This window comes from Canis lupus, chromosome 28 (genome assembly GCF_011100685.1).
Source record: "Canis lupus familiaris isolate Mischka breed German Shepherd chromosome 28, alternate assembly UU_Cfam_GSD_1.0, whole genome shotgun sequence".
NCBI classification, from domain to species: domain Eukaryota; kingdom Metazoa; phylum Chordata; class Mammalia; order Carnivora; family Canidae; genus Canis; species Canis lupus.
The window spans coordinates 33,756,597-33,885,549 of record NC_049249.1 but is presented as its reverse complement, the minus strand read 5'-3'; the positions used below and the strand labels follow the sequence as shown (position 1 = coordinate 33,885,549).

The 128,953-nt window shown below is 52.9% G+C and overlaps 1 protein-coding gene and 1 long non-coding RNA gene across 10 annotated transcripts; one reads left to right on the top strand and one right to left on the bottom strand.

The window, feature by feature from the left end:
• Nucleotides 1-25,782: 25,782 nt before the first annotated feature.
• CHST15 (carbohydrate sulfotransferase 15) lies at nt 25,783-100,243 on the top strand. Of its 9 annotated transcripts, none has more exons than XM_038579026.1 (10): nt 25,783-25,968; nt 52,938-53,047; nt 60,357-60,460; nt 66,744-67,810; nt 68,498-68,837; nt 71,035-71,181; nt 74,219-74,375; nt 89,626-89,782; nt 95,904-96,051; nt 97,679-100,243. In XM_038579026.1, the coding sequence occupies exons 4-10, from the start codon at nt 67,265-67,267 to the stop codon at nt 97,867-97,869; spliced, it is 1,686 nt and encodes a 561-aa protein (XP_038434954.1). In that variant the 5' UTR covers nt 25,783-25,968; nt 52,938-53,047; nt 60,357-60,460; nt 66,744-67,264; the 3' UTR covers nt 97,870-100,243. The 9 variants fall into 9 exon arrangements, with proteins under 9 accessions (XP_038434954.1, XP_038434953.1, XP_038434958.1 ...); XM_038579023.1 differs by lacking the exons at nt 25,783-25,968; nt 52,938-53,047 and adding exons at nt 37,544-37,837; nt 40,380-40,506; XM_038579025.1 differs by lacking the exon at nt 52,938-53,047.
• Nucleotides 64,600-68,811, bottom strand: LOC119866612. The gene is made up of 2 exons (XR_005380729.1): nt 68,337-68,811; nt 64,600-68,178 (listed from the first exon to the last, which is right to left on the bottom strand). It is a non-coding gene; the product is annotated as an uncharacterized LOC119866612 (long non-coding RNA).
• Nucleotides 100,244-128,953: the final 28,710 nt, after the last annotated feature.

Below are 128,953 nucleotides of genomic sequence, written 5' to 3'. Positions count from 1 at the left end.
GGTCTGCGTGTGGTTGCTGACCTCGGGGCGGGGGGAGGGGGGCAAGGCCCTGGGAGCGGGAAAGGCAGAAGTGATTGAACGTGCAGTTTCGACTCCCTCCAAATCAGATAACGGTTTTCTCCAAATATTTTCATACAACTTGGTTGCGCTTAAACTCTCTCAACAAAGAGCCGTGTCCTTGGCAAAGACCCCAGCGGCGGCGTTGGAGGCTGAGAGCGCCACCCGGACCCGGACCTTGCAGACGCGGTTCGGAGCAGCAAGAGCGGTCATAGAGGTCATAGGCCCGATTAGGCACCAGGAGGCTGGATTCTCCGCCGGCTCCGCCCCCCCTCGCTGGGTGACCTGCTGCCACGACCTCACCGGTTTTCATTTTCGGCAGAATCTGCAAGATGAGGAGCCTCTCGAGACCCCAGCCCAGCCTGCACGAGAACCGCCTAGAAGGCTTTCTCCTAACGCGCCTGGCCAGTCACTCGGCCGATCGATCTACTGAATCAGCTCCCAGGGGGAGCCGGGCCCGGGCGTCAAGGAAGCTCCACGAGTGATTTTAGCCACAAGACGCAGGCGGGGACCAGCTGCTTAGACCATTCCAGCTCCTGCAACAAACATGCCCCCAAGTCTCACTGGGTCAACGTGATCGTCGTTTGTTCTCGGTCACGCGACCCTCCGAGCACATGCACCCGCAGCGACCCTCCAGGGGTGATTCGGCCCCGCGGACTCGAGCCTGTGCCTCTGCCGTCGTCACCGTCATCTTCGGGCTCAGGGGGGTGTCGTCTCCATCCCGGTGAGCACGGAGGATCTGTGGTGCGTGGATCCCTCCACGGCAGCCACGCGGCCCCACCTCCTGCAGGCCGCCTGGGCACAGGCACCTCCTGCAGGCAGCCAGGGACCCTGCTCTGGTGGGGGGCGGCAGGGTCTGTCCCAGGGGGCATGATTGCTGAGGTTCTCACCAGCAGCACAGCTCCCGCATGGTCGCCCCTTTTGCTGCCACCATCACTGGGCCGGACCTCCCTGCAGAACGGGTTCAGTCCTCCAGTTTGCCCTGCATCAGTGTCTCCCCCCAGACACCTGCTCCCTGCAGCAGGTGCTCCACCGTATTCATCACGCATGCTGCCCCCCAAAGCACCCAGCTCACTATTTTGCAAAGATTATGCACTCAAATGTTAGCTGAGTGGCTTATATATGTGATTTCTAACAAACCTGTAAGCCTTGGGGGGCAAAGGCAGGAGCCCTGGGATCTGCAGACCCAGATTCCATCCCAGTTCTCTCTTTTACTCAACTGTGGCCCCCGCCCAAGCCTTGGCGTCAGGAAAATTGGCCAATAACCGTACCGGCCTCATAAAGCCGTGGTGAGGATGAATGAGGGAGTGCTCACGAGATGCTGAGCACGGGTCTGGGCGAACAATTGTACCTCCTCTCATCTCTGCGTGGGTTCGTGCCACCCTGAACCACGCTCAGCGGAGGTCACATCCACAGGCAAGCGGGACCCGGACAGATTGGCTCTGCTTGCCTATGCAAATGGCCTAGAAGCTTGGCACCATGGAAAATAATACCTAGAATGTTCAATATGTTACACAGGCGGTCCTGCTGACTCTTGAAGTCCTGGCAGCATAATTTCGCTATATAATTCCTTATATTCACATAGTACTTTGTGGCACTCATCGGTTTTTGACACCTGGGGGTCTTCGCTCAGGGTTCAGCCACCTTTCTCTGTAAAGTGCCAGATAGGAAATGTTGTAGGCTTATATAGACCACATAATCTCTGGCCTAACTACTCACTTTGCCAGCTTGGTGTGAAAGCAGCCACAGACAATATGTAAACAAATGCAGATGGTCACGGTCCAGTGAAACCTTATTTCCAAGACAGGTGGCCGGCTGGACCTGGCCGGCCTGGAGCTCCCCAGCAGCTTCAAGTTTAGTCATCAATTTGGCATCATGTGACTCTTCTTGCTGTAGCCGATTGCACCGGATGACAGTCATCCAAGACCAGTGACCAATCCAATTATTTCCCCAGAGCGATGGAATGACAGGGTGAGCCCATGAGGGTCACTCAGCCTTGCTCAGCCTGTGTCCTGGTGCCACACAGTGTCTGGCAAACAAACGGTGGGCACTTTATAGAAATTTCTGAAATGAAGTGCTAGACCAAGTGACCAGGAGGCTGGTCAGTGTGTGGTGGGCATTGAAGCAGCAACATCACACATACTCGTAGCAGATCGAGAGAGAGAGAGAGAGAGAGAGAGAGAAGAGAGAAAGGGGGAATGGAGAGACCACGTGGTCCAGGGAAGAGGGAAAGAGAGCCAGAGACTGAGACAGAGAAAGACAGAGACTCTGAGTCCTCATGACTTGCCAGCCCCACCTGAATCCTGCTCACCCTTAAGTCAACTCCCCTTCTGAGCCCTCTGTGTGGGTTTCTGCTCTGAACAAGGCACTGGTGTGGCCAGGATTAGGATTCAGGCCTCCTGAGCCATCCCAGGACTTGTACTGATTAGTCAACAGTCCCTAACCCCCTTTTTCCATCATAAATCCTACTGAAAACCAGGATTCTCCAGGGGAGAAAGAGAGAGTGGGCTTTTCTAGAGAGGGTTACTGAGTCCTGGGCCCTCCGAGTCTTCTAGAGAGCTCCTAACCCCCTACATCTCCCCTGGATCCATCTTCCCATCCTTGGGGGCTGCACCCTCTGCCTGAACAACTCTTGGGTGTCAGAAAGCACCCCAGGCTGCAGTAGCCTTGGGTCCATCCGCATTTGTGAACCGAGTGCATTCCACGGGCAGTACACCAGCACATGCACCCCCCTCCCATTTCCTGTTTTTCTCACTTTTGAGCCTACTGGCTGCTGGGTCTCCTCTTCACACCGCTACCATCTTCAGTGGGAGCCTTCTGGACAATTCTGCAATAGTCAGGCAGTGTTCCCAGTTGCCCTCATTTCCTCCTATTGTTTGAAGGGAATGCATTTGATGCCGAGTGTGTGTACGTGTGTGTGTATGTGCGTAACTGAGGAAATGCCTGCAAGATGCTCTGTTTGTCAGGTTCACCAGTGAGAGGAAGGTAATTTTCAATTCTAATTCCTGGGGAAGAAGCATGGAGGGGAGGCAATCCCGTGTCTTCTCCTTCTGGCATTGGTAACACTGAGCACGTATTTGCCAAAGGCCCACCGTACTCAGCCCTTTACCGGGCACTGAGAAATGCTCAAGAGACGACAAAAGAAAATGAGACCTGGACCCACGTCTGGGGGCAGCTGACAACTTGCAGGTGTGAGGCAGAGGGAGAAAAAGCAGCCAACATTTGTGGAGCCCTTGCTGCAGGTGTGGGACCGCCCCAAGGAAGCCCCTTCCTCCACGCCACCCGGAAGGCGGGTTCCATTTTATAGATGAAGCCATCGAAGCTCTGTTAGAACATGACATAGCTGTTAAGCGGGGAAGCTCACATTTGAGTCCAGGTCTACCATGGCTATGTCACCAGACCAGACTGGCTTCAGAAATAAATAAAACCGGCAAAAGAAGCCATCCCTGCCCACCAGATGTGAGTTGGGAGTGAGCCAGCTGCTGGACCTGCAGGTGCGTGGAAGGATTCAGGGAGTAGCCAAGAGTGAGGACAGGGCTCCCAGGCAGAGCGGTGTCTGGGTGGGGACGCCCATCCCCACCAAGTGGCTTCCAGAAAGAGGTCCCTGCACAGGGGATGGGGACGCTGAGCAGACCCAGCCTTGAACTGGTGGCCATTTCTGTGGCTTTAAGGTGGCCTTGACCCAACACACCCTGCTGCCTCTCCCCAACCCTCCCCACCCCTAGCCTCACCCTCCTGATGCTGGGTCTTCCCATGTCTGGAATGACCTCGTAGGCATATCTGTTATCTTAGGAGCAGAGAACTACATCTTTTACAAATAACTCTTTCTCAGATTTGTGGAGCCCTGAATAATATACCCCAATGGGAAAGGGACGTGGCTTTACACCATCCTTGAGGGTGTCTGCATGGCTGACAGATGCACCCGCTGTTGGGAAGTTAAAAGGTCTCAGGTGGCTGGAATCCCAGCTTGGGCCACAGCTCAGACATGGGGAGGAGTCAGGAGGAAGGCCGTCTCCACGGGCCCCGCAGCTGGTCCCACCAGCCCTGCAGCAAAGCCTGCCTGGCCCAGGAGTTTGGGGACCTGGGGTCCAGCTCAGGCTCTGAGATGGGCTGCTATGTGGGCAGGACAAATCCTACTTCCCTGTAGGTCAGGGGGCCATGGGCGAGACAGTGGCTGCCCGTTAGAATCACGGCAGCTCCAGGCCCTGAGACTCCAACTTAATTTGCTGCAAGTGGGGACCCGGTGGCCGGCGCTTCTAAAAATCTCCCCCAGCACTTTCCCAGGCCCTGCCTGGGACTAGAGGGCGCTCAGACTGGCCTCCGGGTCTCACGTAGGGGCACGAGGTCTTTGCCTCTGGGAGGAGAAACCAACCTGTTTGAAAATAAGAATTGTTTTCACTTCTGAACATCTGTCTCTTTATTTCGATGATCAGCGCAGAGAATGCGTAGGTACCTGACGGAGCTGGTGGTGGCTCTTGCTTCCGTATAATCAGGGCGTCTGACACGGAAGGAGGGCAGAGAGGCTTGCCCCGTCCCACGTGGTAGCCACCAGTCACGTGGGCTGATTTAAGTTCAAACTGATAAACATTATCTAAAATCAAAAATTCCATTCCTCGAGTGTTCAACACCCCCATGTGACCGGTGACCGCTGCGTTGGACGGCGTGGGTAGAGGAAGTGTCCATCATCGCAGAAAGTTCTACTTGGACGGTGCTGATCGGGAGACAAGACTTTGGTCCAACCTCATCATTTTATAGATGAGGAACCTGAGGCCCACTGAGGCTCGGTGGCTTTCTCATGGTCGCAGAGCTGAGGGAGGCGGGGCCCCCTGGGGTCCTGCATTCTGGGCCGGCTCCTACCCTTGAAGACAACTGGAGAAAGCAGTTAGGCTTTTGGGACTGGAGTTTCGCAGATCCACATAATTTCTTTCCGCCTCGCTTCCTAACGTGCAGCGCTCAGTGTCTGGTCACCTCTGCCAACTCCTGGCACACACTGGGGGCTCAAGTGTTTGTTGGCTGAATAAATGAAGATCAGAGCAGGCACAGAAGGGGCTGCAGGAGAAATCCTTTAAAAGGCAGGTGGAGGGGGAGCAGAGGAAAGGGAGCCCAATTAGAACAGTCACTTAAACTATTCCAGTTCTACCCCAGGGCCCTGAAAGTGGTGTGCTGATGGCACTATGGGTGTGAGCGGCGTCTCCGCTGGAAGATGAGAGGAGGGCACAGCTTCTTGGTGCTGCGCTCTGGTCTGCAAGTCGGCTCTAAAGATCTCATGGTGGCAGGAAGGCACCCCCGCCCCGGGGACACGGTGGCGATGTCATAAGATGTGTCGACTCCCCTTACGTCCCTAGAGGTCGGTGGGCAGGCAGTCACGGGGGCTCTCTGAGAAGCAAGCCCTCTCTGTCCTTAGGACAACAGTCCCAAATGCTGGCATGTGACAGAGGGTCAGAGCGCCCACTTCCCCAGGGGAGGCACTTGTGGCTTTGCAGCAACTTGTGGCTTAGCTCCTTGGGGTGGAACTAGGATTTGAACCCGGATTTCTCGCTCCAAATCACATGGGGTTCCCCTTCGACATACGAAGTTGTTCTTTGGGAAGCCTTCGTCCTCTCTGAGACTCTTTTCCTAGCTGGCAACTGGGTTTGTTGGGACAGATGAGTGGTTTGTCAACATGGATCATTGCCTCAGAGCTGGGGGCAGGGGGGTCCCCAGGTGTGGAAGCGGGATTGGAATGTGGGAAAGACTCTGGCACTGGAGTCACACTCTCTGGCCACAAATCTAGCTCTGAAGCCCCTTCTATGCTGGTAGGGGGCAGATTGCTTAACCTCCCCAAGCCATTGTATCATATCTGTGGAATGGGAATCTTTAAAGGATTATCCTCTGCTCCCTCCCTCCCTCACTCCCTCCCTCCCTCCCTCTCTCTCCCTCCCTTTCTGATTGCTAAAATTGAGAAATGGCATCCATGCACGGGATTTAGACCAGTGCCTGGCATATGCAAATAGGGGCATAATCCCGAAGCGCTGCTCGTCAGAATCTCCAGGGACATGAGTGGATTTGAAAAAAATGGCCCAAGATTTCTTCTAGAGGGACTACCGATGCGTGGAGGGTGGGTGGCCCATAAGTCCTCTGCGTTGCTGATTGGACTTTATGAAATCTTAGCTGGATGGTTAATTTTCTGTGGCAATTCCAGTGGGCCACAGGGTGCCCAGATACCTGGTTAGACATGATTTCCGGGGGTGTCCATGAGGTGTTTCTAGAAGAGATTAGCATTTGAATCTAGACCAAAGCAGAGCAGATTACCCGCCCCAAGGTTGGCAGGCATTGGCCCATCCGTTGAGGGGCCGAATAGAACAAAAATGTGCAGAAAGGTTGAATTTTATTTCTCTGTCTGCCTACTGAGCTGGGAAATTAATCTCCTGCCCTTGGACTAGGACGTACAGCCTTGGCGTCCCTGGTTCTCAGGCCTTTGGACTTGGACTGGAATTTACACCCCTGGATCTCCGGGGTCCCCAGCTTGCGGACGGCAGATCGTGGGGCTTCTCGGCCTCCGTGATGAGCCAGTTCCTCGTAATCGCAATCTCGCTCTTCCTCTACATCTATACCTACACCTGTACCTGTACCCGTTGTTCCCTCCCCAACCTTTTACTTCGCCTGTCCCTGATCTGTTTTTCCTTCTCACACTTGTCACCAGCGTTCCTCTCTGCTTGTCGCCTGCAGACCTCTAGAATTAATCTCTCTGAGGGTAGGGATTCGGTCTTCTTTATTTATCCAGCTGTCACTTGAGGTCCTAGGTCCGTGCTGGTGGAGAGCAGGGGCTAAATAAATATTTTTTAAATGAGTGAACGGATGATTTCAGAGATGACAAAATGCTTCCACCTCCATCAGTGAGTTGTTTTCCCCAACCCCCGGCCCCCAGGGCTGCTCTCCGTCAGCTTCCTTCTGCAGAAGAGAGAGACAGAAACATAGGAGGTTGATTAGCTCCCCCATGGTCCCTGGGTCAGGACGATGGCTCTGCTAGTTCAGTGCTCTATCCTTCTCCCCACGCTGGGTCCTGGTGGGAGGGCTTGCTGTGCACCCACCTCGCAACTGGGCCAGAGCCAGGGAGAAGGAAGCCAGGACTCAGGGAGCAGCAGACCACTGCTCTAACCCCAAAGCCCGGGGCGCTAGCAGTCCCCTCCCCCGGCCCAACGGGGCTGACCTTCCGTTGTCTCTCGAATCTCCCTAGTTCAGCTCAGCATCGATTGTGCGATGCTTTGGTTAAGATATTACATTTGGGGGGTGTAATTATTTCAAAGGCAATTAGGTATTCAATATTTCTTATTGTGCCTGCCGGTAGGAATTAATAGAAAACCTTTCAATCAGGAACAACTGCAAAACAATTTCTGACCCCAAAGATAATCAATATTACCCAGCAGAGCATTCTTCTTTCTTCGGGAGGCTGTTCATTTCTACTTTTAAAGCCAGAGGGGAATGTTCTATTTCCATCTTCATCAGAAGCCCCTGCCCGCATCCTTTACATACAGTCTTTAAAAAGAGGCAGAAATCTATACGGCTTTTCCTTACTGCCCATCTCCAGGGTGCTGGGCAGAGTGTTCTGCCCAGTGGGACAGTGGGTGATGGTCACGTTATTAAGAGTACTAGGTCCCAACTGCCTCTGACCAGATTTTCTGGGGTCCGTGGTGGGAATATGAGACCCTTAACCAAGCCACTAGGTGACATACCCTGCAGGTCCCCCAGGGCCCGTGAACCTGGCACCCTCTCAGGAGCACCTGTGGAGTAGTTGTTGGGGTCTTTCCTTCCCTCTGCCAAGCAGGCCCAGTTCCAGGGCTGGTCCCTGCCTCAGTTTCCCTGCTGTCACAAGGACTGGTGTTTGGCCTGCTTGGCAAGGTCCCTGACATCCTATTCAGCTCTTGTTGGGCTCCTCCCCAGGGTGGGAGCTGTAAGTACAGGCACTAGGAGCAAAGGCTTATTGTTGGTTCCTGCTCCCTCTCTCCTTTCCCCTCACCATTTTTCTGTGTTCACGCCATGTTCTGCTCCTAAGTCTGCAGGAATTACAGAGGGGACTCAAGTAATGGCAATCAATAGAACAGGAAGATTTTTCATATGCTAATAGGAACAGCTGATCTCAGACCTCCATTTACACGCAACAGGGTTAGGAAGACTCTAGGGAAATGAGGTCAGGGGGCAAATGCAGAAAATGTTCTAGAACAAAGACATTCTTTGCATTGATTCTTGGATATGAGGATCCCATTTTCCCTGGAACCAATGTAATCTCTACACTTCCAGCCTCTACCACCAGAGACAGTGTGAATGTCTCATACCTTGGGTTCATTTGCAATGCTGGCTGCGTAGGCTGCTGTCTTGGGGACACTGTGGGAGTTTTGAAAGTAGATGGAAACACCACCACACAGGTACCTCTCAGGAAGGAGAAGAGGGACCTAGGATCCTTAAAGGTTTGAAGTCAAGGGCAAAAGGGAAGGGTGTCTCTAAGACCAGCTGAACATGAGGGTGGATTCAGGAGGGCTGCAGCTTAGCTGAGCCAACACAGAAAGCCTTGGAGAAACAACCCATCTGAGATGAACCCAAAGGTGTATTAGTGAATCTGCGGAAGAGAATATGATGCTAGGAAGGTACGAGTGACAGTGAGCGAATGCTCATTTCTAATTACAGACCCGAGGGCCATCTTCCAGCCCTGCGCTGCCACCCCGTGTTAATGGTCTGCTTCCAATTCCTCCAAAGAGCCATGCTCCTCTCCTCTGCCTGACATGGTCTCACAGCCCCCCTACCGTGTCACAGTTGGGGAAACTGAGGTACAGAGGCCTGAGGTGACTCCTTCATGGTTATCCAGTCAGAAGATGGAAGAGCCACAGTCTCAACTCAGGTACCTGTGATTCCACGTGCTTCACCCAGAAGAGGCACCCATGAGATTTTGAGATGACGCCCCACAAATGTCCCTTGAGGGCCCAGAACATCCCGTGGTCCATTTACCCAACATTTAATAAGCATTCAGAGGACGGTAGGTGTTTGCCTCAGGCTGCGTGGCTCATCTGAGCAGCAATATGACATCAAACGTCCTCATTTTGTGATCTGTTCTATTCTCTGAAGTTCCCACACTGGTCCTTCCTGGGCTTCAGGTTTCTGAGTTCTCCACTGTTGTTTATTGGTAAAGGGAATAAGGAAGGAATGGCTGTGATTACATGGTCCTGTTTCCAATTAAGCAAGATCTCCAATGTTGACAAGTTAGGTGCGGTGCTATCTCCAGGGCCGAGAGAGGATGGGCACTGTGCCTCTGGTGATGCCCTATTTCATTATATGTCTGATGTCCTTCTAGACCATGGCATGTCCTCAGTGGCTGGATGGACAGACTGCTCCATGTGTGGTTTCCCACACCTGGTGAAGGTTCTTGGAAAGGGTGAGGGGTGGCCTGGACTAGAGGGTCCTCAGCTCCTCCCAGACTCCAGTCCTACCTGCTCCTGATTCCCGAAGACCCCCTCAGAAGAGCCTTTGGAGCAACCTCATGCTTTTTGACCGAACAGTGCCTCTCTGTCTCGCCATCCATCCATCTATCACCCATCTACCCATCCATCCACCCATCCAACTATCCATCCATCCATCTATCCATCCATCCATCCATCCATCCACCAGCACATTTTCTATCTGTTCCCCACTGCCCCCAGCTCTGGGAAGACACAGACAAGTCACTGTACCAAGGAAGAAGAGGGACCCACCTCTCTGTCTCTTTTGATAGCCTTTGGTTGTGGATTTTCCAATCCCTAGATGGGAGCCATGAGCCAATCATGAAAAGTGAATCAAACCCAACTGGCTGTCTCAGGGGATCTCAAATCAGGCCAGGCTGGTGGAAAAAGACAAATACTACCTTCAGCTGATTCCTGGAGGCTGTGAGACTGGTCAGCTGAGCAGTCATCACAGCACAGTGGATGGCACTGTCTTTCTTCTCCCCAGAGCCTTGCATCACACCATCACAGCCAGCCATTAAAGGACACAATCCAAACTGTCTGCTCACCTGGCACCTCTCCTCCATGCCCCTCCTGGAGCTGGCCTCCCCAAGTCTTCCAAACAGTCTTCCCACTTGTTACTTTGGGTTTGCTTTTCTTTTTTGCCCGGGAAGGAAGATAATCAGCATAATGACTCCCTTGTGCTGAATATAATGCCAGAAAGAGGTTACCAGAGCGGATTGCAAGCTCCCCTTTTGCTCTCAGTCCTGGCATCCGTGACCAGCAGCCTCAGGACTGGCCCAGTTTGCCTCCTCTGCCCCCCCCCCCCCAGAACAGAGGCAGCATGGAGTGGGGAAGGCCATGTGGGCTCCGATGGCAGAGAGTCTGCAGCTTGGCATCTTACTAGTTTGCCAAACAGGGGTAATTGCCCAACATCTCTGGCCCTGGATGTTCTCATCTAGGAAGAGGATAACCCGTATCTCAGAATCAAATAAGGTAAGACACTTGAAATGTGCTTTGCACACAGAGGAGGGCAGGAAACTCTTCTAGGACTGGGGGGACCAAAGCCTTGGAATTCTAGTGTCAAGGTAGAAGCATCCGATGAGGACTGTGATCATCCCATCCTCTTTAGTTTTCTTTAAAAAGAAAAAAAAAAAAAGGATCATCACAGAAATCTGCAAAATGAATTGAGAGGAATGTCTATAGCCCCCTGCCCTGGAGGGAAAGGGCCTGCTGAGGATCTTTCTAGGCATAACCTTCCACTTGTCCCTAGCACCCCTTGGGTAGTCGCGCCTTTCCCCCTGAGCCGCTACTGCATAAAAGGAAGGTCAGAAAGCAAGAGCCAGTTGTGTATTGATTCAACAAACTTCACTGAGCATCTACTGTGTGCTAGAACCTGTGCTAAGTGCTGGGGATATGAAAGTGGCTAAAGGAGGGGTCCAGCAGGGGTGGGTACCTGGGCTTGCACAGATGGCCCCTCAGCAGCCGGGCCCCCAAACAAACCTCATAACCTTTCTGAACTTCGGTCTCCTGGTCTGCAAAATGGGAACAATAAATGCTATGGACTAAGAGGATGATTATTGAGATAAGATGAGATGTGGAATGTGCGTAGAGCATTTAGACAGTAGTGAAGAAATGATAGATGCTGCTGATGGTGATGGTGACCATAGGGCAGATGAAGACAAAGTTCTTCCCCTTGGGGAAGCCCTAGGACACTCCAGAAGCCCAGAGTGGGGCCCTGAGATTCCCTGGGGGGCCTGGATAGCAGGCTTCTAGAGGAGGCAGCTCTTGGTTGTGTGAAGGGAAGGGAGCCCACCAGGCAGGCTGTCGATTCGGATGGACTGGGCCTCTGCTGTCATCACCACAACCCTCAAACCTTGGGGGTTTGACGTGTGTGATTTTTTTCTTGTTCACACACAAGCCTTGTATGTCCAGAGACTTAAGATCCAGCTGTCCTCCTTGTAATGGCTCAGTGACTGAGGCTGCCATCACCTGGGGTCCACTACCTCGCCAGCAAGCACACGGAGCTCCCACCGCTCCTCTAGGCTTCAGCCAGAAATGTCATCCTCCTGCCAGCACATTGGCCAGAACTCATCACATGGCCAATCTAACTGCAAGGGGTGCTGGGAAATCCAGGGGAGCACATGGATCCTCAGTCAGCAATAAATGTGTGCCGCCCAGACGGGGATGGGGAGGGCCTCCCAGACTGGAGGAGCAATATATTCAAAGGCCCAGGGCCCAGAGGGAGGAGGGTATCTGGGAAACTATGAGCAGCTCGGGGTTCCTGCAGCACTGAGAGCAAGAAAGGAAGGAGGGGTTGGGAGCCGAGTGGTGGTAAGGATGTGACAGTGGGTCAAGCTAGAGAGTGCTAGCTGCAGTGGATGGGGGGTGGGGGGTAGGCGGGAGGCAAGAGGCCCCATTGGAGGCCAGAGCTGGAATCTGCAGGAGGCCAGTAGAGGCCTGAGTTGGGGCCAGGGCAACAGGGCAAAAGAGGAGGGGATGTGTCCTTGAGCTATCAACAAGTGGGATCAAGAGACCAGCTAAAACTTAGGGGAGGGAGAGGGCAGGAGTTCAGGGCAATTCCAACCTCTGCACTTGGGTGATTGCCTTTCCCTGAGATGGCCATCAGGGAGGCGGCTTTGGGGGGAAATGGGGAAGGGGGCTCAGTGGTGCATCCAGTGGGATGCAATATTCTAGGGCTTTCAAGAGAGACCACAGCCGTCCCTGGCAGAGCCATGCTAGGCCCTGCTCGGAGGAGGAGGAGGCAGCCGCCAGCCAGTCCTACAAGAACTAGAGGGAGGCTGACAGATTAAAAAGCACCATCTGTTATCTCAGCCCCTGGAGTTCTGATCAATTTTCAGTCTGCGAGTTTCCAATGGGCAGGGGGAGCGGGGCAGAGGTAGGACAAAAAATTGAGGTGCTAATTGCCACCAGCAGAAGTACACCCTTAAGGCAGGGGACAAGCCACCCGCCTGGGGTGGGGGCCCACCCTTCAATATCCTGCTTTGTAATTGTGGAGGTAATTGAGATGTGATTGACCCCCTGGGCTCTGGGATTGGGATTCCAATCTATGCTGAAGGGCTCCCTCCTGAAAGTGGCTCTCTCAGCGAGCCCCTCTGCAGACAGGAGCTGTTCCCATAAGCATCATAAAAAGCTTCGTGCATTATTAAGTAGCAGAGGTACTATCCGAGTGCCCCAAGTCCTTTTCTGTTTTTCCAGCCTGCGTTCCGGCATTTCTTTCTTTTTTAATAATAAATTTACTTTTTATTGGTGTTCAATTTGCCAACATACAGAATAACACCCAGTGCTCATCCCGTCAAGTGCCCCCCTCAGTGCCTGCCACCCAGTCACCCCCACCCCCCGCCCACCTCCCCTTCCACCACCCCTAGTTCGTTTCCCAGAGTTAGGAGTCTTCCATGTTCTGTCTCCCTTTCTGATATTTCCCACTTATTTTTTCTCCTTTCCCCTTTATTCCCTTTCACAATTATTTATATTCCCCAAATGAATGAGACCATATAATGTTTGTCCTTCTCCGATTGACTTATTTCACTTGTTCCGGCATTTCAAAGGCTCCTTTCAAGTCCGCATAGACCCACAGGTCGACCTCCAGGGAGGAGTCCCCCCACCCCCAACAGGGAGACTATGAGGATGAATCAGAGGTGGGCCTTTTACAAGGCCATCAATACTTGCATTTGATTCTGGCCATTTTGCAGGCGGGTAAATGGAGGTGCAGAGGCGTTAAGTCCTCTGCTTGGCTCACTAGGAGAGTGAAGCTGGGGACAGAAGTGCCACTCTGGCTTATGTAAGTCATGGCTGCAGGTCCTCTGCAGAGGGAAGACCCAAGCCCTGCTACAAAAGCTGAGGGGTCCTCCCGAATGACTTGGCCCAGAGGTGGCAGGCGTGGGAAATACAGCCACACTTGCCTGAGCCTCTCTGTCCTGTAGAAAGGCCCGGCTGCCTTTTATTAAACAGAGGACTATTCAACAATAAATATTTCTCACACAGGGCCGGAGAAGTTACCACGGTTGGCTCCTGCCCAGCCTGCCTGAGTCAGCAGGAAATTAGCCAAGGTGCAGAAAACCTTGTGTTCTGTGGTCTCGGTGTGTTATTTTTTAAATACCGGGCTGGAAAGCAACAACGACTGAAAAACACACGTGAATGCCACCATCTCTGTGGGTTCCTAATCCCGGGGAAAAGCGGGTCAGGATCCTGGGGTGCCGGGAACGTCCTGGGGGTGGAAGGCTGGGTGCATGAACGTTACAAGGGATTTGGAAAGGCGTCCAAGACAGAGCTTCCCAACCTCAGTTTCTTACCTATGAAATGGGTCGAAGAACATCTACTCTCAGGGCTGGAGGGAGGTTGAGATTTTCTGCGAAGTAAAGAGGGTTTTTGGCGGGGAGAGCATTAGCCTGGGGTTTAATCCTTCCAGTTACACTTTTTAGTGGAGTCTGAGCAAGAACTGCCCCCTTTCAGAGCTACTGCTTCATTTATAAAAATGGTGCATTAGTATTTCCCATCTGGATCTTTATTTTATTTTTTTTAAAGACTTTATTTACCTGAGAGAGAGAAAAGAGTGTGTGCAGGAGTGGGGTGGGGGTGGCGGGAGGAGGGGCAGATGGAGAAGGAGAAGCAGACTCCTCACTGAGCAGGGCGCCCCATGTGGGGCTCGATCCCAGGGCCCTGGATCATGATCTGAGCCAAGACAGAGATGTTTAATCGACTGAGCCACCCGGGCACCCCTCTTGTATAGATATTTAAAAGCTGGAGTTGGGGGCTCAAAGACTGGACAAATATGAAAGTTTGTAAATTGTGAAGCCCCAGGCATGCCCAATGTGGGATTTGTTGGTGCTGCTGTGACCGCAGCACTTCGCCCGGAGCAGGTCCTGACGGCGTGTCCAGCTGCAGGTGAGACCTTGTTTATTTATGTTGGGCTTTTAGCCGAGACTAGGGACAGCTCCTTGGTTGGGGCTTAACAGAAAAGGGTTGGTTCTGTCCATCCCTTCCATAATTGATATTTCAAATAAGAATCATACAGTCGTTTCTATGAATATTTGATTCCTTGAATCTTCAAATATCAGCTCAGCTCTCGGGCTGAAGTGAAAGAAGAAATCATTGTTTTTACAATGACCCGAGCCAGGAAGGCAGCTCTAGGTCCTGGTCACAGCCTGAAAACTAATGACTCAGTTTGGTCGCTGAGATGTGTGATGTATGTGTCAGTGTCAGTGGCTTCTGGCGAGAGAGAGAAATGTCACTCAGCTCCTTGGAGGCAGACGTTTGAAGGCACCGGCTCCTCGAGAGCCCCGAGCCCCTGAGAGGCAGGAAGGAAGCCCCGTGTGAAGGCTGCACCCACGGCTCCTGGAAGCCCGGCCCCCCGAGGATGGGAGAGGGTGACTCTAGGCTTCATGTCCAGTGCAGCTTCCCCGAGTGGGTGCCTGTGGGAGGCAGGCAAGGACCAGGACTCAGGTGGCATACATCCCCATCCTCTTGGTGTAAGGACGATGGGTCTTCCTGGCTCTGGGAAGGGGGACGCCAGGCCCAGAGGCCTCTCTGCCCAGGAAAGGTCCTTCTTACTTCTTGGCTTCTTGGGTCCTGGGCTCCTCCCTCCCAGAATTCTCCCTCCCGAGGGGCCAACCAGAGGCCAGATACATCACATTTACCGTGATACAGCCTGGCGTGGGCCAGGCAATAAAAGGAGTAAACAAGAGATGACGAATGGCTCAGAGGACTTAATCGTAACATCGTCATCTGAAAATGGCTCACAGTCCTTGTTGGCATGTGCTACTGGTGAATAAATATGTGAATCAGGAGTGAGGTGACTGGTGGCTCTCTCAGGCTATTGAAAGAGACTCCTGACTGAGTGCTCCACCCTTTTGGTGCTAACCTGCTAGGGTAGGACACCTGGCCCATTTCTGGGATGAGGGGGGACCTCGAACAGAGCACTGAATCAAGGGGCAATGGGCCCTACCCTGTCTCCTGCTGTGCCACTGGTAAAGCTGTGTGCCTCTGGCCAACTACATGAGCCTTAGTTTGCTAACGTGTAAAATGGGGCAATATCCTCTTACCCTCACCCCGGCCATCACAGCTTAGCTGGTGTCTGGAAGTCACTGGTTTAAAGCTACAGAGGTTGTGATCCATGGACATCTTTCCTGTCTCCTGCAATCTGACTGGGTTGGCTCCTAATGTGTTGAACATTCCCCCCCCCTAGATTTAGTTGCCAATTCAATATTGTTTTGCAAATTGGGCTATTTCACAATAATACTCAGATTTCTGGCTCCCATGCTTCATCTAGCAGGAACCGGGAGCCAGCTGCTTCCTGGGATGGTGTGTGAGCTCCGTGGTGCCTCAGACCCCACCATTCCCTATCGGATACCTTGGTCTGCTTTGGCAGTGTCTCAGTCTAAGGTGATGGGCCAGGCCCCAGCACAGTGCCTGGATGCATGTCTTCCTCTGTCTCTTTGTAGTACTGAGGCTGGGAGAGCACCTGGTACTCCTGGGGAGGGACTGGTTCTCCTTTTGCTCCTTTTCCCTGTGGCCTCCATCCTGCCAGGCAATTGGCCCATCTTCTCACTCTGTCCATATCCTTGAGAGGCTGGGACAGGCTGGAGACCAGGCCTCTGAGAGATGCCAGGAGGTCAGGAGGCCTAACCCCACCACTGACCAGAAGGGCCCACAGCTCAATTCTGGATCGATGGCCCAGCTGTGAAGCCAGCCTCCTGTCTCAGCCTCTTCAGTGCTCAGGATGCCTAAGATTTAGAAGGTGACAAAGCAGGGCACCATTAAGCAGCCAACTCTGGATTTCGGCTCAGGTTGTGATCTTGGGGTCGTGGGATCGAGCCCTGCATTGGGCTCTGTGCTTGGCATGGAGTTTGCTTATCCCTCCCTTTGTTCCTCCCCGTGTTTGCACACACATGTGCTCTTTCTCTAAAAGAAAGAAGAAGGAAGGAAGGAAGGAAGGAAGGAAGGAAGGAAGGAAGGAAGGAAGGAAGGAAGGAAGAAAGGAAGGAAGGAAGGAAGGAAAAAAGAAAGAGAGAAAGAAAGAAAGAAAGAAAGAAAGAAAGAAAGAAAGAGGAAGGAAGGAAGGAAGGAAGGAAGGAAGGAAGGAAGGAAGGAAGGAAGGAAGGAAGGAAGGAAAAAATCTTAAAAAAAAAAAAAAAAAGAAGTATCTGACAAAGCCACCTGCAGTCTCTTCTATATCTGGGAGGGGAGGTGGTGCGCCAGGAGGCAAAACGCCTTAGTTGGTCATTCAGTGAAGGTGGAGGCCTAGGCTTTTTCCCAGGGCGGCCTTGCAGCTGAGGGTGGAGGTGTGAGCAGTGCTTGGGGTCTTGAGTCCTAAGGGGTGGCAGGAGGACAATTTAGAGAAGGAGGTCAGGTGCCCAAGCAAGGGGAGAGGCATCAAAGGTAGGCTTAGAACCCAAGCTTTCTTGCCTAAAGCAGCTCTCCCAGCTGGTCCCTCTTCACCCCCTGGCCCCTCCCTGACGCCCCCAGACAGCACACCACTGTTCCAGGCGGGGCCACTGCAGGGTCGGAAGGTGACTCAGAGCTCCTCTGACCACAGAGGCTATTAGGGATGCATGGATCCGGTGTTAAATACAACTTACTGAGTTGCTTACTGCTTTGTGCTTACTGAGAAAGATTTAAAGAAAGTTGATAAGTCTTCTCAAAAATGTATGCCAGTGAGGGGCACCTGGGTGGCTCAGCTGGTTAAATATCTGCCTTGGGCTCAGATCCTGATCTCTGGGTCATGGGATCGAGCCCTTTGAGGGGCTCTCGGCTCAGCAGGGAGTCTGTTTCTCCCTCTCTCTGCCCCTCCTCCCCCCATGCGTGCTCTCTCTCCCTTTCTCTTCCTCTCAAATAAATAAAATCTCAAAAAAAAAAAAAAAAAAAAAAACAAAACCTTACACCAATGAGAAAGTCCACTGAGCCCTTCCCTTAAATTCTGATACTTGCTAATCTCCTTGTTAACAAGGAGAAAATACCCATCAGTACCTGGCTGGGGTTTAATCACCTTGTTTTCTTTTAATTATATTTACTTTTTGATCATCTCTTATAGCAAATGAGAGTGGCCTTTCCATCCCTTCAAAATTCATTTGAAAAGCTCTTTTTATTGTGGACGTTTCCAAGCTCAGACCCAAAACGGAGATGGGTGCCTGACAGCCCACCTCCAGCGTCAACCATCATCGTCGGCCCGTGGCCAATGTCGTTCCTCTATTCCCCTGACTCGGCGCACACTTCATTATGGAAGCAACTCCCCACTTTGTCAGTGTGTTTCAGGATGTAAATCGCTTCCCCGTGAGTGTGTGGAAAGAACGCAGTAAAGTAAATCATCGCACAGGGAGATCCAGAAGGAGCAAAAGCTGAGAGTTGCCGGAATGCCTGGGAGTTGGGACCCTTGCCTGGGCCAGCTTCTTATGCGTGAGACACCTGTCCCCCATGGGCCCGGGGTCCGGGGCCCCAGGACAGGCACCTGGTTCTTTCTGTCTCTATCCTTTCCGATGGCGGGGGGGCTTCCAGAGGGCAAGGGTGCCATCTCAGAAGCTCAGCGGGGAGCATCCCCCACACACTCAGGAAATGTTTGCTGAAGGAATGGTCTGCAGGAGAGACCAGCCTATTGGACTTCCTTTTTTTTTTTTTTTAAGATTTTATTTATTCATTCACAAGACACACACACACACACACAGAGGCAGAGATATAGGAAGAGGGAGAAGCAGGCTCCCTGTGGGGAGCCCGATGTGGGACTTGATCCCAGGACCCCAGGATCATGACCTGAGCCAAAAGCAGACGTTCAACCACTGAACCACCCAGGTGCCCCCCTATTGGACTTCCTAACACAGATGGGTGGTCGGGTGAACTTTAACTGACCCCCATCACCTTTGTCCCTAGTGTCCTGCTTGTGAATGTGCTGGTTACATAGCAAAAAGGACCTTGCAGGTAGTTGAAGTCAACCTTCAGAGAGGGAGGTCACCGTGCATTACTAACATCCCAAATTCTCCTTGGTGGACTCAGCGTAACCACAGGAGCCCCAAAAGCAAGCAGAAGAGAAAGGCAGGGGAGAGCACATGAAAAGATGCAGGGGGGCCCCTAGGAGGAGAGAGAGCACCCCAGTTGATAACCACCGAGGAAATGGGCACCTCAGTGACTGCAAGGAAACGAATATTGCCAACAACCTGAATGAGCTTGGAGGTGGTTCCTTCCCCAGGACCCGTGCATGAGAGCCCAGCCTCGCTGGCACCGTGACTTCATTCTCCTGAGACCTGGAGCAGAGAGCCCGCCAGACTTCTGACCTACAGAGCTCCAAGGTGACAGATGGATGTTGTCTTCAGCCGCTAAGTTTGGGGTAATTTGTTTCACAGCAGTGGAAGGCTGATAACGGATAGGGAACACTTTCTGCCGCTTCTCATTGATGGCATAATCAAGATCCGAATGACCCCCTTTGGCGAGAGCATAGTCTCAAGAGATAATCCAGTTCCCCACTTCATGTCAGGAGCAGGGAAGTGAGGTCCAGAGAAGGGAAGCCTCCCCCCACCCCCCAGGGTCTCAGAGCAAACCAGGGGGTCATCCAATTGCAGAACCTGAGCCTGGGGACTGGAAGCCCATTCACTAAGTACCCGAGTGCACCCAGCAAGGTTCAGCCGGGTTGGAGGGGAGGCCCCCTGAACCAGGTGCTCACTTCCTCCTAGCACCCCACACTGCACCATAGCCACAGCCACACTCACTGGGCTTTGTTCAGGGTCTTTGTTTTTTTGCTTAGACAACAGAAATTTGTTTTCTGGGATTCCCCGGGTGGTTCAGTGGTTGAGCGTCTGCCTCTGGCTCAGGGTGTGCTCCTGGAGTCCTGGGGATCGAGTCCCACATTGGGCTCCCTGCAAGGAGCCTGCTTCTCCCTCTGCCTGTGGCTCTGCCTCTCTCTCTGTGTGTCTCATGAATAAATAAATGAAATCTTAAAAAAAAAAAAAAAGAAATTTGTTTTCCCCCAGTTCTGGAGGCTGGGAAGTCAAAGATCAAGGTACCTCCCAGGTGGATCCCAGCCTGATGCTTCTCGTGGCTTGCAGGTGGCTGCCTTCCCACTGTGTGCTTCCATGACATCTTTGTGCATGCTTGGGAGACACATCTCTCTCTCCCTTTTCTCATAGGGCCACCAACCCTATAGGATTAAAGCAACAACAGAAGTAAATCTGATTGGTCACCACTGGAGGATGCTGGACAACCAAACCCTGCTTTTGAAAACAGTAAATGAAAGAATTTTTTACCTTTAAAATTAAGCATTTACCTTGCCTTCTCTTTACCAACTGTACCACAAGGTAAAACAGCAGTGGACAAGGGAAACTTCACTTTTTTTTTTTTTTTTTTTTTTTTTTTTTTGGAAACTTCACTTTTATACAAGTATTCCATCTGATAAATGAAGAAAGAATAGTGGATTTTGAATATTAGAATTTTGGATTTAGAAACATTGTTAGCTATTAACATCACAAGAAGAAAGACAACCAGAGGTCATGTGCTCCACACACCACCATCCACCAAGCCTTCTTGCCAAAAATATCTGAGTCTGACCAACCAAGCCTGTATGACATCTTCTCTCTCTCTTTTTTAGAGACTCATTTTTTTAAAATTTTAGACAGAATGTGAGGGGTTGGGGGTGTGGAGGGGCAGAGGGAGAGGGAGAGAGAAAATCCCCAGCTGACTCCCCACAGAGCGTGGAGCCTGATGAGGGGGAGCCTTGATCTCATGACTCTGAAATCATGACCTGAACCAAAATCACAAGTCGGATCCACAACCGACTGAGCCACCCAGGTGCCTCAGGAATCCAAATTTTTAAAACCTCCCAGGCTTCTAAGGTGAGCCAGGCTTTGGGAAGAGGACAGTGGGTAACTGGAGGCCAAAGTGCTAAAGAAGACACTGGGACTTTGGCACCAGGCACCTGGGCAGGTGTGTGGTGGGGACCTGCACAGAAAGGGCTGTTGCAGAGCCTGAAGTGGGTCTGGATTGGACTCAGCAGCGAAGCCGGGCAGGGAGGGAGTGCAAATCGTGAACAGCCGCTCAGAGCCTCTGCGTGTGGGCGTCATTCCCATTACCCTCCCCGGCACTGCTTTGTAACATTTGACTGCATTAAATGCTCAGCCAGGAGAATGAAATGTATTTAGAAGGCTCAGGTATTTCACATCTAGGGCAGGCAATGCTGCTCTAAATTTACCAAGTCAACAGCTCATTTTTGCTGTTGGGTAGATTGTAGATCTTAGGACAGAAGCAAGTGAAAATGCTACCGGCTATAAACTTTCACCTTATTGGCAAAATGTCTATTATGCAGCTAGAAACACCTAGTTAATCGGCGCTGCCCTTCCACAATTGGTAGCAGCAGAGTCTCTGGCGGTGACAGCAATGACATTATGTCTCTTTCATCACCCGCACGTTCTTTGTATCGCCAATTACTGGCCCTTCATTCACTCCTGGCCTCAGACGCTGCAGGATAAAGAGGCTCTTCCCATGGTGCTGTCGTGGCTCAGATCAGCTGAGGTCCTCAACTGATTTGCCTTCAGGTTTTTGCCCCGGGTTTTGGGCTCTCCGATCTTCATTGGTGGGGAAGACATCTGATTCTAGGAAATTGTGAGAATCGTAGGAAGCTAAGTCTGATGGGCAAGGCACCAATCAAGCCAGGAGATTCCAGCTGGGTCATTGACCAGGCATTTAGCGGGTGTATCTGCAAGGCCAGGCTCTGAGCTGGGGCCGGGAATGCTGACACTCACAGGACCTTGCTCTGCCCTCCCTTCCAGGACTTCCAGCCGCTCAGTTCGGACTTCTCAGGTGATGCTTTCAGGCTGCAGCAGCACCTAAGGCGTAAGGGAGCTGCCCCTGGGGGAGGAGGCCGAGCTCAGGGTGCACACACAGGTTCCGATGACTGTCTCAAACTGGCCCCGTTCCTTTCTTCGTGGGAGTTTCGATGCAGAGCTGAAGTCTGCAGCTTTAAGGAACCACAATTTGTTATTACCCTAAATCCGGTAGAGGTTTTGGATCGGGTGTAGGAAATTTTCACAAGAACCTAAATTTCACGTCGATTTGTGATGGATTAGCATACCAAAATTGGCGTAAAGTGCACTTAATGGATGCATTACTGCAGAAGGGATCTGTCTAACCAGAGCATTTCTAAATTTATGAAATTGAAATGCACTTCAGGTTACCGAGCAGTCTAAATTTGTCAAAGTCACAGGGCTGGAGGCAGGTCGTTGCTGGTGGTGGAGATCCGAAGCCAGGTCCGCTGAACTGCATTCGAGAGCCTGTGCGCTGGTCCCCATGGACCCCTCACACCCAGGTGCAGGCCCTCCACACATAGGCGACTCCCCGCAGCCCTCCACCCCCATGCAGTCCCTTTGGAAACCACCTCAGCTGTGGGAACAAGGTGAAAGTGAACTGAAACTCCATCCCAGTGTCTGCTAATGTGCTAATTGAATATGAAGGTGTTAGCTGATAGCTAGGGCCTTTAGGTATCTAACATTGGGTTTTCTTTTGTGGGCTTTTACATTTTATTAGGGGGTGCCTGGAAGACCCCAAATGCTCAAGCCTCAATACTTTAATGGTGGAATGACCAATGACAAGGTTGCTGTTGGTTGAGCCTGGCCTTGTTTCCTTTCTTCCCCAGTGGTCTGCGGTCCCCACTTTCAAATAATGGCTCCAGTTCCCAGAATCATGATTCACATCCCTTAATATCCCCAAAAAAGGGACTTTCTACAGCAATTCCTCTTGAATTTGTAGCTCCGTAAAATGCCAGACTGTAGCTTTCAAGTCTTTCTCCCTCCAGTTGGAGACACAAAGTCCAGAGAGGGAGACAGCTGGTGGCTGGAGCAGAACCTGGGTCTTCTGAGCCTCAGTATTTCCCCAGTACTTAGCACATAGCTGGCATGGAGAGTGGCCCAAGCTGCTTTCACCCCTTTACTTGGTTCTCACTACACTATCCCATCAGGCGTGCCTGCCATTAAATTGAATTCATTGGCATCAGCTCACACGAATCTACAGATTTGGGCCCTTCCCCTATGTGGTTTGGTTTCAAAGCCTCTGTTCTTGCCTGAGAAATGAGGATCAGTCATACTGGCTCATTTTTGGCTTACAAGGCTGTGGTGAGGGTCAAGTGATGTAGCATGCAAAAGTGCTTAGCAGAGCGCTTCTCACATGGTGGGGCTCCAGAGGTCCTCATGTTTAGGAGGGGATGGAGACACAGACATCTTAGTGGCTCCAACATTTACTCCAGTGTGTGGCATGGAGCAGGTGTTTGGGGAATGGCTGCTGAATGAATGAGGGAGTGAATGAATGTCACTCGGTCACCATGGTAGGTCCCTGGCTTTTCAGTCTCTGATGTCCTCGTAGTGTCTTGTATAGTCTTTATTTGAGCAATACTGGTTCACTTGTTCACAAGTGTGCAAGGGCCTATTCACAACCTTGGTCAAAAAATTTATTATGTGGGGGATCCCTGGGTGGCTCAGTGGTTTCGCGCCTGCCTTTGGCCCAGGGCGCAATCCTGGAGTCCCGGGATCGAGTCCCGCGTCGGGCTCCCGGCATGGAGCCTGCTTCTCCCTCTGCCTGTGTCTCTGCCTCTCTCTCTCTCTCTCTCTATGTCTATCATAAATAAATAAAAATAAATCTTAAAAAAATTTATTATATGACTGTTATGGATGGAATTACTTTCAATAATGTTGATTGCTAATCACAACAAATATTTCTGAGCTCTTACTATGTCCCAAGAATTGTGCTTAGTATTTTTCAAACATTTTGTCATGAATCTTCACACGAGCCCGCCAAGGGAATGCATCAGTCAGCTACTGTCGTGATAATGCCGCGTAACAACCTCTGGCATTCAGTGGCTTACAGCAAGCATTTCCCCCCTTGCTCATGGGTCTGTAGGTTGGCTGAGGCAGTTCTGTGGCCAGCTATAGGTAGGGTGACTTGGTTCCGGGCTACCAGCTGAGTTCAGGTCTGCTCCATGTGTGTTCCTTCTGTGATGGAAGAGGCAGCAGCTTCTTGTGACATCTTCTCATTATAAGCCACCAGAGTACAAGACAGCAAGCCTAGCCCTGCAACACATCTCAATCTTCTTATTCAGTAACATTCCCTAAGATCTCATTGTCTAAAGCAAGTCATATGGCCAAGTCCAAAATCAAGGAATGGGGAAATACATTCCATGCTCTTTGAGGCCCCAACTAGGGTGTAGCAGTGTAATACCCCATGGGATCAGTTTAATTCGATTGACCACCAGTAGATGCTATTATTTATCCCAACTGAGGCACAGAAAGTCACATATACCCAACTAGTAGGTGTCAGAGATATGGCTTGAAACTGGGCAATTTAACTCCAGAATTATGGAAGGGCGTGCACATGGGGGAGGGGATATTTGTTTTCTTAAATTGTCTTCATTTTTCCACCCATTATTAATTGACAGTGTCACACTGGCACCAACCTCCCTCACAGTTACGCATCTCACTGTCAATCCATCCGCTCACGGACACACATCTGGCATTTGGGGGTTCTCTCGACTCTCCAGAGTAACAGACAAAGTGCAATTCTTGCATAATTTCATGAAATGAATGCGGAGGGCAAAAAATTGCCCTCCAGTTAATCTCAGGCACGTGCATAAATACTTTTGGAAAGTCCCTAGTGGAATTCGTATCAAAGTGGTACCGAGATTTTACTTAAAAACAATTTGCTCCGTGTCAACCGTGATTTCTGACACCTGAATTTGAAAGTGATCCGGGTGGGCCCAGCGCCATCTCCATAACGGGGTCATGTGTTTACTTGGAGGGAGGAGAGGAAAGATGGAGGTATGTGTGGCCACGGAATAATGTTCCACACAGCCTTACAGGAGGGGATTTCCTCTTGCGTGTTTCCATAGAACCTTCCCTGTGTTTGTTTAAACCCATTGCACACTCTGGTCTGACAGCTGCCTGGCCCAGGGCCTCCCAGTACAACTGTACAACTAGCCCTCTTTAACAGCGCCCTGCACTGTGTCCCTCGATGCAATTACTTGAGTATATAAACTTCACTGAAAGGCAGGCTTTTCTTGGGAGCTAATAAATAAGCCCTAAAGCCACAACGTGTATAAGACCTTGAAAAATGGCATCATCATCTATTGGGAATTGTGAACCGTGCAAAAAGCAGCTCATTGTATTTTCAGAAAAAGGTTTTTGTTTAAAAAAATAATAATGAACAAAAGTCACCAAGTGGAGTCTACATGGAGAAAGCAATGCCGTCTGCCATTCTGAGGCTGGTCTCTTGCATCAATCTTTCTTCGCAGATTTTATGTAAGGGGCATTTATTTGCAGGAAAACAAGACACAGTTTTGAAGAACTCCCCTCTCATCCAGCTCCCCATCTGCAGTTATAATCCTCTGATTGTGACCTCCGCGTTAGTTGGGGGGAGGGGGGGTGGATGCTGAGCATCACTTTTAGGACCCCAGGGCAGGCTAGGGTGTTTGGGGGGGGTGGTGGATAGGGGAAGTGAGATGAAGCCTCCTGAAATAGAGATCAGATTTTCAGAAGCAGAGGAGAGGCGGGCTGGGAAGGCAGGCCCAGGAAGCCCCCTTCAGCCGAGGGCCAGCACTCTGCAGCAGCACTTGGGAAACACTTTCAGCTTCACTTCTGGCTCCTCTGAGCACGAGGATGCTGGACCGTGGCCACGGGGACATGGGCAGGCAAAAGGCTGTGTGACTGAAGACAAAGATTTTTTTTTTTTCTTCCCAGTCCCTTGGACCGGTTTCCTGAGATGCTGGGCTCGGTGCCCCAAGCGCCCCTGGAGTTGAGTCTTCCCGAATCCAGGGTCTTTTTTATTTTTTTAAGCGATGGCATCTTGGGTCAAGAGTCGGGGAGTGGATCCCTGGGGCCGCTTCCTCGGCCTCGGCCAGCCCAGGTGGTTTTCTGGAGCGGGCGCGTCCGGGCCACTGCGGCAGGGCTCCGGGGCCCGCCGAGCCTGCCCCTCCCGGCAGAAGCAAGCCGGCTGGGCCAAGGAGCCCGGCAGGGCCTTGGCCTTCGCGGGCTGCAAAAATACAACAGAGGGCGCAGAACCCACCAGCGCCGTGGCCTTGCATACCGATGCACGGGCTGGCTGCAGACCGCCAAGTTCCTTAAAAATGTCTCTGGCAGCCCCGAGGGGTTTCGGTTTGCTTTCTATTTAGAATCACCGCATCACCCCCGCCGTGTTTACTTGGAGGGGGCGGGGGGCGGGGGGCGGGGACCCAACCCACCGCGCGGCGCACACGCCTTGATCTCACATTCCAGACTCGAGCCGCTGGGTGTCAGCGCGACATGGGGCGGGGGGAGGGTTCTCTTCGGAGGTTTCATTCGCCATCCGCACGTCACTCCCAAACTTTTCCTCCCTGCGCTCGGGGAGTCAGGTTGACGCGCCCCGGATGCGGGGCTCGAGGCGCGGGGCTGGGCGCGCTCCCGCGGGGCCCGAGCCGCACAGGCTCCGGGGCTGCGCTCGGGCTTCGCAGGTACAAGTTGGCGCGGGGCGCGGGGCCGGGGCCGGGGCCGGGGCGGGCCGGGGCGGGGCGGGGCGGGGCGGGGGGGTCCGGCTCGGGGCTGCGGCGCCCCTCGGCGATCCGGCCGGGCGGCGCGGGCGGCGGCGGGGCTGGGCGTGGGGAGTCCGGGCCGGCGGAGCTGCGCGCAGCCTCCCTCCCCGGCGCTCCCGGCGCGGCGGCGGCGGCCCAGGCAGACAATGAACTTGCGAGCGCGCCGAGCCCAGGCAGGTTGGAGCCCCGCGTCGCTCGGCCCGGCCTCCCCGAGGCCCCCGCGCCCCGCCGCGTCCCGGCCGCCTCCGGGCGCCCCGCGCGCCGGGGACCCCGCGGGGAGGGCTGCGGGGCGGCGGCGCCGGGGCTCGCGTGCCCCCTGCCTGGCTCGGGAGCGTGCCGCCGGGGCTCGGGGGCCGCGGACCGGGAGCAGGGGTGGCGGCGCCGCGCACAGCCGGAGGCCGGACGCTCGGACACCCCGGGGTCTCCGCGGCGCGCGCGCTGGGGGCGGTGGAGGGGGCGGGGATCTCCCCAGCCGGAGGCTCCGCTCCCCCTCCCCGCGCACTTCGGGGAAGTTTCCAGGCGCAGCCCCGGGCAGGTAAGCGGGGCGTCCGCCTCTGTGTCCCCGGCTCCGGCGGGAGCCGCCTCCCGAGCTCCCGCTCCAGTCCCGCGGCCGCTTCGGGCGGAGGAGGCCGCCGCTGGGACCCGGCTCCGGGGGGGGGACCCCGCGGGGGCGGCCGTGGGGGGAGACGGGGGCGCGGCCGGGCCCCGAGCGGCCTGAACTTTTGCTCCCGCCCCCTCCCCCGTCCTCGGGCCCTCCGCCCCGCGCCCCCCCCCCCCCCCCCGCGGCGGCCGTGGCTCGGGAGGCGCCGGGGCCCGGGGGTTGCCGGCGCTGCTCGGCGGGGGCGGCCCCGGGCGGCGGGGCGCGGGCGGCGGGGCGCGGGCAGCGGAGCGCGGCGGGTCGGAGCGGCCCCGGCGCGGGGGCGACGCGGGCGACCGTGCCGGGGCGCGGGGGCGTCGGGGTGAGTGTGCGGGAGGGGACGCCGCGTGGCGCACTGGCCCCCGCGGGCCCCGGGGTGGCGGGAGGGAGGCGCCCGGGGGGACGAACGTCGCCTTTGGGGAATGAATGAAGAGCCGTGACAGCGCCTGGAGACTCCTCGGGGCGAATGGCGGGGCCGGCGCGTGCGCGCGTGTCCAGGATTCGGAGCCGCCCGGGTCCTGGGCGGGGCGCCCCGTCGCGGCCCCGGGGCCCGCGTAGCCCCGCGCCCCGCGCCCCGCGCCCCGGCCCGGCCCCCTCGCGGCTGGAGAGCCCGGCGGCACCCAAGGCTGGGCTCGGTTGCCGGCTGCTGGCGGCTGGATGTCTGCGCCGCGCGTGGGGAGGTTGGAGAAGCAGGCGGCAAGGCTGAGACTAGCTCCTGTGGAGGGGGGACCCCCCCCCGTTCCCCCATTCCCCGCGTGCACTGGGTGGGTCAGTGGCACGGAGTTTGGGGCATGAAGTTGTGCTCTCGGGAAGCCCCAGGACGCCCCGTGAAGGGACTTGGCGCGCCGATCAGCGACACTGAGCAGCGAGCTCCGGTTCCAGGCTCTTCGCTGGGTCCCCAGCCCCTTTATCAGCTGCGGTTGCTCTGAGCGCAGCCACCCGGCGACGGAGCAGAAAGCCACCTTGAGGGCATCTGCACCCCCTGCGGCACCCCCACCCCCACCCCGCAGGAAACTGAGGTCTGGAGATTTGCCCCAAGTTCCTCTCCAGCACCTTACCACTCGGCTCCTCACCCTGGCTTTCCTGCCCACGACCCCCCGCCCCCCGCTTTTGCAAAATCAGGAATCCTCCCTTACAGAAGATGGCACTTATTAATTTTACAAACTGCATGTTGAATCAGGATGGTTTAATTGGTACCTAAATACCTAGGAGTCATATAGGATTTTGCTTAAAATAGCGAGTGAATAAAAATACCTTTTAATTAGGTAGTTTTTAATCAGGTAAGTTTTTGTCTACAATACTCCCGGAAGACTGGCAGGAAAATGGTCTTCCTGCCTACTCCTGGATGGGGAGCGTGAGCCAGCCAGGTGAGGCCGCTTGCTGTGGTCTCCCTCTCCGTGTATATTTGAGCCAGAAGTGGAGCTGCAGGTCTGGCCTTCCCTTCAAGGTCTGGCTTCCCAGGAGAACCGTCTCTAGGGCCCTGGGAAGGAAATTCGACATTGTCTTTTCTCTTCGGATCATTGCATGACTGTAGTGAGCTGGCTCGTGGTGGAAGCAAGCAGCCAGCATTAATTTATCCAGGACATGGGAGGAGGGAGTGGTGGGAGAGTGGGGGCACGTTTGCCCCCACTGTGCCTTGCTTTTCTCTGATGACTAGAGCTTGTGATGCCTGAACCACTGTCTTGGCCGGGGATCCCAGCACTGTCACAGTGGCTTCTGTGAGGGCTGCTCTTTCTGCACCTTTCTCTCTTCTGTCTCTGCTGGCCCTGGCCAGGAGAGGCATTTGGTTTTCCACCTGCCAGAAAGAGAGAGGATTAATCTCTGCATCTGGAAGAGGCAGTGTTTGCAGGAGAGGTTAGGAGGTGGATTGTGCTTATTTGGTGTTTGGAGGAGAGCGTAAAAGAATCTCCCAAGTTAGCCAGCTGGGCCACAGGAACCCCAGGCCCTTTGAATCTGCACTGTGAGAAGCTTTAGACTCGTACCAGGTCGTGATTAGACTGTGGTTGTCCCAAGGCCACCTAGCGCCCAGCTGGAAATTGCTCTTGAAAGTGTAGGAGGAGTGTGAGGGGAGGGAGATTCTGGAGCTACCTGAGTAGGTGAGCCCCATAGGGGGCAGCTTTGACTCAGGCTTGGCCAGTTGGGGAAGAATGGACTTGCAGGTCTTGTTAATCTTCAAGAGAATTTTCAAGCGTGGATATTCAAGCGTGTGCTCAAGTTCTAGAATTGGACAAAAAGGTTGGGGCGGGTCCAGTGCCAGGGGGTTTGAAGCTTGACATCTGGCCCTGTGTATGTGTAATGGGAGGAGTGTCCCACCGTGGGAGATGTGACACATGATAGAAATGGGCTCAGAGCCCCAAGGGCTCAGAGACTAAGAGTTGACGGGTCTCCACGTGGCTGTGGCCCAAGCCGGGCTTCTTCATGTGTTTATGTATCATGTACTCAGTGAGTGGCTACTTGATGAGCTCCCGTCAAGTGACGTGCCAAAACTTTTCATATAATTTCATTTACCAAATAGATCCCATGGTGGAACATCTGGGGATGGTACGGTTATAGGACAGGCCCAGCCCCGGCCCCTGCAGGATGGAGAGTACCAGAAGTACCTGTGCCAGATGGACAAATAAACCTCGAGTCAGGAGGGAGAGTATGGCAAGAACGGTGCTGGAAGGGGTGGGTTGTTCGGTGCTGGAGATGGTGGGTTGTTGGGGAGGAGTCTCCTTTTACAGATGTGGAAATCTGGGCTCAGAGCAGTTGGGTGACTTGCCCAAGAGCCGGAAAGTAGAGAGTCAGTCTAGGTCTCTGATGCCTAGCTCCTGGGCCTGCTTTTTCTCCCCCACTATGCTGTGCGGGGGCCTCTTGGACGCTCCCAGGTGAATCCACACCCTCTGTGGTTGGCAGCTCTCACTTTTCCTGTCTGCTTCTTTGGAATCCATCCCCTTACCGGGGCCTCAGTAGGTCCAGGATTGCAGAGATGCCATTTGGAACCATGTGTCAGAGAGAGAGAGAGAGGACTTTCCTTAAATTCTAAAAGCAGAAGCTATGTTTGTTTAAACGTAGTGGCTGACACGGGAGGGTCATTTCTGGGAGCAGTCAAGCGGCGGTCACCCTTTAGCGGCGTGTCATTTAGAAGTGATCCTTCCCAGTGATCGTGGAGAATACTGCAGCCTGTCTTCCCCCCACCCTGCCACCCCAGTCTGTATGTTGGGAGGCTCGAGAGCGATATTCACTTCCTTCCATGGGTGATTTCGTTTCTGTCGTGTGAATCGGGAGATTGTGTTCTCACTTAGCCCACCAGGTATCGGGAGGCTGAATGTTTGGACATGCACAATGTATTTCTTTATTGTTCTCAAGTGCTGAGATCTGATTTCCTTACTGAGGCGCCCCTTCTTTACAGTAAAGCCCTGGGAGACGATGACCCGTGTTTTCACAGCACAAAACAAAGCATAAAGGTGGCAGGTACCTAGTTAGTCTATCCCATCTAGAGAGCTGAGAAGAAGAGTGAAGGTTTTGTGTTGATTTGGGCCAATACAGATTAAAAAAAATTTTTTTTAACCTATGGGGGTTGAGGAGGTAGACAGTCATGACAGCTGTCATTTGATGGGTCCCTACTAGTTCCCAGCTGGCCCTGAGCCAGGCAGGTCAGATCGCTGTCCCCCCCTCTTTTGTTTCAATTAGAGGGTGGGGAGGTTGTTTGAGATCACCCAGACCAAGTTTTCAGCCTTCCAGCTGTACAGGAGGAGGGATGAAGAAATGACAGCAGAAGAGGGTAGAGAATAACAATCGTGGCCTCCCCAGAAGGGGAAGGCGAGCGTGAATCAGCAAGTGGTTAAGTTAGGGGGAGGTGGCCACGGAAAGGGGGTTCTCGGACTCTGCTGGTTTCAAAAGGGATGTGAGGCCTCGAGTGGCGTCTCTTTCATCCCTGGCAGCGATGTGCAGCATTTAGGTGGCCCCAGGTGTGGGCCTTGGGCCAGGTGCGCAGGGGCCTAGGGGCAGCACTGGGCATCAGGGCAGCACCCAATTAGTGGGCGAGGCAGAGCTTGCACAAGGCAGTTACATAAGGCTGCTGAGAGCGTGGCAGGGCATGGTTAGCAGCTCTGGGGTTGGAGAGGCCTGGGGTGACTTCATGCCCTGGCCTGACAGCTGCTGTCCTATACATGCATTGACACCTGCCAGGTGCTTGGAGGAGTGCCTGGCATACAGTAGGCACTCATAAACGTCAGCCTTTGTGGTATTTCTTGAGCTCTAGAGCTCGTAACCAGGGGCAGAGGATGTCTCTGAACTCCCTGAAATTGCACGTACAACTTTTGATGCAGATGGTAGATGCGTGTACTTTGGGGTTAGGAGGCATGATTTCTAGCAAATTCTACCCCAGAGGGCTTCTCTGACACCTCATAAGGCCAGGAGCCCCAGGACACCCAGATCCTATTCGGGTTTTCTTTGGCTGGTTGCTTCCCCCTCTCGGGGCTATTTCTTCTTGTGTGCGAGGGGCTGGATGAACAGCCTCTTTCTGACCCTTTCAGCTCACACTGTGGGCAGGCTGTGGATCCGTGGGGTTGTGTTCCCACTGGTCAGAATTAAGCAGGGGGCAGATGGGGCAGGTCTCCCCGGAAACGTGCTGGGTGGCTTGCTTTTGAATGTGACGTCTTGAGCCCCACTGTAAGCTTAAAAGGGTCCTGAGCAGGCTTGGGGGGGGGAAGGCCCTCTGGCTGGGGCGGGCTCTCTCTCCCTGACACCTATGCCACGTCTCTAGAGCTCGTCCTGGTCCAGGACTTTTGGGTCTCAGAAGAAAGTGAGGTTGGCAGATCCTCAGAAGCAGAGGGTGTCATTATAATGGAAACTTGGACACTCTCCAGAATTGTGTTTGTGATGAAAATATTGAAGCAGGCAGCCTAGTCACCCAGGTGCCTGGGAAATACCCCAACATGGGCAAATAATTAGATACAGACCGGCCGCAATTATTTTTTCCTGCAGTGTGCCGGGACCTGGTGGTTTCACGTTTTCTCTTGAAAGGGAATATGCTCCTACTACTGATCCGTTTGCTCCCTGTGGCAAACATGTCAGTGGTGGGCTCGGTGCGGAAGGCAAGACCACGGGGGCTGGTGAAAGCGTCCCTCCCGGGCCAGCCCTGGGTCAAGGGACGGTTCTGTCCTGCTCTACTGTGGCCTCGTAGGGACCCGCCCCAAGGGCCTGGGCCTGGCGCACCTTTGCTGTGAGCTTGGAAGCTGCGTCCCAGACTCTGGGAAGGTGGGATGTCGTGTCATCCCCTTGCTGAAAGGGGCTGGGTAGCTCTGTCTGCCCCTCGTGACACCCGTTTCCTTACGCTGATGCAAGTGAAGCTCAGCCTGCACCTTCATGTGTGCGGTGAACCAAGTGTTCGGTGCCTCCACGCAGACCTTCTTTTACCCCAGGTGGTGACTCCCTTGGAGGCCCCGGGAGCGCAGCGTGGGTGGTGGGTGAGCCTGGGCAAGTCCCTCCTCTGTTTCTTTCTTCTGTTACCCATGACCCTGGGCAAGTGGCTTGACCTTCCCTGATGAGCCTCAGTTTGCTCATCGGTAAGGAGGGGGTTAATAATTTCTACTTTGTATTGTGTTTTGAGTATTAGAGGTCACAGAACTTAGGGCTCAAGGGGTCTCCCCACGTCGAACTCCTCTTCCTGGCCGTCCGTCCCTGCTTGAAGCTGACGTCAGAGAAATGTGCCTGAACTGGTGGGCAGGCGGGCCTCGTGGCCCTGAACAGAGGGCATTGGGCAGGGGCGCCGACTATTGCCCCCGTGCTCCCCGCCCCCAGGTCATAGGCAGAGTGGGAAAGCTGCAGCTCCCCCCGGGGCAGCCCCCTCCTCCAGGGGCAGCTGGCAGGGCCAGATGCGTTCTACGGGTGGGAGAAGGCAAGACCGGGCTCCTCATGCCCGGCTCCTCCCCCCAGGCTGCTGGGACAGTGTAGACACCCCCAGGTGCAGACATGCAGGCGGAGCGCCCTCTGTGCAGGAGGAAACATTGGGCATGGGCTAGAAGAGTCCCTTGCGGACAGCGAGTAGTAATGCCGAGCCCTGGGCCTGGTCCTTGGTGGGGGTTGACAGATGGGGCCCATGAGGACGGGGGCATCGAGGTGAGGCGGCAAGACCTGTCAGTGACATGTTGTCACCTGCAGCACGTGGGAGTGATCACCGCGGTGAGATGATGATTCACTGGGCACCCCCAGGATGCATTCTAACTGCGAGGGGGGTTTCCCCAGGGGAGGTGCAGGCTCACCCAGAGCCCGGCCAGGAGAACCTCGTCCACCTCCTCTTGGCTCCCCACCAGGCCCCACAGCCCCCATCGCCTTCAGGAAACCTTTGCCAGGAAGTCACACCACGTCTGGCGCCTCTTCCCTGTGGCCCTCCATCCCTTATCCAAGCGCTGCTCTGCTCCTCTGAGCTGCATTCTACTCTGTCCAGCTCCACCTTGAGCCCAGTGCACTAGTCTCCTGCGTGCCACCTGCCCGCCCCAGCCCGGTGAGCCTCTCAAGGGTGGGGACGGTGTCTGGGAGGCCCGCTCATGGCTAGGCCCCTACGGAGTCTAGAGGGACTGGCGATGATTGAACTAATGCATCCACTGCAAATGATTCTTTCAAAAGCCCATTTTTCCTGGACTCTTCCTGGATTTTACATGGGCCCCTGGGTGTGACCCAGAGGATATCAAAGAGTCCCCAATTTGGTAGCACAGTATGGGAGTTAGCTTGCCACTAAATGTCTGAGAGTCAAGAGCCTAATGTAATAACCATGGATTTCCTGGCATTAGGTTTTTGGGCCATTAATTAGTTTTTTTGTGTGTCTTGAGTGTCTTGGGGAGAACTGTTATGGACATTTGGTTGGCTTTTCAGAAATATAAACAGGAGCCATCCACTCAGGGAAGAAATGTGGGGGCTGTTAGCATTTCTTATAGCTGGCGTAAATAGCTTGTCTTTAAGTTCCACGCGCCTTTGTTTGGAATGTAAATATTTGCATTAAAAATATAAAGTATATCCTGGCGTGTATTTATTGGGACCATAATTTCCAAACCTAAAATCAGACTATTGGTCTGCAGAGGATTATTTCCTCTGATTTGTGAACCTGTTTATATAGAGAGCCTTCCAGACGTACACACACAGAACCATATTTGCTTGTGCACGTGAGGGATTCCAGGGTTATTGGAGACCAGGGCTGCCCTGGGGAATCTGGGCCGCTTGTGCTTCCCAGCATGCATTTCTGATCACGCTGTCTGTTCAGTTGCAGCCACTCTGAGGATGGCCAAGTTTTGGCCCAGGTCCCATGGGATCGGCTGGCTGCTCTGTCCTCAGTTTCCTGGACATCCAGGCAGGGGGTTGGCTGCAGCTGGCTCATCTCTGGGTCATGTAACCAGACGCTTGATTTTAGCATTGCTGTTGCTTTAGGATGATGTGGAGAAGAAGGAGGGCTTGGTGGCCATCCTGTGGTCTGGTGAAGAGAGCAGGAAGTTCTCATTTCTGGTTCATGGCTGAACTCCAAAGGCCTCTGTTGGATGTCATCCTCCATTAGATTCTTGGGGACAGTTTGGCTTTTTATTCAAGTGTGAAGAACAGCCTGCTTTGTCAGATACTTGCTGGAGATGGAATATTACCATTTCACCTGTCTCTGCCCTCTTCTACTGAGTGAGGGGTTGGGGGCTGCAGTTGGGCCAGGCCAGGATGATGTTTCCTGATGTTTTGTGAATATGTGTATGTGTGTGTGTGTGTGTGTGTGTGTGTGTGTGTTGGAGGGTGGAGGGAGTTGTTCTCAAAACCCTCTGTGGCAGCCCTGGTTAGAAACCCTGCCTCCCAAAGTCTCAACAAATGGAGAAGTAGAGGTCCGCTGCCCTGTTGGGAGACAACCAACCTGGGTGATAGGCCAGCTCCAAATCTAGGCTTGACCCACACCTGGCAAGCTCTCCATCATCACAGGGTGGAGGGCAGAGGGGAAGGGGGCATGGCCCCTGGTTGCCTAGTACCAGGGCCCATTTGTCCCTGCTTCCCAGCCATCCAGGCTCTTTACCTTGGGTGGGGCCGACTCCTCTTCATATGCTGCACCTGTTACCTTAGCACCGGACTTAGTTGAGGTAGCAAGAGTCCTCCATCTTGCCTTCCCCATCTCCATCTTGCAAAGGGCATAGCGTCCTCATTATAGGAGTTCAGGCCTCCCTGTGCTTGGGAGCTCTTCCTTCTTGGGCTCCCCAGATGCTGAGCCCGACATGGGAGAGGAAGTGAGGGACAGAGGTAGTCTGAGGGGAGAGGCTTGCAGAACCAGGGCTCAAACCCCCACGCTGCCCTGGGCTATCCAGTGTTAGGCATGGAAGTTCCTCTGGTTGGTTCTTACTTTGACCCATCAGTGAACATTCCTTATTCCTTATCCTAGTCCTTTTTGTCCGGCCTTAGAAATAGTGAGCCCTTTGGAAGGACTACTTCCTGTGTGCCTGGGTGTTCTTGATCTGCGGGAAACTCACAGTTGCCTTTTCTGTGGGCCTCTTTAACCTGACCCACAGTGATGTAAGCCTCCCCCCCCATATTCTCTGTCACGGTTCTTAATAAAGATCGCATGATCCTGGAAGGCCTGGGTGTGGAGCCCCACAGTGGGCCAGTAACCCAAGAGCGCTGTTCCAAAAGTCAGAGGAAATAGTTGCTTTTAGGACATGCTGAACTTGCCTTAGCATGTTATCAGTCTTATTGGAATAAATAAGAGGATGAAGGGACGCTCCGATTAATGAGAGTGGGAGCAGCCTGACCTTTGTGACGTCCTAGCTGAAAAGCTATTTATACCCACTATTGCCGCAACTGTGAGAAACTAGACATGAGAGAAGAGTGGGCACTAAATGTGGCCTCCTCAGGAGCACCTCCCGGGCCAAAAAAAAAAACCAAACCCAAAAAAACAAAAACAAAAACAAAAAACCCCAAAAACCCACCTGCCCACAGGTTGATGGTTGCAAATCCAAGGATCCTTTACATTGGAAAAACTTGACTCAGAGAATAAAAATGATGTATTAAAAGCTAGGTGAAATGATGTATTAAAAGCTTGGTTGCCGTTTGGGTGGTAGAAAGGAAATTTGCTTTCAGCTGTTAAAACTGAAACAAATTGGTAGACAAAAATGCAGGCCTGCCCACGTTTGAGTCAGCAGTGTTTTTGGTTTATGGAAGAAGCAGATTTACCCACTGAAAATTAGCTCTGTACCTTTTGGACCAGCCGTGAAGCTGCAAAACTGTTGAGGGAGGGGTGTGTGTATGCGCGTGCATGTGCCTGCGTGTGTGTGTGTGTGTGTGTGTGTATTTATCTTACAAAGTTCTCATCTGGTTTATTTTTAACAATTATGCAACAGACTTTTTTTTTTTTTTTGGTCCATTCAACCTATTCTTTTTTTAAAAAACAGCTCTATTGAGATGTAGTTCGCATACCACACGTTTAAATTAAATCCACCCATTTAAAGTATAGAAATCAGTAGTTTTGAGTATATTTACAGATACATGTGCAACCAGCATCACGTTCAATTTTAGAACATTTCATCATCTCAGAAAGAAGGCCTGTACCCGTTAGCTGTCAGCCCCCCGCCCCCCAGCCCTGAGCAGTGAGGATTCTACTTTTCCAGCTCTGTCGGTTTCTCTGTTCTGGACTTTTGTAGGACGGGAATCGTGGAACACGTGTCTTTTGTGACTGGCTTCTTGCACTTGCCATCATAGTTTCAGTTCACCATGTTGTAGCATGTTCAGTACTGAAGTCCTTTTGATGGCAGATCATATTCCGTTGTATGGTTAGACCATTTTTTAAAAAAGATTTTATTTATTTACTCATGAGAGACACAGAGAGAGGCAGAGACATAGACAAAGGGAGAAGCAGGCTCCATGCAGGGAGCCCGATGTGGGACTCGATCCCGGGATGCCAGGATCACGCCCTGAGCCAAAGGCAGATGCTCAATCACTGAGCCACCTGGGTGCTCCAAGACTATGTTTTTTATAAACGTTTGCATTTTCTCCATCTTTAATGTCTTATGAATAAGGTTGCTGTAAACATTCATGTACAAGTTTTTGTGTGGACACATGTCCATTTCTAAGGTTATAGTTTACATTTTTACTTGCTCTTTTTTTGAAAGATTTTATTTATTTGATAGAGGAAGAGAGGGAGAGAGCAGGGGAAGGGACAGAGGGAGAGGGGGAAGCAGGCTCCCCCCCACAGAGCAGGGAGCTGGACGCGGGGTTCGATCCCAGGACCCTGAGATCACGACTGAGCAGAAGGCAACTGCTCAACCGACTGAGCCACCCAGGCGCCCCTTTACTTGCTCTTAATAAGAGTCATTTGCTTTTTTTACTTTTTTCCCTGGCCCTAGGGAAGGCGTAATCTTCAGATGGGTTTCTGTGCCCCTTCTGGATTGTCTGACTTTTAGAGCTTGGAAGGGCCTTTGGGGAATCATAGTGTAGCCACACGTTGTAGCTGGGGAAACCGAGGCCCTCAGAGACCACACAGAGGCAGGACTGGATCCTGGTTTTCAGTCTGTCCACTTGCCCTGATCCTTCTTCCTGAACCCTTAGTTAAACTCCAGCTCATCCTCTTGCCTGGTGTGGGGTGGACCATGGGTGACCACCTTGCCAAGCCCGCTGTTGTCCCCCCCTCTGACCCGACAGAGGCCCGGGAATGGCTCATCCGCCCCCAGCTGCCAAACCAGAACTGGAACGTGCGGCGCCAGTGCCTTCTCATTCTTTTTCCCTGCGGCAATAGGAGGCCAACGCTTATCCGGGGAATAATTAAATTAGGAACCAATTCAGAGAATGAAATTTTATCTGATCTGGCTGAGCCTATAAACAAGGGGCTGTGGCTGTGACTTCAGGGTACATTATGAAGTTGTTCTTAAAACATTACACTGGGCCAGAGCATTGACAGACCCGCGCAGGCCAGCGGGGGCCCCTCCGGGGGCGCGGGCGGCTGGTGTGGCTAGGGGTTCACCCTGGAGTGTCGAGCTGTGTTACCAGACTAGGTTTTCTCGCACTCAGTTCCAGGTCCCGTTGAAGTTCTGATGCAGTAGATAGAAGTGTTTTAGGGCCTGAATGTTCTGGATGCTTCAGAAAGTCCATCTTCAAGATCCTCAGGGATACCTTTCACGTCGTCGTCAGGGACATCGTCCTGCACCTCTACACTGTGGTGAGAAGGTAACTTTGCAGGAAACCCACTGGCTCTAAGGTTGGGTGCTGAATTCAGAAACCCCCATGGAGCTTTTCAAAGGAAATACATGTGCTCCAGTCATTCATCAGGCCTGGGGGAGTGGGCCCTGGGCATCTGTGTGTGTGCGTGGGGACGCGTGTGCGGGCATTGTGTTAAGCTCTTTAGCTGAGAACCATTGGTGGGACTTAGCAGTGTTTATAATTATTCTAAGGAGAATTTCGAGTTCTTCCATGGCAAACGGGGGAGTAGATCGTCTCCACAGTGATCCTAAGGAACGAGCCTTTTTGTCTCTGTTGGGACTTGGATGGTTAGTTACTCTCTTTGGGTTTCTTGACCAGACTCCTTGGATGTGACCATCATATCTTTTCCATCACTCTGCTGCCTCTGTGGGGTTGTAGGTCTGTTTTCCTTCCCTGTGAGCTGCCCTGCCACCATCTCCACAGCGGCCCAGCCAGAGACCCAGGGGTCTCCCGTGGCGCTTAGCTGGTACTGCAGGGGTTGCTTCCTTAACATGTACCACTAAAGACACGTTACTTACCCTCTAAGACAGGAAGTGTGTCCTACTCAAGGCTACATTTCCAGGGCCTAGCCTATAGGAAAGAATGATTAGATGGATGGATGGACAGATGGATAGACACACGGGTGAAGGGAAGAAAGGCAAGAGTACACTGGGTAATTGAAAATCTTAGCCCCCAGTGTGGGGACAGCAAAGGTCTTACAGGTGCCCTGGTTCATTTTCCTGTCCTGCCCACAGCCCCTTTATACCTGGGGAAGCCACGACCTGTGGAGGTGAAGGGACCTACCCCTGATCCTTCAGCCTCATTAACATGAAGAATCATTTGGGAGCCTGACCCTTCAACCAGCTCTTTTGATTCAGTCTTTCTACCTTCCCTTAAGAGTCACTCTCCTGATTGAGGAATTACTCTGTGCCTGACACTGGGAATGAGTGAGCACCTGACACTGGGAATGAGTGAGCACCTGAGCTAGGAATGCAGCAGCACCTAGACAGACTGGTCCCTGTGGTCATGGAACATATATTCTCATGGGGACAAACAGTGGACAGTTTCACAAATATCAGAGAACAGAATGTTCTCTGGTGATCAGGGAAGGCCTTTCCAAGAAGGGGACATCTAGGCTGATCCTTGAATAAGAAGGCATTGCCACCTGAAGCTCTGAAAGAGAGTCCCAGGCAGTGGGAACAGCAAGTGCCAAGACCCCAAGAGGGGACCAGTTGACGGGAGAGCTGGTCAGAGGACCTGGTTTCTAGCACACTGGGGGGTGACATCCATTCTTTTGTCTTCCTCCAAATTATCATCTACAGCCCGGCCTTCTCACTCGCTGTACATCTCTGGGTAAAGAACACTTGTATGATGCTGGCTGGCTCACAGCTGCTGCAGTTGCAGAAATAGGGCTAGCAGGAAACCAGGAGAAACCCCATCCTCCTTGTCCTCTCACTTAGGGTTTGGCTTGTGAGCAGAGGTTATTTTTATGTAAACATGTGCTTGAAGGCGAAGCCCTAGGGTGGGCAGCTGAAACTGTGTTCATCAACACAAGACTGAAATAGTGCCAGGAGGTTCCCAAGGTGAGTGCACGGCTGATGACCTGAATTTGTGACAGCTCCTTGAGGGCCCTGCCATTCATTGTCCCTTTCTTGGAATCATCTCCCTTCCCAACCCAGGTCCTGCCAACCCATGAGCTCCATGGGATCAGCCAATTTGGTCTTCCGGCCTCTAGATCTTCCACTTCCTCTCTTGCAGGATACTCTGGGCCTTGTGCACACCTAGACTGCTCCATGCAACATGTAGTCAGTTCATGCCAGGACAGGTTAATGACAGCTTTTTTGGTGGGGAATCAGGTCCAAGGGCCCACTGGTCAACCTGACATATCATAGGGCCTCAACAGATTGTTTCTATCAATTCTTTTTATTTTTTAACATTTTATTTTTTAAAATTTATTCATGAGAGACACAGAAAAAGAGAGAGAGAGAGATAGAGACACAGGCAGAGGGAGAAGCAGACTTCATTCAGGGAGCCCGACGTGGGACTTGATCCCGGGTCTCCAGGATCATGCCCTGGACCGAAGGCAGGTGCTAAACTGCTGAGCCACCCGGGCTGCCCTCTATCGATTATTTTCAGACTTTAAATCTCTCTCTGGTCCTTCTTAAGGGTGTAAAGTAACATTGCAAAGTTTTCCTATAGATGTTTATCATTAGCTGTAGTAGATGTATAGCTCCATTTTTTATTGTTTGTGGTGGGTTTTTAAACTCTGGACAAAACATAAATTTCCCTGAGTTTAGTAAATGGAAAAATAACAGAAAGAGGTTTCTCCCTCCGCCCCCCCCCGCCCCAATAGCCTGAATTAGAATCATTCCAGATGTTCACCCAGCGTCCTTTTCCAAATCCACGTGGGGCTATCCCGCCTGGAAACTGTGACTGTATTGACGTGTTGAAAACTTGCCGAGAATACCCTTAATCTTTTGGCATTCCTAGATGCTGCCTCATAATTTTATGGTAGCTTTTTATTTTGAAGGAATCTCGGACTCACATGAAGTTGCAAAAAATAGTACCAAGTTCCTGCGTGCTCTTCAATCAGCTTCCTGCAACAATAACCTCTTGTGTGACCATCGAACACTATCAAAACCAGGAGATTGACATTGGTAAAATACCGTCACTACGCCAAAGACCCTATTCTGTTGCCACTTAATTTTATTAAATCTAGGGATCTGCAGCACTTTAGAATTTCATAAACTTCAATGTTGTCGTTTATCTTTTAGATTGTCTTTGGATCTCTTCCAGTTGGCCATCAGTTAAAATTGGTTTCTATTGGTCAGCTGATACCAGAAGATCCGTGATGTGTGCGTGTTACATCCTCTCTGCGCCTACACAGTGCTCCCGGGGCGCATCACCCTTGGTGCCTGCACATAGGCAGCCTGCATCCTCTGATTTGAGGGATTCTCAGATCTAAGGGGCCCTAAGGAACAATGTGTGATAGAGCCCAGAACAGGGAATCGGGAAGCTTGAGTCCAGGCTTTGAGTGGTTGTGCTGGTCTTTATCTACATTGTGTTTACTCTCGGCACCTCTTGATATAGACACGCTTCACACCCCCACTTACAGATGGGAAAACTGAGGCCAGAGAGGCTCACTGTGCCCATGTTCTGGCAGCTGGCGAAAGGTGGAGTGGGACTTGAATCCGGGTGGTCTGACTTCAGAGGTTGCATGCTTTCACCTTGTAGGGCTGCCTTCCTTGTTCAGGCGCTGACCCTTCTGGTCTCAGTTCTCACTGACGGCTGTGTGTCTTGGGGCTGCTTGCTTGACCTCTCTGAACCTCTTTCCTCAACTGCAACATAATGGGGCTTGGTGGAGAATCTGTCTTGTCCTTTCAATCAATCCTTCCTTCCTTCCTTCCTTCCTTCCTTCCTTCCTTCCTTCCTTCCTTCCTTCCTTCCTTCCTTCCTTCCTTCCATGTTCCTTTAGTTTCTGAGTACAGTTGGTTTTACTGGTGAAAAAACAGTAGCTACTTTTAAGGTTGGGAAGATCTCTGCTGCCTGATTTAGTTTGATGGAAGCCTCAATTCCAATTGAATTATGCTCTGGTGTATTTTAATTAAACCATCTACAAGCCGATTTCTTAAAAATGCAAACTCCCCATGCAGCATGCTGTGTCTGAACCCCCTGTGCTCAGCTGTGGGTCAGAGTGATGCTCATAATAACCAGAAGGCATGTGTGAGGCTGCTCGCTGTCAGCCTCATGGGCAGCATTAATTGTGAGATGCCACCAAAACGAGATACAAGGGCATTATCAGCAGATACTTAATTGATTTTGCATTCTCCATAAAGGAAGGTTAAAATTAAGCTTGTTTGTAAATGGCGTTTAAACCTCGCAGTCTGGGTGATGGTTGTAGAAACTGACGGAGCAGGGCCCTTGTCCAAGGGCTTCATTTTCTTTGCAGGTGGTGGAATGAGCCCATCGCTCAACTAAGGTAAAGATTTCCCCATTTAAAGGGGCCAGAAGAGTGTAAGCTTCCACCGTAAGTTTCACAGAAGGGGCCTCCACTTGAGTGCGCGGTGCTGGGCTCTGGGATGAGTGTGTAATCGCATTAGTGTGATAAATTAAAGGGCCCATATTGTTTAAATTGTCAGGCAAAGCTGCATTAGAGGAGATGCTGCTATAGATCAGAGTGATGATAAATGGCCTCATGGAAACGCCTTGTGGTAACCTCGCTGCTGGTTTATAGAATGCAGGATGCTGATTCCCAAGTGCCCTGGGAAAGGTCCCTACTCAGACCCGTGATGAGGTGTAATGCCGTTTCTAGGTACTTGCTCTTTCAAGGGTACGTGTACCAGGAATAAGAGAAGCTCTTTGGGAATGATTTCTCTTTCCTTTTAATCCTAATTACATAACTCTTAAGATATCTCTGCAAGCGGCTGTATAATTTACAGGGCCCCATGCAACATGCAAATGGGAGCCCCTTCCTGAAAGATTACAGAGAATTTCACTTGCGTGAAGGGTCAAGCATGGGAAGCCGGAGGGCAGGGCTGCAGATGCATCACCCCCGTGGACTCTGTGGGGCCTGGCAGGGGTGCCCGACTCCTGGGCACACTCCGGCGAGATTTGCTGAACTGAGTTGGTTTGTGGAGCGATTGTCCTGGTCTGCTGGTGGGATTTCCTGTGTTTTTCTTGGGTGCCAAGTGTTAGGAATCTGGAAAAATCTACCACTGTGCTCTTCAGAATGGACAAGCCCAGGGCACAAATCCTCCAAGGAAACTCGTGGTCAGAGAGCTCAGCTTACAGAAGAGAAACCCTGAATGTGAAACCCTTCTAGATTGTGTGTGTGTGTGTGTGTGTGTGTGCGCGCGTGTGTGAGTCTAAAGCTAAAATCCTGGTGATTTTTCACTGCACGGTATAAAAGGCTGACAAACAGTGATTATCTGGTGCCACTTAATGGATCCTGTGTCTCAGTCCCTAGAGGGGCGGCAGCCCATCCCCTCCCGGCTTTTCATCTCTGGCATTCACCGTGTGGGCCCTGCCCTCCCAGCTGAGTGGAAGGCCCCCCCGAGAGAGTCCAGGCTTTTGGGGCCACTGTAGGTTACTCTGGTCACTTCCCGGGGTATGAAGGAGGGGGTGGCGCAGTGCACCTCAGCTAGGAGACTCCGGTCCTGGAGCATCCTCCTCTGGAGCGAGTGGCCGCAGGCCTTGGAAGGCCCAGCTCTCCTTTGTGTGAAGCCTTTGTTCTCGCCCAGCACCGCCAGCCAGGACTTGCATGCGCTCAGTGGGTGCCTTTTTCTCTTAGGAGCCAGTGGAGAAGCAGAAAGCAGCATCCGGGGCCGGCTGCCAAAGAGAAGGGAGGCTCCAGCAAAGGAGAGCCTGGCCTTTGCAGGTTTTGAATCGGAACTGGGGCCCTAGGATGAGAATGAAAGTTTTTTTTTTTTTTTAATGGGGAAGGAGTGTAGGGGTCGGGGCTCGGCTCAGAACACTCGTGGACAGCTGCCCAGGTCGGCTCTTCGGAGCTTCGTCTCGGGGGAGTTACTGTGTGTTGGGTTTTCCTCCTTTTGTCCTTGGTTTGGACAGAGGTCATTGGAGACGTGAGCTCGGAGCAGCAGGAGCTGTGCTGTCCTTCGTTGTTACAGGGTGATGGGTCTGAATGGGCCTGTGAGCTCCAGGAGAGAAGAAGGAAGGGTCTTCTCTGCCTCCTGGCTGGGGAGAGGTAGCAAGGCGGGAATCCCGCCCTCGGGCCCGACACCCTGTGTTGCACCTGCTGGTCTGGGTTCAGCTCCTCCCTTTCAAGGGAGCACTTGGCCAGTGCATAACTTTTTCAGTAAATAACGGGCTTAGCATCTTCGTTTGCAAGCAGAAGCTGGTTTTCTTTCATTTCCCTGGTAAGACATCCATGGTCATTGTTTTTTATTTTGAAAAGAAAAATAATAGGAGAAAAGCCCACTATATTTTTATTACCTGGTGTGGGAGTCTGAGATAACTTAAATAATACTTCTGGTTTAAAGCTACTGGGGAAGAAAATATCAATGCACAAGTGAAAAATGAGAGAGAGAGAAACAGACAGACAGACAGAGAGAGAGAGACATGAAAAGATGAATGTGCTAGAATAATCTCTCTTCTCTGCAAACCCCAGAACCTCCACAGGGTCAGGGACCTTGTTTGGTCTACCTACTGTGCCCCGTGCCACACTTAGCACAGCCACACTTAGTAGGACCTGTTAATGGACCAATGAACCAGACACTAGGTTCCCATTGGGCCTGTGAGCCAGCATTCCTGGACAGTGGCCCTAAATAGAAGGAAATGATAAAGATAGAAGAAAATCCTATTGTCTTGTTGGAGACCTCATGGTTAGTACCTCACGTAACTCAGTTAATCTCCCCTTTGGCCCCGAGAGGTAGAGGATGTGATATTTGTTTCGCAGACAGGCAGATCAAGCACAGAGGAGGTCAGTCACTTGCCTGGGGTCAGCCAGCTGGGAGTGGCTGGGCTGAGATTTGGTCCTAGGACTTGCTCCACAGCTGTGATGTAGGAGATGTGAGGGTGGGAGAGAAATAATGTTTATGGACAGCCAGGTGTTGGGGATGCCTTGGTGTTCCCAGTCCGTGAGCTCTAACCCACAGAAGGACACAGGCAAGGAAGTAAACGCTGGCTGCTGGGGAATCGGTGGGTAGGACGTGTCGGGGCCCTGCAGACTTGGAGCTTAGAGTCTAGTGGACGGACTAGACATAAGCACTTAGTCAAATGATCGTTTAATTGCAGTGGTGATGAGTGTGTCGCAGGGGAGACCTTAGGGGTGGGAGTGGTGCACAAGCATGCTGGCTGATGCATCGAGCCTTCTAGCCCGGGGTACAGGGGCTGTCGGGGACTCTCAGGTCATGATGGACAAGGCTGGCGGAGGGTGGGCAGAAGGAAGCTCTGGGCCCGGGGGGAGGGAGGGAAAGGCCCCAGCAGGCCTCTGGAGGGGCAGTCTGCAGCTGCTGGCTAAGCGACAGGAGGGTCCTGGTCACAAACCCCAGTGAGGTGCTGGGACCTGTGGTTCTGTCTGTGATGTTCAGAGAGTGTGGAGTCTTTGTTCCTGGAGACTGGGTTCCTGGAGAGAGCCACCACTCCAGGCGCGGCCGCCCCGACCCCCAGCATTGCGTCCCTGCGGTCAGGGTGGCCCACACTGCCTAGCACCTCCTGCCTTCTGCCTTCAGGGGACCTGGGCTTCCTCCAAGGACAGGGTTCCTGGGACCTCCATCCTCTTTCTCCATTGGGAGATTGAGAAATTCTCTGGAAGCAGCTTGCAGAGAGGAACCGTCTAAGGCCCAGGTGAGGACTCCGTGTCTCCCTCCCTGGGGGTGCGGGTCCTCTTGGCCGCACAGTGGGAGACCAGGGACCCAGCGGCGAGTTCCCTTTCCTGGCGGTGGGGCAGGGAGCCTTGGGCCTGCTGTTGATGCAGCCTCTGCCCCAGAAAGTCTCCTACGAGAGGAGGCTGAAAGAACACGTGAGCCAGCCCGCCCCGCACACCTCACCCCTGACGCGTGCCTGGCTGGGCCGCCGAGCTGAGCAGGCCCCGGTGCGGCCTCCTGGCCACGTCCACCCCGGAGGAGCCCTTAGGACCTGGCAGCTGGAGGTCATTAGCCGTCTGACTGCGAGCTGGGTCAGAAAATAAGCCAAAGAGGTTATGAGCTCTGTTAGTCACTCTGAGATGCACAAGCAGAGGCGGCTTTCGTTTGGCGCCTCTGGAAGGAAACAGGTGTCCATCCGATGGGAGGACATTTGCCTTCATCGAGGCGACAGGGCTGGATGGCGCTGGGGCGTCCGCGCCGTGTCAAACTGCCTGCGTGCCCTTTGCCTCTCTCTTGCTTTCTTATGGGGCAGAAACTTAGCGCCACGCACTCTAACTTTCTTTCTGGATGAACGCAAGCAATTCCACTGATTACTCTGGTGCTGATACGTGCTGAAAGGATTCTATTGTGGATAGGTCTGGGTGACTAAGAGAGGTGAGAATGAACTTGATCTGGAACGTTTAAGCTTGGTTGTGGGGCCCATGCTCTCTCTCTGTGGGGCCTGCTGCTCTGAGGCTTCTCCTTCCGTGCTGGGAGTTGTGCCAGGTAACGGGAGGAGGTGACGGCTGCCTGCTGTCTCCTGTTGTTTTGCTCACCTAGAAGTGGGGTTTGGGGCTGATCACACATCCGGCCCTACACCTGGCCTCAAGGGTACCTCATCCAGAGGAGGGGAACGCCATCGGTGCGCCGCCCCAGTGCCCTGCCCTTCCTGCCCTTCCTACGTCTCTCCTGGGGCTGCCTTTGGAAATGAGCTTTGCTCGGATGCCCCACTCCAGGGAGATAGAAAGCTAAGCTGCAGAAACGTATCCCAGAAAGTGAAGCCGATTTCGTTTCTGCGTGGCCTCGGCCCCTGTGTTTCTGGAGGGGAGTGGGAGCCCCCTGGACGAGTCCCGTGCAGGTGTGGCGGTCTGTGGTGCTCAGAAGAGCTCACCCGAGTGCCAGCAGATACTGTGGTGCAGCAGCTCTCACTCACCCCCACACTTAGCCCATCTGTGGGGTTCTGGATGCCTCCACCACCGGGCCTGCGAGCCCACCGCACAGGCCTTGTTTGGTTCACTGCTGTGCCCTTGGCCTGACACCACAGTGGGGTTTTGTGGACTTTGTTGAATGGGTTAATTTGGGGCATGCTGAATGCCCTCAATAGCCAAACTGTGGAAGGAGCCAAGATGTCCTTCGACAGATAAACGGATAAAGGTCAATATATGTGGCACCTGTGGTCAATATATACAATGGAATATTACCCAGCCATCAGAAAAGATGAATATCTACAATTTACGTCAACGTGGATGGAACTGGAGGGTATGATGCTGAGTGAGAAAAGTCAGTTGGAGAAAGACAATCATCACATGGTTTCACTCATACGGGGAATATAAGAAATAGTGCAAGGGACCATAAGAGAAGGGGGTAAACTGAGTGGGGAAAAATTAGAGAGGGAGACAAACCGTGAACGACTCCTAACTCTGGGAAACAATCAAAGGTTGTGGAAGGGGAGGTGGGTGGGGGATGGGTTGACTGGGTGACGGGCATTAAGGAGGGCACCTGATGGGATGAGTATTGGGTATTATATGTTGGCAAATTGAATTTAAGTAAAATATATTAAAAAATAAATTTAAAAAATTGGGGACATGCTGTCTGAAGACAGATTATGGCCCTTGGGGGTGAGGGACTGGCCTCCTTGAAGTTAAACCCCAGTGGGTGGGCTTGGGGGCTCTGGTTTGTGAGTGGGTAGGAGACTCAGACCAACATTGCACCTTATTCTAAAACTCTAAGTGCAGGGGATTCTATTTCCTTCCAAAAACTGTTCCTTGGACGCCACCAAAACATTACACATTGAAAGAGAAAACTTCCCACCTGTGCAGTGTTCTCTTTGTCCCCTTGACCTTCCTCGGCCGTTTGCTCCTGACAGCGCCCTGGGCCACATCAGTATTCTCTTGTCGTCCCAGGAAACAGGTGGGACCATGTGTCCAAATTTGGAAGAGTCCCATGTATGTGGGGAAGCAGAGTGAGGGAAATCCGTGCCTCTCTGAGGGAAGGGTCGGGGTCTGGTTCAGCAGGGACAGGCCGGCTGGCCTCTGTCTCAGGTGTCCCCCAGTGGGAGCTCACGGATGACTTGGAGCCTGGCTCATCGGTCCTCTGCTTGGCCGTTTAAAGTTAGTGACTCGAATTTCTACACCTGAAATTATAAACTTTCCAGTAAATACCCCGCCCTCTTCAGCTATTACCAGGCCATAGGCCCTGCCCACTGCGTGTTTGAGTTTCTCCTTCTGTACTGGTTGACCTTGACAGTGACATCACAGCATGAGGGGTCAGGCACCAGGTGACTTGCCAGGGGACCTTGGGTCCCCCTGGCAGCAGCTTCCTGAGGCCCAGACCCTGTAACTCATGCCATGTTACATGGTTCACACAGTCTCCGCCCTTTGTCATCCATTCCAGGGACGAGCTTGAACCTTACTAGACTCCTGCGTCACCTGGTTGTACATATGGTCTGTGTGGCATTGATTTGTATGGTTGCCGAGCTGGTGGGATTTGTCTGTGACCCCAGTTCTTCCTGCATTTGGGAGTTTTAAGGGATGTGGGCAGTCACATGAGATTTCGGCTTGTGGGGAGTTTGTGGGGTGAAACTCAGCCTGGGAGCCCCCGAGGGAGAGGCCTCTGGGGCACGATGCTGAGCTGGATGTCTGTGCAGGGACGGGCTGCCTCCCCACCTCTGAGAGGCGGAGTCCCCACCCTGACTGGCCGTGTCCCACTTAAGCCTGACTGCAGCTTAGCCCAGAGAGGGGCTTGCTCGAACCTGTTTGGATACTTTCTTCCTAGCTTGGATTATCTCCCTGCTAATGCTTTCTTTGTGGGCTTGAGGCCCAAAATCAAACCTACCATTCTAGGATAAAAATGATCCTGTTTTAATCACTTGTATTTGTTTTTTTTTTTTTTTAGTCAAAATGGAACACTTTGCAGTTATTCCCAAGGTCTTATTTTTATTTTATTTAATTAATTTATTTTTTAAAGATTGTATTTATTTATTTGTGAGACACAAACGCACACAGAGAGAGAGACAGAGACAGAGAGAGAGACAGAGACACAGGCAGAGGGAGAAGCAGACCTCATGCAGGGAGCCTGATGTGGGACTCAATCCCGGGTCCCCAGGATCAGGCCCTGAGCTGAAAGCGGCACTAAACAGTGGAGCCACCCGGGCTGCCCATTATTTTTAAAAGAACTGTTTCCTTGGTCTTTCTGGCTCTCTCTCTCTCTCTCTCTCTCTGTGTTTGTGTGCGTGCGCTTGTGTGTGTTTAAGGCTATCAAAGCATTGATAGGAAAGCAGGATTTTTTTTTTTTTTATAAGAGCACAGCAGTTCTTTTTAAACTGACTTAGAAGACATGAAAATGTATGTGTTTTGATCTTCTTTCTCTGGATTAGAATACGAAGGATCAGTTGTTGCAACAGACAGTAAGCAAAGTAATTCATTTCTGATGCATTCTGGCAAGCCAGCCTTCTAGAAGAGGCCAGAATGAAACACGGAGCCGAGGGAGACAGACCAGACCAGAGAACTACCTGACGTGTCAGCAAAACACAGACCCAAAGAGCAGAAATAATAACAGGAATGGGAGTAATAGTAATGGTGAGGGTAAGCGTGATTGGGATGGCTGCTGTCTATTCAAGCACTTAGGGGGTGCCAGGCTCCTTCCCCATCACTGTCCGTGGATTATCCATCCTCCTTTCAGTTTGCTTAGACTAGACATCCTCATCATCATCCCCAGTTCTCAGATGGGGAACTCATGTGGGCTTGGGGTCAGGCCTTGGAGCCAGAATAAGAGCCCCAGCTGGTGGGATGACCCCCATGTTCGTAGCCACCACCCCACTCCTGAGCGGTTGGCATGTGGAACCCCTCCCCCATGGAGACCCCTCTCTCCCCGCTCCCCGGCTCTGCCTGTGACCTCGCAAGCAGGTGAGACCTGGAGACAGTGACTCCCGGAGTGAGCCGGATGCTCATTTTTTGTTTCCATTGTTTCAATAACTCAGGCAAACGTTGGGGGAGCTTTGACACGAAGTATCTGGATAGCTGCTTCTATTTTAGGTGTTTAGACGCAACTTTTCATGCAATTTGAAAATCCATCTCTACTTGGGGAATTTGGATATTTACCTATCTCTAACTTTGTTTCCTAAAATTCCTGGCTCCTTAGGCTTCCAGTTAAGAGCTTAATTGCCCCCAACATAACATCCTCCAACTCCCCTGCTCATCAGACTTGAAAGCCAGTTCAGGTTTTGGGCAGATTGACGTCTCCTTGTGAAATGAGAGCTTGAAACTGGGTGATCTCCCAGGTGTGTGGTTCTGTTCTGGAGGCTTCCGTACCCAACGGGATGGCAGGGGTTAGGAGGGCAGGACAGACGCCGGCTCTCTTCTGCCTCTCTCCTCAAGGCCTAACCGTGGTGACGAAGCAGGTGGGTCTGAACGAGATGCCACAGTTTCATTGATGTGAATGGAAATTACTGGCCAGAAAATATCCATGAAAGATAGGTATGTAAGAGCTTCATGCTACCTTTGAACAACGTTCTTATTTTCTTCTTTGAAATCCCCCGAGAGGATTTTAAGGAGGATGGAAGCATGCTGCTCGCAGGAGTCTTGGCACATTACCGCATCCTCCGGTATGAGTGCAGAATGTGGCGTCTGGAGGCTGCTGTCGCATCGCCCAGGCTGGGGGCCTGCATGCCCGGCGATGCTCTGAGGCCAGCCGGTTACTCTGGGATTTGCAAACAGCTCCTCTGCTCCATCTGCAAAACCCGTTTGTGGCGGGGGGGCTGGTCAGACCCAAGGGGGGGCGGGGGCGGATGGGGCCAGAGCAGGAGGCCGAAGCCGAGGTGTGTGCCGACGCAGGTTCTGTGGCCAGAAGGCCCCGCAGGGTCCCCAGGGAGGTGGCCAGCCGTCCAGGCAGGGGTGCTGCCCTGACCAAGCCGAAACGGCTCCATCTCTTTTCCAGATTGTGTTCAGTGAATGCTTTTGGCCACTTCTAGCATCTTGGGGATTTGTTCCCAATCGTTCACTTTTGCTTCAGGTTTTACGACTGCAGAAAGGGTGTGAAAACCTCAGAAACACTGAGTCGGCCAAGGACGGTCCAGCCGGGTCGTAACTGTCATCAGAAAGTGAAAGTCATCCCGGTGGAGGAACATTTAGAAAAAGGATGAGCCCCCATCGCCATGTGACAGCGTCGAGGCGTTTCTTCCCGCCGGCGTGGGAGGGGAGCGTGGGGAGGGCCTGGGAACAGACGCAGAAGCTGGGCCAGACGTGTCCTGGCGGCGGTGGTGCAGGAGCGCCCAGGGTTCGAGCCCTGGTTTGTGTGAACTGGGGGGGCCGGGAAGCGACTGGGCCACGCTGGCCACCCTGCCCGCCCCAGCCCTGAGCCCTGTGGCGGACTCCCCCCACCCGTGGACCCCAGGAAATCCCTCAAATTAATTAAATCGAGGCACGCATTGGATTTTAGGGGGAATTGGTGTTTTCTCCCTCCTGAAGTAGAGAAGTGGGGACAGGAGCAGGTGGGCCGCAGAAGGAGAAGAGAGAGAAAGCGAGGAGGGCAGGGAGAGGCAATTTGGGTTTTTGGTGCACTCTCCGAACTTGGCGTCTTTGAAATGTTTCCAGAGCCTTTACAGGAAGGAAACGAAAACGATCCGAAAGGCGGAGGGGTTTTTCATTTCCCTTTTGTTTGGGACTCAGTCCTGGGGTTTGTGGCATCGAGTGCCGAGAAGTGGGGGCGTCCCAGTGCGTTCGGAAACATGCTTGAGACGGGGCAGGGGGTGTCATCAGAGCTGAAGATGGGTAAACACAGAACGGAAGAAGCAAACCTCTGGCCGCAGATAAGAATCCTATAATTTATGAAGACATAGCATTTTGTGTCTTCTTAAGTACGAAAGCTAATTTAGAAGAGGGGTGACATTGGCGGGAATGAGGTGCTGTCACAGGCCCCTGCACACCTGGGGCGGTGGGGGGGCCCTCGCAGGGGTCGGGACCCTGGGGCCAGCACACGGCCCCAGGCTGGAAGCTGGTGCAGGCCCTGGAGACACCAGGAGGTGGGTTTTCGGTGACGGAAGGATTAATCCTAGAGACGCAGGATTTCAGCATGGCAGGATTTTAAGTTCTCTTTTAAATACCATCCCTTCCCCCCCCCCCCCCCGCATTTATTGGGAATTCTCTGTTTGCAACGTGCTGTATTTTTATATGTGTTGTTGCCTGCCTCCCGCCTGCCTCTCTGATTTTCTCCCTTTACGAAGAGGTGGTTAAGTGTGAGTAGAAGAGACACTCTTGCTGCCGTGGAGCTCACAGGACAGTGGTCAGGGCGGGGGCCAGTCCAGGAAACACACACAGAGATGGGAAGGGTTGGACAGATGAGTGTGGGGTCCGACTTGGTCTGGGGCTTGGGGTTGGGGGGCCTTGGCTGACATCAGAAGGGTGACAGGAGTTCATGGGCCAAGCAGGCCGGTGGTGTTGGAGAAGATGGCAGATGGCCAGGGAATGGGGGGGTGGGCAGTGGGATGGATGGTAGTGGGGCAGAGGGGGCACCCAGGGCCTCTGTTTCTCCTTTAACCTTCCTGGAGTACGGTGGGAGAGTAGATAATGTCCTCTGCCCGGCGGCTCAGAGGTGAGGTGGTCTGCCCAAAGTCAGACGGTGGGTGCAGTGCTTCGGGATCTGCTGGGGACTCTGGGCCGCAGGTGCCCCCAAGCTTCTGTGTTCCTGCTCCGCTCACCACACACTCCTGTCTAGGTCCAGTGCTCGGTTTTTGCTCCCACAGCCTCTGCCGGGCCTTTGGAAGGATGGGGAGGCAGCACGTACGCACTCGGGTTATGTCGAGAGAAATTCTTACTGCCTGTGAGCCGACTTTGGGTCTCAACAACTGTACACTGTAGCCAAATATTTATTTTGCAGAAACAGAGACCAGAGCGGTTCTTGATAGGAAGTCAGCCGCAAGGACTTTTTTAAAAATTAAAAAAAAAAAATTTTTTTTTAAGAGTTGAGACTTTTTTTTTTTTTGAGCTCTGTGCACATAAGTCCTGACCTTCATAATGATGCCTGAAGGCTTTCCAGATCTTTATGAAAAAGATTCCACTTTTCTGTGGTTAATTTGAAGAGGTTGCTTTGTTTACGCAGAACGGAGGATCTTGCAGCTAAGCTGTCTGATTTCATGTGCTGTGTAGCTGCTCCTAGTCCTCCACTCTGCTATCCCTACCTGTGCTGAGAAAGAGGCTTTGTCTCCTGGGCTTGCACCCCCCGCCCCCCCCTTCATCCTCGAGACGGGCAGAGATGTGGCTTGAGAGAAACGGAGGTATTCTTGGAGAACGTAACCTTTCCTATAAAACTTATCAAATGTTCACCTCTCCGGCTTCAAGTATGGAAACTCAGGCTTTTTGGAAAGTATGGGCCACTAAACACTTCGAGTGTCTCCACTTAATGGAGAAGAGGACTCCTTTGCCGTCGCCTGGGCATATCCACGGTCAATGTCTGGGGGGATAACTCGTCTCGTCTATAAATAACCCTTGCTTGACCTGTTTCTTTTACAGAGTTGTGACTGTGGATGCCAGAGTTGAGTGAGGTTATCAGACACTGAGCCTGTTTTCTAAAATGTGTAAAGGAGGCTTCGAAACCACCACCGTGTAACTTCATTCCTCTGGTGGGTCTCTCCTTCCATCCACGAAGCAGCGCTTGGCTCCGGGTGTCCTGGTGGCATTGGCGTCTTCGTCCCCACGTCCTCACCACCGAGGGCTTCCTCCACTGGCCTATTTCCGTTTCTCCAGACCTGGCCCATTTGAAGCCTCTGCAGCTTTCCTCCTTCCTGCCTCGCAGCCAGACTTGGCTGGGTCTTCATACAGCGGGTGGGCAGCCCTCCTGCAGAGCTGAGACCCTCGCAGCAGTGGTGGGAGGGGGAGAAGGAGGAGACATGAGGATGGAGGTCCACTTGCCAATTATTGGTGCTTGGCGCCAGCGGCCGGCATCCAAGCACCTCGAGTGGATCATCCCACTTGATGCCTGTGGCTCTGTGGCAGGTGTAGCCTGGTCTCCATTTTGCAGATGAGCAGACGGGCACACAGCGACCAGATGGGCATGTGTGTGTGTTCACATACTTCTCACTTTGGTTTTCTTTTTTCTCTGCCACCACATTCCTCCTTCCACGAGAGCAACATGCCCGTTCTGTGCCCGTGTACCCATCTGATGCTTGATCCCAGGTCATCAGCGTCAGAGCCTCATTTGGCATCAGTGAACAGCACAAGGTGTCCTCCAGGGGCCTCTTGTGCTCAGGGCCCCTTGGTGCCCTCTTGGGCAGTGGGTGCACGTGGTTATCAATGAGCACGCCCTCCAGGGTTTCCGTAGCAGTGGCAGGGAAGGCAGGGCGCACTCCCAGGCACAGCATTCCTAGTGAAACGGGAATGGGATTTTTTTTAAATGACAGTTAAAGGTTATAGTACGTCCGGTGGGAAGATGCTATCAATGCAAAAGCAACTTGAGAACTAAGGGGATGAATTGAGGCTTCCATCTCATGTTTGTACTTTGCACAAAGCCCTTTAGTGCTGCCAAACCCTGTCTTGAGGGGTGCTGTGGCCTTGGTGCCACCCCCTCAGCCCCAGCCACCTGAGCCAGGGACTGGGACAAGAGTGCACTCATTTCTCACAGAAGGGGAAACTGAGGCTCAGAGATGAGCACTCCTGTCCTGGGGGCCTTGACCCTGTCCACTGCCCACTTGTCATGCTGTTTTATTCAATATCTATTACTGCTACTTCCCCTTTACTGTCTTTGTGGTGATGAAAGGGATACTTGCCCTGTGTAAGTGGACTCGGAAGTCAGATGGAGAAGTGTAAGTGGAGAGCATATCCCTCCGGCTGCCCACCTCCACGGCTGGCGTGTGCGCCTGTGGGCCCCCCCTCCCCACAGGGATGGGCAGTTTGGGCTTCAGTTCGTGTTTAAATCCAGCTCTGCGTCTTACGAGCTGTGTGATTTAGGACAAGAGGCTCCACTGCTCAGTGTCCATTTTCTTACCTGCAGAAGGGGGCAATTGCAGAATGAGACAGTACCTTTAGCTTGGCCTCATCTTCGAGGTGGACAGGAGGCAGCCCGGTGCCTGGCACAGAACAGGTGCTGGGTTCCTGTGGGTTCTCCACCCGCTGCCCTACAGCAAACTCACCTCCAGCACCCACTGGGGCAAGCTGCAATTCTGATGGGCACATTTTGTGTCATTTAGTGACAGATCTGAGCTTAACTTCACTTAAGAACAATGTTGGTAATGTTTGAAATGTTTGAATATTTGAACATGGAAGCTTCAAATTGTCTTGTAGCTCCCTGCAGCCCTTGGCGCACCTCCCACGCCCCTGGAGCACTGGCATACCTACCCACATACCTGGGGGCTGGAGCACCTCCTCATGCCACTGGGGGGCCGGCATGGCCCCCGATATTCCTGGAGGCTGGTGCATCTCCCCATGCCCCTGGGGAGGTTGGCATAGCCCCCAATATTCCTGGGGGCTGGTACATCTCCCTACACCCCTAGGGGGGTTGGCATAGCCCCTGAGATTCCTGGGGGCTGGTGCACCTGCCGACACCCCTAGGGGGGTTGGCATAGCCCCTGATGTTCCTGGCAGCTGGTGCACCTGCCCACACCCCTGGGGGGCTGGCATAGCCCCCAATATTCCTGGGGGCTGGTGCATCTCCCCATGCCCCGGGGGGGGGGCCGACATAGCCTCCGATATTCTTGGGGGCTGGTGCACCTGCCCACTCCCCTGGGGGGGGTTGGCATAGGTCCCGATATTCCTGGGGGCTGGTGCACCTGCCCACGCCCCTGGGGTCTCTACACCCAAGCTGGGTTGGTGCTGGAGTGGTCCTTGCCTCTTGCCACACCTAGTAAAGGCCAGGCCTGTGGGCAGATAGTGAATGTCCATTGCCTGCAGACAGCAACCTGGAGAAATCTCACTTCACCTTGTTCTAAAACCCTCCTGCGAACGTTGAGATTCAGTCATATTGTTCACTCTTGCCATCAAAAAGAAATAAATTCTGAAGAAGTGTTTTTAGGAGGTTCTTCTTATTCAAGGGTTAACCAGATTCTTATTTTGCTTATCTTTGGAAATAAAACAATGTTTAAAACTATTCAGATCAGCAAAGCCATCTGGTGGGGAGTACGCAGCTGCTCCCCATTCAATTGTGCTGCCCTTAATTTATTCATTGAAGGGTGCCGCTGTACATCTGCAAGATCATTATTCGCACTTGGTTCTGAGCATGTGAGCTATGTCTATGCAAGACCTCTCTTCTTCTGAACTGAAGGACATCTGGGTTGGGCTTCCTCTGCTCTTCCACGGCCTTCCACTCTTCCTGAATTCCTGTCCAAGCAGGTGGGAGGGTTCTGGGGACTCCGCCTGGGGAGAGCCACCCTGCTCCTTATGGCCCTGAGATGTCATCTCTGTGCCTTATCCTGGGAGCTGCTGCTGCTTTGTATTCATTTTCCTGTTTGTGTTAGGGGAACATTGTTGAAAGGCAACTAGAATCTGCCTCTCTTCTTCGCAGTCTCGCTGCACAAGAGCTATAATAACCCCATCGACCCACATCGTGTCCCTTTTTCCTGTCAGTTAAGGTTTGTCGTGACAGGTGTTGGAAACCCTGAAAGCGTGCGAAAAGAATCGTAACAGAATACATCATGTACCTGGGTTCCTGAGATCACTGGACTGTTGTGATGTGTCTGCTTCCGGAAGAAGACGTTGAGGGGTCTGAGTGGTGCCGGGGTTTGCATCCAGTCACGCAGCTGGTTAAGGGGCACGGCAGGTGCTCCGCCCAGGCCTACTGATTCCCAGGATCCCCAGCTCTCTCTCATAGAGAGACTCTATGACTCTCTGAGTCATATGGAGGAGGAGGGGTAGGACATCAAATTCTCTGAGCCACAATTTTCCCATCTGAAGTGGAAATGCTAATTGTGCTGTCCTCTTTAGATTGTCATGATGCGTAAACAAGATAATCCCCAAAGTCCCAGCCTGGTGTCTGGGCATAAGGAAGCCCTAATAAATTTTAGCTCTTGTCACTTTTATCGTTGTCATAAGTGGCCAAAGCCCTGTTATGGATTATCTGCTGGAAGTTTACCTCTTTACTCATTAATTAATTAAAAAAAAAAAAAAAGATGTAGTGAGTACCACCTGGTGCTAGGCACAGTAGATATTGAAGCTTGTGTGGGAGATCTAGTGCCTGCACTGATTTGAATTCAGGGCTGAGTGTCACCAACCCTGCCATTGTAGAGCTTACAGGGAGAGTCACGGAACTGCAGCAGCACCTCTTGCTGCCCCGGGAGCCTCAACTTCTGAGTGGGTTTCTCCCAGAGCCGCTGTCTTCCATGGTGGTGTGCTACGGGACAGAGCTCATGGCTTTGCAGCCAAACAGGCCTGCAGTTGCATTTTGGTTCTCTGGGTATGTGTTCACCCCAGGTGTGCCTCAGTCTCCCACATGTAACACGGGGGTCCCAGTGCTGACCCCAGAAAGTTGCCATCCAGAGGGGAACTCACATTGGGGCACCTGGGTGGTTCAGCTGGTTGAGGTCTGACTCGTGATTTTGGTTCAGGTCATGATCTCAGGGTTTTGAGATCGAGTTCCGTATTGGGTTCTGCTCTCAGCACAGAATCTGCCTGAAATTTTCTCCTGCCTCTGCTCCTCCCCACACCCCCCTTCAAAAAAACAAAAAAAAGGGACCTCACATGGTACTCTTGTCCTCTGGGGTCCCTGAAAACCACATTTTGAGGTATACATCCCAGTCTGCACAAAGGGTGATATTGAATTTTGAATGCCTTAAAACAGACTGAACGTTGCTTCCTTGAAATGCTTTCCCTTTATGTGACGGCTGTTGCTTCCTTGCCAAGAGCCATTAGGTGGGCAGGCTTCGCAGCAGATTGTGAAAGCTCGTCTCTGGTAGGTTCTACCTTAATAGAAAACCACCATCAGTAGATCTGTAAGCTTGAGTGGAAAATCTAGTACCTCAATCTAGGATGGATTTGCATTACCCTGGGAGTAATAAAATGAGTGAAAAGAAAGAGTTTTCCCCCCGATTGGTTTCAGAAAAAGACCTTTAGTGTCTTGTGCACATAGACGTCATCGTGTGCCAGCTGTGGCAGGAGCATCCTAAAGCCTCCTGTGTACCCTTCCCTCCTGCTGGGGACACCTCATCGTGCTGCACCTGGCGCAGAGACGGTGTCTGGCTGTGTTCCCTGCATGTATTGGGCAGTTGCACAGGTTGCTGGGGCACATTAACCCTCTTGGAGAGCCACCAGCTCAGAGGGGGCTCGGAGTGTCCCCGCCGCCTTCAACCACCAGAGATCCCTGGTGGGATCAGGGTCCCTGTTGTGAGGACGCCTCTCAGCTCTGCGAGCCGGTGCTGGCTCTTCCGGGGTCTGCAGAGTCAGGGCCTGGTGGGCTTTGGGGGCTATGTGTAATTCTGTGTAATTCTGACGGTGGACATTTTTTCTGGAGCCTCTGGAGACTTTGTTCTGGAGTTAAGATGGAATATTCCAGAAGGCCTGGGCTTTCATATTTGTAGCTTTGGCAAATGCAGTGGGTGCTTGATAAACATGTGCTTTAAAGGTGTTGTGAGCTAAGGAGAAGACACTTTTATGTCTTTGGGGCTAATTGTGCAGCTTTTTTTTTTTTTTTTGCCTAGCGTGAAGGTGGTATGCACCAGCCTTTCAGCACTTGCTGCAAGACCGCTGGCTTCTTAGCAGCCTTAGAAGACATAGCAAGTGAAGACAGTGGGTTGGTATCAGGGAAACATTCACTTCAAATCAGACTCCCGTGAGTGTTCGGGCTGAAGGAGGTAGTGCCAGCTCCAGGTTTTACCTACCAGGAAACAGGCCCAGAGGTGCCGTGACTTGCCCTGGGTGACCAGCCAGGTTCCCACTGGGAAGTATCAGCTCAGGGGCCATGTGCAGTAGTTTGCTGCCTCGTTGGGAAGGTGCTGCTTTTGAGGCTACAAAGTTTAAAAGCACAGTCTGAGAAGCCACCACCTCAGTCGTATAGGTTCCAGGGTTTTCTCTTTGATGCATAAGAAGGCGCAGGGGGCTTCTTCTGCCTCCCCCACATGGGGTCCTATCCATTCCTCCCTGCTCTCTTAGCTCCAGCCTTCTGTTAACGGACCAGCCCCCATCTCTGTCCCCTGCCCCACACTTGGCACCAGGCCAGCCTCTGTCAACTTTTGTCACTGTCCCTTTGCAGCTGGAGCAGATGCACCTGCATGATGAGTCTGTATTGAGACAGTTTAAGACTCAGTGCCCCGGGCTGACAAAGTGATTGGAGGAGGTACCTGCCTTTCGCCCCACGTCTGCCTCCCACATATCCAGGACCCCCTATCCTGTATCTCTGTGCAAATCTGTTCTTTTTTTTTTTTTTTTTTAATTTTTATTTATTTATGATAGTCACAGAGAGAGAGAGAGAGAGAGAGAGAGAGAGGCAGAGACACAGGCAGAGGGAGAAGCAGGCTCCATGCACCGGGAGCCCGATGTGGGATTCGATCCCGGGTCTCCAGGATCGCGCCCTGGGCCAAAGGCAGGCGCTAAACCGCTGCGCCACCCAGGGATCCCGCAAATCTGTTCTTTAGAAGAGAATTTCCAAAGGGAGGCAAGGGGCTGGAAGGAACTTCCAGACTGTTCTGAGAGCCAGGCCAGGGTGATGGGGTGGGGGTGAGGATGGGCTCCTCAGGTTGGGTTGAGGAGGTGTGGGGCCTGGGCAGGTGGATAGGGATCAGGGTGTTGGATCTCTGTAATGAGATGCTCACCCTTGGGGTTGTACAGGACCATATTGGGCCTCAGTTTTCTCGTCTGTGAAATGTGGGCCTAGTAGAATGGGTACCCGCAGGTTTGATTCCCTGGAGCCTGTCCCGTTGTTGACCTGCACCCTGACTCCTCACCATCATTTTTGAGGTGTTCCAGGTTTGTCATAGCATGAAGGACTTTATGGTAGAAGTCCCCAGGAATCCTCCATGAGTTCCTTTCTGCTCTTAAACCTCCCATTTGTAAAGAGGCGGCTTGCTTAGCCCAGACCTTTAGACCTCTGCGGATGGGCACATTTCTGGAGCACTGACGCTCCATGTTAAGCACTGAAGCAGATTATGGATGGATGATTATTCTGAAGGTGCTGGGCTTTTCCCAAGTTGCACCCACTGCTGTCTCAGGCTTTCCAGGGCTCCCCACCCTGGTTATCGGGGCACCAAGTGATCACAGTCAGCAATGCTCACTGGCATCTTATTTCTGCTGTAAAACTTGGCTCTTCTTTCTTCTGTGTGCCTGCCTCTCACCGCCACCTGTCTCTTCTCATTCATTACTTCAAATCAGCTGCAGACAGGAAAATTGGACACCTGTGCCTAGAAGTATGTATACATTGAAAGCAAGTAGGCCTGGAGTGAGGTCCTGAGGGCTTCTATAAGAATGCAAAGGACACCTGTCATATATTGAGGCTCGCTAGGTGCCAGATGCCGGAGGAAGCATTTTATGTATATTATCTTATTTCTTCCTCACATCCATTTTAGGTGACACAGATGGTTTTATTCCCATTTTACAGATGAGAAATAAAATCACAGAATGGTCAGGTTAGTTGTCTGAGATCATAAAGCTGGGAGAGAGTGCAGTTGGATCGAAATGCAGGTCTGCCTGACTCCAAAGCCTGTAACACTTGGTTTGGATTGCTCAGAAGACATTTTTTGCTACATCCCAACTTTGTGCAGAGTTGCAGTTGCAGAGCATTGGGCCTCTTACACTAGATACAAAGGAGGAGCTGCATCCTGTGAAGATCTGATCACAGAGGAAATACCTTTTTCTTATGGATGTATTTTATAGGATGAAAGAATAGTTTGGAATATATTTTCTATACCGTAAGGCATGGGAAGTAGTCCTTATTAACAGCTGTGTTGATGATGAACTTACTATACAGTCAAATATGCTTTAAAAATAATTTTTTACGAACTGCCTGTGTTTCAGATGACACACGCTTTGGGCCCATCAGGAAGACCCTGCAGTTTGCACAGTGTGAAAACCCCTGTTTTAGACAAAGCACGGATGAGGTGTCTCCGTTATCAGGAAAGGTAAAATCTGGCAAGGACGTCCTAAGGACTAGGCTATAGGACGGGCTTGCTCAAGGAAGCACAGAACGCATAGTGGCTCCAGAGCGAGGCAGGGAGGAAGGGGTCTTTAACAGGAAGTGGGGAGAATGGGGTCAGTTGTCCAGATAACAAAGCATAACAGCTGCGGTTGTCATAAACACGCATTTTGCCAGAAAGTAACCTAGTGCGTGACATTTGGGCAGTTATGTCTTGTTCGAGAGCAGCTGCCATCTGGGTTTCTAGCACTGTTTTGGCATATCTGCTTGTGGCATTAGCCAAGGGGTTCTATTAGGCAAAAGCATTGATTCAGTTGATTTACTGGGTCTTTGGATGAATTGCTTTGGCCTGAATCACTCATGATTCACTTTACTCCTGTAAACCCATTTTTTGGAACTTGTAAAATTATACCAGTTTAACTTAGTAACACCTAGTGTTTATAACCTGCAGAAGAGTGTATCCATAAGCTTTTATCACATACCCAACCACCCCAAGCACTGCCAGGCCACCATGTTCTTTCCATGGTGACAGCAAAGGTGCAGAGGGCAAGTGAGTATGTGGGACGGGTCTTAAGGCCTAGGCTTGGGACTGGCACGTGGTCACTTCTCCCTCATTCTGTTGGCCAAAGCAAGTCTCCCACTCAAGCCAAAGGGAGAAGCTGCAAAGTCATTCATGTGACCAAAAGTGGAATATGGGGTAAGATAATAAACTGGAACCAATAGTGAGATCTCTACCGAAAATAGTAATTAACTGCTTGCTTACCAAACACCTCTTGTGGGCCGGGACTATATCCATATTTAAAAGAGCTAACATTTGTTTGGCACTTCCTATGGGCGGCTCTTTGAAGGACTTTATGTGAATTGACCACTTCGTGCTCACAGCATGGGTCCTGTGAGCATTCCCCATTTACATCCAGGGAAAACAGGAGAGGACTATAATGACTTGGCCAATGTCAAAGCCAGGTTCTGGCTTTGGCACCCAAGCTCCAATGCTATATGTGATTTATTACCATCAAGGATTTCTTTTGAGAACACAGAGGCCCAGATCACTTGAGTGACTTGCCTGAAGTCACCAGGTGGACATCGCGTTGGTATCCTGGCCCGCAGGACTGCTGACTGGCTTCCTTCTACTGTGCTGTGGCCAGTGAGGGATAATCAGGGGTCTTGGCTTTGTTCTGTTGACTGACTGCATTGTGATTAAAAGCGTAAAACTCCAGGTACGAGGTTGAAGCTGATAATCTGTTGTTTGTACGGGACTCTCCAGGCTTGCTGCTTCTCAGTCTCAGAGACAATCTTATGATGTCTTTGAGCTAAATATGAAAAATGTTCCTTCTTGTAGTTGTTGATGAATATTCCTTGAAGAAATGTATTTCCATATACATAGCCCAAAGAGAAATGTCAGCAGTGAGACATGCTAATCAGAAGAAAGCCTTGTGTTTTAGTAAAGGTTACTTAAGACCCATCAAATTTTTTTCCCTTAAAACATGCAAGTAAAATAATGTAATTAGCTATTTTTTCCCTCTCTCCTCCCAGAGGGTAGATGTAAATGGTCTACCTAAATGAAGCTATTTATTTAAATCTGTCCAGATTTCTTTTGAAGTTTTGTACATCTTTCTTTTGCTCTATCAGCTCATAGCTACAATAATTTAATAAGTTTCTCCTAGGGTGAAATTGGATGCCCTTTATCGATCTTACACCGAGGGGGCATTCAATTACTTACTCTAAAGTGGTATTTCTGGGTCTCTCAATTACAATTTTGTTATAAATGGCTTGCTAATGATGCTTGGGGTGCATAGGTTAATAGGGGGCATCCTAGCCAGGGCTGGGTAATTGAACGCTTTCTATTTTGGGACCAGTCATCTGATCTCGCAGGGGGGTATGGGTTCCCACACTCACTGTCTGCCTCCATTGGGTGCAGCACTGAGCCCAGGCTGGGAAGGGATCTCACTGAAATGTATACCTGAGTACTTTGGTTTAGTAGCTGCATGGGAACGCCAAGGGTCCTCGCTTATCTGAGGACTGGCACCAAAATGTGGACATTCCAGACAGGTAAAGTGCAAGGGACATGCATCACTTTATATTTTAAAGAAGAACCACCTAAGTGTTAGGTTTCTGTGTGACTGTTCTCAGGGTGATTTGTGGCGGATGGAAAAGGCCAATTCACGAGTATAACGGCAGTCCCTTTTCCCTTCAATACAGTCACAGTAATTCGATTTTTCTTCATCGGTTATGTTAGTTAATAGTAATACGTATTGTAAAGATCCTTTCGAGAGAATACATGGCATGCATCCTTTTTTTGCACTTGAACAAATCTCAGCCCTGACTCTTGCCTCCCGGGCCCTACAGGATCTGGCTCCTGCTTCCTCTCTCATCTGGTTCCTACCCCTTACCTGCCCCAAAGCCCAGGGTTCTACCTTCCTGGTGGTCCCCCTCGGCTTTGATCCCCAGCTTCTCCCCTTCACGGGGTCTTTGTTTTTCCCGATCCCCACATGGATGGCTTCCTTCTTGTCATTCAGGTGGCCCCTCCCAACTAGTCTTCCCTGGACATCCTGCTGCTGGACCCCTTTTCTTCTGGACTGCAAGTCTCACCTGGGGGTGGAGTTCAGTGCACAGAACAGCCCCTGATGCAAAGAGTTATCTGGCCCTAGTGCTGCCTTGGAGAATGCCTGTTGTCATGGTTTCATTGTATTCTTTGTATTTTCTTCATAGCCTTTATCGTTGTCTGGGATGATCTTACACCTTTGTCACGTTTATTGTCTGTTGCCCTGTAGCCCCTCACTCCTGGTGGGATGTAAGCTCCAGGTGGGGAAAAGCCTCCCTGTCCTGGGCACTTCTGTACCACTCCCATCCGGTCAGACAAGGTTTGGGCTGGGAGCCTCAAAGCTCCAGGCTCTGCACTTACAGGGACCCAGCCACGAGTGGGATATAGTCATAGGACTTTTTTTTTCATTGACATCAAGGGGTATCTTATATACTAAAAACCAGTTGTATGTTTTGGTAAAACTTGTAAATGTAAGATAGTTTATGTTTTTTCTCAAAGAGGGTCCCCCTGATGTTTCCTCATGCCAGCAAACTCCAACTCTCCAGACACCAGCTGGGTGTCCAACAATTCAGTTCAGTTCATAGTAACTACCTGGAGCTCACACAGACCCCATAAGTTAAGGGCTCGGGCCCCCAAGACTGCCCCCACTTCAGACGCCAGTTGCAAGTACTGGGTCCCTAGGCTATGCAACTTCTGTCTAACCTGGCTACAAATACTCTCCTTAGGTCTGATAATTCAGCTAGAACAAGGCAGAAAATTCAGGAAAATGCCTTCTTTACTATTACCAGTTTGTTGTAAAGGATACTTACTGCTCAGGAATAGCCAGATGGAAAACGTGTGCGTGGGGCAAGATATGGGGGGATGGGTGTGGAACTTCCATGCCTTCCTCTCTGGGCGAGCCACCTCCCAGCACCTCCACATGTTCACCAACTAGAAGGCTCTCGGAATCCTGTCATTTCGGGGTTTTTATGGCGGTTCCGTGACATAGGCGTGATGAATAAATCATTGGCCCTTGGTGATGAACTCACTTGCCTCCCTGGAGGTTGGGTATGTGGGGCTGTAAGTCCCAACCTCTGACTGTCTAACCAAGGTTTGTGCTTTCTGGCCACCAGCCCCAAGCTGAAGCTCTCAGGGGTGCTGCCCAGAGTCACAGCATAAATTCCACTGTGGTCGAATGGGGGCTTGTTATGAATAACAAAAAAGATGTTCCTCTCACCCTTTCACTTAGGAGATTTCAAGGGTTTTAGGAGCTATTTGCCAGGAACTGGGGACAGAGACCACATGTTTATTTTTTATTCTGTTACTCCCCATCTTCTATTGGTTTAGGGCCCTCAGGTCCACTGCATCTGCAGCACTGGCTGGTCCACACTTGCTCTTTAGAAAAGATCTGCGGAGCACAAGGACAAACGAACGTGTCGTCACCCCAGTTCTCTGCTCCCCAATTTATGTTCAAGAAGCAAGACTGGAAGAGGCCTAGCTGGAGTGTGCAGCCACCCCAAGGGTACAAATGCTTGGGCTCACCGAATCCCAGAGCCTCCCGTTAAGACTGTCAGCTTCCCCAACTATCCAGATCTGTTCACTTCCTTGGCTTGTAAAACAAACCTTGTTTTTGTTTAGGAATATTTTGTCCAGATTTTTTTTTTTTGTACATTGTTGTCTTAGGGCTTCAAAGACTGTTTTGAAAAAAAATCTAATTAGACTTTCTGCACAGAAGGGTGCGAACACGTTCCCCACTGAGATCCTGGTTGGAGCCTCCTTTTAGCCCTGCTTGGCCTTGTCTTCAAAATGTAAAAAAAATGTTTTCTTGGCTTAGTGATAGGATTTCCAAGTAGGGGATCTTGCCCTTTTGTTTCTTTGGTTTGGAAGAATTGTTTGTACCAAGTGATGGGTCAAGGGTGGTGGAGCGAGTGGGAGGCAGATTCGAGCCTTGAGGCTCCTGTCACGTCCCTCCAACCTCTCTCAGAGATGAGGGGCAGAGCCCCGGATGTTGGCCTGGCTCCAGAGTGGTTTGCTCCCTGCACACCCCCGCTCTTCTGCCCTTCCCGGAACCGTCCTGACCCCAATCTCAGCCTTTACTAACGAGCATTTCTCAAGCTTGTTCCTTGCGACATTCGTGAGAATTCCATGGCCAATTATGTTTTGGAAGGTTTGCGTATTATATTCCTCTCCTGCGGAGCCACAGGGCTCACTGGCATATTAAAGGTTCCCCAAAAAGTCCTGTTGTAAAGAAGTTTGTTTGATTTTTGGCCTTCTTACCTTTCCACCAAGTAATTTAGGCACAGAACACATATCAACAACGTGCAGAACACTGAGTGGAAGACATTTTAGGAAGCACTGCTTGGCTATTTCTTGGTCAACGTATTTTGATAAAGCATGGGTTTTCTGTCCAAGGGAAGGGAAGGGAAGGTTTCTGCTGGTGAGTCCTCATTGTTCAGCCTTCTAGCTAATACGAGGAGGCCTTAATGCAGGCTTAGTTAATCCCACTTTCTCTGGGGACAAGCAGGACTGTTTGAGGGCTGTGCATGTGGGCCAAGCTGGAGGGGTGAGTCTACTGCTCTTGGGTAACCCTCAAGCGCAGTAGGAAAAATAACATGATAGGATCTCCCCTCTTTGATTCCACTTTGAATGTTCTTGGCATTCACTGACAATTAAAAATCATAATAGTAATGGTCATTGATGATGCTATTATAAAAATTGCCTACCTTTTAGGGGCCGCTAATAACTACATGTAGGCATTATGCAAACTCTCCACATGTCTTAACTAATTTAGTACTTCCTATATGCTTATAAAGGAGGTACTCTTACCCTAATTTTACTAGGGAGGGAGGCAAAGCTCAGAGAAGTTATATGGCCCACTCGAAGTCACACAGCTAATTAGTGTTGGTTTACCATTATTGGAAACTAAGTCTTTTTTTTTTTTTTTTTTGCTTTTTTTACAACACCTACAAAGAAGTGTCATGTGGGCAACAATACATTTTATAACCACAGAATTCTGTTAATGGATTTTTAAGAATCATGTTTTCCCCAGGATGATGAAAGTGAAAAATGATTTCAGGGTCTGAGTGTTATGTTACTCAGGGGAATACTGCACGTTGGGTTTAATTGCTTAATAACTTAAAGTCAAATGGTTTTTTATATGATACACTCTGCTGAAGGAGAGAATCATTGCAGTGTTTCTAAATTTTCATTAACTTTTGCCTCCTAAACTGATAATAAAGGTTAGTTCTCGGTAAGAGACTATTGGTGCTATTGGGAGAGAAAAAAACATATTTTCTCTGCATGCTCCTACCCTACCAGGTGCTTTTTTGGATATTTTGTTGATTTAAAAGCACAGGTACTTCAGTTAATCTCTCAACTTTTATAGTCACTGACTGGGCATGCATCTGAGAAGGACTGTGACGTTCTGAGATTTGGGGATTCAGTACTTAGCTGTGGCATGGCTGGGACGTTAAAGGATATATGGGCGGTACAAAATCTGAGGTGTTTGATATGAGGTTGGCGGTGCTGGTGCTGCAGCCACATTTGGTGGCAGAGATTGAGCCCCAGAGCCAAGCACCAAGGACCTCAAATCTCTCCTTTTATCCTATGTGATTTTCTATGACTTGCTTGTGACCGAGCAGATTAACGAAAACTACCGGGAGTAGAAAAGAGAACTTGTCTCCTTGGAAGGTGATCCCAGGGATATTGCTATCATCATGTAATGTAATAAAACTTCTTTGTTGTTTAGGTAATCCGACATCTTAAAGATTTTGCTCCCCCTGAAGAGGAAACATTATAAAGGAACACGGGATGTAGAAGAAGAAATCTTCACAGGCCTCTCCAAGGATGGCATGCCGACCCATCCCTCACTGAGACCATGATCTCTTCTAATCTCTTGGATGTTTCCATGTTCTCCAGCGAGAATTCTTCTACTTTGTTTTGTGCCATGGGAAAAACCTGAAACAGGCAGCGTTGCTCCCAAACTTGGGGATTTTTCTAAGATTGTAGTGGCTCTTACAGAACATGACAATTGGAGATCACTTCTTTTTGTTGTCTTTCAAACTTGAACCAAAGAAGGCCCTTCCTCGTTCTCTAGTGCGTTGGTGCCTACTCATTTTTACATTATATTTGTTTCCGTTGCTGGTGCCTTAAAACCATCTCGTATAATCAAAAGACCTCCTTTAACGTTTTCCAGCACACCTTGCATATATCTGGGCTCCTCAGGGGCTCGCCCATGGCTCTGTGCGCCAGCAGTCCAAGGGCATTACCATGAGGCACTGCATTAATTGCTGCATACAGTTGTTGCCCAACAACGAGCGCAAACAGCAGGTGGGCTGCGGAGGAGGCCCTCTTCACAGTCACCCGGAGTGCCCCGCGTGCAAGGGCGAGAACAAAATTGTGCTTCGTGTGGACGGTAAGCAGATGAACTTGCTTGCTGTTCTCGAGGTGAGGGCTGAGGGGAACGAGAGCTGGGGCAGGTTTCTGCGCTTCAAGAAGGGGAAGCGATGCAGCCTCGTTTTTGGATTGATGATAATGACCTTGGTGATGGCGTCTTACATCCTTTCTGGGGCCCACCAAGAGCTTCTCATCTCCTCGCCTTTCCATTACGGAGCCTTCCCCAGCAATCCCAGCTTGATGGACGGTGAAAACCCGAGTGACGGGAAAGAGCACCATCACCAACCCTCTGTAAATAATATTTCGTATGTCAAAGACTACCCAAGCATTAAATTAATTATCAACAGCATCACAGCCAGGATAGAGTTCACCACCAGGCAGCTCCCAGACATAGAAGATCTCAAGAAGCAAGAATTGCACGTGAGTAGCCTTGTGCTAATCTCCATTTGCTGATTTTTTTTTTTTTTAAACAGATGCTTCCTTTTCCATCACCACCTTTGGGAACACAGTAAAGAAACGTGACCCAAAAATGTCTCAGGTGTAACAAGGGGGACTTGACAGCCTCATGGATCAGAGGGCACTGTGCCAGGGCTCTCCGTTGACGGTGTTCGCCCCCAGGAGGGAAGTCCGGGTAGCAGGGGCGCAGGGCCACCCCTTCCCGTAATGCCATCGTAGGACTTGAAAGGTGGCTGGGGTGGTTGCCGTTGTTTTTGTAGATCACCGTCGTCCTGCTCCTATTGTGTCCTCATTAGTATTTTTGCCTCGAATGGGGTCATTTAAATACACACCTAGTAAAAAAAAAAAAAAAAAAAAAAGATTCCAACTGTGAAATTTAATTAAGATTGCCGAGCCCAGCGCCGCAGAACGGATTTTGAGCCTGATTTTATCTTCATTCTCTCCCAAGTTTTAGTTTAATGTTGGGCCAAGGGAAAACGTGGCCACTTACCCAGGTCTGCTTTATTTTCGGGTTTAGCTATTGTCCAAGGAGACTTCTCGCGAGAACACCCGTAGCGAGCATCGGGCGTGACCGCATCGTGCTTAGAACGTGTTTTTCGCTAATTCGCCGCCTCCGGGTGTCTCTCTCCCCCTCTCTCTCTCCCGCTGCAGATGTTTTCAGTAATCCCCAATAAATTTCTTCCAAATAGCAAGAGCCCGTGTTGGTACGAGGAGTTCACGGGCAGGAACACCACCGACCCGTACCTGACCAACTCCTACGTGCTCTACTCCAAGCGCTTCCGCTCCACCTTCGACGCCCTGCGCAAGGCCTTCTGGGGCCACCTGTCGCACGCCAGCGGGAAGCACTTCCGCCTCCGCTGCCTGCCGCGCTTCTACATCATCGGGCAGCCCAAGTGCGGCACCACCGACCTCTACGACCGCCTCCGGCTGCACCCGGAAGTCAAGTTCTCCGCCATCAAGGAGCCCCACTGGTGGACCCGGAAGCGCTTTGGTGAGCGCATGCGCACAAGCCCCCCCCCGCCGCGAGGGGCGGGGCCTGCCGTGAGGGCGGGGCCTGCGTGCGCATGCGCCTCTCCCTGTCCCCGCCTCCTGCCTCTTGCGCAACTTGGCCCACGTGGGTCCCATCTGTCCCGCCCGGGGTCGGTGGGGTCTGTGGAGCGGGCGCCAGGTGCAGTGCTGAGCGCCGCCAGGGAGGCAGGGCAGCAGGAGGGGAGGACCCTCACCTGAGACGCAGAGAGCGCACGGTTCGCTAGTCCAGGGTCCCCTCCACAAACATCCGCGGGGCTGGACTCCGCTCCCGCGCGCCCCAAGGACACTTATTGAGTGCCAGCTGTATGCAGGGCAAGGGGAAGGTGCAGAATGGCAGCCGTTCTTAAGAGCTTTGGGACACCTGCCATCGGTGAGTGCCAGGTGCCAGGTGGGTGTTTCTCCGGGGGCACCCATCCCCAGCTCTGCAGCGCCACTGCCCCTGGAGCCCCCCACCCCTCCCTGGGGGGACACTGTAGGAAGGAAGGCTGCCTCTCCGGGTGAGGTTTGAGCTGCTGCCTGGCTCCTCCAGGGCGGCCAACACTCCTCCAGCTGCTTCGGGGCTCATTTCCCTGAGCTGCTCTGGAGGAAAAGCACATGGATGGGATTCTGGGGGACCTCGCCTCCAGCACCCCTTCCCCGCAGGGGTGACTGTGGACCCGGCCCCCCGCCCAGCCTGAGCCACTCTGCAGCCCTCGGGTCACTGTTTCCTCTTCTTAACCTTTTCCCTTCTGCCAGGAGACGTTGGGTCACTTTGACAAATGTCAGAGGTGGGAGGGATTCCAGGGCGTGTTTCAACGTCCAGGACCAGGTTGCTTAGAAGGGAATCTTAACGTGTTTTTCCTTTGTAGGGCCCAAGTGGAGCCCAAGTCCTGTTTGTTTCCTGACAAATTGACTTAATCCTTTTGATGTTCTTCCTGGAGCTAGCGGACAGAAGTGTAAATGTGTCTTTTGTGGTTTGGCGGAGGCAGCTGTGGGAGCCCCGGCTTCAGGGTTTCACGTGGGCAGGCCCTCTCCTTGCAGCACTCACCATTCGCCCGAATGAGAACCAGCCTCCTGCTGGCAGGGATGAGGGAAGTGCAGGGGCGTGCTTCTGGGACCCGGGACTCAGAGTCTCCTGGAACCTCTTGCTCTTGTGCACATGGACGTTTTCTCTCCCCTTTCCATTGACCTTGGCAGCTGTGGTTTTGGGCAGTGTGTTGTTAATGTTGTTGCACGTGAAAATCACCCATTTAAAAACAAATATTTATTTATTCATGGGAGACGCACAGAGGCGGGGGGAGGGGGGCGCAGAGACACAGGCAGAGGGAGAAGTAGGCTCCATGCCAGGAGAATCCCAGGACTTGGACTCCAGGATTACGCCCTGAGCCAAAGGCACGCATCAAACCACTGAGCCACCCAGGGATCCCCAAAATTCACCCATTTTTAAGGCAAGGGGGTAAGTTTAGGCTGCATTGGCCAGTGCCAAAATAACTAGTGACTTCAGCTGTTTGTCCCTGGGTTCTGGGACAATTCCCCTTGTTTGTACAGACAAGTTGCCTGATCAAAGAGGCTAGAGATAGAAGCTAGATAAAAACCACCTTCTCTGGGGCACCTGGGTGGTTCAGTGGGTTAAGCATCTGCCTTCGGCTCAGGTCATGATCCCAGGGTCCTGGGATTAAGCCCCATGTTGGGCTCCCTGCTCAGCACGGAGCCTGCTTCTGTCTCTGTCCCTGTCCTACTGGTTCTTTCTCTCTCTCTCTCTCTCTCTCTCTCTCTCTCTCAAAATCTTCAAAAAAGCCCACAAAACCCAACTCCCTTTTCTGTTTAATAAAGTGTGTGCATTCTGAATGCTGTTGTTGCTCAGCCACTTTGGGGCCCCACCTGGTACGTATGTCAGCCAGCCCCAAAGGCTGGCCCTCTAAGCAGATGCATTTAGAATTCTTGAATAGGTGTGCCATGCTTGAGGCTGCCGCTTGCAAATGATGGTTTTCCACCCCTTGAGGTGAGCATCGGTGAAACATTCTCCCTGGGAGCCTCCTCCTGCAGTTTACTTGGATGGAGCCTAGGCTGCCGCAGCTGGGCCCCTGGCCTTCACATCTCTCCCTGGTCACTCCCCAGGAGGCCGCCACCCAGCATTGGCAGCTTCGTGCTCAGTAACTCCTGCCTCTTGGTTCTCATAGGAATTGTGCGCCTGAGAGATGGGCTTCGGGACCGCTACCCCGTGGAAGATTACCTGGACCTCTTTGACCTGGCTGCACACCAGATTCATCAAGGATTGCAGGCCAGCTCTGCAAAGGAGCAGAGCAGGATGACCAGAATCATCATCGGTACGGCTTCTGTGTGGCTCCCTTCAAGGCCACCCCTGCCCTGGGGTGGCCCCCCGCTCCTGCCGGGCCCCTTCTGCTCTGGGGCTGGCCCAGCTTTTGTTCTGCCTGCCACCTCTGTGGAGGGTGCACTTCCTGACCTGGCCATCACTCCTACTCCTGTGTAAAATGTTCATATCACTGACACAATTTGTCTAAAGCAGAAATATTTAGCAGACTTTTTCGTTCTGTGGGGGCTCCAGTATACCTGAAATGGCTTTTTATAAAAGTTGACATTTCTTTGTTTTTATTTAAATTAAGTACACATGCTTGGTTTCTTTTCATGACATACTGATCTAAGTTTGGATGGGGGATCATAAACGTAATTAGCCAATTAGTCATTGATTGAATATTGTGGCTATTGGAATACCTGGCCCCAGGATGCAGTGAAGACAGAAGCAATCTCTCCAGAAACAAGATGCCGCCTTAACTCATAGTTGGTGATGAATTGCTGTTGAAAAAGCCTAGCCCTCATCAACTTAATGTCCTCAGACATTCAAAGTGAAGTGGTTTGATTAATATTTTTTTTAATTCACAAAGTTTTATAAAGAGCCCTATTTGCTTTTTGTATTAGATTCAGCTTAGGAGAAGACATTTACCCACTTATACTTTCTGAAACAGAGAAATCTGGCCACGTAGTTTACTTAAATTGGTTACCTGAGACAGGAATCTGTTTTTGTATTTTCCTAAATTTGTTATATTTTGATTCTCCAAATTGAATGAATCTGTTAGTGACTGAGAGGAATTGTAATCAGCCATGTGAAAGCTGTCTCTTTGCTTTTGACTCTCCTGTCCAAGGAGAGAGGCTTACATGCCTAAGCCCTGATTTGTTTATTGTTTTATTTTTTAAATCAAGTTCTGAGAGCCTGATGAGATCATATACCACCCCCACCCTGGTGTGAGTTGACTACTAGCTATTTTCTGGCTGCCTTGGGTCCACACACCTCAGATCACAAGTCTAATTAATATTTGACTGTGACTCCCACACTGTATGCCTCTAGGAGAGTCTCATGTTCTTATGAAAGAGCTAAAAATATACATCCTAGGGCTAGGAAATAGAGACTAAGATAATGAATGAAAAAGGAAAGCCTTAGTTTGGTTTTCTAATTTTACTTATTTCCAGATTTAAAAAGGAAGATTAAAGAAAAAATTCTCTGCCCTGATATTTACCTAAAGCAGAGTTTGGGGAGTTTTCTGGTAGTGGAGAGGCGTGGGGAAAGCTGGCAGTGAGCCCGCCCATGCCACCAGCCACGTGCCACATGATGAGTCAGTCTCCACGTTCCTGAGCTCAGCCTGCACATCCGTACAATGGACTTGTTGGAGCAGCCTTCATTCTGGCTCCTCCAGGCCCTGGAATGTGATTCAGCTCTGCTTCAGCTTCCTCTGGTTAGGTCTTTGGTAGAGTGTAAGGGTCGGTCTTCATCTTGGCTCAGGGATCAGAGAGAGCCTTTCTTCAGTGGTCTGGGCTAATGGCTGGAGTCATGAAGGATTCAAGTGACCGGGTTCTCAGGGGTGGGACAGGCTCTAGACACAATGAAAGGCCACTGCCTCTACTCTCACGGCACCCGCTCTGCCCTGTCCAAGTGCTCACCTGAGGATCTGATTGTTTATTTATAGAGTTGTCAGCCTTCCCTTGGGTCATAAGGTCAGAGAGGAGAGGGTGTTGTCTGTCTTATTTCCCTTCTCTATCCTGATGAAACAGCGCCAGGCACCTAGTAGACACCAGATGAATGCTTTTGGGATAGATGGATATGAAATGAATGGAGGATGAATGAATGGGTGGATGGATGTATAGATGGACCGTGGATGGACCAATATTTCTGTGGTTAGAGAAGTAGTTTATGAGATTTGACAGAGTTATGCTAACTTGGTTTTAGATACTTCTTCTGTTCTAATATTCTTGTTTCAGTGTGAGTAGAATTTTCAAAGGACTTCTGATTGACTTGTGTTTCCTGAATTCTGTGGTATTCTCTTAAAAAAAAGAAAAAGAAAAGACTAGAACAGAAGTGCTCACCTGGATGTGATTGCACATCCAACAGAATAGATAGGACCCTGCCAACTCCCTGCATTACTGTGATGCACTCATCACTGATCAAAGACCCTAGGCTTTTGGCTCAGATTTTCCCTGAATAAGTGGTTTTGAGATGTATCAAATACCCATGTAAAATGTCGGGAAATTGAATTTGTATGTAATTGATCGATTTGCCTTTCTTTCTAAATCTCTGAAGACTCTCCTAAAAAAAAAAAAATATAAAAAAGTCAGGGAATTGGTTCAAGTATCTGAGTGAGAGATGTTGAAATGTGTATATCTTGGCCTCATCGCTGTCCTAGAATGTGTACTTAACATTTTATCCCTTATTCATGCAGACCATGATAAAACAAGGGCAGGACCAACTTCCTGTCCATCTAGTCAGCATGGAATGAATGCCAGCTGTGTGCAGGGTGATGGGGTGGGTGGGCACACAGGACAGGGCACCCAAGACTGAGGTCCCGTGAGCCTTCCCGCAAATTCTTTGTCTCATTTGGTCTCAGAGCCAGCCGTTGGTTGTGATTTCAGGGAAAATCCGATGCAGATTGCATCTGATTTCCTAATGAGGGTCAGCTTACCCAAACTACTCCTTCATCCTTGGTGCTCTTTGAAGGAAACCATCTAGTACATTCTCAGTGGGCCCTTAAAACGCCACAGAGCTGTGCACCATGAGCAAAGTCAAGTGTCGTGAAATTGAGACCCAGATGCTGCTAGAAGGTTTTTTTTTTTTAAAAAACACATCCTAGAGAGGAGCTGGGAGGAAGCAGATGCTCAGTGTTGCCTGGATCACCTTGCTTTCCAGAGACCGCTGGGTGGATGCAGGGGAGGTCACTGTGGCAGAGGCTGCTTGTTGGCCTCATCTTCCTGGAGGCCTGCATGCTGGTGGTGGAGCCAGGTCTGGCCCCCAGCACAGGCTGCCCTGGGGAGGCCTGGAACTCAGCCCTGCTCATCCACAGCGTTCTCTGTTTCTAGGGGAGGCCAGCGCCTCCACCATGTGGGACAACAATGCGTGGACGTTCTTCTACGACAACAGCACAGACGGAGAGCCGCCCTTTCTCACCCAGGACTTCATCCACGCCTTCCAGCCGGACGCAAAATTGATTGTCATGCTCAGGGACCCCGTAGAGAGGTGAGCACTCTGGAGTTCTCGTATCTGGGGCGAAAAGGCAGTTTTGAAGCAACAGCCTGACTTCTCGTCATAAATAAGATCTGCTCTCTCTCTCTTTTTTTTTTTTAAATAAACAAGCTTAACTTGCAATGTTACTGCTATTTCTTATGTAAATGTTATTGTTGGTGCAATCTTCACTGGGTCTAAACAAATTGTGGATTGTTTTCTTAGACATCCTGCCCATGGTCTGGCTGTGGGCCCTCACCCTCTGGCCTGTTTGACCTGGGGACATGCGACCCCCACCTTGGGTACTGTCAGGGCATGTGAAACCCCCTTGGACTCAGGGGACGTCAGGGTTTGGCGAGGGGTTTGGTTCCTATGATTCCTTGTGTGATGCCTTTATCTCCATCAGTTCTCAGCGTTTAGTCTCAAAGAAACTGTGTTCAGTCTCCAGAAATGACGGGCAGAGCTGCTTTGTTGTAAAAAAGCTGGGGTTGCCCAGTACAGCCAAGACACAGCCAGTGTGGGACTGGGCGATGCGGGGGTGGCTGGGCCAATGCTGGTGATGCTTGAGTCACGACAAAGCCAGTGTGCGTGGCAGAAACTGAAGGCTTCAGGACCTGACGATCACTTTGCAGTGATCCACGTGGTACTGCCACATCAGAGATAAGGGGCCCTCAGGCTGGACCCTTGGGCGGGAGTCCCCCTACCCAAGATGACCACTCCAAATCTGTGAGAATACCCCTCCTGTTTTGAAACCACATTTGTCTTTTGGGAGCATCCATGCTGGATCTGTTTATTCACGTAGAACCATCTAGACCCAAGTGTCACTCTCCCTAAATGGGAGGGCCAGCCAGGTGTTGAAGCCAACCCAGCCCTCTGTGTCCCTTTCCACTGGGTGACCTGCCTCTTGTTACGGGTTGAATTATGCCCTTCACAAGGATGTGTTGTAGTTCTACCCCCACCCCATACATGTGAATGTGATCTTGTTTGAAAACGGGTCTTTGCAGATGGACTTAAGATGAAGTCATATTGGGTTAAGGTGGCCCCTGATTGGGTGGTTGGTGTCCTTATGAAAGAGGAAGTTTGGACCGGGGACACACAGACGGGGAGAGCACCAGGTGGTGATGGAGGCAGAGATCGGAGTGATGTGTCTGCACGCCAAGGAACACCTAGGATTGCCAAACAGCACCAGCAGCTAGAGATGGGCCTGGAACAGACCCTCAGAACCCTCACTAGGAACCCATCCTGCCGACACCAGGATTTCAGACTTTTAGCTTTCAGAAATGCCAGAGAATAAATTCCTGCAGTTACAAGCCACGAGACTGTGGTAGCAGTGCTGTGGTAGCAGCCCTAGGAATCTAATACACCCCTAATGCCTTCCTTGGATGGCACACATTCCTGGCCTCACCATCCTTGCCAGTGATGCTAATAAGACGTGTTTGCTGTGGAAATTTTAGGAGGTACACTGGAAATCTGTCAAGGAAAACTATTATAAAAAGAATCTATAATCTCCCACCCAATAGCTGGTATTTATATTTGATATATTTTCTTCCAGACTGCTTATCTATGCAGATAAGTGGTGTGTGTATGTGTGCATGCACACAACTGTATGCACATGCGGTTTCCTGTCTCACTTTGTTTCACATTGTTGCCCCCAGAAAGATATGCCTTAAAGTCCTGCCCTCTTCTCTCCTCCCTGAATTTATCTCTGTCCTTCTGGTGGAGTTCTTGAAATGGGCCCTGCGGCTCCGAATGTGATCTAGTCAGAGGAGAACTGGATTATTCCCCACCGTCCCCACCCTGGCAGCCCTCCGGGTGCTACGCCATAAGGCACATCTATATGGCCCAGATGGTTCCACTCTGGCTCTGTCCTTTCAGCCTCAGGAATCTATCTGGTCCAGTTCTGAGGCAGCCACTGACCTCAGAGCAGCTCCCTCATCCTACCTGCCAGTTCCCACACTTGGGAAGCAGGGAGTTTGGCCCTTCTGCTCATGGAGTAGGCCAGTCCCCCTCGGCCTGAGAACAGTTGACACAAACCAGTGGTGCTCTCGTGTAGACACGATTATGTAACTGTCAGCCTTGAAAGGAGAGGCTCAGTGACTAAGTGACCCCTTGCCGCCCACTGAGGTGTTTTCACAGCTGCTCTGCCTCCCTCCCCCAGACAGCCCCAAGCAGCAGTTCACAAGGTCGGAACATTCTCTCAAGAGTGTGCTTTCTGCTCACTGAATGTCTTCCTGTCACATCTCCTGAGTTTCTCCTTCTGAGGAAGGTCACGCCATGCCTCTACCTCAGAGGGCCAAGACTGTGACATTTTGTCACTCCCTGGGCATAGAGCAGTGGGAACCAGTCTGCATCTGGGCCTGTTCAGTGTGTGTCCACCCTGTTCTAGGCCCTGGGCTTGGGGAGCTCACGGCTGGTCGTAAGCCAGGAATGGCTGTGGTGGTTATGGCCTGTGGAGTCAGCCAGAGCAAGAGGGAGGGTGAGAAGTGTACAGAAGCGGGAATGAGCTCCAGGTGGGGAGGCCTAGAAAAGTTATTCCGGAGGAGCTGAAGCCAGGCTGGGTTTTAGAGAATGAGTAAGAATTTGCCGAGCCAACAAAGAAGGAACATGCTTGAGGAAGAAGCATTCTGAGCAGGGAATCAGTGTGGACAAAAGTAAAGACCATGGGTTTTCTTGTTGGAGAGTGGAGTCAACCTCCCTACGTGTGTCTCTCTCTCCCTGCAGATCTGATTCTACACCTGAGGACGCAAGTGCCATAAGGCGAGCCTTTGAATAGGGATGGGTCCTGGTGCCACCCAGGGTTAGACAGTGAGCCAGAAGCAAGACCTGCCCAACTTGCCTCTCAGACCTAGCCAAAAGTCTGCCTTCCTTTAGAAGGCTCAAGGGCCACAAGATGGCCATTCCAAGTAGTCACCATGTTTTGTTTTGTTTGCTTGCTTGCTTTCTGGAATAAATACTATTTATTGTAGGAGCTGAAAGTGAAGGTTTCTTGCTATTCTGGTCCTCAACAGAGATAGTTCATCAGTTCACAGATTTATTGAGCCCTGACAACATGTTGGGCACCGTGCTGGGTGCTGAGCATATACATATCCATGAAGGATGAAGGCCCACCCATTGCCTACTTTTTGGGAGCTGGCGATTTTTCAGAGAAGTGAGGCCTTGACTGTCTCACGGTGGATGTCATGGTGCTGAGGAGGGGAGTGGTGGGATGCCATGGTGGCAGCCTTCGTTAGGAGGCTACCCCACTCGTTGGGTTGCCTGGTGTGTTACATTAGTCATCTACTGCATAACAAATCACCCGAAAACTTAGCAGATTAAAACACCACACACTTACTATTGCAGTGTCTGTGGGTCAGAATCTGGCACAACTTACTATGTCTTCTCCTTCAGGATGTCTCCCAAGGCTGCCGTGAAGGCTTCACCAGGGTGAGGTCTCATCCAAAGGCTTGACTGGGGAAGGCTCTGCTTCCAAGCTCACATGCTCATTTGCGAAATTCAGTTTCTCAATGGCCATTGGAAGGAGGGCCTCCTTTCTTTGCTGACTGTTGGCTATGGTCTACCCTCAGTGCCTTGCTTCTGGGTCTTGCCAACATGGCTGCTTGCTTCATCACAACCAGCATGGGGGAGAATCTAACAGGTCAGAAGTCATAAACTTTTGTAATCTGATCATTAGAGTGTCAGCCCATCCCCTTGACCACATTGTGTTGGTTAGAACCAAGCTACAAGGGCCAGGCCACACCCAAGGGGAGGAGATTACAGGGTGTGCATGCCAAGGAACAGGGGTTATTGCCTACCACACCTGCACTCCATTTCCCTGTCTGTCCCTCCAGGAACCTGGGTGCCCGCCCTGCAGCCTGGAGCAGGGAAGCTGCCAGTGCGGCACTGTGTCCGGAGGCAGAACCTCCACATGCACAGTGGAGTGTGTGTTCATATGCACATATTCTGTGTGGGTTACTGACAGCAACAGCTGTTCCATTTGCTTTTTAAACATTGATGAAAAGTATACAACAATAGGAATTTCTTTTTTGGAACCCGTGACTCATGGCCTATCTTAAATGTCTGGCTTATTTGCCATCCCTGCCGGAAAGGATGATAGATACTCAATGTTTAGATTTTTTGAAGAAACAAACACTTGGAACTCCTGTTCCCATTGGTCTAACTGGGTCCCAGGCCATCAGCCCACATAGGTCGTTCTGCGACCTTGCTCTTCTGCAAGGGAAGGTTCTGGGGGTTGCTTGCTGCCAGTGGGATTAGGCTAAACTGTTCTTTCCATCTACAAATTGGTGGGGTGGGGGTAGATTTTATTTCAAGTTCCAGATTCACATTTAGCCTTTATTTCTAGAATTGATCTGAGGTAGAGGATTTTAAAAATGTTGGAGTTGCAAAAAGAATCAAATCAATTGCTTTTAAGTTTTCAGAGAAAGATATAAATGGTAAGTTCGCCTCCAGTCCCCCACCCCCACGCCCTGGAGGAGAGCAGAAGAATAGTGGGACGTGGATAGGCTGGTTCTTATGGCCAGAAGGGCCAGCCAAATTTCACGCTGCAAGTTTCTCTACGTAAGGGATAATGACAGTTTTAAAAAGTGAAGCATTTGTAGGCCAAATTGGCCTAGTTAATTAAGAAGCAGATTTTTTTCTTACTTTAATTCGACTCTATAGTAAGAAAAACTGTTCTTTTCAACACATCTCCCGTTAGCCTCCTGCCTCTTCATTTGTGAGCGATTGACAGAGTTTGCCTTGTAATTTGGAGGCCGCCTCCATTAACTGTGACAAATGGCTGGGAGGTGCTGAGCTCTCTGATGTAGTTCATTCAGGGGATCCTTGGAGTAGGGTCACACGCCATCTGTTAAGGATTTTACCGTATCCATTTTTTGGGTTTAATTCTATGTGTAGTCTTTTTTTTTTTTTTTAGAAAGATTTTTAAAAATTTATTCATGAGAGAGACAGAGAGGGAGAGGCAGAGACACAGACAGAGGGAGAAGCAGGCCCCCTGCAGGGAGCCCGATGTGGGACTCGATCCCAGGTCTCCAGGATCACACCCCTGGCTGAAGGTGGCATTAAACCGCTGAGCCACCAGGGCTCCCCCTGCATGTAGTCTTTTTTTTTTTTTTTTTTTTTTTTTTTTTATGATAGTCACAGAGAGAGAGGCAGAGACATAGGTAGAGGGAGAAGCAGGCTCCATGCACCGGGAGCCCGACGTGGGATTCGATCCCGGGTCTCCAGGATCGTGCCCTGGGCCAAAGGCAGGCGCCAAACCGCTGCGCCACCCAGGGATCCCTGCATGTAGTCTTAATGCAAGGTACCGCAGTGACCCGCACAGGACGCTGGGTGCTCATGTTCCATGATGATGGGTCAAACGGAAAGGAAAACTCCACTCAGTTACGAGTGAGAACTTGATTTTAACCCTGACTCCTTGAGCCTTGGCACCTGGAGCGTTGTTTTCTTCATCTGCTTGTAGAAAGGGACTTTTCAACAATCCACTAGACTGGATCAATAATTAATCTATTTCTGATGATGCACTAGGAAGGGAGGGAATGAAGCACTTAATGAAACGCATCCATTTGCATGTAGTTTGGTCATTCAGACAGAGTAATGAGTGATGTTAAGCCTTTAGACAGCAATCCTAGTTTTATGGATTTTACTCCATCTGCAAAGCAGGGGTGGGTAGGGCGTGCGGGTGGCAAGCGGCAAACCAGGGTCACCTTGATAGAGTCATAGCCTTGGGGGGCCAAATGGTCCACACTGGAACCCCAGCTCTGTAACTCACTGGTTCTGTGACCTTGGGCAAGCTACTTGACCACTCTGTGCCCCATTTACTTATTGGTGAAATGGGAGAAAATAGTCCTGCTTTCAGGGTTGTGAGAATAACTTAATGTATGTAACGTATTTAATCAGTGCTGGACAAATGCAAAATATTATGTAATCGTTAGCTATTATTACTAGGTTACAGTAGTAGTAAATAATTGCAGTAGCCAGACTGAGCACTCCTTTGCTCACTAAACAGTCACTGGACACCTTTGATGTGTTAGATGTATGTACATTGGAGAGCAAAATCCTTGTCTGCCCTCCTGGAACCTGTGTCTCATGGAAGGAGTGGGGACAGCCCTCAATTAAGTGACCTCAGTGTTAACTCCAGGCACCCTCTGTGCTAAGCCTGGTTCAGGCATTGCCTCATTTGAACTTGGCAAGGAGGTGTGCGGGCTCCGTGGGGCTACGTCCCCTACCCACAGTACCTGGTTAGTAGCGGCTAGGCTGGATTGGAGCCCGTGTTGGTTTGATGGAAGAGTCAAGCTGTCCTTGCTATCATAGGCTGGTCCTCAGGATGCGGATGTGGAGACAGCACTGTGTGCATGCAGGAGGTTTATGGGACCCATTGTGGGAAAAGCTTGGGTGTGTGGGGGGGTGATGGGGTGGAGAGTTGGGCCGTGATGCAGTCACATGGATGGCTTCTTGATGCCATCAGGACTTGTGTGGCTGGGATGGCCCTTCAGAGCTGTCGCCCGTGAGGCTTCTCTCGCCCATGGGCCACTGTACGTGGTCTGCCCTGGGGAGGCTTAACTGTGGGTGGAGCAGATCTTCTCAGCTGAGGGCAGATGCTGCTGGGACTGGCATGTGAGTCAGCAGCAGGATGACTCCCTGCATTTGCAAAGCACTGTAAGCAGTAAGGACCCCTGTCTTCATGGTGCCCAAGCACGGACTCCACATTAGTGAGCAGGATGGTGATCCCAGGGCCGGCCTCGAGCTCAGATGGCTGGAAGCCGTGCCGATCCATGCTTTGGAATTGCTGTAGACCTCTGACCTGAAACCAGGATTTCTCTCGCCGCTTGGCCTGTGCTGAAGATCTTCTCTGAATAGCTCAACTCTCGGTCCCTGGAAGCACTGATTTAGTGCCACAGACACGTCCCAGGCAGGAGAAGAGAGCTGGTGCTCCGGGGTCACGTGACGTTTCCTCTATCACACATTCGCATGAGGATCAGAAAGCACGCTGTTCCTCAGCACTGATAGATCAATTATTAAGGTCAATTATCTTAAAGGGAAATTCAGAGAGCTCCTCTGTGGGCAAGGGCTAGAGGGGGGAGAGGCTATTGGAGTGTCGAGGTGGTGACAGCAGCCGCAGATCAATTCCACGCCCTGCCTCCCTCCCTCTGGCTCCCACCCTCGCCCTTGTCTTTAAAACCCTGGAGGATGAAGGATGAGCGGCAGTCTGGAGGAGACCGTAGTGAGGCTCTCAGCGGCCTATTAGTTTTCTGGCCAATTTAGGCATTTTGCTTCTCAGAATGAGCTGTCTGTCTGGGTGTCACTGGTATGCCTTTAATGAGCCCTAAAGATGGCATGAGGTCACCTTCATTGGGCTGAACTGTGAGCCACCCAGGGGCCAGGGGCCCGGGGGACCTCAGACATCAGAGCAGGGAGGGTGAGCTGGCCACGTCGTGGCCAGGACAACGTAGGCCTTTGTGACTCCGTTCTGGGGTAGCCACCTGGTGAGGGACCGCATCTTGTTACTGGGGAGAGAAGAATGGTCAAGCTGAAAATTCCCATGTGTCTGACACTATTTAGTTTTTTGGGAAACATTTACAGAGTCTTCGGCAGTCCTGATGATTCCAACACGGGTTGTTTGCGCAAGGCAAGAAACACCGGGGAGAGGGGCCCCCATCGCTCAGTCTGCAGAGGCTGTGAGCTGTGTGCCCACCAGGCCAGGATGGGGGAGGACACTCAGCCCACTCTGAATCCAAGGTCACTTCAGGGACCTCGGATTAGTGAGGTTGGTGAGTTAGAGCTGGTTTTTTTTTTGGAGGGGAGGGATAGCACATGCCACACCCCAGCTGAAGGGGGCAATGGCCACACTCTGTGATGAGGTCCCACATCCTGGGATCCTGGGATCCAGGCCTGGCTTCATTGCTGCTGTAACCAGGGGTAGCCCGGTGATCCTGTGCACTGCCTTTTCTTTCCTGCTACCAGACACTTGCTATCAGGATCACTGGCAAACTGTGAAAGTGCCTGTAAGCCATGCCAGGCTCATAGATCAAAGGGATGTTTGGTGTTGCCTCTGAGAGGTTCTACTCTTTGTTCCATGAATGTTGACTAAAGACCCATGATTGGATGCTCTAGAAGAAACAAAGGTGAACCCAGAACTCCACTGCTGCACCAAAGGAGGAGAAAACGCAGCCCAAATGACCTCAGTGAGCTGGAGATGTTGCATCCATGTGGATGTGTTTAGACGCAAACCTGGATGTTCTTCTGTGGCAGAAAATGAGCCTCATCAGTGTCACCCATGTGGACGGCCTTGGATGACTCTTGGCTTTTCCCCCCAATGAGCTGGCCCGGCCAGTCCTGCTTCATCGTTCCTCTTGGTGAGAGAGTCACAGCTTATGATTCAGTGAGACAGAAGGGCCTCCCGGCCATATTAAATGGTCTTTATTTCCTTGTAGGAAAAATATACATAAATCATTATTGATGGCACCATATCAGAGGTCAGGAAGTTATTGATCGGTGATTTGAATCTGGATGCCGGCAAATAGAGAGTGCTGAGGGGGCTTTCTGGGTTTCATTTTTGTAATCATCCTCTGGGTGGCTGCAGAACCTTGGTGATGTCATTGGTGGGAGGAGAGTGACGCGTGAGACGAGAGCATGCCCACTTCCTGGGGGCTTCTGGTGGTGGAAATAGGACCATCACATGTATGTCGTTGCGAAGGCAGCTGGCGGGCGCTGTGGGCGCACAGTGAAGTCAGGGCCGGCGCAGCCTGCAGTGAGCCAGCCCAGGAGCCATCGGCTGCTCCCCACCACCCACCACCTCAGCGTCTGCCCCCAATCTTTTCTCAGAGCCTGGCCCTCTCCGATGTCTGATGCGTGGAGCAGTAACTGGGAGCAGTGGCACTGCTCAGGCTCTCGAGACGGAGCTGGTGAAGGTGAACCTTACGTGTGGCCCTGCGGGCGTGGGAATCTCTGTGACTTCTCATGTGAGCCTCCCTGGGAACGGAGGAGTTAAAACCTAGAGCGACTTTCCGGGGTGATGAAAACCTTCTGGAATTGGATGGTGGTGGTGCTTGCACAGCTTTGCGTGTCTGCTAAGAACTACTGAATTGTCGCTATGTGGATTACATCTCAACTTAAAAATGATACGAACAAGACCATTAACAAAAGGAGGAGAAACCAGCCTCCCCGAACTAGGGACATTTGAGCTGGAACTTGCGTGGGTCTCCTTATGGCAGCAAGGCTGACTGATGAGCACGTCACCATTTAAGAACTAAAACCATTCAAAGCAAATGAGTTGTTGCAACAGCCAATGACTGTCAGCTTACGCACGTGCTCAGAGGTCACTCCGGGAGCTCTTACCTGAACACCTGTTTGTTGTCGCTGTCATTTTCTGGATGTCCGGTGTGGTTCTCCATAAACACTGGCTTTCCCTGATTGTGGCAGTGAAGCTCCCCGTGTTTATTCTGAGTGTGTGTTTGCTCTATTACATGTTGTGATTGCTTTTCTGTCTCCTGTACCTCATTAACCAGTTCTTTAACAGCATTGACTTCTGCTTCTAAATCACTGTGCACCTAAAACAATCAAAACATCAAAACCCAAGCCCGTTGGCTCAGATGGTTAGCACCCTGCTCTCATCAGCTGCTACTTGCTCCGTCCCTAAGCTCTGAGGCTGGGGCCAGGCCTGTTGGCTCAGGGGACTCAGGACTCAGGCAAACCTGGGTTTGTCTGGACCCCAGCCGCAAAGTCGCCTGGGCTGCGTAACCTTGGGAAGTCCCCTAATCTCTCCAAAGGCCAGTCTTCCCCTCCTAAGACAGGGTGGCGATACTCAGCTTGTGTCTTGGGTCAGAGGGCAGGTCTTGAACAGGGAGTAAGGACAGGCATGTGGAACCCAGCACAGGACCTGGTGAGGGGCAGCCGCATCGGGGATGGAAGCCCACAGCCCACTTGTGTGAGCCTGGCCTGCAGGGGCGGCCCGTGGAGTAGTGGCTGCCTCCAGTGTGGGGCGATCAGTGCCCCCACCTCTGCTCACGTAGGTTCGGAGCAGCACCCTGGCTGTGTCATTGCAGAGATCAGCACTGGCCTTGGCATAACCAGCCCGATTTTACATTGTGGGGTCTTTATGATGGTCCTGACGGCCATTCCTCTGTTTCCACGGGAGAGATGTGGTCCCTTCTGGAGGAAGCCACCCCCCGCTCCCCGCCGGGCACATATGTTTTCTCCCACTCTCCCTCATGGCAATGCTAGGACCCAGGACCCCCCCTCCCCCCGCCACAGCACAGGCAGGAGCTGAGTGCACCTCCACAAGGGCCGACCCCCCGGCATGGGGCCGCCCAGCAGCCTTCTAAAATAACCACAGCACAGAAGGCCTGGAATGTATTCGGACTTATATTTGGAATTGCTGTTGGAAACAGTCCTGGCCAAATGTAACACCCATCTGTTTGGGATGGTTGAAGAAGAAGAAAATTAGGTGGTTCAGCAGAAGGGGCCTTGGCAGCCCCTACGCTGTAAGGGGGCCTGCTGGGTGTCGGTGTCAGCCGGCTCTCCCTCAGCAACGCCCCCAGCCTTGACTGCTCCTGCCCTGGGGCATTTGTTTCCTACTGGACTGGCCCAGCTGGAGATTTTTTTTCCCTCACATCAAACTAATTACAGAACCTTCTACTCACTAGTTGGTCCTTCAGGAGGATGGTTCAGGTCTCCTTCCAGCACAGGACAGCCTTTTGGTCATTGAAACAGTTGTCCTTCCTGCTAAGGCTTGCTTCTTCAGATGCAACAGCTCATTCCTCCCACCATTTGGTACCTAGCACTGAAGTAGGCAAGCCTCCTCTGGGGTCCCCACCTGCTAGGGTGGAGCAAGGTGACACCCTTCCATGTCCTCAATGCCATACCTTTGTGAATGCATCCTGAGATCTGCTTAAGTGTCCAGGCAGTTCTGTGGTGATTCATTACGAGCTTATGTCAGCTAAACCTATTGTGTATTTTCCCTTTTGGCTTCTCTCCCCCGTTTCATCATCGTACAGTTGATTTTCAAGACCAAAATGTGGATGTTTAGATTTAGCTCTTGTTACGTGAGTGTGCCTACTCCAGCTTTTGGACACTTATTCTTGATACATTTGCTGCCCTTCTCAACATTTTCTGAATGGCTTTAAACCATGCAGGTGGCTTTTAGTCATCCATGGCCACTACCTGGTCCATTCCTCCCAGAGGGTAGCTGTGGGGAAATCACAGCATTGATTATTGCCAACATTCTTGTGAAGCATGAGCCTCATTCTTCAGGGGACCCAAACAGTGCTTTTCCTTCGCCTTCCTTCTTGTGTCTCTGGGAAAGCCGACCACCTGCCCCCATCCAGCTGCACACTCAGGACTCTGCTGAGGTTTCAGGATAGGAGAGAGGTGCTGGCAGAAATGACTCCCCAGTCTTCCTGGCATTTGGGGGTTAGAACCTGCATGTATTTCCCGGGGCCATTGCAACAGATTTCCATAAGCCTGGTGGCTTAAAGCAACAGAAATTTCTTCTCTGGAAGTTCTGATGGTTAGAAGTCTAAAGTCCAGGTATCAGGAGGGTAGGTTCCTTCTGGGGCTTCTGAGGAAGGGACTGTCCCAGGCTTGTGTCCAGCTGCTGCTGGTGTCCCACAGCTCTTGGTATTCCCTGGCTTATGGTGGTATCACCCATCCTCTCCCTCTGTCTTCATGGGGCCTTCTCCCCTGTGTCTGTCTCTCCTTTGTAAGGACACCGTCATTGGACTTACAACCCACCCTGTATCCAGGATGATCTCATTTCAAGATCTTCCACATAATTTCATCTGCAAAGAGCCCTATTTCCAAATTAGATCCTATTCACAGGTACTGGGTACATATTTTGAGGGGATCTATAGAATCTGGATGGGAAGGATGGCCATTTGTTGTGATGAACAAAGACTCTGCTCAGATGTTTTTGACAAAGTGGAGCGTGAAGGATGTATTTTTGCAGATATAAATCTGGGCATGCATGTGGGCTTCAGGGAACCCCGAGGCCTGCTGTACGTTCTGTGGGCAGATCCAGGGTTCCTGGGGGTCTGAGAGGCCAGAGACATCCCCCCTCCACTCTCCTGAGGAAGTGGGTCTGACTCACAGAAGGTGGGACCCCTGTGTTCATTTCACGTCACCTCCAAAAGATGAAAATCCATCCTCCTGCCCGCCGGCAGAGCTGGGTTGACCTGGTTGGAACATCAGACATGTTCCAGTGTGTGCCCTGGAATTACTTCCTAATCCCTAAACAATTGTATAGAATCAGCAGATTCTTCATGAAGTTACTTTGTACTTAAAATTGAGGCAGCTTTAGGGGCTCTTGTTTTATTTATGAGCCTAACGTCCACAAGAAATATTGCTACAAAATCAACTCTCAGTATGGAAAACTTGACTTGGTGGTTGGGTTTTTAGATAGTAATTTATGGGATAGAATTCCAGTACCACCAAAGAATGTGGATAGTCTTATAGGAGTCATTGGTTTTGGATTTCCTATTAAATAATAGATTTTGATGACAGTTTCAGAGGTGTCTGTTACTTTTCCTGGACATACTTTCTTGGCCTGGGCCATAATATCAGTTGGACTGATAAGAAACACGTGAGCTGGGAATGGTACCCCATCGGACTCATGACCACATGGTACGCCTTGGCACATACAACTGAATTGCTGTGAGGTCCATGCAAAGCTGATTTTGGCATTTAACCATCAGCTTCTAGATTATATTATGACTAACCTGCAGCAATGGATGCCATGATGAACCTACTGATGTTGGGAGACACTGTAACGGGCAGATGTGGTATCATCCTGGGTAATATGCTCAGGTGGGCACGGATCTGAGGGGTGTGAACTCACCAGTCACTGAGCATCACTGAGGACAAGTCTGGAAACAGCCTTTTGAAGTGTTTAATGGAACAGGTTGAGGTCTACAAAACTCCCATGCCAGGGTGTATGTAGACTCTAGGCAATCTCTGGGCAGATCCCAGGCATCTTCAGACTTCTCACAGGTGTCCTCTGTGAATACTGGCTGTGGATGAATTCTCAGGGTCATGTCAAGGCACTGTGCCAGAGGTGAAGAAGCTCTTGTCCCTGACAAGCCATGCTCGAGGTACCGGTACATCTGCATATTCTCCCATGACAGTAGTTGGAGGGGAGAGGTGTGGGAGGAGCATTTGCAGCTGACCTGTGCAGTGGGGGCCCTGTGGTTTCTGCTCCAGTGAGTGTGGCTGAGTCCCAGGGAGGGGCTGGAGCACCATTGGCAGGACAGATGTGTACTCCTCAGACATACGGTACATAGTAAGGTTCACTGAATTGCCTTCACTGGAATGAGTGAAGCCACTTTGGAGAAGTTGGGGGGGTTAATATGGTGTTAGCAGAAGAGAGAATGTGGGTCCTTGGAGTCAGGGGGCCGCCCCTCGTCAGCTCCGTGTTCCCACAGGCAGGCCGAGGATGGTGTATGAGGCAAGGGTGCAGCAGGGAGGTCACGTGGCGATGGGCATCGAAAAGGCACAAAGACTTAGCCTCTCTGTAAGCAGAAAGAAGAAGAGGGGTGGGAACTCACAGCTCAGTTCTGTTAAAGAAAAAAGTTATTTGGCGACAAGTAGAATCAGGTGTCTGTCAGGCTGCAGTGTACCATGTTAGCTGCTCTCATGGATGCTCAGAATCCTCCAAACCAGGTGATTAGGAGAGTGCCACAGTGGTAGGTCTGCAGCCTGACTCCATCTGATGTAATCTGATGCCGTCTGCGTTTTCAAAAATACAAAATATGCAGATAGATGCCTGAGTAGGCAAAGAAAATTTCTCAAAGGCTTTTTCAGCAACTGATAATGAAGCTCATCTTTGGGGAGCAAGACTCCCAGTTAGGACCACCAGAGAACCTGGGCAGGAAGGCTTTCCAAGAGAGATGGATTTATTATGTTGTTAGAACTCATCTTGTCTTACCGCTTATTTATGTGATGTAAGAAAAAGAAATATCCCATGCTTAAAAAAAAAATCTGTAATGCAGAGAGTTCAGTAAAATATATTTGCAGAAGATTTATTGAAGGAAGAAAAGATAGAAAGAAAGAGAAAGCAAGCAAGCAAGCAGGTCCTTCTGGTGCTTGTTCAAGACTGAAGGCAGGCTTCATTGAGGACCATTGCAGGGAGGTCAGGACATGGTGTGGGGTTTCCTGTAGGGGACAGATACTAGCCTCCATTCAAGGTACAGCAGGGAAAAGTGGGGATTTATAGCCAAGGAAGGGTGGGGATCAGTGGGTTGGAAATTATTGAGAGGACACATCAGGGTAAGCGAGTCAGGGCTCTGGCCAACCCGATGTAGCAGGATTCCCACTGAAGGCAGGCTGAGGGGATGAGACATGCCCCAAGTGTTGGGGGGGATGAAGAACCCACCACACATCCAGGATAATCAGATATCAGAGGGTGGGGGATTCTGGCTAAACTGACCCATCAGAATTCTTGCTGAAATTGGGCAATTCAGAGATGATGTGGCCGTTTACAAGCTGGGAAGAAGGTTTAGAGGAGCCTCAGTAAAGTTCAGCCAAGGAACCCACACCACCAGTTCCCGTAGGAAAACCTGGCACATCCATGTGGTGGGATCCGCATGAATGGACCCATGGACATGGACAAGCAAACAGATATAGAGGTGACTGCATGCATATCTGGGCGTGTTTTTATACTGCGTTGAAAAATAGGTTCCCTACCAATCTAGGAAGATACATTTCATGTATTTTTTAAAAAACCTTTTTACTTATTTTTTTACATTTTTAAAAATTTAAATTCAATTTGCCGACATGTAGTATAACACCCAGTGCTCATCCCATCAAGTGGTATTAAAAAAAAAAAATTGGAATGTCTGTGGAATGGGCAGGAATTTCCCAAGGAACTGTAATGTTATAAGAGCGACAGATGTTCTTGTTGCCCCGGATGGAGGAGAGAAGACAGACCGGAAGGAAGATAACATTTTCATGGCCTGACTTTGCTCTCATTTCTGAGCTCACTAGGACAGGGAAAGCAGGGCTGCACGCTCAAGTGGCTGGAAAGAACAAAGAAAGTGCTGGTGGCTTGTCTGGGGCCAGTGTAGATGAGTCTGAGTCCAGGAGAGTGTGGGTAGCCCTGGCAGGGGTGGGGAGGTGTGAGAAGAGGTAGGGAAGTGGCCCATGTGCAAGGGAACAAAGAAATGCCAGAGTCTTAATGAACAAGACGAGATCTGTGATTGCACGTTGATTGTCATTGTCACCCAAGAAGCATGATTTCACATTCCTGGGCGGTAAAAATATCCATTTATTTTATTCACAGGTTGTACTCCGACTATCTCTACTTCGCAAGTTCGAATAAATCTGCCGACGACTTTCATGAAAAAGTGACGGAAGCTCTGCAGCTGTTTGAAAATTGCATGCTCGATTATTCCTTGCGTGCCTGTGTCTACAACAACACGCTCAACAATGCCATGCCTGTGCGTATCCTGGAAGCCCGGCCCCCCTCAGAACAGGCTCTGTGGTGCTTATTATGCAGGCGGCATGGTGGATGGGATGGGAGCATATAAACACAGAGAAGCATTTGAATGTGCAGATGCCTCTCCCCAGGCCTCTGCGCGGCGGCTAATGCACACACAAATATGCACGGACATAAAAACTGTAAGAGGGATGGGCCCTTTCAGCTGGCACCAGGCTTTCTTCCCTGCTGATCTCCCCGGTACAATTCTCTCCTCCCTCCGCAGGGAATGAGGGCGCATTTAGGAAGATTACCATGTAGCGAGGCTCCGAAAATGCACCCTGCAATTAGGATTGGCAGACACGGGGACCCAGCTCTCAAACTGTCTTAAGCATGTTCTCCAGTGGTGGATTGTAATGGTGGTTAAAAAAAAAATTGCCCACCGGTGACTTTCAGTGTTTCTTTGGCAGGGCCTAAATGGAAAAATGTTTTTTCCTTGATCTCTCTTTTCTTTTCTCTTGTTCGCCTTCAGGAATATAGCCATATGCATCTTGCTTTTTTTTTTTATGCAAAAGAAACTGCTGGTGGTGAATTCCACACACTTTAGCTAAGGGTGGATTTCTGCTGCACCACTTTTGGGTTGTGGGCGTACCTTTGTAGTAGATTTGTGCGGCAGGAAAGCCTTTCACAGTGAAGCCAGCGCTGCCCCTGTCCCGGGGTGTGGTTCACAAGTGCTGCTCTGCAGAGTGCATCATGTGGTAAACCACCGACAGATGTGCTGGAGGTGGAGGCTGGGAACCCTCTGGGCATGGGGAGCTTCACAAACCTCTCAAGGGGTTTCACTGTCTCGTTATCAGAGGGTGTGTCATCTGGAAGGCAGGGTGCATTGGGCAGTGGGTTGGATTGAGGCTCTCCTGCTGGAGTTTTTAGTTTGTCAAGGATGCTGCAGACCAGGGCACAGATCCGCACAGAATCTGGCCAGGGGTGTAGGGTAGAGGAGTGGCCTGTGGAGTCAGATGGTGGCGTGGGTGCAGTTCCCAGCCTGGGGATTTACCAGCTGTGTGACTCTGAACGATTGTTTGAGCTTCTCTGAGACTCTGTTGCTTCCCATAAAATGGAGTAATACTACTGCTTTACCAGGCTGTTGGAAGGATCAGAGTGATATTCATTCACATGGAGGGGAGAAATAAATCATCCCTTGGCTCTGGCTATCTTAGAGTCATTGGTTGGGACCCCATAAATTAGATGACAAAAGACACATTAACAAGAGGGGAAAGAACCACCAGCTTATTAATGTCTGTGTTGCAGATACACGCATCCTCGATGAGTAACTCACCGGGGTGGTTAGAACTCAGGCTCATGTGACGTGGTAAGAGAACAATGCGTTTGTAAAGAGGTGACCAGACAAAGGAAAAAGACTTTGAGTTTCTATGGCAGGAAACTATGGGAAGGCAAATAAATGGATGGGGGTGATAAGGGCTAGTTTTAGCAAGGTTTGTTCTGTCAAATCTTTGGTGCTGTCTTCAGGCCGACAGAGGTTTAGAGTTTCTCCAGTGATTAACTTTGGTCCATCATGGCCAAGAGGGGAGGAGGGCACCCTCACAAATTTACTGCTTTTAGGCAAACAGAATGAGGGCAGAGAGCTTTTCTTAATTGTTTCTTCTCAGTTGCCTTCAAAATAATCCTTACGCCAAGTGGTATATTTCAGGGCTGCGTATTCTGCTACCCTTCACGTGCATTCACCACTTCACTATGTGTGTGAGTGGCCCGCGGGCTGGGATGGCAGCCATGGCAGGACAGACTGCCCAGTGCAGCCTCAGCCCTAGCAGGGAGAGTGACAGGCTGGGACAGGAGCTGTGCCTCCCAGCAGAGGCTACCCGGACATAGGGCATCAGAGGGACTCTCTCAGAGAGGTAATGTTTGTGTTGAAGCTGAAAGGATGAGTCATCCAGGGATGTGGAGTTGGTGACATGTCCAGGTGAGGGGAGCAGAATATGCAAAAGATGAGAGGTGGGCACAGACCGTGTTTACTACAGTCAGCACAGCACATAGTCGTGTGGGTGGTGGGGTGATGGTAAGAGGAAGGTGTGAGCCTGCATCACCGAGGAGCTCTGGTGAGCCTTGGAAGTCTGGACTTCATCCTGAGGGTGCTGGGACCCCAGGGAGGGCTTGAGGGGAGGATAGTTGTAGCAGTTGTGCATTTCAGAAAGGTGCCCAGTGTACAGGGCCCTCAGGGGTGGGAGGGTGGGGTGTATCCCAGAGACAGGGAAGCCAGTGGGGGTGGGGTGAGATGAGATTTCTGTAAGAGAACTGGTGGCTGAGTCAGGGTAGGAGGGGATGCAGGTTTCTAGAAACAATTAGGAGGCATAGTGGAAGAGAAGTGCAGATGGGTTGGATGAGGATGAGGTGGTGGGATAAAAGGGGGAAGCCACCACAAGGTGGTGGCTTAGCAGACACCTCTGGTCAGAGAGAGAAGCCCAGGGGCAGCATCTGTACACAGGACAGAGGGGGGCGGGTGTCACAGATCGCAGATTGGCCGTTACTCTTCAGCCCCTGGCCAGCTCCTGCTCAGCGGGGAGAGCCAGGCAAAGGAGATTGAATCTTTAATTCTGGGATGAGGGAAGCAGATTTCCCTCCAGCTGAATCCCAGCTCAACCACAGCCCAGGGTGGACCTTGGTACGACCCTTCTGAAGACATTCACTGCCCTCCTACAGCACCAGAAGGAGCGAGCCGGCCCGGCTGCTACCCCCACCTCCTCCCCGCCACCCCCTCTCCATCACTGCTCTGCGGCCACACGCTCTCCTGTTCAGTCCTCAGGCCAGCCTCTTGCCTCGGAGCAGGGGTTTGCAGAGCGGGTCCCTGGACCAGCAGCATCGATGCCCCCTGGGAACTTGTCAGAAACACAGACTGCCGGGCTGAGCCCCAGACCCCAGAATCGAGCGCCTTGGGGGTGGGCCCGGCAATCCGTCTAGCAGCCCTCCAGACAGAGCGTTGTCCCCTGAGGTTGAAGAGACAGGTTCCAGCGCCTTTTCCCACTTTCCTTTCCAGGGGACAGGCCTCTCCTGGGTGTTGGAGGGCTTCTCATTCTCTTGGTCTTGCTTTCATCTACCGTCTGCTCCCTGTCCCCACCCTGCGTGTGTCCCGATAGCGTGGACTGCAGCTGCTGGTTACAGGTGTTGGTTTCTTGGGTCCCCCACTAGGTTCCAGGCTCCAGGAGGCCAGGGGCCGTGTCTGTTACGTAGCAGCACATCTCCACTGACAAGTGGGGCATTTGGTGTGTAGCATGCACTTGATTATTTGCAGAACAAGTGAATGAATGAACGAGGAGTTTTTGGCACTAGCAGACAGCAGATAGGCTGGGTGGGAGTTCCACCTAAGCCCCGATCGGGAACTGAGAACTGGTGGGTGCTCCCAGCTGACCCTGAGCCGGCCCTCCCACCCCTCCCTGGGCTTCTGTTTTTCCATCAAGAGTTGGCTGGGGCAGATCACCTCAAAGGCTTCTCTCAGCTCTGATGTTTTGTAATTTTATATCAATCGGACACTTCCCCTAAATACTCTTTTTATCTTCATTCCATTTTGATTCTCCAACTCTACCGGGGGAGAGGCGAAGAATTCTGAGTGGGCCTGTCCTAGGTTGGTCTTAATGGCGCACAGTTGTAGCAGCGATGCTGCTTGCACCAGAAAGTGTCAGTCGGGGTGACCAGAGCTTTCCTGGAGTGGTACAGGGGCGGCGGGCTGGGGGAGGGGTGTTCAGGGGACCAGGGAGCCTGCTGCTATGGGAGCCAGCCCGCCTCCTTTCTGCAGAGCGCCCGAGTCTGTTTCCGGCTGCAGGAGGACCTCAGCCAGCAGGTTCTGTCCCCCTGGGAGCAGTGGTGGGGGCTCTGCCCATGATGGACATAGCAGGCCTGCCCAGAAATAGTCTGTCACCTGTGGCCAGGTCAGGAGTGGGATCCCGGCTATTATACAGTGCCCCTTCGTGTCGCAAACACCAGCTTCTTTGATTCTAGAAAGTTCCCCAGTTCCAAAAGCGGGCTCTCTGGAAGATATGGCCCTTGTGAGGCAGGGCCTCCCTGAGAGGGGCCAGCCGTGAGCCTGACAGAGAATTGAAATGTTCTGTGAGGCTGATGACTCAAGCAGACGTTCTTGTAAAGGTTTGTCTGTGTTAGAGGCGACGCACACGTGATTTCTGAGGCTGGCACATACTCATTTCCCTGTGGCTTTGGCCCAGCTTGGGGTCTTCTGTACAGGTTGACACACAAAGAGGCAACCACCTGGGGGCTGGAGGCAGCTGATGAATTTTGGAGACAGCTGATCCCCCTCCCTGTTTTTCTTCCTTTGTGTCCTCCCACATGATAAGAAAAATAACAGAATGAGAAAAGAATAGCGGGAGAGGAAACAAGTTGTGCATCGGGTCAACTGTCTCACCATCGTCGTCTGCTCCCACGGCAGTGGGCACGGCCGCCAGGGCCTCCAGAGCCCTGCTAGGGGAAGACAGGAGGAGCCCAAAGGGGCCGAGGCTTGGAGGGGGCACCTGGGGGCTGAGCACAATCCAGACCAATTCTCTCCACACTTGGACACCGTCGGGGGGGAGGGCGCCGGTTGGGAGTGGGGACTGTTTACGGTAGTGGCAGGCGAGGGCTGGCTGCTGGAGACTAGACAGGAGCAGCAGTGAGGAGGCCGTGCAGTGGGGCCTGACCGGAGGGGCAGCGGATGGAAACATCTGGGAAGGTGGCAGAGACAGAGCAGCAGACAGGAAGAGGAGTGGGGTCCTGAGGACGTGGGGAGGCCGGGGCGCAGGAGTAGGAGTGCAGGACAAGGGGCCTTGGTGGAAGGGGAGAGGACTGTTCTTTCCTGAAGCTTTGAGGAGCTTAACAGCAGCTGCGAGGTTAAAGGGAACATGCCAGGACCACTCTGAGTCGTGACGTGTTTGTAAGTTAGGGGTCCCCAAAAGTGGTTTGGGGGCTCAGTATTTTTTTTTTAATTTTTAAAATTTATTTATGATAGTCACACAGAGGGAGAGAGAGAGAGAGGCAGAGACATAGGCAGAGGGAGAAGCAGGCTTCATGCACCAGGAGCCCGACATGGGATTCGATCCTGGGTCTCCAGGATCGCACCCCGGGCCAAGGCAGGCGCTAAACCGCTGCGCCACCCAGGGATCCCATGGGGCTCAGTAATTGGAAGGAATCCCAGGGCGCACTGAAGACGGTGGTATTCGTGGTTACGATTTACAGCAGGGAAGGGACAACCATCACCCATCAGCCTGTGCGGGGAAGAAGCACACGTGACGCTACGCACTGAGCATTGCCTACCAGGGAAGCCCACCGAAGCCCTGGTGTCCAGGCTCTTGCCTGGGCTCAGTCACATACCTCCGCGTGGCTGGCCTTTACTGCCCAGCCCCTGCTGCAGGTCAGACTGAGCCTGTGTGGCCCAAAGCTCCCGGGGCGACTCATGCTCTGTACTGTCGGGTGGCCAGATGCCCCAGGTGAGCAAAGATGCTTATGAGGTAGGACATCCAGGTGACCTAGAGGTCACCTCCTAGGATCCAGGGACAAGGGGTCAGACTTCCCTTGGGCAAGGTTATTCATTGTGCAAGCTTGCAGTTGGGCGTGAGAGAAGGCAGAGAAAGACGAGGACCCCGGACGTGCAGTGGCTGCATGTAACACTGCTGTACCGGGACGTACACACAGCCATCTGGCACGGGTGTTCGGGTGGCACCGGGCACATGGCAGTTCCCTCACCTGGCTTGTCTCTGAGGCGTTGACTGGTGTTTCTCATGGTCGTCATGTGCTGGGTGTAGGAGCAGAAACAGCCAGGACGTTGTGCAAAGAATGTCGGCACTGTTCATGCAAACAGTCTGGGGCACTTCCTTCACCACAGTCTTTACTACCAAATGTGTCACAGAGCTACCTAGAGGGTCATCGTGAGGGTTAAACGTGACGCCAAGTAGGAACCCCTTGCGTGGGTAGCTCAGAACCCTCCATGAGGACTCGAGCATGCATAGCATTTAAAATCCATCCTTTGAAGGCAGTTGTTTGCTTGGATAAGTCTTTTGGGATTGGCTTGTACACATGCCATCATACTTGGGGAAAAATGTTGGGGGAATCACTCCTGAGGTAACGCCTGCCTTCTTCTTTGGCTCTAGGTGAGGCTCCAGGTCGGTCTGTATGCTGTGTACCTTCTGGATTGGCTCACTGTTTTTAACAAAGACCAATTCCTCATTCTTCGCCTGGAAGACCACGCATCCAACGTCAAGTACACCATGCACAGGGTCTTCCAGTTCCTCAACCTCGGTATGAATGTCGCGCTGGAGACCGTGGAGCTGGCATGAGCTCCGTGGACACTGGCTGGCCTCGGTGCTCGCTGCGTCACATCTGGACTCCGTGCACCTGGCAGGGATGGGCCGAGCTGGGTGGCTAGTTCAGTAGCTGTTTGTCAGGCGCCGAGCCTTGTGCTGGGGTAGTGAGGGGATGACCCCTCATCTGGAAGCTTTCAGGGTAGCAGACAGAGAGGAGAAGGAAAGCCTCAGCTCAAGGAACCCAAGGCACTGATAGAACGATGGGGAAGGTTAGTGTCCTCGCAGTAGGTTTGTACATGTGACCTGGGGTCCCAGCTGCTGAAGGACAGGATGGAAGGCTTCATGGAAGGAATGGTCAGTGGCCTGAGCCCTGAGGATGGGTGAGATGTCAGTGTGTGCCTGGAATAGTGTTGCGGAGGCCGCAAGGCTTGGAGGAGGGCATGGACAGGTCATTGCCTCGTCCCAGATTTCTGGCGACCCCTGATGTTGTCAGGGCCACATGGCTGGTGGTACGTCTGGGAAGGCCCACTGCTCCTGGCCATGGTGATGGCTGGTAGGGGTGGGCATGTGGACACGGCGTGCTGCCCATGTGGATGTGCCCCCAAGGATTGCTTGAAGTCTAGAGCAGAGCTCATCATTCATCTCCCGCAGCCCCGTCTAATTATCCGGCCTGGGAATTTTGTTGAGGGAATATTTCCTGAAGTATGTGTGCCCACCACTGGCCTTGGGACCCTTTGTCATAGGTGAGCTGGTGATATGAGGGAGTGTGATTACTCTTCCCTTTGAAGGCCCAGAACCATTTTTCTTTGATTTGGCCGCTGGTAGATTCTCTTGCCTTGATGAGCTTGCCTTTAGTCCCTGAGACGGACAGTGAGGCAGCTCTGTTCCTTCTATTACATGCAACCCAAGGACACTGGAATAGGGTTTTCTGTGTAAAGGCTTAGGACCTTGGCCTTGTCACCATCCCGAGGGCCTGAGCGTTGATCCGGTTGGTTAAGCCAGTGAGAGGCCTATGGTCTAGAGGGCTGGGGGTGGAGGTGGCTGGCTTGTTCCTGGGCCTCGCTCCCTACGACCTTGCTGCAGGAGAAAGTTCAGCTCATGGAGTCTCTGGGCATAGGTGGCCTCTACCTGCCCCCATGGGCCCTGCATAGCACAACACACAGGGTGAAGTATGGCCCAGCCACAGGCCCTTTGCATCAGCAGCCTGAAGTGGAAAGAACAGGGACAAAAATTCTGGCAGGCTGGTTAGCAGGAGGATCTAAGCACATGGATGTGCAGGTTGGACAGTTATCAAAGGACAGGCTGGCGGCCAAGAGTGCCTGCCCTCGAGGGGTATCTGGCCAGGAAGCCAGGAGGTGAGGCCCAGGTGAGCTGCATCCCACAGGTCCAGCCACACTTCCGAGGGCAAGAGTGCAACCCCAGGCCCAGGAGTCCCTGCTATTTCATGATGACACTTCTGCTTTTCACCCTCAGCGACTCCAGAATGGGTCCAGCTGAAGCATTTTAATCTCCGCACACTGAAGGGGAACTCCTGTCTCGACACACGAAGCATGGCTGGGAGCTTTGTGGGGTTCCATCCTGCCGTGCCTCTGGCCTCATGGGAGCCTTTTCTCTCTGTTCAGGGCCCTTAGGTGAGAAACAAGAGACCCTGATGACAAAGAGCCCCGCGTCCAATGCACGGCGTCCTGAGGACCGGAACCTGGGGCCCATGTGGCCTGTCACCCAGAGGATCCTGCAGGACTTCTACGGGCCTTTCAACACCAGGCTGGCGCAGGTGCTCGCTGACGAGGCGTTCGCCTGGAGGAAGACCTGAGGGCTGCGTTCCCGCTGTGGTTTCCACTGTACCACGATTGAAAAGTCTCTCTTTGTGGGGGGGCCCTTTTACTCACAGTGTGGAGAAAACCCCAAGATTCTTCTTCCCCTCCCGAGGCACGTGTTTAGCATAACCATTTGTGGTGTGAAATAATCTGGGAACTGACCCTTCGCAGGGCCTCTCCAGCCGAGGCCATTGGAAATCCACTTGGGAAACTGTTCCCTCCTGCAGCAGCGTGGCCAGGCTGCGGGGGTGAGGCGGGCGGTGCTGGTGGGGGCGCTGGGGGACGGGCATAGCTGGGGGCTGACGATGCTGGGATCCGATTGAGCACGCCAGAGGTCACGCCGCCACGCTGGAGGTCATGTCACCATGCCGGAGGTCATGCCACCACACTGAGGTTATGCCACCATGCTAGGGGTCATGTCACCATGCTAGAGGTCACACCACCACACTGGAGGTCGTGCCACCATGCCGGAGGTCACACCATGGCATTGCCAGAGCTTACACTTCCATTCAGTTTGGAAGCACTGTTCAGGCCAATACCTTCGTTTGGGCAGAGAATGGAGCCTCTTTCCTTTTTTTCCTTTTACTCCAAAGTCCACCCTTTTTCTCTTCAGATATAAACCCTCTTAACTTCACTTTCATGAGAGAGAAGAAAAAAAATCATCAATTTTTGGTAGCACATTTGTTTCTCGGACCATCTCCCATTCTGTCCTTGTGCGTTACTTACGTTTAACTAGAAAATGAATGTTTGAAACCACTTTCTGTATCTCGTTAGCCGTAGCTCCCTTTTCTGCCTCTTTAGATGTTTCCTCAAGAGTTTACTCAGTTTATAATCAGAATACAGAGTCCGTTTCTAACTGGAAGGGAAGTTGTTGCAGTTAATGCCAGACTGAGCACCTTCCAGGGGTTGAACTCTTCCTGGGAAATCTGGGCCTCTTGGACTCTCCTCGCACACTCAAGGTCACCACCAGGCCTGGAAGGTGTTTCAAGTTTTAGTTCCGGCCAAGGACGCTCTCTGTTGCTCTGCCTCCCCCACCCCCCCACCCCCCGGAATGAGCTCATTACGCACATTCTCCACCACGTGTGGCCAGAGGCCCTTCCTATGTTCACAGACTACAAGATGCTTGCTCTGATTCAGAAACACAATGAGTGAGCTATACGTGGGCCGCGCATGGTATGCTGGGATTCTTAATGGAACTTACTGGGCCGCTCGGCAGCTTGGTTTACCAGTGGATGGGCTAAAGGTCTCATCATTTCTTGGAAGTGATGGGGAGAGAGTGAAGAGAACACTGGAGCCCACTTGGCACACAGCCCCAGGTGGGACCTCGATGGAGTTTTGCACTGGAGTGTTTCCAAGGGAAGCTTCCTGGGAACCAGAGCTCTCTGGACAAGTCCCATACGCCAAAGTCAGAACATGCGGATGCCTTTGTGTCCAGCCATGTGTGCAGACGTGAGGATTTGCTCAGCTGTCCAGCTCTGGCGTCCTCATCTTTCTGCCACCAAGAGGTGGGATGCGCCGCCCGGGTGAAGGCGTGCAAGGGCCATCAGTATGGCCGTAGCCGAGCTGTTCCTGCTACTGAAGGAGCTGTGTGTCCTGAAGACCTGCTTTGTGGGATAGTTACCTGGCCCTAAGTCCCTCACAGGCAGCCAGCAGGGGATCCGGCCTGAGCACCAAGGGCTGCAGGGAGATGTCACGGCAGCGTGCGTGTGTATTTATTCACAGTCCCGGGTGTGCACGCGCATGCGTGCGTGGGCACCTTCCACTTCTGTTGCTGATGAGGCACCTCCGCTCTGGACACCACCTTTTCATGGATTGATTTCTCTGCCAACGAACTTGTCACTTGAGGACACATTTCGCTCTCCCGCCCCACCCACGACTACGACAGAGGACTTTTCCTACGCACTCGGATGCATGTGAATAACATGTAGTGTGATTCTGCTTCTTACAGAAGTATTCCCGGAGGTATTATTTCCAATATTATTTGGTTTATGATACAAATCTTTTTATAGACGCAGGCCCAGCCCTTCGGTGCCAATCATGCCATCCAGACAGTTCCTCTCGAGGGGCCTTTCTCCGGAGGGCGCCCCTGGCGCCCCTGCTTTCTCACAGGCAGCCCGGTTCTTGCTGATGGCCCGGGTGTCGTTCCGGACGGCGGTCCTAGAGCCTGTCGTCCAAAACCAAAGTGAATGGGAGCGTTTCTCATGACCTGGTATTGAAGATACTGTGTGTCCCCAAAGCCGCGTATTGGACTGTATTCAGTTGTACACCCTCGGTAGTGGAAGGTATGCTAAGTGAACCACAGTTACTCTGTACTTTTATTAATATTTAACATAATTAAATGTGGCCCCCGTGACCCGGCCCGGGAGTGCATGCGGTGCCTCGCCCCCCTGTGCGCCCGGGGTAGGTCCTCCACCACACCTGCTGCTTACAGATGAGTCGTCGAGATCGTTCAGGGTCTCACCTGTGTGCTCTCTGCGCACACCGGGGGAGGGGACCCCCTGCATATGGGGACGGGAGAGGGAAGAGCTCTGACATCACCAGGGACAACCCACGAGTGGCCTGCCATGGGTGTGCGGGTGCCAGGGCCCGCCGTGCCCACAGACCAGCCTCATGTGATTGTCGGCCGTGTGGGTTGGAAGGTGGGGTGACTGACCACAGGCCCTGCTGTGCCCACGGGCTGCTCCCAGGATGGCTGCTTCCCTCATACCCGGGGGCAGTGAGTGTGTGTCACTTCAGGGTCCTCTGGCTGCAGGGGGATGGGCCAGCCAGGTAGAGGAGATGGGGTTGACCCACATTTGGGGTTCCAGAGGCCTGGGCTTTCAGGGGGCCAGTGTGGACCACGGGTTGGTCCCCCTTTTCTGAAAAGACCACCTTGGGAGAGTCTCTCCCCCAGAACTCTCCCCCGTAGTTGTGTATTGTGGGAGGGGGGCCAGCAAGTCCAGACCCGGAAAGAGGAGGACCCCATCTCCTGATGAGGGAGCCAGGACCAGTTTGGCTCAGCAGAGAAAGCCAGCCTGAGAGGAGAGGGGTGGGTGGGACACGAGGGGCAGGATGGACGGGTGAGCCTTGAGGTCCCTTGATTCCCTGTCCTGGGAAACCCTCTCCCCTGTGTGGGCGCCCCCCTCTTCGGGATCCAGTTCACAGGGAACGCTCATCTACAGCTTAATGTTGACCTCCCTTTGGAATGACCTCTTCCCCATGCCCCTATTTGGGAACAAGCAAAGGCCGTGCTCTGGAGGAATTTCTGGTCTCAGCCAGCAGGGAGGGAGAGAGGCCTTGGGTGTGGGCGGGTGTTTCCCTGTTGCTCCCGAAATCTCACCCTGGGGGAGCCGCTCTCCTTGTGGGCGAGGCAGATCCTGTTAAGACTTGCAGGAAGAGGCACCTTCCCAGAACCTCCCGGGCCAGGGCTCCCGCCGAGCAGCCAGGAGGGGGCAGGCCCGTGGGCGGGTGGCCCTGGGGAACCGGACCAGGATCCCTCGGCTGCTGGCGCTAATTATGCCAGACTAGCGCCTTAAAACAACACGAGTTGATTATCTGGCAGCTCCGGAGATGAGAAATCCGGAATCAGTCTCCTGGGGCGAAGGCCAAGGTGTGGGCTCCGTGCCTTCTGGAGATGCTGGGGGAGGACCCGCTCCCTTGGCATCTCCAGCTTCTGGAAGCCTCCCCTTTCCATGGCTCGTGATCCCTGCCCCGGTCCTCAGTGTAGCATCCTCGAATCTCTGACTAGTTCCGGGGTCACATCGGCCTTCTCTGACTGTCCCCCTCTCCCTGCCCTCGGAAAGACTCCAGGGATGACTCTGGGCCCCCCAGGTAATGCAGGGTCCTCTCCCCGTCTCAGGGCCTGAGTAAAGGCCCTTTTGCCACATAAGGTGACTTAGAGGCTCCAGGGATTAGGATGTGGACATCTTCGGGGGTCATTGTTCAGCCACCCCCAGGAGGGCGACCCCGGGAGGCAGCCGGGCAGCCAAGGGAGTGGACGCCCCCGGCCCAGCCTTTGCATCTTTGCCCTGTGGGGCCCAAGCAGATCTGAGGGGGCAGGCGGCTGCCCAGCAGAGGACCAAGCTTCCCTCCCGACCCATCCGTCCCGAGGTGGTGCGTCTTCCTGTCCAGCAGGTCCTGTGGCTGGGGTGAGCGGGACGGGGGGAGGCCAGGCAGGCCACAGACCCACTTTTCTCCCAAAGTCACCTTGCAAGCCGTTCTGGGTGTTTCTCCAGGTGAGCCCAGGGGCCCCCCACCCCAGATAGATTGCTGAGTGCTTAGAAGTTCTGTTTTTTCCTTTAAAGTCACTTTCTCGGTTCCCCAGGAGACCCGCCTCAGCCACAAGGGCAGTTGAGAGTTTCTGAAGTTCAGCTGTTTCCGGGTTAGTCATGCTTCAAGGGGAGCAGCTTCTGAAAGCCACCAAAATAGTTCGCATGGTTTCTGGTCCCCGAGAGAGGCCCGGGGCCGTGACCTCCACGGGCTCACGTCTGGGGGCAGCCTGGGGCCGGCTGGACTGCAGTCCACTCTGTCCCTGCTCCTGGCGCCCTGGCAGGCCCGACCGCGTCCCCAGCCCTCCCGCCCGGCCATCCCCCGGCCCCCTCCGCCTTCCCCTCTGCTCACCTGCTCCAGCCCAGGTCTTGGGCAGAAGGGGGGAGGACTGATGGCAGCCCAGGGTGTCTCGGGGCTGCACGGCCTGCTCCCCCAGAGCCGACACGGGCCGGGGCTGAACTCCCGGGCGGACACGGTGGCGCCCTGGGCACCTGCAGCCGGCCTGTGAGGGACAACAGCATGCCCTCCCGAGCGCGGCTGCCCATCCTCTTGCCGCGGGCTCCTGAGACCGGACGCAGGCTGCCCCCACGCCCTTCACTGTTGCACTGAGGACTAGGCAAGGAGCCAGATGGGCCCATTATCTGCTGGCCGCCCTGTGGGTGGGGTGTGGGGGGTATGGGAAGGGGCCCCCCCTCCCACGGTGGGGATTCCTTACTTGGGGCACGGCATGGGGAGAGCAGGGAGGCCACTGGGGCTCTCGTGGGTTTCCAGCATGCACCCTGGCTCTGCCGGCCCCCAGAGCCCCTTCGCGGTAGGATTTAGAAGCAGGGAGGTCTCTGCAAGGCTGACACCTGGGCCTCTCTGAGTTGCATGGCTTTCCCAAGGCCACATGGTGACATAAGAGCGGGGACCCAGTGGAGCAGAGAAAGGCCGGGCCCGGGGAGTCCTGACGGGACCGTGTCCAGCTTCCCCCCCAAGTCAGGAGCCATTCTTCACCATTCTTCCACCAAGAGGGATGGTTTGACTTGCACCCACCGAACTGCGCCCAAAGAGGGACGGTATGGGAGGAAGATAAGCCCCAGGCCTGGAGCCAGACAGGGTGGGTTCAAGGCCCAGGTTCCCCAGTGGAGGCCTGAGAGGCGCCCACCCCATCACCTTGAGAACACCTGAGAGGCGCCCACCCCATCACCTTGAGAACACCTGAGAGGCGCTCACCCCATCACCTTGAGATTGGCCTTTCCCACATCCCCAGGTGTGGGGGCCTCGTGAGCGAGTGGGACAGTTAATAAGACCACGGTCTACAAAGGGACAAACAGGATCAGAGAGGCTGCCCACCTGCCTGAGGTCACATGGCCTGATCCCCAGTCGCAGCAGAATGGCAACTGGTTTTCTACTTACTAATTTCAAAGCCGATGCCTTTACCCGCTGTGCCACCTGTATAGGCACCGTGCCCCCAGCAGGGCTCCCCAGCCGGTACCCCAGCCTTTCAGGTACCGCACTCCTCCCTCGACCAACCCCCATTTGGAAGGCCCTCGGGGATGGGGCAGCGGTTTCTGCAGACCTTTGTCCCAGGGCTCTGGGTGGTGACTGGAGCTTCTAGGGGAAAACAAGAGGAAATGAACTCTGTTCTGCCCAATGGAACGGGCAGTAGAATCCCCTGGGCCTCCCACCTACCGACCTACCGGCTCCCCCCATAGGAGCCAGCAGAGTCCTCAGAAGTGGGCTGCCCACCCCTGGGCCCAGCCCCACCCCGCCGCCTCAGAGGCACCAAGGGACACCCTGCAGCTAGAAAGTGCACAAAGACTCAAAATTTAATTTCTTAGCAAAGATTTTCTGAACATCTACTTGGCAGGAGGCAGTGGGCCAGAGGTTGGGGTGGGCTGGGGTGGGGGCTGCGTATCTGCTCCCTCGCCGCTTCCTTTGCCGCTTCCTTCACCAGGTGTTTTCGGAGTGCTGCCTGGGTGCCCGGCGCCGGAGGCTCCCGGGAGAGCAGACCCGGTCCCTGTCCGTGTGGACCTGGGATCTCGTGCAGCACTTAGATACAGACCAGAGCATCACCCAAGCAGTGCAGAACTGCAGCACCCCTGGGTGGCCCCGGGAGAGGTGCTGAGGGCAGCGGCCCGTTCCTGCTGTGACCTCGGCCCCTCCTGAGGCCACTGCATCCCACGTGCGACCTCCCCTCCCTGTCTGTGGCAGAAACCGAGTAGGGATTGGCGGCCCGGCTTCCCCCAAATGGCCCGGGCAGCAGAGCCAGCATGCCTCAGACCAGGCCGGGGCTCCTGCTCGGCGCCCCTGTGCCCGGATCCTCCTGGGAGCGAGCAAAATAGAAGATACGCAGGCTCCTGTTTAACAGGAGGAAAAGCACATTGCCACCGGTATTTCCTGGTGAGATTTTCCAAGTCACTCCCACCGGCCGTCCTAACCCTGCTTAGCGTGACCACCCTCTTCACCCACTTCTCCCCTGGAAACCACCGTAGAGGCTCTTGCGTGCTGGCCCACCCTGGTTGACCCCCGGGGTGGCCCCGCGCGGCCTGGCGGGCCCCCTCCTCTTGGGAGCTGTGAGTGACACGTTGTGTCTTCAGTGGCACTTGTCTCCTGGTCTGTGGGCCTCACTGGGCCTGAATAATAATAAAACCTCCATGTAGGGGCGCCCGGGTGGTGCATCTGGCACAACTTCAGACTCCTGGTTTTGGCTCAGGTCATGATCTCAAGGTCATGGGATCCGCCCAGAGTCTGCTGAGGTTTCTCCCTCCCTCTCCCTCTGCCCCTCCCTGCTCTCCCCCCCCCCCTCAAATAAATAAATCTTAAAAGAAACACAAAACACCTACATGTAAAACCATCCCACCCCCGATGGTGGGACCCCTGCCAAGCACCCCTGCCCCCCACCCCCCAAGCTCTTTCCCTGCAACCTGCAGCCAAGGCAACCTGTTAACACATCCCTCAAACCACGTCCCTCTGTACCCGGAAACCCTCCTCAATCCCCCAGCTTGCTCAGGATGAAATGTGGAGCCCCTGCCAGGTCCTCCCTGACTCGCCCTGCTGACTGACCCCTGAGCCCCAGCTCCCCCCACCCACTCACCCGGCCCCCCTCGACTCCAGCGCCGACCTCGCAGCCGTCCCTCATGCCCACCCAGCCCTCGCTGTCCCCAGCCCAGGACACACTCTCCCAGGCCTTGGCAAGGCTGGCGACCTGACCTTCTGGAAATTTGTGGTGGGAGGCCATGGGCTGGCTGGGGCGGGGAGGAGGGTAGTCACTGTGCTGGCGGCCTCTGGAACTCTGGAATTCATCCAGGAACTTGGGTAAAGGGGAAATCCTACTGAACCATATATATGGTTTTTAACATTTTATTTTTACATACAATATTTAAAGGGCATTAGTTTGTCCATCCTGTAGTATTAGGGCCAGTGCCTTTCCTCCCTAGGTGGGCGCACAGAGAGGAGCCCTGGGCCGTGACTCGCAGAGGCAGCGTCCTGATAAATCAGTGCCGGGCTCTGGTTTGGGCTCCCTGTAGGGCACGGGGACCCCAAGGCAGCAGCCTCGCAGTCTGAAGGCAGAGTCCTTCCTCCTTTGTGGCATTTTCCCACCGCATCTCCCTCATCTGTGCTAGGACGTCCTCAAAGCTTCCAGGCTGGTTGGCAGCGAGCAGTTCCTGTTGGCTCTCCCGGGTCGTGAGTCCACAGCAGTGGCTCCCACGGGGTCCGGGTGCTGAAATCTCTCGGGGAGATGCCCCCGCCCAAACTGGTTTCACGATCATACCCAGAGGTCGTTTGCCCTCACACAGTCCCCGTCCTTCTCGGGGTACAAGCGACGTCGCCCAGCTGTTGGGGTCTGTGCAGGTGCTCCACAAATCCCTGGGTGGTCGCTTCCAACCGGGTGAGCATCGAGGGATGGAAACCAGATAACCAGAATCTCTGGGGCCTTGGATAATTTTTAAGCATAGAAAGGAGTCTTAATCCGAAACAGTCTGAGAACCGCGGCTTTGTGTGTTTAATTAAATCGCGCGTTTATAAGGTCAGGCGCAAGTGGCATAGGATGGATTTGGGAACAGACATGACTGACTCGTGGGAAACGGAATCCACTGGAGGGCACTTTGCAGAATGGCCAAGAGCACCGAGCAGGCCCCGAGCGTCAGCCAGGAGCGGAGGAGACTCAGGGACATCTGCTGACCGGGGAGGCCGGGTCAGTGGCGGCGACAGTAATCACGGCGCCAGCTGTTTACTGAGCACCTGCTGTGCCAAGCGCACCTTCGTGGTCCCCTGGATCCTCCCCTTCAGCCCAGAGGGGGGTCCTATCATTATTGGGGCCGACCATCGTGCGGATGGGGAACAGGCAGGACAGGGCCCCTACCGGCTCCTACGCGGCAGGGGTGGTCCTTGGTGTCAGGCTTGCTGGTCTCCAGGACCCGGGTCTTACCCTGCACACCTCAGTTCTGGGTCCCTGGAGTCTGAGTGTGCAAAGAGGTGGGTGGGGCTGGGTGGTCGCATTGCCTCCCCGCCTGTGCTGGGGCTGCCGCCAGGCCCGGGTGGCATCTTCAAGGGCATTGCCTTGTGGACACAGCTGAACGGATCCAGACGACGGCGCCCCTTCTCTCTCCGCCCCCCCGCCCCGGCCCCGGTGCCCAGCCTTGCCGGGGACGTTGAGGCCGAGAATCCACCCTGGCCTCCACCCTGGCCTCCTGCCCCGCTCCCTGCATCCCCTCTGTGTCCCGAGCGGGCTGCTGGGCCTCCAGAGGAGCCCCTGACGTCTCGGGCCTGCGCGCTCCCTGGGCCCTGACGCCCGGCCCGAGGCCTTGGCGGAGCTCAGCGTCCCAGTTCCCGCTCCTTCCGCTGCGAGTTCGAGTCACGACTGAGGAATGGGGAGAGGCCACCCCCCCCCCCCACCTCGGGGCTGGCCTCCAGAGCTCACGGGGCGCCAGACGTCTCCTCTTAGGCCCCATGGTCGCCGCGGAGACCATTTGTTGACTCCTACCTCCATAATCTGGAGAACTGCCATTTTCTGTACTTTCAACATAATGGAATTCAGGAAATTCCCAAAGCCAAGCCAGCACCCCCCGCCCCCCGGCCGGGTGCTACAGACAGAGACCGAGGCAGCCCACGTGGACGCCAGGCTCAGCGACGTCCCTGTCAGCCTCTAACCTCCTCCTCCCCCTCGAGGCCCGGGTCCCCCCCACCGATGCTCTGTTCTGCCTCCCTGCCTCTGCCCAAGGCGTTACCCGTCAGAGTGCCCGCCCGCCTGCCCCCTGCTCAGCTGAGTCAGCCTCTTGCTCCACCCCAGGGACAAGCTCGGGCGGCGCCTCCTCCTCCATGACGGCCCCCGGATTCCACCCTCCCTCCCACCTGCATGAGGAGGCCCCCCTCATAGTCCCTCTCCCACCCAGTGTGGCATTCATGGCTTTCTACCTGGCTCCGCAGTCGTTTGTGTGCCCCCCGGCCATCCAGACAGCGAAGCCTGGGGGACCCCCCACCCCATAACCAGCAGCCGGGCGAGGGAGGCAGTGGGTGCCTGGAGAGAAGGCTGGACGGGGAGCTAGGGAGCGGGACGATATTGGGCAAGCGGCGTAACTGCTCTGAGCCTCAGTTTCCCTAGCTGCTGACCAGGCTCAGGGCCTGGAGGATTTCAGATCTGCTGGTCTCTGGGTTGCATTTTAAAAACCTGCCGCTCGCCCCACGACTCTTGACTTCCTAAGGCGTTTTTGCAGAGGCGGGGTGTGGAGAGGGGGTGGGGAAAGGGGCGAGGCGGGGACTGGCAGCCGGTCCCCAGCCTTCTGGGGTGCAGGGGGGCAGCGGACGGGGAGCAGGAGGGACGGAAACACAGCCCCGCGCTGCCCCCGTGTGGCCGGCGCGGGCCCTGCAGCCGGGAGGCCGACCCGGGCATCGATGATCGATGATGGATGATCGAGATCCACCACCCACCTGGACCCCCGCTGCCCCCCACCCGCCTCTCACCTAGGCCAGGGAGCTCCCTGGAACCAAGGGGAAGCCCAGTCACGGGGCATCCAAGGGCGGAAGGACTCAAAGTCTCCCTCCAGCCAGTTCGGAGCCTCCCTCTGAAGGCTCCTGGATGTGGGAGGAGTGTGGTCCTGGGTGTTCCCGGCGTGCACCCCGCCTGCCTGCCTCTTGGCCTCCAGGCTCTAGGCATGGTCACACCCAAAGTGTCCATAGGGAAAGGAAGGCTGGGCGAAGGCCAGGGGCAGAGCCGAGGCTCCTTGGGAACCGGCCTGACTCCCCCTCCAGTGCTCCCTCCACTCCACCTGGCGCCTCCAGGACGTGGCTCCGATGGGCTGAGCTGAGGCTCCTCCAGCCTCTTTGTACCTGGCAGCAGTCCAGACACCTCCTCCCCACCTTGGTCCTTCCACCTGGGATGCCTCCCCTTCCCAACCCTCACTCCCAACCCCCCCTTCCAAGCACCCAGTCCTGAGCCAGCCTGTGGGTGGCCAAGGAGGGCCCCAAGGGAGCCATCACCTACCCGGCAGGCCTCCAAGGTGGGGCTGTGGGTGGTTGGAGGGCCTGGCTTGCGGCCTCTGCCCCAGACCTCAGCACTCCCTCCCTGCACGTCCTTGTCCCGCTTCCACCATCGCGCTCTTCCCCTGCATCATCTCCCTGCTGTGCTCTCCTCTCTGCTCTCTGCTCCCTGCAAAAGGCCTGCCTGGCTGCAGGCCCCACCTCCGGGGGCCTTGGTTTGTGACCTCTCGGCTCCCCCTGGCCTCAGGCCAATCTTCCCTAGGTGGGGAGGGAGGAGCTCCGGGGGTCCCAGGGGCTGCTGGGCTCCCACCCCGGCTTCCGTTCCCAGGGCTTCCCTGTGCTAACGGAGCACCTGTCCTGCCTTAGTTTAGACACCCTGGGGTCTGGGACCTCCACGGGCAGCGGTAACTCATCCTGCTTGACCCGTCTAACAGGACAGACCTGACCTCCCTCTGTTCCCTTTGCTTTTGACTTTCTGCTCCTTCCTCCCACTTCCTCTCTTCTCCCTCCTCAATTGCTGTCCTTCCAGCAGGAGTTTGCTGGACTGGGCATGGTTGGGCTGGACTGGACTGGGCACGGCTGGGCTGGACTGGGCATGGCTGGGCTGGACTGGGCATGGCTGGGCTAGACTGGGCATGGCTGGGCTGGGCTGAGCTCGGGTTCTGAAGGGCAGATCACAACCCAGAGAAACCCCCGTGCCCCACATCACCAGGACATTCAGAGAAACAGTGAAAGCAGCACAGGAAGTGATCCCAGTTTGCTCGCATCTGCTGAGACACTTTCCTGTGGCTCCTCAGGCTCTGGGCTCTCAGGCTTTCACACAATCCCAGGGGCTCCGAGGCTTCTCCCTCGCCAGCTGGGGCCGCCGTCTCTGGAACACTCGAGCTTCTGGGATGGGCATCAGAGGAGAGAGCTCACCCCTGCCTCCTCTGAGAAGTGAGCCCAGAACAGTCGGTTCCTGTCGTGGTGGCCAGAGCCCACCTGAGGCAGGTGGGCTAGCAAGTGCCCGGATGGAGACCCGTCATTTCACGGCCATCCTCCCTGACCCCTGCCTGGCCCTCCTCACTCCCCTCCCCAGTCCTTCATCCCTTCCAGGTTCTAGCTGCTCCCCACATTTTATCTGCACCATACTCTGTGAAATATCCTTACCTTCCTCTCTCCGCTCCCCAAATCTTTCTGCTTGCTAAACCACCAGCTCTGCGAGCTCAGCTATCGTTTTTCGGCTTCAAATGACTTTTTTCAGGATCGTTTTCAGTTGTGGGACTTCAACGTGGTTCATTTTCAAATTTAATTTTTGCACAGAATCCTGTTCTTTCCATACGGTTCTCATTCCTTCTTTACATAATCATTTTAAACATGCTTTAAGTATGATTTATCATCTCAACTGAACTAGTCTGTTATTTAAATGTGATTTATAAATGATTTAAATTTATGTATGATTTAAATATGATTTGTAGTTTCACACGTCATAAAATGTAAGTCCTACATTTAAGTATGATTTATAGTTTCATTTGAACTGTTTTGTTATTGCAAATGCTTGGGGGATCTAGTCCCCTTTTCCTGCTGACTTGGCCTCACTGAGAATTGTTTCCTTGTGCAGTTTGTGATTTAAAGAAATTATTGTGAGTCTTTCTTCAGCTGGTGTCACCAGTTTTTATTATGGGAGCCTTTCCAGCCCAGAGCAGGAAAGTATCTCCAGGCAAGTGTTTGTCTCTGCTTTGGCCTGGATCCAAGCGGTCACATTTCTGAAGCCAAATTTTGCAAAGACTTTCTGGTTTGGGATGTCCTTCCGTTGTGGGCAGTGCACGCTGCAACTCTCCCTAGGCCTGGTGTGGGGTGGGTTTGGAGCTTTGGTTTCAAATGGGAGCCTTTTTCCACCTTCACCATTTCTGAGCAGAGTCGAGCTTCATTCCTGAGGTGTATCTCTGGTTTTCCTAGTCTCTCTTAGAAGGGAGGGCCAGTCTTCCAGGGCCCTGGCTTTGTTCAGAGTTCCTAGTTCACCTCTGTCTCTTGTATGTCAGAGCTGTGACTCCTCTCCTATAAGCACGAAAACCCAGCCCCGGCGAGATCCCCTCTACTTGCCAAATGAGAGGCAACACGATTCCCAAATTGCTTAATCAAGCCAATTAAATCTTCATAAACAAATAAATAACCCCCAGCCCTGAGGACACGTACTTGCATCTGATACTCCCCTGGGTTTGGATGGTCTTGGCTCCTGAATGATCCCTCTGGCTTGCGGTTGCTGCTCTACGTCTGGCTCGAGAAGTGCTCCCTTTCCTTCTTTCGGGCTTGCCCACGATTTGCAGAGAACTGGACATAGATTTTGGGGGCAGAGATGGTTAGTGGGGCAGAGATGGGAGTTCTCGAAATGACCTTTTGTTATTCATTCCTAGATTAATGACACGGTGACCAGAGGACTGACTTAGCTGTGAATGATGTCAATCCCTTAAAATCTGTTGGCGGTTGCTTCACGACTCGACATATGGTTCATTTTATTAAATGTGCCCTTAAAAAGGTGTGTCCTGTCAATGTTGGAGACGATGTTAATTAGGTCAAGCTGATCGTGCTGTTGAGACTTCATCCTTACTGATTTTCTATTTCTGTCGAGAGGACTGTGCTAATATCTGCTTATATTATTGTGGGTTTGTCTCTTCCTCCAATTTGGGGCTTATCGGGCGTCGTTTTCAGTGTTATCATCTCTTGCTCTTGTTTGAATCTCTTGTAACTAATTTATAAGTCAGTTTTAAGAAAACTCTGATAGGACAATTTTAGTCTTCCTCGGAATATTTAGTCCATTTACATTTAACATAATCATTAATATGTTGGGATTTTTTAAGGTACAATTTTACTATGTATTTGCTATTTGTTGCACCTGTTTTATGTTGCTTTTCCACACCATTGTTTTCGTATTTTCTTTACAGGTTGATAGCTTTATCACTCTATTTTCCCTATCCAAACTTGGCACTAAATTATACTTTTATTTGTATGTTCATAATTGTCCTGGAAATTACAATATATATCCCCTCCTTATTACCATCTAACATAATTTAAGACTTTTATTTCTTCCACACAGTGTTCAGATCTTAGAACACTGTATTTTCTTACCCTTTTCTGTTATTGTGATGCATTTTGATTCTACATTTTATTTTTTATAAGATTTTATTCATTTTTAAAAGGTTTTTTAAAAAAGATTTTATTTATTTATTTATTTATTTATTTATTTATTTATTTATTTATTTATGAGAGACACAGAGAGAGAGAGGCAGAGATATGGGCAGAGAGAGAAACAGGCTCCCTGCAGGGAGATTGATGTGGGCATCGATCCCAGGACCCCAGGATCATGACCTGAGCCAAAGGCAGACGCTCAACCACTGAGCCACAAGCGTCCCAGATTTTATTTATTTATTTAAGAGAGAGAGAGAGAGAGAGCATGAGTGGGGAGAGGAGAGGGGCTGAAAGAGAGGGAGGAGCAGGCTCCCTGCTGATCAGGGGGGAGAAGACAGACAAACCATCGGGTTAGCCTGGAGAGCAGACAAATCAGACTCCACCTGCCTCAACCCTGCAGCATGGCCTGGGGGAAATGAACCCATGGGCTCCTTCTAATCCCACAAACCCCTCTAACTGCGTTGCTGGTTAGGAGGACCACCACAGTCCTGGGGGAGGGCACGTCGCAAATAAAAACAAAGCATGGAGCTGGCAGGTTCCTGGCTTGTGACGTCAAGAGCTGTGGTCTAATGCTAAACACAAAGTTGAGAAAGATCTGCTCAAATGTCTTCCTTCCCGAACAGTAGCTTCCCTTCCAGCTGCAGCAAAACCAGGTGGCCGGGAGCGGGCCTTCTGGGGAAGTGGCACAGGGACCACGGCACCGCCGAGCTTCAGGGGGGACCCGGGCTCAGGGCCTGAGCACATCAGCTTCTCCGAGGGCGGCAGCCAGAGGGCTGAAAATAAAAGGTAGCAGCGGTGTCTGGGGAAGATGACAAGGTGACCGGCACTGTGGAGAAGCATAGTCGAGAAGGTGCCAGAACCCGGCGAGAAGACAAGGGGCCTTGCCCTGCAAGTTGCTGGCCGGGCCTGGTGCTAGCAGCTACACTGCAGCCCCGCTGGCCCCAAATTAGGAATTTATAAACGACTGCGGGCTTGCAGGCATCAAAAGCATATTCCTGCTCCCGTAGAGGGTGTCAAGATCTAGAAATAGTGACATCCGGAGGGAACAAAGTAAACACAATCTCTGGGGAATTGCTGCTGGGGCGGCTGGAGGTGGGGCTGACCACAGGGGGACCTGCTTGGCTGGGTTTACCTAGGACTTTGCTCATTTCAGTGCTTTCTGGAATATTCCTTTGGTCCTGGTCCCCCCAGTAGGGCTACTGGGCTGGAAGTACAGGCTGAGCTGGAAGGTGGGATCCCCAAATTCTGTCCCTCTGCTGAGTCCTGCCTTCCTGAGCTGTGGGTCAGGAGGTGAGGGTGAGGGCTTGGGGTCCCCAGTGCTGCCTGCGCATTCCGAGGGACAAGAACGTTATGGGAAGCACCCATAAACACAGAAGAGCGGGACCAAGGCCTGGGGGTCTGCAGCCGAGACCCCTCCCTGGGTGCAGCTGATGGTGGGGAGCCTGGTGCAACCCACTGTGCCCAGTGCCAGCTGCCCACCCCTCCCCACTGGGTGCCTGCTAGGTGGGCGCACAGCGGGTACGGTGAAGCCCCCTTCCTCTTGACTGCCCTTCCCCCACCAGCTTCCTAGGCTGGGAACTAGAGGACACTCATCCAGAATATTAAAGTAGCACACAAATGACTTGACCATATCCCGGCAGAGAAGATGAAGCAGCTCGCTGTCCTCCCGCCAGGCCACCCTCTGCAGGAACCGACCTCACGGCTCTAGGGAGCCACCGACTGGTGCAGGGTGGTGGGGACCTCCCGGGAGGTGCTGGGGGCACGGAGTCCCCTCCAGGGGGTGCTCCTCCCGGGAAGCGGGGACTCCCACCCCCAAATAGATTGATCTGTATCGCCGCTGTCTCTGCAGTGCTTACCCGCATTTTCTAGCACTTTCCTGACAATGTAAGAGCTTTGCGGGCAGGGTTGGCTCAGGGGTCAGGACAAGATGCGCTGCCCGCCTGGTACCTTCCCCTTAGGCGCCTTCTGACTGGTCCCACTGCCTAGAAAAGAAGGGTCGGAGTCGCTCCTCGTCATGAATCACAGGAGTAATCAATACTCAGTACACTGCGGCACATTTTAAGAAGTACGTAGAGTCAGGTAGAGTTGGCTTCTCAGGCTTTTCCTGGGCTCCCTGCCTAAGGCTCTCAGCCAGGGATGGATGGGGGAGGAGGGAGGAGAAAAGAGGGTCAAACCCTGTGTGTGTGTGCGTGTGTGTGTGTGTGTGTGTGTGTGTGTGTGTGTATCTAGTACCCTGAGGCTTCCGGGTTGGGTCCTGCACATTCAGGAAGGATGTTCCTTTCCATTAGGGTCCCCGGAGCAGCAGAGGCCCTCTGGATCCCGGGGCCCCAGGTCGCGGGGCCCCCCGCCCCGTTCCGGGCGTTGGCACAAGAGCAGCAGGTGGCTGCAGGGCCCAGGGCAGAAGAGGCCTGGGAGGGGGGTGCTGGTCGGCAGTGTTCGCCAGGGCCCGAGGGCTGCTGGACGGCTGGGGACGTAGCCCGAGCAAGATGTGCGTCCGTCCTGGAGGAGCTCAGGGCACCCCCTGGAGGAGGCTGGACCACGCAGAGCCAGGCGAGGTCCTTTCGGGGCTGGGCTGTGCCGTGGAAAGCGTGAGACCGGGTAGTGCGGGAGGGTGGAGGGTGGTGGCCAGGAGGCCAGGGCGGGAAGGGAGCAGGGGTGCGGGCGGTCACGCTGAGGGGGGGCGAGGAGGGGCAGCCCCCAGGACATTCCTCCGGCCACACTGCTCTCCAGAGCTCGGGACTGTCACGTCCAGCAGCCTATTGGCCTTTTCCTCCAGGACGCCTAGGGGGCACCTCGCACTCTTGACCCTCTCTGACCTTCACCACCTCTGGAGACCTGCTGCCCACCTCCTTCCCATGGCCTAGGCCCCGGCCAGGAGCATCCTCGCCTCCGGCCTCTCACCCACACCCCACGGGCTGGGGTGCTGCAGGCGAGTCCTCCAACCGAGTCTGGACTCTGACCGCCCTCGCATCTCCACGGCTGCCGTCCACGCCCGCTTCGTTCTCCTGGCGAGTGGCTGACGCTGGTCTCCGCGCTCTCGGCCCTCGCCCGGTCTCCTTACATGCGGCAGCCCGAGAGGCACCCTGAGCGGGAGCTGGAGGCCGTCCCTCTGCCCCGACTCCCCACTACTCAGCCGTGCGCCAAGTCTCTCTCGTGGCCTCTACACGGCCTGCTCTCATCCCCGGGGACCCGGTTCCTGCCATGTCCCCTCGCTCCCTCGTCCCAGGCCCATGGGCCCCTGGCCATTCCTCAGACCCCAGGGATACCCCTGCCTTGGGGCCTCTGCCCTGGGATGCCCCTGCCTGGGCATCCCGTCACCTGGCAAGGAAGCCACCTGACTCCCTGCTCTTCTTCTTTTTCTCATAGTGCTTTTCATCTTTCATACAATGATCATGTATTTACCACGTTGGCTTATTGTTTTCCCACCTCCCCCTAAATAGCTCCGCAGAGGTAGGGAGTCTTGACTTTTTGCTACCTGACGTCTCCTATTGGGAGCTCCCAGGCTGGCGCCCAGTAGCGGGTTCATGCTCCGTAGATGCCATTGAATGATGGTAAACTTGAGCCCTGGTCGGCCACGGAAGGAACTTGAATTTTTTTCTGGCTGCAGTCATGGGCAATTGGGAGGGTTTAAGCAAAAGTGTGACCCTCGCCCCTTCCACCTGCCACGTGGAAGATGGACTGGCGTGGGGGCAGGACACCCAGGACAGGCGGGGACCCTGGGCTCTTTCATTCCCTGACAGATCCTGGGGCAGCGCTGTCCCTCAGGACTTTCTGCCGAGGTGGAGACATTCTGTACCTGTGCTGTCTAGGGCGGTGGCCGCCGGCGACGTGTGGCCACCGAGCCCCGGAGCCTGGCTAGTGTGATCAAGGAGCTGGGTGTCGAATTTCACGTTCTTTTAAATGATTGAAATGTAAGTTGCGACATGGCCAGAGGCTCTGTGAACGCTGCAGTTCTAGAATCGTGGATGAGAATGGAAGGCAGGAGGCTGGTAGAGGAGCCACACTAGGGATGCATTTGGGAGAGGGACCCCAGACACTTGGATTCGGGCAGGAGGAGAGCGGCTTTGGCCTGGGCATCAGACGGGATGGCCTAGGGGGAGACGGGATGTTTCTGTGGTCGGGAACAGCACTTCTGTTCTATTGTGCGGGTCCCAGTCCCAAGCACCGGGAGAGGGCTGGTCCCCAGGGAGAAATGGGAGTCACCTGCAGGGAGACACACTTTGATCCGGAGGAAAAGTGGAGATTGGAGGGAGAAAGCACAGCTAGGGCCGAGAGAAGCTGGTCCTCCCGGACAGGAGCCCCTGGGTCTAGATGCCACTTGCTGCTATTAGGGGAAAGGGGGCTGGACTCCCAAGTGAGGTGCCACCTCAATCCTTGTCCCTCAATGTCGACGGTTTCAGTTAGGCCCTGGGGCAAATATTTTAGGCATTTGAGCCTTGAGTGCTGAACTCCAAGTAGCCTCTGGACTCTGAACCACGGCTTGTGTCACAAGGTCCCGTGTTAGGGACCTATTGGCCGTCGGTCAAGGGGCTCTAACTCTGACAATAGAGCGATACTCTTGCCTTCTACTTACATGTGAAGGGACTGGGGCCTGTGGGGACGGGGTGACCTGGAGCCCAGCCCTCTCACCCCCCGCCCTCCACCGCCTCTGCCATCCGGCTGGGAGAAAGTATGCTGTTCACACATTTTGTGCAATTCAAGGAGCAATTTCACTGACCAGCAGGACATAAACTAACAGTTCTCGGTCCAGATCAGTGGGTAGAGTGGATGGCACAGGGCTACGCGGCACTCTATTACTGATTTTGTGAGTTGTCGCTCCCAGGTTAGGAGCGTGGACCTGAAAGGGACACCTGAGTCCCCGACGTGAGAATGAGGACTCCGTTTTCAGGTCCCGAGACAGGCCCAGCAGAGGGCAGGCTGGCCCTGGGAATGCGCTGGAGGCGACTCCAAATGGGAGGCGCCCGCTTCCCAAGCAAGAGCCCACGGATGCCTGAATCTGTGACTCCCTCTCCCCGCTGGCCCCGCCAGGACCCAGGTTACTCCCCGTCAGAGAGAAGGGCTCTGGGAGTTCTCAGCAGGGTCCCCTTCCCTTCCTGCCTTACTCCATCAGTAGGTGCCCTGCCCTACTCCATCAGTAGGAATGGCCTGGCTCGCCTGGCTCCTGGGGCCTGGGGTTCTGGGGGCTTGAGAGATGGCTGGCTCCCTCTCTCCTTCCTGCTGCTTCTTTGGGGCTGCTCAGTTTAGCCAGCTCTGGGTCCGCTGAGCCCACAGGGCAGCCCCGGGCCACCCCACGGCCCCCCTCGGTTCTACCCCTTTCTGCCTAGACAGCCCGGCACAGAGGATAGGAGCCCGCATTCTAGACCAGCCCGGGCTCTACCGGCTGGTGTGAAGTGACCTCGGCTCTCCGCACTTTGTTTTCTCATCTCTAAAATGGGGCTCAATGGGTTCATATTGGAGAACTGCTTGGAAGAGTGTCTGTGATATAATCGGCAATCGATAGATACCTAGTAGATAGATGATAGGTGATAGAGCAGATATACACGATTTTCTTTCTTTTAAAGATTTTATTTATTTATTCATGAGAGACACGGAGAGAGAGGCAGAAACACAGGCAGAGGGAGAAGCAGGCTCCCTGCGGGGAGCCCGACATGGGACTCAATCCCGGGACCCTGGGATCATACCCTGAGGCGAAGGCAGACGCTCAATCCCTGAGCCACCCAGGTGTCCCATACACACGATTTTCTGATGCTGTGGGACATTTTGGTTTTCTACTTGAAACCCTCAGTGACCTCAGTATCCCTAGGCCGGGTGCCCACAGGCAGAGCGGGGGCTGCCCCTCACCAATCAGAAGCCTGCTTGTGTGTGAGCTTCGTCAGCCGCCACCTGATCTCTGGGCTCCTGCGACCAGAGATCAGCGGTGACTCCTGCTCTGTTGTCTTCGAAAGAGACGTGAAACTGCAAAGTGCCGCGGAAAGAAAGGGGATGGAGTTTTCTTGCTCTTTCTCTTAAGGACTTAGAGGTTGAGTTTCAGTGCCAGGCTGGAAAAGTAAGGAAACCCTGAAATTATATATGAGTCTGGATCATTCCAGGAGCCCCCAGAGATATGCAAGACTGCTGAGAGCTATGAGGAGCCGCAAAGCCTCCTCATGGCCTCCCTGGTGGCCTGGGCACAGGAGGCTGACGCTGAGCCAAGGGCTCTCATGTGGCCAGAGGAGGCCGGGGCGTGGATGCCGCAGAGGATGCAGCACTGCCCGGGGAGTGCTTGTGTACCCCGTTTGGGTCCCATCACGGGAGACTGGGGCCCTGCACGAAGCCCCTTAATCTGGGTTAACCCCAGCCCTGGGTTTGCTTTTGAGGTTGACGCAGGCCCCCGACCCACCCCAGACCATCCCGACAGGCCATTCTTTCCAACGAAGTCCACTGGGAGTGGCTCTGTTCCTTCTTTGCTTCCTCAGCACGGGCTGGCTTCTGCTGCATCTCCCCATATTTTAATCGAATGTGTGCATTGTGTGAATTCCCATATGAAATCTTTTTGGGTTCATCATCTTCATTTTCTTGGTTTTCCTCTGACTCCCATGACCAGTTGAAATGTTAATTCTAAAGAGATGGCCAGGTGCACAGAGCTGGAGGTGACTTGGTCTGGCTCCTTCATAAACAAAGGATCCAAGGAGTGACTTGTCCTCTGTCACCAGCCGCTGGCAGAGTGAGACAAGGTCTTGAATCCAGGCCTCCTGAGCCCTTTCCTTGGTCCTCAGGGCTTGCTTCTATGCCGCTGCTGACTCAGCTTGCATTTCTAGCACTGGTCTGCCTGCAAGGAGCAAAGCACTAGAATGACCCATGAACGCAGGAAGCCCCAGCAGGAGCTCGGGCCTTCTTGGAAAGGTCTGGAGCAACGTGTAGCCACCTTTTGACTGTGGGTTTGGGACAAGGGGAGGAGACATGGAGCTCTTCCTTTCCTGCTTCTGTCATTCATCAAATGAGGACCCCAGGGCCTTGGATCTCCTCCCCGCCCTGGGGTGATGGGTGACATTGGGGCTCTGCTGTCACAGAGGCAGGATGAGGGAGAGTGGCCACGCTGGCTCATGCTGGATGGGGGGCCAGGAAACCAGCACTCATAGATGTGCCAGGGGTCCTTGGGCAGATCAGAGCCTCAGTTTCCCTATCTGTGCATAGAATGGGGGCAATGCTACAGTTTGTTTCATTTCACAGTGTTATAAGGAGAACATGGAGTCTCTAAGAGCCTTTCTAGCAAGAAAAGTCCAAGAGGAGCTGACAGTTATGACAACCAAGGCTACTGGTGCTGCCTGTCTAGTTGGTGAGAGTGGGGAATTAAAGAACCGTGTCACCAGCGTTAAAGTATTAAACGAGGAGGCCGTTAGCCTGGGTGGCTCTGATGCCTTGGCAGCTGACCTAAGCTAACCCAAACCGAAGCCCGAGTCGGTGCCCTTAATGGCGGAAAATGAACCCTTAAGAATAGTGAATCGCAGAGAGCTAGCTTTCTGCCAGGAAAGCAACCACTTAAGCTATAGTCAATCAAATAAATTTCTTTGCTTTGCTTCTGCGTCTTCTCTATAAAAGCCTCTCCCCCAGGGCCTGTCAGTGAGGTGTTCCTAACCTTTCGATTCAAATCGATGTATGCTCAAACAAATATGCCTCAGTTTACCTTTTTTACCTCTAAGCACTTTGCACAGCACACCCCCATCGGCCTCCTCCAGCCCCTGTGGGGAGAGCAGGTGTCCGGGTGGAGACGGGGAGGGGGCGCCCCTGCAGGTGGCTCAGGGACGGAGACATGTTTTCAGTTCTGGGGGCACAAGTCCTTGGAAACCAGCCCTTGCCCTGGGGCAGCTGTCACTAGCAGCCTGGGGAGTGGGCCCTCACACCCCAGGACCCCTCCAGCATCATGAAGGGTGGGAGATGGGCAGGCCTCCCAAAATGAGTCAGGCCATTTCTCATCCCGGTGGGTCTGCGGGTCTGGCTGGGGAGCAGAATCCAAGTGTTGGAGGGTGCAGGCTTGTCGGCTCAGGGTAAACGGGGGGCCTGGCCACTGCGGAGGTACGAGGAGGGTGGACTCAGCACCATGCGGAGGCTCCGTGTGCTGAGAATGTGGGCACTGGGCACCAGGTGTGAGCAGTGGCTGGTAAGTACCCACCGTCTTTCGAAGAAGGTTGGTATTAGTCTTGGAGATGCAGCGGGTGGAGGGCCCAGTGTAGACACGCGAACCACACCCCTCAACACTGCATTTCCTTCTGTCCGTTCCGACCAAGCCATGGAAAGTCAGAGCGCCGGATAGTGGGCGGCCGGCCTCCCTTCACAGCCACGGCCCAGGTGGCCCGCGTGTGTGCACGCGCATGCGTGTGTGCATGTGTGTGTGTGTATGTGTGTATTTTAGGTGGCAGTGTTTCCCAGACTGGGTTTGGAACACATGGGACTGTTCCAAATTTAGAAAGCAAATGTGTGAAGGATGAAGGGGGCGCTGCCAGAAGGTGCGGGCTGGTGCATCTCGGTGCCTCTGCTGGAAATGAAGAAGAGTTCTAGTCGGAGCCCTCTGGCCGCCTGCCGTGCGGTCTTGGAGAGGCGTTTCCCTCTGGGGCTGCCACATCTCATCTGCTGTCATTACGGCCACTGCACAGTCTCCCCCAGGGCTGTGCTTGGGGTGAGGAGGGACCCCCATCTGCTTAGGGGTTGGAGGGAGTTGGAAGGCAACTGGGGAGACTGGGAGTCCCAGGCTTGTTCTTTCAGGAGCACAGAGTGAAGCAGCCTCGAGCTGCAGGCTCCCGCCTGCCTGCTGTCCACCCACGGTGCTCTAGAAAGTGTTTATTTGAAATAAGGATTCTGCAGCTCGTATCATTTGGAAATCTTCACATCCAGGGCTCGAACATTCGATGATTCTGCAGCAAGCCCTCCTTCTAGGGCACCAACCATGTTGGTTTGCCCAGGATGGAGGCTTCAGTACTGAAGCCGGGAAGGCAAGGCCAGTTGGCCATCCTATCATGTCCTCGCTGAAGCAGCTTTTGGGGAGGGAAAGACACACCATTTAGAAAGCCTCCCCGATGCCCATGTGCCAAGAAAAATGGGATCGGTAACCCAATCCAGTAGTAACACTGGATGGGAAGGGGAGGAAAGCTCATCCCATCTGTTTCTGCAAAAGAAGCTTTTATTTTAACTTGCAAAACACAGAGAGAAGGCAACTGGAGCCAGGGTTGGTGTGACTGATGGGAGCCGAGGGGAAGGGGGGACTCTTAAAAAGAGGAGAAGAATTTCACACTGAATCTCTTAATCTGTTTTACAAAGAGACTCATAAAACCTTAATATAGCCCCGGGACTGTCATATTTGTGGGCACGGTCATTCGCCAGCACCATATCTGCGGTGCTTGGACTGGGCCCCGGGAGCCTGCAGAAAGGCTAGGAGGGTTGGGGTGTGGCCGCAAGTGGCCGGGTGTCCCCTACATAGGGCAAGGGGCCACAGCGGGCCCCAGCACGCCGAGAAGGCCCAGCTCCGTCCTAGCCTCAGGTGCCAGGTCTCTTCCTCTTGCCTAAGAGCTTGGTCCTGCACAGTCCGCCCTCGTTCCCAGGGAGGAAGGGGAGCCCAGGCCTGGGGAAACCCTCTCCTGGGTGAAGGCAGGCTCCCACGTTTATGGCAGTGTGTGATGCCACCAGCATGGGGTGCGGCGCTCGAGAATGGCTGGAGGTAGCTGAGAAGGAAGGGGAGCTGGCTGCGGGGGACAGGGAGGCTCCTGAGGCTTCCCGGGAAGGCGCCCCGGGTGGGTGGGGGGTTCCAGAGCATTTGGGAAGGCAGAAGGGAGGGCACTGGCCGAGGGGCGAGCGGCCTGGAGAGAGACCAGGGAGCCGGTGAGTGTGGTGGTGCCGGGAGAGCAGCAAGACGGGGGCCCCCAAAGTGATGAACTCCCCCCTAGTCCTGGCCTGGGGGAGAAGAAGAAAACCAAAGCAAAGCGTGTCATTCCAAAGAGCTTACGGTCTAGACTCCCTCCTGGGGGAGATGAGCTTAGGAACAGGTGCACGAGCAGCGCCGTCCGAGCCAGGGCAGGCCGGATAGTCAAGCAGACCTGGGGCAAGCCACGGCCACCGCCAGGCCTTCTGAATCTTGGTCTCCTCCCTTTCCTCTCCGCTTCTACCCCTGCCCCAGGAATCTGGGAACCGGCATGACTCTGTGTTAACATCGTGGCTTCTGAATTTTTGCCTCTCACATGCTTTGAAGAAGAAATTTCCAAACTGTGGTCTCTGTGGATAAATGAGGAAAGAACCAAGCGTTTCCTGCTCTAAGGCAAAATATGGAAAATTTAAAAAATGTAATGAGTTTTTCATAAAGCTGAGGGTATTCGACTTACAGGAATGCCCTCTGCACGGCGCGTCCTCCGTTCCCATCCTCGTTGCTGTTTGATGGGATTCCTGTAGTGGAAGTGTGGGGATAGGAGACGGCGCTTTGCTTGCTCTTGCTCTGCGTTGTTCTGTGTATTTGTTGCTTTTTCTCAAGCTGGCAACCCAATGTCAGCCCCTGATTCAACTCAAAATTGAAAGTAGTTTCAGATTCCTGAAATCCTGAAGGCTGAGGACTGCAGGTTAGGCCACCAACTCTCTCCCTGGAAGTTTGATGTGTGCGTATGTGTGCATGTGTGTATGTGTGTATTTTAGGTGGCAATGTTTCCCAGACTGGGTTTGGAACACACGGGACTGTTCCAAATTTAGAAAGCAAATGTGTGAAGGATGAAGGGGGCGGAAGGGGGGCTGGAGGAGGCCGATGGGGGCATGCTGTGCAAAGTGCATAGCAGTAAAAAAGGTAAACTGAAACATATTTGTTTGAGCCTCCCTCCATCAGGAGGAAGGAAGTGTCTGGACGGTGCGGGACCAGGACCTAAGTGATGGGGCACGCTGTGTCCGCGTAGAAGACAGGGCCCATGGAAGGCGAACGCCGCAGGTTCCCTCCTGCCTCTTTGCCTCTGTCCCTTGGGAGATGTGCGTTAGTTACTGTGGTCATGGACGGTGAGGACACATTGGGAAGGGTTTGGATGATGCTATATGATTAGAACCTACACAGTCTTTCTGAAGTTTTGAAGCAGGTATGGGAGGGGAGAGAGTGGAGGGCGGGCTGTTATCACACTGCATGTTCCCCGGCAGAGCCCCAAGGAGACCTCTTGCAGAGGGAATATGATAGCATCAATGTACAAAATCTATAGACGAGTCAGAAGAAATTGGAGAAAAAAAGGAAAAGCGGGTATAGGGGAAATGAGGTAGAAAATTGGAAGGTCACATTAGAAAGTCTTATGTGCAGAAGAAAGCCAGAAAAGCACACGAAGAGCTCTTTGGCCTTAGCCGTGAGGAGAAAATTATTAAAGAAGGAATTCTGAAATTCATCTGTTAATGCGATGTCCTCAGCTGGGTGAAAGGTAAGCGTGTTGAAGCCTAGACAGACCCCTGAGCCCTCCTGCACCCCACTCCCTGCTTCCAACACTCCCCATCCCGCCAGACAGGCCTCCCGTGCTGTCCCACCTCAGGGAAGAGCACAGTCATGGGCTCGGAGCTGGGGCGGAGCTGGGGTGGAGGCAATGCCGGGCTTGCCACTTTGTTGTCTGTGACCATCTTCCCAAGTCCGGGGGACTGCTGGAGGTGGGGCAGGGCTGATGCCACACTTCCAGGCCCAGGGAGAGGCCTGACTTGATCACATGAGTGATGCCATTTGCTCCTGCCCCACTGTGTTCAGCAGAGAGCTGAGCACACAAGCAGAGCGGAAGACAGAAAGGAACCGGCCTAGAACTTCTGCGGAGATTCAGTGGGAAGAAAAAACAAGGGGGAAAGGAATCTCAGGCAAAGTCAGATGAACCACAGGCCTCCGGGGGGAGGCTTGCTTGCACAAGGGAAGGAAAAGGTCAAACGAGCTGCCCACAATCCAGCAGAAGCCCCAGACGCAGTGGTCTGAAGAGCGGGGCTCAGGTGAGATCTATGATGTTTCCAGGAGGAGGTTCTGGAAAAACAGAAAAAGATGAAAGGCAAGTTGAGAGAACTGAGGAGGCAAGGGGAAGAGAAAAATGAAACCTCACAGGGATGGAATCTGTGTGCAAAGCAGCAAAATCCTGAAAACACGAGTTTGACGACATCGCACAGAACCAACCTGCGTGAGCAAAGATACAAACATGATGGCGGAGAAGATGTGTGCAAGGGAAGCGAAGAGGAGCGAGCCTGTGCTTCCGGAGAGGGGAACAGAAGGAATGGGACGGAAAGGCTGTTCAAGGGAATTATGAGAAATAACCTTTCCAGAAAGGGAACTTCTTGAATCTTTAAGTTTTTTTTTTAAGATTTTATTTATTTATTCATGAGAGACACAGAGAGAGAGAGAGGCAGAGACACAGGCAGATGGAGAAGCAGGCTCCCTGCAGGGAGCCCGATGCGGGACTCGATCCCAGAACCCTGGGATCACGCCCTGAGCCGAAGGCAGATGCGCAACCACTGAGCCACCCAGGTGCCCCTTGAATCTTTAATTTAACAAAGTACATGTGTCCCAGAAAAGGAAAAATGCAGAGAGTGATGAACGCGGGACATAAACACATTTCACTACTGGACACTGGGCTGGAGGTAAAGTCCCATGAAGAACAAAGGCAAACAAACCAAACAAGACAAAAATCCCCGCACAGCATTCCGGGGCCTATGGGTGGTGGCCAAGGTCTGCAGAGTGTGGAGGGAAGGGGGAATGGGCCCCTGCATCCTGGGATACAAGAGGCAGCGGTGGCAGATGGTTCCGAAAAGCCTTTTTATGACAGACCTCCGAGACCTCAAACCGCGGGTCTCAGAACCCAGGCACCCCCTAGACGGGCTGGTGGTGAGCACAGAGTCCATTCTGTTCTGGAATTAAGACTCTATAACTCTTGGAATGACGGCGTAGGACAGGACGTTGGTGTCGCCGAGCTGGCCCCCGTGAATAATGATGCCAGCGACCAAACTGGCCGGGCGGAGAGTGACTCGCTTCCACGTCAGAAAGTCCAACTTGAACCCACAGTCGTCTCAAAATATAATAACCTCAAGTTCTTTTTTATTTTTATACTCTTTCCGTCTCTTCACTTTGAAGGGATCTTTCGGTTCTTTTTTATATTGCTTGCATTTTTTTTTAATGAGCATGATTTTTTTTTTAATAAAAAAAAAAGGTCATTATCCTTAAAACATTTCTTTTTGAGTTTTCTCTTTTCCATCTGGTTTGCTTCATTAAAACAAAATAATAATAATAAAAAAAAAACCAGAAGAAGAAAAAGAAGAAGAAAGAATTTCCATGCCTTTGAAAGGCAGCTATCCTAATCCAACATCCCCAGGGCAGGCAGGAGCTCCAAGCTGCAGGCCAAGCTTGGGAGTGGGGGGCCGGGGGGTGGGGCGGGGGTCTCCCTGCTGAGTGGCGCCCGCTGAGAGGTTCTGTGAGCGAGCACCCAGCTCTTAGAGAAAGGGTCCGTGGCCCATGGGGGGCAGAGGGGGTGCCCTGTGCTCGGGCTGGGGCTTGCTTTGCAGGGAAGAACGCTGGCAGGCCTCCCCCAAAGCTGGAGGGGAAGCTCCCCTCTCCCCCCCATCTCCATCTGGGGTTTGGGGTCAGACTCTCCCAGAACAGCCATCCTGCTGCTTTGTCTGTCTCCAGTCTGTGCTCCTCCTGAGCTGGAGCTTGAGCAGAGAGAAAGGGGGTGTGCACACTGCAGGGGAGGCCCAGACAAGGGGGCGCCACGCTCATCCCTGGATTTGTGCACCGCACGGCCCCTCCTTTCAGGCTTTCTCAATCTCTGGGGACACAGAGGGGGTCTGACACTCTGAGGCCTCTTGGTGTCTCTGGCCCCTGTGAGGGGACCACCGGGAACACTGTCACAGAAGCCTTGGGGCCATAGGGGAGTTGTGGGGAGCTGGCTGTGTACCGGGCGCCACCCGAAGAGTGCGCACGATGGTGGCTCCAGGCTGGGAAGAGGGTCGCCTCTTGGAGGAAGGCCTCTGCGGGCCTCGGAGGATGACAGTGGAGTGGCTCACGTCGAGTGTCCTCCTGGCTTTTCTCTGGCAGAGGCTCCCCTGTCCTTAGATGCCTGTGACTTCTTGCCTCCAGGTCACACTGGTGGATCCAGGCAGGGACCAGCTTGGCCCAACCAGCTTGGCCCAATCAGAGTGAAAGGGCGCCAGGCTTCCTGGTTCAATCCCAGCTCCTTGACTGATGGGTTGGGTGAGCCAGCACCTGCTGTGTGCCTCTGTTTCTCGACATGAAACGGAGCCAAGTCCACCCACTGCACCGGGCTGTGGGAGGATCCGATGAAGAGCGTTTGGCACTGTGCTCAGTGACCGGTCGGTGACGGCACAGATGTGCCCAGGAGATGGGGGGCATCCCGGGTCTCCTGGGGGCACAGCTGGTTCAGGCTCTGGTCCTTCCTAAAGGCTGACTTTTCTCTTGTTCTTGGAGTTCATAATCCAAGCTGTGTTTTTATGAAAAATTCTCCTTTTTGCTAGTGCTGTGGTGATGGTGGTGGTGGTGGTGATGTTCTGTTACTCGCAATGATGACCTGGGGGGTGAGGGGGACAGGGATGTGCAGATGTGGTGGGCCAGGGGATGCCTTCTAGGGCTTGATGGACACCAACCAAGCTAAGCAAGCTTGGGTCATGCGGCTCACCTGGAGCACAGAGCTTGGGAAGGGCCAGCTTCGGCCGGGCCCAGGCAGTGGGGGCTCTAAGTGGCAGCCAGGATGCTGAAGTGGGCTCAGGCACATCATAGGTACCCGGTAAGAATTAGCTTCCACCTCCCTGCCGCCTGACCCTAGTGAGCCCCTGCTCCCCCCCACCGCCCACCCCCACCCCCACCCCCATCAGCCTCTCCTGTAAGGGGCCGGTTGAACTAGAGATCTCCAAGCCCCCTTCCAGCCCCAGAAGCTGACTTCTCCGGCCCAAGTGATGCACTTGGGAAACGTAATAATACAGCTCATGCTCATGTAGGCACACTTCAGACCCCTGCACGGGCATCGCCCCGCAACCCTCAATCCTCGCTCTCTGAGGATAGATGGGGACGTCGAGGCCGGGGAGGTGCCACCTGCCCCACAGGGAGTGGCCGAGACATCTGGCTTCTCCAACTCCAGATCCCTCGTGTTTAATCAGTCTATTCTTCTGCTCCTGGGTGGCCTGGTTAAATGACGATTCTTTCCCCCCTTCTAACCCGTGAGTAACAAAACGCCCCAAAGGGAAGACCGAGGCAGTGCGCACAGAAAGGACAGTGGGCAGGGAGAGAGGGAATAAAGGCCTGTCAGAGAAGAGCTTTGCCAGAGCCATTTCCCCTTAATTGAGAAAGTGTTTGGAAAATACTCCCTTTCCTGCATAATGAGAGACCGTAGGAACCGGCTTATTTTAAGGTACCGGGGCTAATGCATATGCATGCGGACGGGGATGCGCAAGCCTGTGTTATGTCTGCCTTCTCATTTGTTTTCTCTGGATGTGTCTGCCTTCAATATACATAACAAAAATGCCTCCATTGTGGTCTGTTTCTCATTTAAAGAGAAGAGCAAAAAGCCCGAGATTTAGAAACTTGCAGGAGAGAACCAAAAGCTCTGAACTCATCAGCTTCATTAAAAAAACCCAAACCAAACCAAACACGATAAAACAAGGCACCTGGTTTCCGAAAAAAGGGGTTTCGCCAGGGTCCCGGCAGGCAGGCTGGCTGCCTCTGGGTGCAGCCCTTCCTCCCCCGAGGGTGCTCATCCCAACTCGGCCGCAGAGCCTCCGTGGCCCCCAGCGCTCAAGTAGGTATTTGCTGTGTGGACAGAGGAGAAGCGAAGAGCTCTCCCTTTAGAGAGAATCCAATTATCTGACCTTTTGTATCAGAGACTCATCTGGAGAGTTTTAATCATTCCAGCAAGAATGGAAGATTCTGGGGGCTCTCGCTTGATCTCTGTGGCTGCATTTTAATCTCCATGATGATGTGGTTTTATTATCTCTCTAGGTAAATAAACAAGGACGCGCTCCCGGAGACGCTCCTTGCCAGGGCGTGTGGGCCGAGCGCCCTGTGTGCTTCCAAGGGGAGCTTGTGTCTCCAGCTGAGATGGGGGTCCAATTGTACTTTAAGGGGATCAAATCACATGCATGCCCCGGGTTCTCTGAGCTCTGCTACTATTGCTGACCTTGCTGGCTCCGATCCTAGGCTGGCAGCGTCCCCCACGGGCAAGTCACTGCATGCAGCGCCGCTGTTGTCACCTCCGGCCCCTCCCCGGGCACCTGCACCCGGCTGAATTAGCAGGTGTCTTGGCAGCCCCGGGGTGAGCAGGGGATGGTGGCCATGGCCAGGAGAGGCTGGGATGGAGAGGACAGGTGTGGTGGGGAGGCGATGGGGACAGTGAGTGTTTTCCACCACGATCTGCTGTCTTTCCTTGGGTTTCCCGGTGCTGAGCCTGGCTTTAGGTCCACCCAGCCCCCAGCCCTCTACCTGGCCTCGTTTTCCCTCTGGCTCCTCTCAGCATTTCCCTCTAGGCCCTTCTCCTGGCTGGGGTAGAACCATCTATGACTCTGCTTCTGGAGGCCAAGCCTCACCTCACATCTCCTGACAGGATGCTGTCCGGGAAGGTCCCTACGCACTGCAGTCTGTGCTTTGATATGGGAAATAGAGAAACAACAGCAGTGCCAGGTGCCCCCAGGGAGCACACAGGGAGGGTGTGATGCTGAACTGAGCTTTGAAGGGAAAATGAACAGGGTGTGAGGAGTTCTGAGCAGAAGAAACAGCGCATGGAAAGGCCTGGAAGCACACAGTGGTGCATTTGGGGATTCTAAGTGGTTAGACGGAGGGTGCCTGTCAAAGATAGGCACAGGTGAGGCCAGAGAGATTCGGGGGCCCAAAGACGTTGAAGTTCTCTTGATGTTTGACTCCAGGCCACAGGGTACAGTTGTGTGGGTTGTGCACTGCACCATTCCAGGAGCACCCCTAAACCTGTGCAGGGCGCACCCAGAATGACAAAACAGGGTGGCCCTGCTCTAATGAAGGGAACTGAGCTTGATCCCAGTGGCAATGGGAAGGTATCAAAGGGTCGTGAGACGTAGAGCACGTGATTATAAACATGATCGTGGGGAGCAGGTTGGAGGAGGGACAGGAGGCAGGAGCAGCAGCTGGAGGTTACTTACGGAAATGCTATGAGGCCTGCTGGGGAGAAAGGTGAGGGAGATGTGTTGTGCGGGGTGGGGGTGGGGTGGGGGTGGGGTGGGGGTGAG

What these genes read in the sequence shown, in the direction of transcription:
- CHST15 (XM_038579028.1), top strand. Translation starts at nt 67,265, where the DNA reads ATGAGGCACTGCATTAATTGCTGCATACAGTTGTTGCCCAACAACGAG. An exon ending in GATGACCAGAATCATCATCG is followed by an intron (nt 71,182 to 74,218) that starts GTACGGCTTCTG and finishes CTCTGTTTCTAG; the next exon opens with GGGAGGCCAGCGCCTCCACC. An exon ending in CTCAGGGACCCCGTAGAGAG is followed by an intron (nt 74,376 to 89,625) that starts GTGAGCACTCTG and finishes TTTTATTCACAG; the next exon opens with GTTGTACTCCGACTATCTCT.